The sequence below is a fragment of the Budorcas taxicolor genome, chromosome 11 (assembly GCF_023091745.1).
Source record: "Budorcas taxicolor isolate Tak-1 chromosome 11, Takin1.1, whole genome shotgun sequence".
NCBI lineage: Eukaryota > Metazoa > Chordata > Mammalia > Artiodactyla > Bovidae > Budorcas > Budorcas taxicolor.
Window position 1 is genome coordinate 131737987 of NC_068920.1, and position 130720 is coordinate 131868706.

The 130720-nt window shown below is 48.2% G+C and overlaps 10 protein-coding genes across 18 annotated transcripts; 7 read left to right on the top strand and 3 right to left on the bottom strand.

Annotated features, from left to right (window-relative positions):
* Positions 1 to 333: 333 nt before the first annotated feature.
* PPM1G (protein phosphatase, Mg2+/Mn2+ dependent 1G) lies at positions 334 to 20022 on the top strand. The gene is made up of 10 exons (XM_052648520.1): positions 334 to 612; positions 14474 to 14543; positions 15006 to 15091; positions 15433 to 15565; positions 16275 to 16690; positions 17269 to 17400; positions 17740 to 17974; positions 18344 to 18473; positions 19007 to 19109; positions 19413 to 20022. The coding sequence occupies exons 1-10, from the start codon at positions 493 to 495 to the stop codon at positions 19614 to 19616; spliced, it is 1629 nt and encodes a 542-aa protein (XP_052504480.1). The 5' UTR covers positions 334 to 492; the 3' UTR covers positions 19617 to 20022.
* A 672-nt stretch (positions 20023 to 20694) lies between these two features.
* ZNF513 (zinc finger protein 513) lies at positions 20695 to 23982 on the top strand. Its single transcript, XM_052648851.1, is given in 5 exon segments — positions 20695 to 20799; positions 21042 to 21203; positions 22168 to 22755; positions 22845 to 23599; positions 23602 to 23982. Coding segments are annotated over 5 exon segments (1602 nt in total). The 5' UTR covers positions 20695 to 20744; the 3' UTR covers positions 23644 to 23982.
* Positions 23983 to 24027: 45 nt separating this feature from the next.
* Positions 24028 to 29922, bottom strand: SNX17 (sorting nexin 17). Of its 2 annotated transcripts, XM_052648009.1 has the most exons (15): positions 29759 to 29922; positions 29222 to 29296; positions 28099 to 28216; positions 27413 to 27477; positions 27018 to 27128; positions 26810 to 26900; positions 26566 to 26653; positions 26251 to 26320; positions 25870 to 25962; positions 25571 to 25774; positions 25311 to 25436; positions 25069 to 25146; positions 24868 to 24942; positions 24730 to 24771; positions 24028 to 24636 (listed from the first exon to the last, which is right to left on the bottom strand). In XM_052648009.1, exons 1-15 carry the CDS (start codon positions 29819 to 29821, stop codon positions 24523 to 24525), a joined length of 1413 nt encoding a protein of 470 aa, XP_052503969.1. In that variant the 5' UTR covers positions 29822 to 29922; the 3' UTR covers positions 24028 to 24522. The 2 variants fall into 2 exon arrangements, with proteins under 2 accessions (XP_052503969.1, XP_052503971.1); XM_052648011.1 differs by lacking the exon at positions 29222 to 29296.
* A 247-nt stretch (positions 29923 to 30169) lies between these two features.
* On the top strand, positions 30170 to 34916 carry EIF2B4 (eukaryotic translation initiation factor 2B subunit delta). Of its 4 annotated transcripts, none has more exons than XM_052648097.1 (13): positions 30170 to 30227; positions 30608 to 30651; positions 30973 to 31108; positions 31291 to 31494; positions 31762 to 31844; positions 32034 to 32125; positions 32361 to 32475; positions 32675 to 32751; positions 32943 to 33045; positions 33281 to 33408; positions 33547 to 33724; positions 34130 to 34310; positions 34436 to 34914. In XM_052648097.1, the coding sequence occupies exons 1-13, from the start codon at positions 30197 to 30199 to the stop codon at positions 34633 to 34635; spliced, it is 1572 nt and encodes a 523-aa protein (XP_052504057.1). In that variant the 5' UTR covers positions 30170 to 30196; the 3' UTR covers positions 34636 to 34914. The 4 variants fall into 4 exon arrangements, with proteins under 4 accessions (XP_052504057.1, XP_052504056.1, XP_052504055.1 ...); XM_052648096.1 differs by having other exon boundaries at positions 31288 to 31494; positions 34436 to 34913; XM_052648095.1 differs by lacking the exon at positions 30170 to 30227 and having other exon boundaries at positions 30499 to 30651; positions 34436 to 34916.
* Positions 34917 to 38481: 3565 nt separating this feature from the next.
* GTF3C2 (general transcription factor IIIC subunit 2) lies at positions 38482 to 58385 on the top strand. 3 transcript variants are annotated; one of them, XM_052647851.1, is made up of 19 exons: positions 38482 to 38564; positions 45699 to 45969; positions 46132 to 46453; positions 47044 to 47323; positions 49155 to 49249; positions 49672 to 49749; positions 49900 to 49998; positions 51116 to 51343; positions 51515 to 51626; positions 51841 to 51949; positions 53215 to 53240; positions 53425 to 53554; positions 55365 to 55509; positions 55607 to 55768; positions 55941 to 56028; positions 56287 to 56415; positions 56703 to 56855; positions 57006 to 57113; positions 57389 to 58385. In XM_052647851.1, exons 2-19 carry the CDS (start codon positions 45723 to 45725, stop codon positions 57605 to 57607), a joined length of 2730 nt encoding a protein of 909 aa, XP_052503811.1. In that variant the 5' UTR covers positions 38482 to 38564; positions 45699 to 45722; the 3' UTR covers positions 57608 to 58385. The 3 variants fall into 3 exon arrangements, with proteins under 3 accessions (XP_052503811.1, XP_052503810.1, XP_052503812.1); XM_052647850.1 differs by lacking the exon at positions 38482 to 38564 and adding an exon at positions 38893 to 39037; XM_052647852.1 differs by lacking the exon at positions 38482 to 38564 and adding an exon at positions 38893 to 39037 and having other exon boundaries at positions 58057 to 58385.
* A 2923-nt stretch (positions 58386 to 61308) lies between these two features.
* MPV17 (mitochondrial inner membrane protein MPV17) lies at positions 61309 to 71205 on the top strand. 2 transcript variants are annotated; one of them, XM_052648761.1, is made up of 9 exons: positions 61311 to 61334; positions 61790 to 61862; positions 62522 to 62613; positions 68068 to 68183; positions 68401 to 68493; positions 68588 to 68683; positions 68930 to 68962; positions 69219 to 69271; positions 70276 to 71205. In XM_052648761.1, exons 4-9 carry the CDS (start codon positions 68076 to 68078, stop codon positions 70343 to 70345), a joined length of 453 nt encoding a protein of 150 aa, XP_052504721.1. In that variant the 5' UTR covers positions 61311 to 61334; positions 61790 to 61862; positions 62522 to 62613; positions 68068 to 68075; the 3' UTR covers positions 70346 to 71205. The 2 variants fall into 2 exon arrangements, with proteins under 2 accessions (XP_052504720.1, XP_052504721.1); XM_052648760.1 differs by lacking the exon at positions 62522 to 62613 and having other exon boundaries at positions 61309 to 61334.
* Positions 71206 to 72411: 1206 nt separating this feature from the next.
* UCN (urocortin) lies at positions 72412 to 72801 on the top strand. Its single transcript, XM_052648762.1, has one exon. It carries the CDS (start codon positions 72412 to 72414, stop codon positions 72799 to 72801), a length of 390 nt encoding a protein of 129 aa, XP_052504722.1.
* A 562-nt stretch (positions 72802 to 73363) lies between these two features.
* Positions 73364 to 95131, bottom strand: TRIM54 (tripartite motif containing 54). 2 transcript variants are annotated; one of them, XM_052648759.1, is made up of 9 exons: positions 94606 to 95131; positions 78092 to 78264; positions 77397 to 77568; positions 75504 to 75599; positions 74577 to 74810; positions 74285 to 74304; positions 74044 to 74168; positions 73817 to 73909; positions 73364 to 73516 (listed from the first exon to the last, which is right to left on the bottom strand). In XM_052648759.1, the coding sequence occupies exons 1-9, from the start codon at positions 94771 to 94773 to the stop codon at positions 73500 to 73502; spliced, it is 1098 nt and encodes a 365-aa protein (XP_052504719.1). In that variant the 5' UTR covers positions 94774 to 95131; the 3' UTR covers positions 73364 to 73499. The 2 variants fall into 2 exon arrangements, with proteins under 2 accessions (XP_052504719.1, XP_052504718.1); XM_052648758.1 differs by having other exon boundaries at positions 74285 to 74307; positions 94606 to 95128.
* Positions 95132 to 97267: 2136 nt separating this feature from the next.
* Positions 97268 to 99455, bottom strand: DNAJC5G (DnaJ heat shock protein family (Hsp40) member C5 gamma). The gene is made up of 4 exons (XM_052649647.1): positions 99343 to 99455; positions 98636 to 98849; positions 98293 to 98437; positions 97268 to 97320 (listed from the first exon to the last, which is right to left on the bottom strand). Exons 1-4 carry the CDS (start codon positions 99453 to 99455, stop codon positions 97268 to 97270), a joined length of 525 nt encoding a protein of 174 aa, XP_052505607.1.
* A 15953-nt stretch (positions 99456 to 115408) lies between these two features.
* On the top strand, positions 115409 to 123198 carry SLC30A3 (solute carrier family 30 member 3). The gene is made up of 8 exons (XM_052649294.1): positions 115409 to 115503; positions 119410 to 119591; positions 120181 to 120327; positions 120424 to 120577; positions 121228 to 121426; positions 121654 to 121759; positions 122004 to 122138; positions 123047 to 123198. The coding sequence occupies exons 1-8, from the start codon at positions 115409 to 115411 to the stop codon at positions 123193 to 123195; spliced, it is 1167 nt and encodes a 388-aa protein (XP_052505254.1). The 3' UTR covers positions 123196 to 123198.
* Positions 123199 to 130720: the final 7522 nt, after the last annotated feature.

Consider the following 130720-nt stretch of genomic DNA (forward strand, 5'->3'; position numbering starts at 1 on the left):
CCGGAAGTGCCCAGCTCCACACAAAAGAGCCTCAGACAAAACGCGAGAGGCCAGGCTAAGAGAGCGGAGGCGGGGGACAGAAGGGAACAGTTAGTGAAAGGTACTAGCTAGGAGCAACCTACCAGGCCGCCCCAGGCGGGCCGCGGCCGTTGGTGGGCGTGACTACGCCAATCTCGCGGGAGCGGCGGTTGGGCGGGCCGTTGTCCCCGCGGGCGGGGCGAGTTGCTAAGGAAATGACTGCCCGCAGCGCCGCGCCGCGCCGCGCCGCGCCGGCTGGGCGGGGTCTGAAGCGGCGCCGTTTCCGCTTCCGCTCCCTCTCTGCTCCCGTCCCGTTACCGCCTCCTGGCCCGCCTCGCGCCTTTCACCGGCACCTTGCGTCGGTCGTGCAATTTAGCTAGTTCTTGCCACGCGCGCACCCGGGGCTCCGGCTCCGGCGCCGGCACGGGTCGCGCTTCGTTCGCCTGCCCCTGAGGCCGCCGGTCAGCCGCCGCTATGGGTGCCTACCTCTCTCAGCCCAACACGGTGAAGTGCTCTGGAGACGGGGTCGGCGCCTCGCGCCTGCCGTTGCCCTACGGCTTCTCCGCCATGCAAGGCTGGCGCGTCTCCATGGAGGTGAGGCGGGAGGGGCCCATGGGCTGGCGGCTGCAGGGCGGGAACCCGACGGAGAAAGGGAGCGGGGGATGGGGTCATCCCCGGAGGAGGGTCCTAAACGAGAGGCTGTGGCCGCAGCGGCAGTTTGTGAGGCGACAGCGAGAGCGGGGCCGTGGCCGAGAGCGACCTGCTGGGGCTAGGGGACCGTGTGACGGTGGCCAGCTTGGCGGCGAGCGCTCAGCCATGTGGGGAGAGGCACCTTCCGCCAACTGACCGACCTCCCCGTGCCTTCGCGCCATCCTCTCGTGCCAGCCCAGCTTTCCAGGCTCGTAAACGGTGTGAGGTTTAGTGTAGGAGTAAAGAAAAAAGGGACTATTTATCCATTGACTTTTGCTCGGGAGAGGCGGATAGATGTGAATGACTGTACTTTAAGAAAAAATGTGGTATGAGAGCTCTTTCTGGGCGAGGAGTTTGACAGTGAAAGGAAGCCAGGCAAATAGTCTGTTTCAAATTCATATTACCTAGTTGCCTGGTTCTGGGCACCACATGTTAATTTCAGAGGCTTGACTTGACCTCTAAGAATTGTCACTCGTTTTTTTCCTCAGGGCCTTTCCTAGTCTTTGGAAAACTTTAATTGTGTCAGTCATTCTAATTTCTTTTAAAATTATGCCTAATTATTTTTTTCTTACTGAGACTACCTCTACAACTTAGTAGTTGTCATTTGCCTGTGCTTGTTGTAATTTATAATTTCCTTGATTTTCTATAAAAAAACTTTAATCTTAATCTACAGAAAACTTATCCTTTTATAGAAAATTGCACTGTTGATAAAATGGAAAATTCTGGATTAAAAGGAATAGTGTTGGGCAAATGGATATGAAACTACAAAGGAGAATAGAGAAAACTGTGGTAGGAGGGAAAGGGAGAAAGACATGTGTAAGACCTGTTTTTGTGAAGAGTATTGTGAGGTCTAGGCAGAGGAGCCAGGGAAATGCTCTAATTACGTCTGGGATGGAGGGTTTATCCACTTAAACTAGGTGGGCTTCAGGTAGCAGGCAAATACTGTCTCCCTTGGGAATTTCTTCAAATCCCTCGCTCCTCCCTGCGGTTAGCTCTGGAATGACAGTATAAACTTAAATGGTTTGTTCTCAGACTCAAATTTTATACCTCTAGCAGACTTTATCATCTCACCAAGTTTGGCTCCCAAATTTTACAACTTGGAAATTGAGGCCCAAAGAGATTAGGATAGCTGTGCCTTGGTGGAAAGAATCTGTAGGATAGAAATTGTTTGACACACTGTTCTCATCTGTATCAACCTAAAATGAAGCATTTATGTTTCTCTATGGTGCACTGTATGGAGCTTACCAATTCATTTGGGTGCTTGGAAAAAAGCAATTATCTGGCTGGTGGAAATATCTTGATGGAGCTTTGAAGGGAAAGGCTTAATGTCAGTCTTGTTTTTGCATTAGTTGGTAATTGGAGGTTCCAGTTCTATGGCATTTTCTGTTAATATTGTAAGATTTGAGGTGTCTGTCTCAGAATAAGGCTTTTCCTTTGAGTTTCTCATTCCGTATTTTCCTCTCTTCCTCTCTGCTGTGGTTTTTTTCTACTTCTCTGATATTCTTTCTGGTTTTCTTCATGAATTGAGTTGCTTGGATATTCAATTTTCCAAGTCATTTGTCCAGTGATTCTGTACTGTTTGCTTCTCTGTAGGGCATTTCCTTTTATTTTTGGTTTCTCCTCTGGTAATTGGAATATAAGTGTTTCATGAGAAGCTGTTTGGTTTGTAGAAATCTTGCTAGACTATTCCTTAAATCCTAATCTTCCTCCTGAGAGATAACCACTTAGGGTTTTAAAATCTTGTTATACTATTTCTGAATTTCCCTTTGTTTGAATAGTTAAATATACCTAATCAGATCCTCTTGAAGTCCTGTTTGGGCTCGTGTTGTGCTGCATCCATAACATTTGCTTCTGGCTTTGTTTCCTTTCTCCCTAAAGTATAATAGTTTCTTTGCTATGGCAAGAAAAGAACTTTGACTTCAACCTCTTGAGTGAAGAGCTACCTCTTAGCTTTACAGAAAGTATACTCCTGTTCCTCTTAACCTTTGGGGCTTAATTCCGCCAGTTTATTAATTCTATCAACCTTATTTGCTTAGTCCTAATGATTTAGTTGAGGTGAGTTTATCATAACGGCACACATAATAAAGGTTACTGAAATCCTGATTGATGCATAGATTCAGCCTTAGAGAGTACTGTTTATCCCTTCTCTTGAGGCAAGATGGGAACTACCAGTAGCTGGCATTTTATACTTTCTGCCCCTCTCTAGCCCCTCTTGCTGTGGAACCAGGGTGTTTTGAGGAGGGGTAATCAGATTACTACAGTTGATGTTCCCTTCTCTTCCACCTTCTCGATTTGGAGGGACCCTTAAGCTGGTGGTGGTGGTGGTGGTGGTGGTGGTGGTGGTTCAGTCGCGTCCAGCTCTTTTCGACTGCATGAATGCAGTGCTCCAGGCTTCCCTGTCCTTCATCATCTCCTGGAGTTTGCTCAAACTTATGTCCATTGAGTCGGTGATGCCATGTAACCGTCTCATCATCTGTCATCTCCTTCTCTCCTGTCTTCAATCTTTCCCAGCATCAGAATCTTTTCCAGTGAGTTGGCTGTTCGCATCAGGTTGCCAAAATATTGGACCATCAGCTTCAGTATCAGTCCTTCCAGTGAATATTCAGGGTTGATTTCCTTTAGGATTGACTGTTTTGATCTTGCTGTCCAGAGGACTCTCAGGAGCCTTCTCCAGCACCATGGTTCGAAAGCATCAATTCTTTGGCACAAAGCCTTTTTTATTGTCTAGCTCTCACATCTGTACATGACTACTGGAAAAATCATAGCTTTGACTATACGGACCTTTGTGGCAAAGTAATATCTCTGCTTTTTAATATACTGTCTAGGTTTGTCATTGGTTTCTTCCAAGGAGCAAGCGTCTTTTAATTTCATGGGTGCAGTCACCATCCACAGTGATTTTGGAGCCCAAGAAAACAAAGTCTGTCACTGTCTTCATTATTTCCCCATCTATTTGCCATGAAGTGACTGGACCGGATGCCATGATCTTAGTTTTTTGAATGTTGAGTTTTTGTTTTTTTTTAATTCTACCACTTTATTGCTACCAACCCATCTCCCTCCACCCTCGCGCATGCATGTTCAGTCATGTAACCCTATGGATCGTAGCCCGCCAGGCTCCTCTGTCCATTGAATTTTCCAGGCAAGAATACTGGGACTGGGTTACCATTTCCTTCTCCAGGGTGAATGTTGTGTTTTAAGCCAGCTTTTTCACACTCTTCTTTTACCTTCATCAAGAGGGTCTTTAATTCCTCTTTGCTTTCTGCTATAAGGGTGGTGTCATCTGCATATCTGAGGTTATTGATATTACCCTCTGCAGCCTTGATTCCAGCTTGTATTTTGGGAGTTAACAGGTATGTTGTGGAAGGGTGCCTGAGAAATATTTATGGAAAGGCTCTTGAGTTTCCGGTGTCAAAGAGACTAGGGTAATTTTAGTTTTTGGTTATCAGGGTCTCTGAAGTGACGAGATTGTTTCCAGTTAGGAAGTGAAGATATATATTTTTATAGATACATACTGTGCATGTGTATATTATAAACACTTACATTTACCCCCTTTTAAAGGCAGCATCAATACATAACATATAATTTTCAGTTGGATAGCTGTTGCCATATAGAAGCTGGCTTATTAATGGTCAGAATGGGTCATCTAGAATTGAATGTACATAAGGTTGAGCAGAAAGTTCTTAAGCTACATGCATGACAGTTTCAATCATATTAATAGGGGGAATATAAAGTGAAATATCACAGGCATGCTGTGGGGTTCCACTGGAGAGCAGGCATCTGAAGCTGAGGAGCATTTATTGTTTGATCCTCAGATTAGCGTCTCATCTCTGTGACTTAAAGCACTTTTTACTTATTGAACCAGATCAGAATTCCTTTGTCTAGGACGTGGTTAAGCAACTTTCATGGAAGGGCATTCTTTTCATTTGATCAGCATGTAGTACCTTTTCTTCACAATTCAAAGATAGTATGAAATGATATCAAATGTATGCCCTTGAGTACAGAGAAGTTGTTTCCTACTCTTCCTTTATAAGTTTTCAAACAGTTGTAAGTTACAGTCAATGTATTTTTCAAGATTTCAAGACTATTTTACATAAATTATTTCTATTGCCTAGTCCTCTAGCAGTTAAAACTACTCTCAACCCCTGATCACCCTCTATTGGGTTATCTACTCAGAATTGTAGAGCTTGAATTTGAGTGTAGAAATAAGATCAGATTGGTAGTTCTTGTCATTATTAGCTGTCATTAAATTTGTGCTGTCTGGAAGCACAGATCTTTCGAACTGAACTAATAGCATCTCTGATGCTTAATGACACATTGTCATCTCAGTACCAATTACAGTGGAGTTTTCTGTTTCCCTCTAGATCTAGTTCAAAGATGGAGTATATCAGCTTTAATCATGTGTAGTCCTTGAAAATGTATATTCAGGTTCTTTTTAAACAACTTTATTGTGCCATGTCCATTTAAAGTATACATTTCAAGGGTCATCCAGGTTGTACATGAATCAATCACTACTTCATTCCTTTTGGCTGAATCATCTTCCATTGTATGCACATTTTGTTTATCTATTCATCAGTAGATGGACGTTGGGAATTTCATATTTTGACTTTTTTGAATAATGATGCTATGAACAATCATGTTCAAACTTTTGTGTGGAAATAGTCACCATGCTTATTTAACTTATATGCAGAGTACATCATAAGAAACATCCAGCTGGGCTGGATGAAGCACAAGCTGGAATCAAGATTCCCGGGAGAAATATCAATAACCTCAGATATGCAGATGACACCACCCTTATGGTAGAAAGTGAAGAGGCGCTAAAAATATTTCTTTTGAGTGTATACCTAGGAGTTGAATTGCTGGGTCATATAGTAACTCCCATGTTTAACATTTTGAGAAACTGCCTAACTATTTTCCAAAGTGGTGGTTCTGTTTACATTTCTACCAGCAGTATAAGAGGGTGTCAGTTTCTCTACCTCCTCCTTATACCTGTTGCCCTTTTTTCCCCTGATTATAGCCATTCTTATGCATGTGAAATGATACTCCATTGTGATTTTGATTATATTTCTGTGATGGCTAATGATGTTTGACATCTTTCCTTGAGCTTATTGGCCATTTAGGTATTCTTGGAGAAATGTCTATTCATATCCTTTGTCTTTTTTTTTTTTTTTTTGCCATGCTTAGTGGCATGCGGGCATTCAGGATCTTAGTTCCCTGACCAGGTATCAAACCTGCGCCCCCTGGAAGCATGCAGAGTCTTAACCACTGGACCACCAAGGAAGCCCCTGTTGGTGGCCTTTTAGGCACCGGAGTTTTAAATTTTGATGAAGTCCATTTAGGTGATCCATTTGGAGTTAATTTTTGTGTATGGTGTAAAGAAGGGGTCCAACTTCATACTTATGCATCTGGATATGTGTTTGTCCCAGCATCATTTATTTAGGATCCTATTCTTTTCCCTCTTTGAATTATCTTGGCATCATTTTTTCAGTTCAGTTCAGTTCAGTCTCTCAGTCGTGTCCGACTCTTTGTGACCCCATGAATTGCAGCACGCCAGGCTTCCCTGTCCATCACCAACTCCCGGAGTTTACTCAAACTCATGTCCATCGAGTCGGTGATGCCATCCAGCCATCTCATCCTCGGTCGTCCCCTTCTCCTCCTGCCCCCAATCCCTCCCAGCATCAGGGTCTTTTCAAATGAGTCAACTCTTCACATCTGGTGGCCAAAGTATTGGAGTTTCAGCTTTAGTATCAGTGCTTCCAGTGAAACCCAGGACTGATCTCCTTCAGAATGGATTGGTTGGATCTCCTTGCAGTCCAAGGGACTCTCAAGAGTCTTCTCCAACACCACAGTTCAAAAGCATCAATTCTTCGGCACTCACCTTTCTTTCAGTCCAACTCTCACATCCATACATGACCACTGGAAAAACCATAGCCTTGACTAGTCGGACCTTTGTTGGCAAAGTAATGTCTCTGCTTTTGAATATGCTATCTAAATTGGTCATAACTTTCCTTCCAAGGAGTAAGCATCTTTTAATTTTATGGCTGCAGTCACCATCTGCAGTGATTTTGAAGCCCAGAAAAATAAAGTCTGACACTGTTTCCACTGTTTCCCCATCTATTTCTCATGAAGTGATGGGACCAGATGCCATGATCTTTGTTTTCTGAATGTTGAGCTTTAAGCCAACTTTTTCACTCTCCTCTTTCACTTTCATCAAGAGGCTTTTTAGCTCCTCTTCACTTTCTGCCATAAGGGTGGTGTCATCTGCATATCTGAGGTTATTGATATTTCTCCCGGGAATCTTGATTCCAGCTTGTGCTTCATCCAGCTGGATGTTTCTTATGATGTACTCTGCATATAAGTTAAATAAGCAGGGTGACAATATACAGCCTTGATGTACTCCTTTTCCTATTGGAACCAGTCTGTTGTTCCACGTCCAGTTCTAACTGTTACTTCCTGACCTGCATATAGGTTTCTCAAGAGGCACAGTTGACTATAAATATAAGGGTTTATTTCTGGACTAATCATTCCATTCCATTGATCTGTGTACCACACTGTCTTGGTTACTATAGCTACTTTTTTTTCATTTTTTCTTTTTGAGTCCCTCTTATATGAACTTTAGGATCAGTTTGTCAGTTTCACTGCAAAAGGTACCAGGGATTTTGATAGGGCTTATTCTGAATTTGTAGATCAGTTAATGAGTATTGCTATATAAAGAGCCTCTTGATGAAAGTGAAAGAGGAGAGTGAAAAAGCTGGCTTAAAACTCAACATTCAAAAAACTTAAGATCTTGACATCTGGTCCCATCACTTCATAGCAAATAGATGGGGAAACAATGGAAACAGAGACAGACTTTATTTTCTTGGGCTCCAAAATCACTGCAGATGGTGATTGCAGCCATGAAATTATAAAACGCTTGCTCTTTGGAAGAAAAACTGTGACAAACCCAGACAGCATATTAAAAACCAGAGACATAACTTTACTGGCAAAAGTCTGTGTAGTCAAAGCTGTGATTTTTCCAGGCGTCATGTATGGGTGTGAGAGTTGGAGCATAAAGAAGGTTGAGTGCCAAAGAATTGATGCTTTTGAACTGTGGTGTTGGAGAAGACTCTTGAGAGTCCCTTGGACTGCAAGGAGATCCAACCAGTGAATCTTAAAGGAAGTCAGTGTGGAATATTCATTGGAAGGACTGATGTTGAAGCTGAAGCTCCAATACTTTGGCCACCGGATGCAAAGAACTGACTCATGAGTAAAGACCCTCATGCTGGGAAAGATTGAAGGCAGGAGGAGAAGGGGATGACAGAGGACGAGATAGTTGGATGGCATCACCAACTCAATGGACATGAGTTTGAGCAAGCTCTGGGAGTTGGTGATGGACAGGGAAGCACAGTGCATTGGGTTGCAAAGAGTTGGATACGACTAAGTGACTGAACTATCTTAATGATATTAAACCTATAGTTTTCTTGTGATGTCTGTCTGGTTTTGGTATCAGAATAATATTGGCCTCATAGAATGAGTTGGGAAGTGTTATCTCCTTTATTTTGGAAGAGTTTGTGAAGAATTCATACTAATTTTTTAAATATTTGGTAGAGCCCACTGGTGATGCCATCTGAGCATAGCCTTTTGGTAGGAAGTGTGTTTGTCTGGTAAAATACACATAACATAAAATTTGCCATCTTAACCATTTAGAACGTACAGATCAGTAGTGTTAAGTAAATTCACTTTGTTATGCAACCAATCTCCAGAACTCTTTTCATCTTGCAAAACTGAAACTGTACCCACTGAACTACTCCCCATCCCCCTCCCACCCCGTACCCAGCCCCTAGCAACCACTCCTCTTCTACTTTCTGTCTATGAATTTGACTGCTCTGGATACCAAAGTACTGGCTGGCTTATTTCACTTAGCATCATATCCTCAAGGTTCATCCATGTTGTAGCATGTGTCAGAATTTCCTTTTTAAAGCTGCATGATATTCCTTGGCCCATATATACCACATTTTTAAAATTCATTCATCTCCTGGTGAACACGTGAGTTTGTCTACTTTTGGGCTATTGTGAACAAAGCTGCTATGAACATAGGTGTGTCAGTACCTCTTTGAGACCCTAATGGGAAGATTAAGATCAGGTTGTCTGGAAAAGGCTCACAGTGGATTAGCTGTGTCCTCACCAGGCAAAGGACTCCGCTGGTGTCTCTTACTATAAGAGTACTAATCTCATTCATGAGAGCTCCTTCCTCATGACTTAATTGCCTCTCAAAGTCGGCACCTCTCCATACCATCACATTGGCAATGAAGTTTCAATATATGAATGTTGGGGGGACATAAAACATTCAGTCTGTAACACAGTGGTAATATGTGCATATGATTTTTACAATCAGACAGTAATACATGACTTTTAAAAATGTAGTTCTCTTTCCAACCACTTTGAAAATTTTTTCCTTGAGTTGCAAAGATTTAGATAAATTTAAGTATCAGAAATCTAAATGGTTGATCCAGTAACAAAGGAGCTTTCATGGATGTATTTGTAACCTCAGGAATAATAAAGTGAAAGTGAAAATTGCTCAGTCGTGTCTGACTCTATGCAACCATGTGGATCGTAGGCTGCCAGGCTCCTCTGTCCATGGAATTCTCCAGGCAGTTCTGCTGGAGTGGGTAACCATTCCCTTCTCCAGGGGATCTTTCCAACCCAGGGATCAAACCCAGCTCTCCTACATGCAGGTGGATTCTTTACTGTCTGAGCCAGTAGGGAAGCCCACAGGAAAGGTAAGCAGTTTATTAATAACAGATCCATTGTTTGTCTAGATGGTCAGAGGGGCTGTGTGATACATGATCTAATAAGGCAAGACCTGAGAGTCCTGATTCAGGTGACCTGTGTATTCTACATCATTTCTTTCAGATCATCTCAGTTAATGTGTTAGGACACATCTCTAGGTTTAGAATAGTAAATAAAGGAGGAGTTATCCCTAAGATATTTGTAAAACAGCCTGGTTTCATGCTGTTTTGGACCTACGACACTTTTTCCCTATGGAATTTGGATAACGATGTAAGATAATATATGCTGAATGCCAAAGTATTGGTACAAACAGTCAATATTAAGAGAGTTCAGAACGGGAATGATCACAGAACATTGGTGTGATCTTTTGGAGGTGGTGAGACTAACTGGACCTTTAGGAAACAGTATAAATGGTAACAAATGGGGAGGAGAAAAATGAGAGAAGGAAAAATATTAGAAGAGATAGGAGGAAAGATTGAGGTAGGCATGCTTACTATGCTAGGGTAGAGTGTTCTCGTATCAAGAGTGCTAAGAGTAGTTTCTTTTGGGGAATGGTATGAGTTAAAGAGACTATAGGTTATGGAGATGGATAGAAATGATTATTGAGTGCCTTTAATTGCCAGTAAGTTGTATGGAATTAATCTAATGCAGTAGGGTTCACTGAAGGGCCTGACAGTAAAACGTCATATTAGGGAGATTAATCTGGCAGCTGGATGTATGTGGGCTGGATTACAGGAGATAGAGAGTAGAGAGACAGGAGAGGAGTTAAAATATTGAGTAAAGTAATCCAGGATCATAGTTATGAGGGGGCAGTTAGCAGAACTCAGTGATAGATGCTGATAAATGAAAGTCAGGGAGGACTGATGACTAGGTGTTGCCTAGGAGAGTTAAGATTCCATCCACAGGAATAAGACATGTAGGAGAAGCTGTGATTGTTGTTGTTGTTGTTGTTGTTGTTGGGGGCAGTGACTGCTAAGTTCCTGTTTACATATGTTAAGTTTGAGGTGGAGAAGGGACATCCTGTGGAAACAGACAGTTGGAGGTATAGAATTACAGTTCTTCACAGAACCCAAGAGAACTTTTGAGAAAGCTGACATGGTTTGCACTATTTAATTTCATACAGTGGTTGGGGAGAATGAAGCCTGCAAAATGGCTGTTTGGGTTGCTGTTATGGTTATTGCCTGTCGCTGACTTATGATCATGAGGGAGAAGGGTTTGTGTTTGAGAGGAAATGTTAATCTAGAAAGAGAAGAAATACTGCTTCTGAGGAAGACGTGAAGGAGAGGTTAGACACTGCTATGGAGAAATTAGAAATCTTCCTAGGGAAGTTGAGGTATATCTTGAAATAAGACCTCAATCTAAGTAAAGTAAGAGGTTAGCTCATCTGCTAAGTAATTGTTTTGTCGCTAAGTCCTGTCTGATTCTTTGCCACCCCATGGGCTGTATCCCACCCACCAGGCTCTTCTCTCCGTGGAATTTCCTGGGCAAGAATACTGGAGTGGGTTGCCATTTCCTTCTCCAGAGGACCTTCGCCACCCAGAGATCAAACCTGTGTCTCCTGCATTGGCAGGCAGATTCTTTACTGCTGAGCCACCAGGGAAGCCTTTTTTTCTGCTAAGAATGAACAGAAAATACCCTTGAGAACTTGAGTAGTGTGGAAAAGGTTTGTGACTAACTGTGGTTCATATATTTAAGAGTCAGTGCAGAATAGAAAAAAAAATTCTAAATGGAAGTAGTCACTGCAGTCAACATGATTTCATGACATTTTTATGACTAGCAATATTTAGTGGCTTAGATTCAAGGGTAAAGAAAGCAGTTGGTCGGGTTATACAAGGATGGATGAGTTTTTCTAGATTGCTAAGAGACAGTGTTGAAATGCTTAGCTCTGACTCGGAAAGGGACAGAAAGGCAAGGGTAAAGGTAGGGAGGCTATGGTTGAAGATATAAGGGGGGAATTGAAGTGCTTAGAGAAGGTAGAACAGTTCCAAGTGACATAGATCCAAAGCCTTACCAAAAAGTGGAGGAGAACAAACCTCAAGGCAGGAAGTGAATCTTTATTGTGGGCATTCCTGTTTGAGAAAAAGGATAGAGAAGACAAATGTGAACTGGGTATGACATTCAGAGCAGAATACATGTATATACTTACGTACTACATCCCAGTTTCCAAAGAATTTCTACTCATTTTACATCATCCTCATGATTGTCCTGTGAGAATATGAATAATGCAGATACTCTCATTCCATATTATAGAAATAATTATTACCCAAATCTCACCTTCCACTATTTGGTATGCGATCTTACAGATTTCTTACATACAGATAATTTATGTTTTGTTTATCACTTAATATGTTGTGAAATCATTTCTAAACACATATTCATCATTTCTAACAACTGCATATATTCCGTTGGAGAGATGTACTGTTTGTGATCTATTCATGGAAATTTAGATGATTATAATTTTTTTATTGTAAGTAATGCTATAATGAGCATTCTTTGTATCTTTTTATCCTTCCTTTAGTACTTATAAATCTAGAAGTCAAATTTCTAGATCAAAAGACATGCACATTTTAATACATATTACCAAATTGCCTTCAGGAAAACTGCTAACTTATATTCCTGTTGATCAGAGTATGAGAATGTGTTTTTATCTTCACTCTTATTACTACTGGATACTGTTAATCTTTTTCATCACTCTAATTTGCACAAAAAGATAATTCCTTGTTTTTTTAAATGTCCATTTGATTACTGTAGAGGGTAATGATTTTTCCAGTGTTCACTGATGGCTAGATCTGCTTCAAAATCACATGATCTTGTGAAGAGCGATGAGAAGTCAGATTTTTTAAATAGAGGTGTGGGTTCAAAAGAGACAATACAGCTGTGATTTAGAGTGGTGTTGCAGGACAGAGAAAGACCAGTTGATTCTCTTGTCCACTGGGAAGTAGTAGACAGGAAGAGTGCTAAACTCCTCTACCAAAAAGGTGCAATTAAAAGACATTTAATTTACTTTTGAAAAGCTAAACATTCCCATGGTTCCCTCTTGCTCCCATTCATCTGTTTGCACCCTCATGCAGTTTATTAGTTTTCTGTGTGTCCTTGTAGTATTAAAGTATGAGAAGACAGATGTCTATTCCTGTACTCTCTCTTACACAAAAAGCGGCTTACTAAATAAATATGTTATTATATGCTTTGCTTGCTTTATTTAACAAAATATCTTGGAGATTGTCCATGGATTTTTTTTTTTTTTTTAAGGAAAGCAGAATTTGTGGGTCTCTAGTATTCACTGACATGATTTTAATTTACTGTTACTTCAATGTGTACAAACATAGACCTGGACATAAATTCCATGCCAACAAACCAAACTGCAAAATCAACAGAACTAAAATCAACATTAATGTGACATAGCTAGTTTGCTGAAACTAATCAGACACAGCACATCTTGGCACATAATGGATACTCAGATATTTGAATGAATGAATGAACGAATGAATGAATGAATTCTGAGGCATGTTAAAGGCTGAGAACCACCGTAGAGACGATCATAAAAGGCAAGAAAGATGTTGGTGAAAGGAGAGGAGGGGGCAGTATGATAAACCCTGGCTTAGAGGGATGGTAGGTCAGCATGGCTGGTGGTAGAGTCATTGGTAAAGTGGGGGAGAGGAGGAAGATGACTTTGGTGTGGAGTTCTCTGCATCTCAGGGATGAGGCTAAGAGGCAGTTGTGTCGATGACCACACAGGCCATCAAAGGCCTTCTGAGGATCCCCATTAGCTTCTGGGGGCCTTTCTCCTGGAGACAGAGGGAAATAAAAGAGTCCCTCCTTTTCCTTTGCCTGTCTTAAAACCCTAAGTTTAATTTTCCAGCGGACTTGTATAATGACAGCATAGTCTTATTTTAGGAACAGCAGAACTGATACACTCAGATTTCCTCTATCAATATAATTTTAAAAATGTAAATACTAAATACTTGAAAGACAAAGTAGAACTATTAACTTTACTAATTAATCAGAATAAATAGTTACATCCTTTTTGTCTGTAGAGAATATACCTATAAGACCATTGCAAATTTCTTTTCAGATGTGCTATGCCTTCAGAATTAAATGGTGTCTCAGTTCCAGCTGGGGGTGGGAGGTGGGACAACTCTTTGTGACCCCATGGACTATAGCCCTCCATGCTCCTCTGTCCATGGGATTATCTAGGCAAGAATACTGGAGTGGGTTGCCATTTCCTTCTCCACGGGATCTTCCCGACGCAGGGATCTAACCCACGTCTGCTTCATCAGCAGGCGGATTCTTTACCACTGAGCCACCTGGGAAGTGGCTGATTTAATTGTAAATTCCAGTTAACAAGTACTGCATTCAGTGTAGTTTAATAATTATTTGTTGGAAAGATCTTCTTTTGTAACTGTATCCTCCACCTAGCCTGGTGGGGTAGTCTGTTTTGATGGTGCTTTTCTGGGGGTGGGGGGTGGGGAAGGGATACTTCCACTCAGGCTGTCTTAGGATTCTCCTAGAAATTTTGCAGGTCGCTTTGTCACTTTTTGCTGTCCTCCCTAACATTTTCTTCTTGAAGTTCACTGATTCATAGAATGGGTCTGGAAGTGACTTTAAAGATCCTTTATTCTGGTTCTTCCCATAGCTGCCACAAATCCAAAAGGGTCAGGTCTAGAGTTCCAGCAGCCAAACATTCTGCCATCTGGACTGAGATCTCCTAGGCTGAGGCTGCTAGACTGCAGAGGTAGTGGCCTGATTCATCTCTTCCCTTCTTCCCTCCCGTCTTCCTTTCCTTTTGCTCTCTCCCTGCCTTCCTTCCTTTCTCCCCGCTTCCTTTCTCCCACCCTTGTACTGTTCTTATCATCCCATCTTCCTTTCTTATTACTAGGCCATGTAGGTCAGCCACGGAAGGGTTTAGTGAGATTAAGATGTGAAGGCAATCCTTCTGACCTGAGATGCACAAGGAAGAATATCCTTTGACCTTAAGAAATGCTAATTATGCTCTTTTTCGTAGGATGCTCACAACTGTATTCCTGAGCTGGACAGTGAGACAGCCATGTTTTCTGTCTATGATGGACATGGAGGTAACTTTAGCAGATCATATTGGTAAATTCTGGGAACCCCAATTCCAGGTCCTTTGTTCTTTTATTTCCCAGAGTTCTGGTCCTCAGATACCATTTCCTGCCTAGTGCTGTTTTTCTCTATTCTGCCATTCGTTTTTCCCAGTAGGATATTTGATTTGTTCTTAATCTCACCAGGCCTTGTTTTAATACAAGAAGCCTTCCCCTATATTAACATTTGTCTCTTTTTCACTGAAAACTAAGTATACAGGTGAGAAAACACATGGGCAGTATTAACATAGCCCCGAGAGAGGTGATGGTAAAATCCGTTTTCTTGGTCAGAACATCCTAAAACATTGTTCAGATAGGTTTCAGATGTGCTAAGATATTCATCTCCTTAAGCTTTGGGATTCACTGGTGTGTTGATATTGTATCACTTTCTGTGTGTGCAAAGCTGTGCTCTGGGTGACTTTACCTTTCTTCTAGGAGAGGAAGTTGCCTTGTACTGTGCCAAATATCTTCCTGATATCATCAAAGATCAGAAGGCCTACAAAGAAGGCAAGCTACAGAAGGTCTGTCTTCCCACACTGTTCGTTCTCCATTTCTACAGACTTTCTCTTTTTCTTCCTCACCTCCCCCCGGCCCCAATCCTTGGCTTTTTTGATTGCCACCTAGCTGCTGCTTACTATATTTCTTAATTCTTTACCTAAAATGAGCTTATTCCCACTTGGTCCTTTTTAGAGTGTCTTATTGATTCCCAAGTCTCTGAACTGTTTGTCTCTGAGTTATCTCACAGCTTGGTGGATCACTCTGATTTGCATCCCATCCTTGTGCCCAGGATTGTGTATAGGCAATTCATTTTGTACCTGCAGTTTTTCCTACACTTGCTTTATACTATTTTGCTTATATTTAGGCTTTGGAAGATGCCTTCTTGGCTATTGATGCCAAACTAACCACTGAGGAAGTCATTAAGGAGCTGGCACAGATTGCAGGGCGACCCACTGAAGATGAGGATGAAAAAGAAAAAGTTGCTGATGAAGATGATGGTGAGTGTGGCACCTTTTGTTTGAGAGGAAATAGGCATATTAAAGAACTATTCTTTAATATACATATAAATTATGTGTCAACTCTGAGAGAAAATGGCTTCCTTGAGACCTGGGAAATCCCCTGTACGTTAAAGAATCCCCTGTACGTTAAAGAATCCCCTGTACTACATGAACAGGAGAGAGGATTAACCTTTGTTGAGTCCATAGTGTTTTAGTTGTAAGAACTTTAGTATACATTATCTTTTGTCATTGTAATGGGGTCTTTTGGGTTCCTTTCGATGTTTATGTGATCTTTTCTTTTAAGATTGGAACTGCTGTTAGCTATACCAGCCAGTCATTAAGCCTGGGCCCTAGGCCTGGACTGGCATTGTGGACTTCCTGGGTCCTCAGTCAGAATAGGGTTTCCAGCTTACCCATAAAACATGAGAGGTGATAGGCGACACATACAGTGACTAGTATTCCTTTGACTAAGAAGGGAGTGAAACACAAAGACCAAAGGAAATATCTGGAGGCTGATGTTGCTTGAGGAAAAGGAAGCAAAGGGCTGTTTTTCTGTTTTCTGAGTTGTGATAAGAGACAGGAGCTACTCGAGAAGGGGAGGTGGTGGGCAAGTAAGTCGGAAGTCAGGTCACAAGGGCCATGGAGGTAGTAAGGGACTGCTTCCCGGAGGAGTCTGGCATGGGGCGCTGATGTAGCATCTCCCCTGCAGTGGACAATGAGGAGGCTGCACTGCTGCATGAAGAGGCTACCATGACTATTGAAGAGCTGCTGACACGCTACGGGCAGAACTGTCACAAGGGTGCTCCCCACAGCAAATCTGGAGCTGGGACAGGCGAGGAACCAGGGTCCCAGGGCCTCAATGGGGAGGCAGGACCCGAGGACCCATCTAGGGATACTTCTGCAGAGGAAAATGGCCCCACAGCCAAGGCTCACACAGGCCTTTCCTCCAACTCGGAATGTGGGACTGAGGCAGGCCAAGGTGGGGAGCCTGGCACTCCCACTGGTGAGGCTGGGCCTTCCTGCTCTTCAGCCTCCGACAAGCTGCCTCGAGTTGCTAAGTCCAAGTTCTTTGAGGACAGTGAGGATGAGTCAGATGAGGCGGAGGAGGAAGAGGAAGACAGCGAGGTAAGGGCCCATGGGGTCAGACAGATGCTGAAGTTGTAGAGAGGGCCTGGTTGATCGCGGTGCATAATTGCTTTCTACTCTTTTCTGTCTCCTATTTTGACAGCATCCCGCAAATATAGTTTAAGCTTTTAAAAAATTCATTATCTCTGCTAACACAGGTACCATTAGCGCCCTCTTACCTTTTCTTTTGTTGACATTGTAACAAATAGATTTAGTTCTAGCCTTTCAGAATCTGTCTCCTAGAGAGATAACAAGATGGTGTTCCTTTTGGATAGTTGGGTGTTTTTTTTTGGGCAGCTTATTCTCTGGTCATGTTGCTGGAAGGTGCATTTGGCTAGCAGCCCTGGCCTTCCCCAGGGTTTCCTGCTAGTGACCACTGAACCTAGTTCAGGAAACCAGTATATCCATGCTAGCCCTCTCTCCCTTCTGCCACATTTTTCCATCAGGATCTTACATATATGCATCTACTATGTTTTGAGAATCTGTGTTCAGTAAAGGCCTCTTGGTTCTGAGTGCGTTAGGGGGAGGGGCAAGGGGGTCACCCCAGCCTCAGTAGCCTGGGGTCGTCCCTCTGGCAGGAATGCAGTGAGGAAGAAGATGGCTACAGCAGTGAAGAGGCAGAGAATGAGGAAGACGATGATACAGAGGAGGCTGAAGAGGATGATGAAGAGGAAGAGATGATGGTGCCTGGGATGGAAGGCAAAGAGGAGGTGTGTGGGGAAAGGGTGGGCAGTGAATCTGAGAAAGCCAAGAGGCTAGGTGTGGTGAATTCTCTGACTGTGATTTTGGGAGAAGGGTCCCCTTTCTGTCTTCGCATTGAAGTCAGTGGTCATGGGGGGATTTACTCTACTATAAGGGGAACTAGGTCTTTTGGGTAGAATTGTCTCACAGAAGGGGGCGAGCATGCTGTAGTTTCTGCAAAGATTAAATCTGTGCTCCTTCTGTCTGTTAAAGCCCTCTTGGTGGTCTTTGGGAGAGGAGAAAATATAGGAGAATGATGAGAACTCTTATCCAGGAGCTCCCATGATGCTCCCTTTCTTCCTTTTAAGCCTGGCTCTGACAGTGGTACAACAGCAGTGGTGGCTCTGATACGAGGGAAGCAGTTGATTGTAGCCAATGCAGGAGACTCCCGCTGTGTGGTGTCTGAGGCCGGCAAAGCTTTAGACATGTCCTATGACCACAAACCGGAGGATGAAGTGGAGCTAGCACGCATCAAGAATGCTGGGGGCAAGGTTACCATGGATGGGCGAGTCAACGGTGGCCTCAACCTCTCCAGAGCCATTGGTAAGTGCCAAGAAACTATGGGAAAGACTTCTGGGGTCTTGTTCTCTGTTCTAGTCGCCTATAGCAAACTTTAATCTTCAGAGCCCTTTTATTTTTCAAACTACTTTTGTATCTACTACCTCTGTCCCTTAAACATCTCTGTGAAATAGGTAAGATAGGTATTGAAAAAGACAGGTTAGTGACTGACCTAAAGTTCAGCAACCTAAAGACAGGGCTGAAACCAGAAAAATTAAAACTCACTTCATCCCACTAGATAATAGAACTTGTAAAGAATAGAAATGAATGGCAGGGTTTGACTGGCCTCAAAACACAAATCTGTGGGAGGTGCTCAGACTACTTACTCATCAACCAACCATTCCTTTACTTCAGGAGACCACTTTTACAAGAGAAACAAGAACTTGCCACCAGAGGAACAGATGATTTCGGCCCTTCCTGACATCAAGGTGCTGACTCTCACAGACGATCATGAGTTTATGGTCATTGCCTGTGATGGCATATGGTGAGCACTGACAGAACACCCTAAAATTCCCTTTTTCCCCTGCAGTGTTACTTCTCATGTGGGGCTCTGAGCTTCTTTATCTTCTTACTAATGACTATAGTCAGCCCCTTTTTTCAGGTTGCTCTAAGATTAGGGCCTATATAGGCAATTTGGTGTCAAGATCCCCAAGCAGAAGGCAGAGCTGACAGCAGTTTCTGTGGGTGTTTACATTGGCCTGGGGCATCTGTCAGGCTTCCCAGGTGGCGCAGTGGTCAAGAATATACCTGTCAGTGCAGGAGACAGGTTCAGTCCCTTGTTTGGGAAGATCCTCCTGGAAGAGATATTGGCAACCCACTCTAGTATTCTTGCCTGGAGAATGCCATGGACAGAGGAGCCTGGTGGGTCCATAAGAGTTGGGCACACTTGAGCAGCTGAGCATGCACACATGGGGCGTTTGTCACCGATTCTATCCATATTCTTCTACTCTGTCCATATTCTTCTACTCTGCCTTGGTGGGACTAAAAAAGATTCTTTACTGTTGTTTATGACCCCAGGAATGTGATGAGCAGCCAGGAAGTTATAGACTTTATTCAGTCGAAGATCAGCCAGCGTGATGAAAATGGGGAGCTTCGGTTACTGTCATCCATTGTGGAAGAAGTAAGTCCAAGGATGGAAGAGGGTGTTTGGTTTGTGTATCCAAAATTTTCTCTTTTAGCCTAAGTTAAAATCAGAGCCTGGGAATATCACTATTTACTGACATACTAAACTCTGACTAGAAAGATCCACTTCCCTCGTTTCCCTGACTTAAACCTTATGGACTAGCTTATAGCCTGTTTTGTGGCACCTGTTGCCTGTTCCCTTCCTTCTGCCACCTTGTCTCAGCAAGGCCAGCCCTCTAAGATTTTAGGTTCCCAGAAAGTTTTCAAACCCTGCAGCTGAGCTGCCCGTTCCCTTTTGTAGCTGCTGGATCAATGCCTGGCACCAGACACTTCTGGGGACGGTACAGGGTGTGACAACATGACCTGCATCATCATTTGCTTCAAGCCCCGAAACACAGCAGCGCCTCAGCCAGAGAGTGGCAAGCGGAAACTGGAGGAGGTGCTGTCTACTGAGGGGGCTGAAGAAAATGGCAACAGTGACAAGAAGAAGGCCAAGCGGGACTAGCGGTTGTCAAGATCTCTGCCCACCTAGACTGTTTTCTGAGCCCTCCAGACTGAGACTGAGTTTTGTCTTTTTCCTTTAGCCTTAGCAGTGGTTATCAGGTGTGCAGGGAGAGCTGGGTGGCTTGGCTCAGCCCATTCCAAAGAGGGCTCTCCCTCCACACAGCAGCCTGGGAGCCTCTGCTGTCCTCCCCAGCCTCCTCCTTGCTCCTTGGGGCTCATCACCGGTTCTGTGCCTGTGCTCTGTTGTGTTGGAGGGAAGGACTGGTGGTTCTGGTTTTTACTCTGTGAACTTTATTTAAGGACATTCTTTTTTATTGGCGGCTCCATGGCCCTTAGCCGCTTGCACCTGCTCTCTGTTGTACACTTTCAATCAACTTTTTCAGACTAAAGGCCAAAACCTAATCGTGCTCATGGTGTCCTTTTTTTCTCTACTGCCATCTTCACTCACCCAGGGTGCCCTGGCTGCGTACTTAATTTCCACCAGAGTAGCATCTACGTAGTCCTTTTCCTGCGCGCGCGCGGTTGTTTGTGTGTATGTGTGCTCGCGCCTGCCTGCCTGTAGTGTAAGCTGGGGAGAAGGGGCCTGGGTATTGTAACTCCCTGAGCTGCTGACAGGCTAGCCTGCCGTCGCGGCTCATTCTCACTGCCTCCCTAGAGTTAGGAATGATTTCCTTGTTCCTCCTGCATGGAGTCAAAGGCTGGTAGACTCAAAACCTAGGGGTAGGGTTCGACCTGTCCTCCTTACCGGCCAGGTTCCACCTGACTCCTGATTGGCTCTTCCGCTTGCTTTCGTCACAATCACTTCCTGGTCACCGTGTGGACGCTTTAGCTGCTGCTACTTTTCACGGACTACGCGTCCCGTGTGGCTCTGCGGCAGCGGAAGCGGAAGCGAGTACGGAGGTACCAGCTGGTGTCCGTAGGGGGGTAGGGGGCTCCATGAATGGACGCGGCGGCGGCGGCGGGAGCGGCCTGAGCTGGGCGCCGGGGCCAGGGCCGGGGGCTGCCCGGGGCCCGCGCCGCTGTATGGGGGCTGCCTGCGGGCCCTGAGAGGAAGGGCGGGCGGGCCGAATTGGGAGGGCGGGGCCGGGCGGCCGCAGGCCGGAGGCGCGTCGGGCTGGAGCCGGTCACGATGCCCCGAAGGAAGCAAAGCCACCCGCAGCCCGTGAAATGCGAGGGGGTCAAAGGTCAGGGGTCAGGGGCCGTGAGGTGGGGAGGAGCGGGGGTGGGGTCAGTGGCGAGGGTTCGGGTCTGGGTGGAGGGCGACTCCTGAGGGATGGGGTGGGCGATCTGGACTCCTAGCTTCCCATCAAGGTACCCGAGAGGGTCTGCGAGTGCGGGAAGTACGGTCTGTGAGGGTTGGCTCCCCGGGTGCGGATGATGGGCTCGGTTCCTGAGGGAGAATCTACAAGCCCCCTCCCCTCTTCAGTGGATACCGAAGACTCCCTCGACGAAGGACCCGGGGCCCTGGTATTGGAGAGTGATTTGCTACTAGGCCAGGATCTGGAGTTTGAAGAAGAGGAGGAAGAGGAAGAGGAGGAAGGTGACCGCAACAGCGACCAGCTCATGGGCTTCGAGAGAGACTCTGAAGGTGGGTTTGGGGGCACTTAAGGAAGTGGCCACTGGAATCTCAGCCTTTAGAAGGCGGGTTAGGTTTAGTGCTTGTGAGCAAAACATGCTTTCCTGCCAGTGCGACTGGTTTAGTGTAAGTTTAGATTTGAGCTAGATTTCATTTGTCTGATGGTCCTTCACTTTGCTGAGGTGAAGTTTTGGGGCCTGGTTCAAAGATGTTATGAATAGTACAGTGGAGGAATCACAAAAAGCAACTGATTACAAGTAAATGCCCTTTTAATAACCTTGTCTTGCTCCCTAGCCCATTCATTCATTAAGAGTTTCAGAGGTTTAGGGAAGCAACCTCATTCATGCTGGTACTTATAACTCCATTTCACCTGCAACATAAACTCCTTTTGTACTGAGGTTTCAACCTCTACCCTCAAATATCCTTCACAGTCTTCCCTGTGATCTTAGCATCACCCCATCCTAAGTTGCTGCACTACCTATCCACTTAATGCCAATTCTGGAAGTTGCTTTTGAAAGTCATTGAAGGAATCCACATAAAACGGATTCCACCCTTTAGGCTTAGAAGTAGCATTACATGCATCACTTTTGCTTCTTCTCTCCAAATTTAGCCTCTTGAGGTAGTATGAAGCTGATTATAAATTAAAAACAGTCCTCACTGGTGGATGAATTAGAAAAACGTCTCAGGCCTCTGCCTTGTGTATTTTTGCTTTCTTATCCCAAGAATTACATAATTGTTGATTGATTTCAATCGGTGGTCCACTGTGAACCACACATTTTTTTCCATTTCGTGGACCGATGTACAACTCTTGTCATCATTGGGTTAGTCCAGGCTCAGAGGTAGCTAATTCATGTTGACTATTTAGGGTCACTGAATTGAAGGGTGGAGCCCAGCAAGTGGTGAGGCTACAAGTGAGGAGGGAGTTTTGAGTCTGGTTCTGCTGTGTTGATGTCTCTTCTCCTGTCTGTCTCACCAGGAGACTCTCTGGGGGCCAGGCCTGGGCTTCCCTACGGGCTGAGCGACGACGAGTCTGGGGGCGGCCGCGCACTAAGTGCAGAGAGTGAAGTTGAGGAGCCAGCCAGGGGTCCAGGGGAGGCCAGGGGTGAGAGGCCAGGCCCAGCCTGCCAGCTGTGTGGGGGGCCCACAGGTGAGGGGCCGTGTTGTGGGGCAGGAGGACCGGGTGGGGGGCCCCCGCTGCCCCCACGGCTACTGTACTCATGCCGCCTCTGCGCCTTCGTGTCCCACTACTCGAGCCACCTGAAGCGGCACATGCAGACACACAGCGGGGAGAAGCCGTTCCGCTGTGGCCGCTGCCCCTACGCCTCAGCCCAGCTCGTCAACCTGACACGACACACCCGCACCCACACTGGCGAGAAGCCCTACCGCTGTCCCCACTGCCCCTTTGCCTGCAGCAGCCTGGGCAACCTGAGGCGGCATCAGCGCACCCATGCAGGGCCCCCCACTCCTCCCTGCCCGACCTGTGGCTTCCGCTGCTGTGCTCCACGTCCTGCCCGGCCTCCCAGTCCCACAGAGCAGGAGGGGACAGTGCCTCGGCGACCCGAAGGTAAAAAGCCAGGACTAAAGAACCTGGGACATGGGTGGGTGGCCTTAGGGGTACCTGCATTCATAGCCCAGGTCTCATTGTCCCCACAGATGCCCTGCTGCTTCCAGATCTGAGCCTCCATGTGTCACCAGGTGGTGCCAGCTTCCTGCCGGACTGTGGGCAGCTGCGGGGTGAAGGGGAAGGCCTGTGTGGGACTGGGTCAGAACCACTGCCAGAGCTGCTGTTCCCTTGGACCTGCCGGAACTGTGGGCAAGAGCTGGAGGAGGGGGAGGGCAGTCGGCTGGGAGCAGGCACGTGTGGGCGCTGCATGCGAGGAGAAACTGGAAGTGGTGCCAGTGGGGGACCCCAGGGCCCCAGTGACAAAGGCTTCGCCTGCAGCCTCTGCCCCTTTGCCACTCATTATCCCAACCACTTGGCTCGGCACATGAAGACGCACAGTGGTGAGAAGCCCTTCCGCTGTGCCCGTTGTCCCTACGCCTCTGCTCACCTGGACAACCTGAAACGGCACCAGCGTGTCCACACAGGAGAGAAACCCTACAAGTGCCCCCTCTGCCCCTATGCCTGTGGTAACCTGGCCAACCTCAAACGTCATGGTCGGATCCACTCTGGGGACAAACCTTTTCGGTGTAGCCTTTGCAACTACAGCTGCAATCAGAGTATGAACCTCAAACGCCACATGCTGCGGCACACAGGCGAGAAGCCCTTCCGCTGTGCCACCTGCGCCTATACCACAGGCCACTGGGACAACTACAAGCGCCACCAAAAGGTGCATGGCCATGGTGGGGCAGGAGGGCCTGGCCTCTCTGCTTCTGAGGGCTGGGCCCCACCTCACAGTCCTCCCCCTGTTTTGAGCTCTCGGGGCCCGACAGCCCTGGGTGCCACCAGTAGCCGAGCTCTCCATACAGACTCACCCTGAACTAGGTCCTTCTGTCCCAGGGCTCCATGCAGTAGTCCTGACCCTCCTGTGTTTTATACAGACGGACCAGAAGCCACCTTCTCCTTCCTCCCCCGCTGGCCAGGGGGCTCCACACTGACTCACCTAGGCACTGTTTGGACCAGCCCAAACCCCATGGGCAGGGGACCTATATGGACCAGGGGGCCTTGCCTTGACTGATGCACTTCATAAGCTCAGTGAGAAGGGCCCTGTATTCATCTCCACTGCTCCCAGGGGCAGTGGAGGAACTGGCTGGGGGACTGTCCAGCCTCACACCTGTTTATTTAACTTATTTCAGTGCTTTATAATAAAGGAAACACTAACAAAGCCATGTCTGTGCTGAGTTGGCAGTGACAAGCACGGCTCAGGCTCATCCTTAGCACAGCAGTGTGTGCTGTGATGGGGGGAGCAGGGGCAGAGAGGGAACCAGAGGTAGGCAGCAATCAGGCTGAGTTTAATGATGGGGAGCTGGGCCAGACCGTACACAGACCTCTGCCCATCCCCTTGGCTCATGGCCCTGAGAAGCCAGAAGCAGCCTGAAGGGAACTGTGGTTCCTCCCCAGGCAGGTAGCCATGGTCCCGTGGACTTTGTGCAAAATACTAAATGCTAATTTGGCATTGAGGGCCAGCTCTGGGTGATCCTTTGTGTAGCCAGCCCCAGGATGGGGGGCAGGGGGAGGAGGAGGTGGGTTAGGAGGTCCCTGGCTGAGAGGAGAAAAGGGAACAAGAGAAAGGAAAATGCCCCCAGTCTGGGGGGCAGGGCGGGATACAGGCACAGGGCAAGTTTCTGAACATTCTCCCAGGGCAGAGGGCAGACATCCGAGCGCTGGAGATCACAGGTCCTCGTCTCCAATGCCCTCGAAGGCAAAATTGCCATGGACATCACTGGCACTGGCATCTGTACCGGGAGTGCCAATCCCCCGCAGGCTCACAGCACTCAGCTTGCTCTGGAATAAAGGCAGGGTTGGGGGTCAGAGGGCTTGAGCCTCCCTGAGATCCCCTACAAACACCAACCTCGCCAAGCCTTGTGGGAAACTCACTGAGAGTTTGACCATGGACTCCCGGCTGGCGTCCGGTGACTCCTGGAGAAGAGGAGACAGCAGCATCAGAAGCTCGTGGGGAGGTCAGGCAAGGCTGGGGGCTGGGGGCTGAGGCACCGATCAGGGAGCAGTACTTACAAGCAACGGTGGTGACTTCACGGCTTGCTGGCTCTCTGAGCGTCTCAGGGTGCCCCCCACCCGCCGCCGTAGCATCTGGGGATGGAGACGTGAGGCACTGCTAAGGGCAGGATCACTCCCATGGGAATCCTGAGCCTTCCCCTCCCTCTCAGAAGCGTCAGCCCTAGGACAAAAGGCAGGGAGAGCACAGCCACCGCGTACCTTCCTGATACTGCCGCCAGATTTCTTCACCATCAGTTCATCTACCATGGACTGCAAGCAGATACTCATCATGATAGCCTGAGGGCAAGGGGAGAGCTCAGCCTGACTAGAGTGGTCACCCTGAGCCCAGAACCCCTAGGACAAGGGCTCCCACTCACATGGAGTCCTGGAAGCCCTAGACTTGGGTATCTAAGAGAGACGGTGCAATGGGCTCCAGAGGAGGTCTGAGGGTGGGCTCACACCTGGGGGCTGGTGATGGTAACCCACTGTAGCCGGTCCTTGCTCATGAGGTATTCAAAAGCCAGTTCCAGGCGCACCTCACCCCGGCCCCGGCCGGGGCTGCTTGTGCCTCCACTGGGCAGTGGCACCTGGAGAAGGGGAATCAGGTTGAGTTCGTTCTCAGCCTGAGAGACTGTTGCCTTGACCTACTCCAGCCTATTCCGGAAGCTCAAGGCTTGCCAGGCCTCCATCCCAAAGGCCTCCCCCTCCTACCCCAACTCACAGAGGAGGTGACCCGCCAGCACCGCATGCGGGTGACCCGGAAGGAGCCTTCACGGAGTTGCTGGCCAGGCAGGCGGAGCTGGAGGCTGAGCTCACTGTTGCCTGCGCTCACCACCACCGGACAGTCCTTTTCTGGGAAGTCAGCCACACAGGCATCGAAGCGCAGGTAGCCGTAGTGCCGCAGTGTCTGGGCCAGTCGCAAGAACTGAAACCCAGTCACCATGGGGGCGAGTCAGGAGGGGAAGCAGGACTTCCCAGAGGAAGCAACCCCTTGGAGGAAGACAGGGAGGTAAGGCTCACCTCCTTCTTGGAGACCTTCTCCTGCAGTGATTTGAGCTGCCGGTGCTGCTCCTTGGTGACCAGGATCCAACCATGCTCAATGTCTGCTACCGTCTACAGTGGAGACACGGTGTGAGGGGCTGCTCCCAGTCAGAGGTCCAAAGAAAGTGTCCAGTTACCTCTGTCCAGCCTGACCCCTAGCCCCACATCTGAGCCAGCTCTTTGCAGTGAGTCTTCTTGACCAATCAGCTTACAAAGCAGGGAGAGTACAGGCTGTGCCAGATGCCCGCAGAGTATGCTAGGAACTTCCCCTTGAATTGGCAGTAAAAACACGAAAGGAGTTTTCTCGGCAGAGTGGGACACCAGGTCAGGGGAAGGGTTCTGAGGCAGCTCCAAGCTCACCTGAGCATAAAGCAGGTTCAGGCCAACCCGGTTCTCCATGACATCGTCGTCATAGGCAGAGTCCCAATAACTGTGAGGCCAAGGGGTGGAAAGGGATAATGGGGCTAAGCTGAGAGAAGGCAAGAGGTAGAAAGGAAAGGGGGGCAAAACGGGAGCAATGCGGAACTATGGGGTGAAGGGTGGTAAAGTCAGAGGAAGCTTTGGAGGCCTAGTAGAAAAACCCAGCACTACCCCCTTGCCCAGGTCACTCTGTCTCAATACATGGCCCTGTAATCCAACCCAGCATTCTCTCCCTCCTCCGAGCCCACCCCTGACCTCTTCCTTAGCACAATCTTATACTCTTGACTCCGAAGACTGGTAACAGATACATAAGGCAGCTCAAACTCTTGCAACTTCCGTACAACTATGGGTTTAAAAAAAAAATGAAAATGTCAAGACTCAGGGGAGGGAAAGCAAGAGGGGAAGCCCTGGGGAAATGCCTGCCACATTCTTGGGGGAGACAGGGAGGCAAATTTACTACTTGAAACAGAGGGAAGTTGTAAAGTCCAGAGAAACTCACATGAAAAGGCTCCATCCTCTTTTTCTCGAACTAGAAAGAGACTGAAGTAGCCAATCAAGTCATCTGGAAGATCCAGCTTTGCAGCCACAGCCTGGGGACAAGGAAGGAAGTACAGATCCTCAAATGGGGTGGTTCCAATCATCTTAAGCCTGGGAAGGAGTGCAGGGGGCACAGGGGAAGGAAGACCAGTGCAGAAGAAGTGCCTCACCTCCAGGACATCCTCAGTCTGATCTGAAGTTAGCACATTGACCAGAACTTTCTGCCCGTTGCTGAGCAGTACCTCCAAAGAGACCTCTTCTGTGGGGACCTGCTGTGTCTCCTGGTTGTGAAAAAACATGGGAATGGAATGGGAGCACCTCCTTGTTAACCACATGCCCAGCGTCCAGCTCTGACCCCTTCCCAACTATGTATTTCTAGGTCCCTCCAGTGCCTTTATTCTCAGCTGCTTAATTATAAGCTGTGTTTCCGTGATTTCACTGGTACAGCAGAAGCCCCCTTCCATGAAACGGTGCCAGAATAACTCCTCTGTACCGACCTGATTAAAATGATGTGGCCCTAGAGGAAAGTGCTTCAACCTTAAATCTTGGTCCCCCAAAGCCTTACCTGCTGTGCCCGACGCAGGAAACTATTGAAGGTCTCACTGCTCCCAAGCAATGGGTCTTGTCGAACTGTGGGGACAAGAGAATAATGTTCTAGTAACTTAACGGTCTCCTCTTGGCTACTTCCAGTTCTCTTCTTGGTAGGCTCCCTTTCCTTGGCTGATGGTGGCCTATCACATCTTCCAGCTGGCCTCACCCCACTCACTGTTTGCATAATTTCTTTAACTTAATTTTTATTTTTTGGCTGACCATGCAGTATGTGGGATCTTGGGTTCCCGACCAGGGATCAAACTGGCACCCTCAGCCTTGGAAGTCCAGTCTTAACCACTGGATTGCCAGGGAAGTCCCCTGCATAAACTCCCCACCTGCCCTACCTTTAGCTACCATCTAGTTAAGTACTGCCTACAGAACTTAACGTTCATCTAAAGCACATCAAACACAAATGAAGTATGACGTTTTCCCCACTAACTAAAAATGCTTTAAGACTGTTTAGTATTAGTACTTCTTACAGATGTCAGGGCCAAAACTCCTTTTCTGGTACCCAGATGCTAGAGCATATTTACATGTTATTTACTTTTGCTTACTAAATCAAACTAGAGGCTTCCCAGCAGGGCCTTCTACAGAATCAGCTGTTTTGACTCTCCCCATAATCCTCAACAGAGTCAGCCTCCGTTCCCTCGAGCCACTCACCAGCTTGCATGTACTTCTCTAACTGCTCCCTCCTCTGTTCCACCTCAGCAGGTGTCAGAGAGAAAAGCTTCTTTGGGGGAAACGCAGGAAGCACATTTGCCCCATATTCCTTCCGAAGCTATTTGGAGAAAGAGATATAACTCTTTACATAAACATCACAAGTGACAAGAGGCAATCCACATTCATAATGTTCTCTTGGGCTCCCCTTCCTTTTCCTCAATCACTGCTCCCCTACCGACCCTGTTCACCCAGGAAATGATTCCTTTGGCAGGGGCAGCCATTCCTCTATCCTAGATATATGTCCTTTCCAATCTTACAGTGTGCAAGTCAGCCCCTTCACAGGGTGGGAAGGGTTTATATAGGGCCAGGGCCTAGTGAGCCCCTTGATTATCTAGCAAGGCTGTATTCACTGAACCCCTACAGGAAGCAAAGGGTTTTGTAATGAGAGTTTATGTGCACAGTCAAGTAATAGCTAAGTATATTCACAAAGCGATCTTAGGATTTAAAGGTACACTGCAGATCAATGAATCCATTTTTCAGTTGGAGTAGCTGAGGCCCAAAGAAATCAGGCAGCTTGCTCAGGGTTGCACAACTAGTTATCAGTAAAATCAAGACTCTACTGAATTAAATACAGAGCTCACAATCTGGTGAGGAGAACAGAAACAGTACATCACAGACACAGGATAACTGGAACAGCTACACCCACTCAGGTGCATCAAGGAACATAAACCCAAACTGATGAATGGTTTGTATGAATCGGGAAAAGAATTTCAAGTTGCAGCTCAGCTGACAGAAGGAAAGTGCTTTGGCAGCCGAGGGGGAAGGGTGGGCGATCTCTCCATGCACAGGCACAGGCAGTGTACAGGCTGTGTAAGACGGGGCACAGAAGCAGGAAGGAGAATCTGAGTATAGACAGGGGTGGTTAGAGTGGCAGACATTAAGCTTCCTAGGGAGTTCCCCGGAAATGTCACACGACCAGACAAAGCACTAAATCCTCCCCTGCGGCTGTGATTAAAAGGGAACTACAGCCTACGGATAAGCGACGAGGCGGGAAATGGAGACGCTGGTGCCCAGGTGGAGGATAGGGCTTGACGCTGCCTCAAGGCAGGGGTGCCAGTCCCACCTGCTCGTGCAGCCCCAGGAGCTGGCTGTAGCGCACCCGACAGTGCAGGACTCCATTCACGTGAATGTTATAGGCCTGAGGACACAAAAGCAGGCAAGCATTTTAGGGTCGCGGTCTGGGCGGTCCCCTTGCGAACCCTGGCCGGAAGTGGCCTGGTACAGCTGCGCTGAGCAACGCGCCAAGATCTTCCGAGGATTGCCAGTCTATCTCCCCCAGGGCCAGGTCCCAAAGCAGAAGGACCAGTCGGGGCACACTCAAGCGCTCGGGCTGCAGTCTTCTTCCCCAAGAGGCCAGTGACGCCCACCAGAGTAGCCGCGGCCCAGCCGAGGGAGGCGATGCGGCCGAACAAAGGACCTACAGGAGCTGGGGCGACCTCTGGACGAATCTCAGACGTAATATAAGCTCCCAGCGAGGCCGTCGGGAGTCGGCGCCCTGTGACCAGGCCTGAAGGCTGGCAGCCAGACCTCGGAGGCCGCTCGGAGAGGCTCCGGCCCGTTATCCCCGCCCCTGCCCGATCGGGCTCCGGCCACTCCTCACCACGTAGGCGGAGCCGCCGCTGTCCCCGCTGCGGGACTCGGTTTCAGGAATGGAAAAGTGCATATTCCCTGCAGCAGGGCCCGGCCGGGCTCCGGACTATGAGGGCCGCAGCGGCTTTGCACGCCCGCCTCCGCTTCTCAGCGCGTCCCCGCAGTCTCGCTCGCCATTTTGGGGGGTGGGGGTGGGCGCGAGATCGGCGATGGGAAGGGCTGGGAACGTCCGCCCTGGGACGCAGCGCCGCCTGGCATTCTGGGAACTGTAGTCTAAGGGGTTAGGAGCCTAAAATTGAGATGGCTCTTATCGCGACCCGTAGCCCGGGGCGGGGCCCCAGTGCACGCAGGGGTTTGTAGTCGGCCTGGGGCTGCGCGCCACGGGTGTCTACCCAGGGGGCGCTCTAGTCGCGGTGACCCCGGCGGGCGGAGCCTAGAACGGAGGGTGATGGCTACCGTGGTTGTGGCTGTTCGCGAGGGTGAGTGAAGGGCCGGGCGCACAAATAAGTACGTGAGCCAACGGCTCCAGACGGCTATTGCTGGGCCCTGGGTCCCTCTGGGCCCCGTCATTTGGTTCCCGCGCCACGACGGACTCTGGCCGGCAGCGCCTCGGACGCACTGCGCCGCGCACCGTTTTGTTTCTCCGGGAAGAGTGCGTGCTCGCTTCTTTCCCCCGCCCGGCTTCCCTTTAATCTGGCCGCGCACTGCGTCCCCACGCGGATCCCAGGCTCACCTCCCGCCTGGTGGCGGAGCCGAGCTCTGGTCATGCCGAGCCAGCAACCAGCTGTGCCGAGTACGAGTCCCCCCAAACCCTCCCGGAGCCTGTCTAGTTCACTTTGTGCCCTGTTTTCCGATGCAGACTCGGGATCTGCGATGAAGGCGGAGCTTGCTCCTCGGCCTGGGGTAAGTGAGGGTGCCCGCTCAAGCTACCCTGTCAGGCGGTACGCAGGAGCCTGTATCAACTTCATTCCGCCCCAGCCTCCATCCTCGTTCCACTTTATTTTTCGGTAAAGGCAGCAGATTTTTACAGAGTTTTGTCAGCCTTAATCGTAGTGTGACTCTTGAAGGAGAAACTTCGATCCCTGTGGGCTCTTAGCTTGTAACAAGGAGCTGGTGAAACTCAGGAAGGATTAGGGACCGTGTGGGAGTCTAGTAAGTATCTAGTAGTGTTTATTCATTTTTGGAATTATTGGGGAAGAGCAGTATTGTGTGTCTGTGTCTTAGGCAGGGGGGAGGGAGATGACCCAAGAAGAAAAGCTGCAGCTTCGGAAGGAAAAGAAACAGCAGAAGAAGAAACGGAAGGAGGAAAAGGGGGCAGAAGCAGAAACTGGCTCCGCTGTATCTGCAGCCCAGTGTCAAGGTGCGGGGGCTTTTCAAAGGGCTGGGGTGTGAAGCTGGTAAAGGGATGTGGTGGGAGAAAAGAGGGGGAGACAGGACAAAGTTAATTTGAACAAGTGAAAAGGAAAAGAGGCTTTGGTTGGGGCATAGCTAGTACTTACTTGCCCAAGAGGCTTGGGCACCTCCTTCTTCTACCTTTAGTAGGCCCAGCCAAACACCTGGCAGGACCGGACAGTCAGTTGGGCACTGCCAAGGAAAAAGTTCCAGCAGGTAGGAGTAAAGCTGAACTTCGAGCTGAACGGCGGGCCAAGCAAGAAGCTGAGCGGGCCCTGAAGCAGGGGAGAAAAGGGGACCAACGAGGGCCACCTTCTCAAGCTTGCCCCAGCACAGCTGGAGAAACCCCCTCAGGTATTGTCCTTTCATTTCAAGATCTCGGTTGATTCAAAGGCCTATATTAGCTGAGGCTTTCCCACCAGAGAACAGCTGCCAGTTTTTACCTTGGTTCGCAGAGTTCACAGTTCTCCCGTGAGCCTCTTCCTACCCCTGTTTCTTCATCTACATTTTTTCTCCAATTTTCTACCTCGCCTCAAATTTCTCTTGATGTCCCTTATGCCCTGAATGTAGATTTCTCTTTATCACCTACAGTGTCTTGAAGACATGATTGTTATCTTCTAGGAGTGAAGCGTCTACCTGAGCATAGTCAGCTTGATGACCCTACACTTCTGAGAAGGCTTGTGAAAAAACCAGAGCGACAGCAGGTAAGAAGTGGGCTTGGAGTATGGCCAGAAAGAGATGGAATAGAGAGAGGAAGGTTGCTCGGGGCAAAGTGAGACCTTGGAAAAGGATGAGTATTTGGGTCAAAGCGGGCTCACTGTCTTCTTCTTTCCCAGCATCATCCCACAGTTTTAAACTCTGGGCCCTTGGTCCTGTCCTCTTGTTTTGTCAAGGTTCCTACACGAAAGGATTATGGATCCAAAGTCAGTCTCTTCTCCCACCTACCCCAGTACAGCAGACAAAACTCTTTGACCCAGTTTATGAGGTAGGATTTTATGAAACTGTCATAACTTTTAAGTCTGAGGAGTTTTAGTGATTCTGTTTTCAAAATGACTGGAACCTGGAGGTTGGATCTGTGGAAAGAAGTATAAACACAAGGCAGAACTGTTGAGGAAATGGGGGTGTCTGTGCTAGTGAAGGAGGTTCATTTTCATCAGAGGCAGGTGGGCTGTAGGTGCTCAAGTTCCCTTGCAAAGTGTGTGACACCGCCATCCCATCAGCATCCCATCCTCTGTGATCCACCCAGCCATGGTGCGGCTCGGCCTGCAGTACTCCCAGGGCCTGGTCAGTGGCTCCAATGCCCGGTGCATCGCCCTGCTTCGTGCCTTGCAGCAGGTATGTCCCATCTTACTCCCTCTTATGACCTAGCCTCACCTTCCCCAACACTACTCCAGCTTCTCTCAGCCAGAGTCATCTCCAGGGGAAGATGAAATGACACCATCCTAGAAGTCTCTCCTCAGAGAAGCTTACCCTATCCCCCTTTCAAAGACTTTTTTCAGGGGACATTTTGCCAATCAACTTGTGTACCCTATAGGTGATTCAGGACTACACAACACCTCCCAATGAAGAATTGTCAAGGGACCTAGTGAATAAACTAAAGCCCTACTTCAGGTAAGGATGACCACTGCACGTCTGCTCCCACTCTTTACCTTGTTCCGTCCTTTTCTTGAAGCCTTTTTCTTGCTCTTCTATCTCTGTTTTTAATTTTTCTGTCTTCTCTTTCAAAAGATGTTTTTAAATATAAAAGCTTTGTGAGCTGTGAAGCATTGCATGGATGCAAGGTGTTGTGGTTGTTGTTGTAGCTTCCTGACTCAGTGCCGTCCCCTGTCAGCGAGCATGTACAATGCCATCAAGTTCCTTAACAAGGAGATCACGGGTGTGAGCAGCTCCAAGCGGGAAGAGGAGGTGATGAGTATGAGGCATGAGCAAGGCATGCATGGGAGGATGGAGCTGGAAACATATTTGGGACTCACAGGAAGGGCAACTATCTGGTCTGCCTGGGCAGGGGTTAAGGAGGTGGTTGGACTGCCTAACCTGGGCCCCTTTTAGTCTCATTGTTATACACATGTTCAAGTATCTGGCATGATAATCAAAGGAAAAAATATCCATTTCTTGTTTCTTAAGTGTCTTACTCCATTAGGCCAAGTCAGAACTACGAGCAGCTATTGACAGATATATAAAAGAGAAGATTGTGCTTGCAGCTCAGGCAATCTCACGCTTTGCTTATAAGAAGATCAGTAATGGAGATGTGATCCTGGTATATGGATGGTATGGGCCAGACCCTACGACTGAGAAAACTGGGAAGTGAAATGATCTGAAGAAGGGACTGCCCCTTTGCCCTTTAGTAATGAGCTGACCATCAGTCAGTGACATTTATAACTGAATCCTCCTCTCCCTTCGCTCCAGCTCATCTCTGGTATCACAAATTCTTCAGGAGGCTTGGGCTGAGGGCCGGCAATTTCGTGTGGTAGTGGTGGACAGCCGGCCACGGCTGGAGGGAAAGCACACGCTACGTTCTTTGGTCCGTGCTGGGGTCCCTGCCTCCTACCTGCTGATTCCTGCAGCTTCCTATGTGCTCCCAGAGGTGAGGGCAGAGTAAAGGGACTCCAAAGTGGAGTAAAAGGGTACAGTAGTGTAGACATAATCTCACCTTCCCAACATTGCAGTTACCTAGAAATCCTAAAACTCTATAACCTTGTTGATAGCTAATAGGAAGAACATCTCCAGCACATTACACAGCATGTCTAGCTATGACAGGAACCTTGTATTAAACTAGCAGCCACCACGAGGGAACCAGACAAAAGTAACTTCACAGTTTAGTCTTCCTGTGGGTGGTGCTGTGAATCAGTGGTGAGGTGTTTTCCAAGGGCCATTATTACGATTTTTTATTCATTGTCTTAATGTTGCTATCCTGGGAGGAGTTGGAAACCTTATTCTGTATTGGTCACACATGATTTTTTTTTTTCCTTCTCTCTACTCTTCAAAATAGGTTTCTAAGGTGCTATTGGGAGCTCATGCTCTCCTGGCGAATGGGTCTGTGATGTCCCGGGTAGGGACGGCACAGCTGGCCCTGGTGGCACGGGCCCATAATGTACCAGTGCTGGTCTGCTGTGAAACATACAAGTTCTGTGAGCGTGTGCAGACTGATGCCTTTGTTTCTAATGAGCTAGGTAAGGAGGCCTAGGCGGGCAGAAGAGGAAGTTCCGGGGACCTGAGAAGATTTGGGAGGGAGAAGGGAGGTTGAACTACAACTTAGTTTTTAAAAGTACATAAAAGGGTGCACCTCCCATTGCAGATGACCCTGATGATCTGCTGTGTGAGCGAGGAGAACATGTGGCCCTGGCTAACTGGCAGAACCACTCATCCCTACGGTTGTTGAATCTGGTCTATGATGTGACCCCCCCAGAACTGGTGGACCTGGTGATCACAGAGCTGGGGATGATCCCTTGCAGTTCTGTACCTGTTGTCCTACGAGTCAAGAGTAGTGACCAGTGAGTGGCGGAACACAGGGTCAATAAATGACATACTCCCTACACTTAGCAACTCTGCTGCCTGTTATCCTTTTTAGCATCACCACCACTTAGGAGTCCAGACTCCCCAGTCCCTCTTAGCACCTGCTGCGAACCTCTAGACAAACCTTTATGGAAATGTTCTCAGGTGATTAGGTCCATGGCAGTGCTTTGGGGCCAAAGTGAAGGTCAGCATGGCGACCAAAAGTTATCCCAAGTCATCAACCATTTATTGAGCATCTATGTGCCAGACACTGAGCTAGATATGAGGAGCAATACAATAAGGACAAGTAAGAGTCCTATCCTTAGTATTTAGTCTTGTTATTATATTAATGTTAAATGAATACAATGGTATTTTATTAAATAATCTTACACATTAATATATATTCTTAGTACTCAGTAGTTAACATGTGTTGGAAACTGTTGGCCCTTTCTTATCATTTACAGAGATTCATACCATCCTATGAAGTGAGATTTTACAGATGAGAAAACTGAGGCACAGAGAGTTGGAGTTACTTGCCCAGTGTAATGCTAAGTAAACTGGCATGCGATCTCAGGCATTCTGGATCTAGAGTCTGCGCCTTTAATTTTTATGCTGTGTGCTGTTAGGCAGTACTCATCATGATGGAGGAAGACAGACGGTATCTACAGTATGAGATAAATTCTACTAGTAGTAATGAACAGAGTTCATTGGAAGCAACTCAGGAGATCTAGTGAGGTTGGGCAAGACTTCACAGCTAACATCTGACCTAGGCCTTGAAGGAGAAGAAATTTCCCAATTGGAAAAAGGATGAGAAGGCAGATCAGCAGAGGAAATAACTTAGACTACAGAATAGGCCTTAAAATGATCAGCCAGTTCCAAATTGTCAAGACATGAGGTAAAGCTAGAATGGAGGTTTATGTGGAGAATTAGTGATAAAGCTGTTAACATAGGTTGGATTAGGTTCAGGTTGTGAGAGTCTGACCATTATGGTTAGCCTAAAAAAACAAGAGTCATCCGTTTTGTGTGTGTATATGTGTGTGTGTTATTGAAAAATTTCAAGTAGCATAGAAGTACAGTGAACTATACAAAGAATCCCCCTCACCAAATGCAGTAATTATCAAGATTTCCCATGAATGCTTTCTGTTTCCCTTTTTTTTTTCCTTGCTGAAGTTGCGTTAGACCAAATCCCAGTCATTATATCATTTTACTCCTCCAAACATCAGCATATCTCTAAAACATATGGAAACTTACCATGTTATTATACTTATTAAATTCTTGCTTATCTTTGTCTAATCCATAATCAAATTTCCTTCATTGTCTCAAAAGTGGCTTTTTACAGTTGAATCAGGATCCATACATTATCTGTGGTTATTATGTTTTTTGTTGCCTGAATTATTTCATTAGAGGATGCAACATGGTAAATTTTTTCCCTAATTACATCATTCCATGCTTAGTAGCTGATAATCTATAAAGAACTCTCTCTCATCAGTTCATTTCAGTTGCTAAGTCGTGTCCGACTCTTTGCGACCCCATGGACTGCAGCATGCCAGGCTTCCCTGTCTATTACCAACTCCCGGAACTTGATCAAACTCATGTTCATTGAGTTGGTGATGCCATCCAACCATCTCATCCTCTGTCTGTCATCCCCTTTTCCTCATGCCTTCAATCTTTCCCAGCATCAGGGTCTTTTCCAATGAGTCAGTTCTTTGCATCAAGTGGCCAAAGTATTGGAGCTTCAGCTTCAGCATTAGTCATCAGTTACTATTCTGAATTACTAATTTATACTGGAAAGGCAAGATCAATGCTTAATTTTTTAAACAGTCAATTTTCAGGAATTGATCACTAGTTACTTCCAATGCCATGCAGTGAGAAGTTGTTGAATTTTTGCATTTTCTCTATAAAAATCATGAATTCATTTTTTTTTTATATTGAGCATACCACTCAATCATCAAAATTAAGCAGAGGTTCAACAGGATCAGCTCTGTGCTTTAGAAAGCTAACTGGTAGAGATTAGAGATGGAGAATCAGATCAGTAAAAAAAGACTGCCCATCAATCAAAATCACAAGTGCACCTAAATTTTGGTCCAGCAATTCTTCTAGGAATTTATACATATGAAGTAACTTAGATACAAGGTTATTTACAGCAGCATCTTATTTTCCCCCCTTTTGGCCCCTGTGAGGCGTGCCCCCTACAGTGGAAGCAGGGACTCTTAACCACTGGACCAACAGGGAAGTCCATATGTAACAGAGCAGGACACCATGGGACCTTCCCAGACAGCCTTTCCCCTGCATCCTCTGCTTCAGCTCCTCTCAGGTAACTCAATAGTAGGTATTTGATGCACATTTCCCAAGTTGTTTTGCAGATGTAAAAAATCTTCCCTCTCCAACAGATGTAAGATGTTAACTACCATGAGCACACAGTTGAAACCTTTTGGGGGCGTTCAGGGCTTTTAGGCATGATGTATGGCCCTGCAGTAAACCTTTTTTTTGTTCCAAATTCCCACGTTTCGGTTTGTTTGGCTTCATTGTGTCTCAGACACGTGAACTTGCAGTAACACATAGAGCAGCATTGTTTGTAATAGCAAAAGACTGGAAACCACCTAGATACCCATTAATAATAAGAACTAACACTATATTTATATAATTACATACTAAGCAATGATAGGGGCTTCCCAGGTGACTCTGTGGTAAAGAATCTGCATACCAATGCAGGAGACTACAGGTTCTCTCCCTGCGTCAGGAAGATTTCTTAGAGAAGGAAATGGGAAACCCACTCAAGTATTTCTCGCCTGGGAAGTCCCATGAACAGGAGCCCGGTGGGCTACAGTCTACAGGGTCTCGAAGAGTTGGACACGACTTAACAACTGAGCACACACAAGAAATAACAATAAGGAAGGTTTTTATGTGTAGCAATGGAATAGTCTCCAAGGTACACTCAGTTAAAAGTAAGGTGCAGGACAACTTGGATGCTGTTTGAATTAAAATGGGGAAAGCTGTATATGTATTTGCATGAGTATAAATACAGAAAATGTCTTGGACTTGTAACAAGAAACTGCCTAGGTAGACGTGGTCTGGGAGACGAGAGAGAAGTGGAAAAGACTCTTCACTATACCCTATACATTTTTTGAATTTTGAATCATGTGAATGTCTTATCCCCCAAATAGATACAATTATTAATAGGAGAAAGATTTTGCAATAGTTGAAGTCAAAGATAATCTAATCTGAGGCAACAGGAATGGAAAAGAGTCAGGTTTGTTCATTAGAGAAATAAATGGTTGAAACAAATTTTTTAATGAGAAATGCTTGAAATTGAGAGGAAACACAGCCTCCACTGCACCCACTTCAGCACTCTCACAAAGCCTGTCCTAAGCCACAGCACAGTCATAGCTTGTCTTAGGCCACTTAAGACGAATGGATGGGAGTCCCCTTGCTCTAGCTTTTAAATCCTGGCTAGCTTCTCCCTTGCTTTTCATAAATATTTTGTGTAACCAAGGGAATTTAATAGATGAGATTATCTGGGAAAAGATTGGTTTACCCCATCCTTTCCTGTCCATATTTCTACGTCCTGAACTCTCCTATTCGGTATATGCAGACCTGTGTGATTTACAGCTTTAAATGCCTCAGGAAACGGCAGAAGTTTGTTGCATTCTTTCTCCAACCACAACCGACCACCCAGGGAGGGAGTGGGGAGAGGCCTACGACCAAGGGGAGGGTCCAAGCCTGAGGATCATTTGAGTAGAGCGTCTCCAGGCCAGGCTTTTCTTCTGCTCCTCCCCTTCACTGTGTTTCGGTCTCGGGTCCATCCCTGGCTTCACTAGTGGCTGGATCTGCTGGGGGCTGCCCTGGGGCGGAAGCCGGAGTCGTCCCCCCGCGGCCCAAGGCACGGATTCCTTTGTCTCCCAGGCTTCCGCTCGACGGCGCGGGGGTTGCGGGTAAGTACTCTGGTCTGCCCGGCCCTGCCCGCCACGGGCCAGTAGTCTCCACACAAAGCCAGGATTCAGCGGTCGGGAGCGACACTCGGGCCTGGGCGCCCGCACTCTCGAGGCTCGCATAGAAGCCGCGTGGGAACCCGCGGGGGCGCGACGGCCGTCATCGCGCAGGCGTCAGTCTTCCCTTCGGGACACTGCAATTCCCATAAGGCCGTGCCGCGTCCCCCGCGCCTCGGAGGCCCGGGAGCGGCGCCCGCTGCGACGGGCTTGGGGACGCTCGCCGCACTGCATTATGGAATACATAGTCTAATAGAAAACGTCCTGGGGCACAAATTCCCGACCAAACCCACGTGTTTACCTTGTGCACTGAGGGGGGGGACGTCAATGAAGAGTAGCTACTAGATTTCGTCATAAAACGGCGACCAGACAGGCGGCGCCATCTTCGAACTTGGACTTCCGGAAGGACTTTGGTGAGGGTGAGTGTACCGCAGCGGGGTGTGAGGGGCCCCACGGTTACTACCCCCCCCTTCTTTTTTTGGTAGCACTAAGACATTGGGAACCAATTCCGGCTCCGCTTTTCCGCCTCTGCTCAGCATCGCGACCTCCAGCCCCCGAGCTCCTACGGAAACCGCCGTGCTCCCACCTCCCTAACCCACGGTGGCAGCCCCTATCTCTGATCTCCTCGGGTTTCGCCTTCTTCCCCAGTGAGGTGTCCGTTACATCTTATCCTGTGTCCGGGCCCCGGCGCTGCGAACATTGCAAACCTCGAACTCTGCGAACCTACTGTAGTCCTCAGCCTTAGGAAACTCACGGCTCACTTCCCGAACAGGCTAGTGGTGAAAGCTAACCCCACTCCCAGAACTGAGAAAGGGCAAGCGGTCACCCCTAGAGGGGTGGCGGGTCAAGTCTTCTCATTGTAGTGTGTTCAGCCTCTTCCTCGGCGAGGTCCTTCTAACCCTGGGGGTTGTGCCCCGCGCGCTGCAACCCCATTGGCGCAGCCAGGGGCCAGTTATGTTTCCCAATCTAGTCCTTTTATCACGCAGCAACTTGGCTTTCTGTTCGGGAAGGGAGAGGTGGCGACTTCAGCTTCACCCGCGAAACTCACTTCGTTAAAAGTGCAGGGTGCAAGCAAGCCCCATGGCCCCAGCGGCATATTGTTACACAAACGTCATTCCTGTGCCTTCGTTCCATTTTGCTACCGTTTCTTATCAACTGTAGTACTTTCTTAATTGTTTTCTTTAAATTGATTTAATTTTAAGGTTTAAGTGCTTTAGTCTTGATCTAACTAGTCCATGGGTTTCATGGACTAGTTAAGGTTTTTTTTAAATACAAGTTAAAATAAAAACATAATGAATCAAATTAAATTGTTCAATTTTGTATCAGAAGTCATCTTGCAGACCACCAGTTGTACCATAGGAACACTTTGGAAATAGTGTATTAGACCATGTAGTGTGTGTAAAATACTTCCCTACCTGCAGAACAGGGTTACCTAATCATTTTCCGTGATTGGGGAGATCAGGCTGGCAGCCTTGGAGCAGCATGGGAACCAGACAATTTGGGGTGCAGATTTAAAATTTTGTAAATCCTGGTACAGATTTACTAAACCTCTTTTGCTTGTGTCCAAAATTTGTATTGTAAAGTCAAAAATGGAAATTAACCACCACGCCCTGCTCCTGCCTTCTCTAAGTGAATCCTTATAGAGATTCTTGTACCTTGAGAAGTTAGTCCTTAAATCAACAAAGGTTAATGATTGCACTTACCATGTACCAGTTTCTGGATACAATAATGAATCAGACAGACAAGGTCCCTATCTTATGAAACTTATAAAGAAAATAGATATGGAATAAGTAAATATCCATATCTCTTATTAAAAAATCCAGAGGGACTAAAGAGCTACATGTAAGATCTAAAACTAGACAAATCATTAGAAACAATAAAAGAAGATATTTTATATTCTGATATTATTATCAATGGGGTAGGAAATACCTTTTTAAAGAGGAATTTCCTGGTGGTCTAGTGGTTAGGACTCTCCACGTCCACTGCAGGAGGCAGGGGTTCAATCCCTGGTCTGCAGCTGAGATCCTGTGTGAGGCAGGGTGGCCACAAAGACACAAAAGCCATAAAGGAGAAGACTGAGAAATTTAACTCATAAAATTTAACCTTAGTTTTGCAAGAAACATTATAAGCAAAGTTAAAAAAGGTAGATACAGAGAGAAAAATATTCACAACATAACTCCACAGATCAATAAGAAAATGATCAATTTGTCCTACAGAAATGGGCAATTCATAAAAGACATAGATGTCCAACATATAAAAAAGAAGTTGCTAACCTCAGTTATTATCAGGACAATGCAAATAAATGGGCTTCCCTGGTGGGTAAAGAATCTGCCTGCAATGAGGGAAACTTCAAATGGGTTGTCCCTGGGTCAGGAAAATCCCCTGAGGGAGGGCATGGCAACCCACTCCAGTATTCTTGCCTGGATTACAAAGAGTCCGACATGACTGAGTGACTAAAAGCACACACAAGGAGGAATTTTTTCACCCATCAGACTGGCAAAAATCGAAGATTGACAAGGGTAGTTAAATGAGTATACCCATTTTTACAGTTAGTGGGAGTATAAATTGATTTTCATCTTGGCGACCTGTTTGGAAGTATCAAATTTTGAAATGTGTGTACCTTTAACCCAGTAATTTCACTTCAGATGATTATTCTAGAAAAATAATTTCTCATTACTGAAGAGATCTATACTTGAATATTCATTGCAATAGTATTTGTAATAGTATTATAATCCAATTGTTCATTAAATGGGAAATATCCAAATAAACTATAATCCTATGGAACACCACATAGTAACCCAGAAGAATGAGATAGATGTATGTGTACAGATATGGAGAAATCTTCAAGACATATAGAAGTTCTCTTAACTGATGTTTATTTAACTAACTCCCTCTATTAACTGACATTCTCCATTTCCTCTATAAAGCATACAAACTGATGCCCGTGGCACACTGAATTCTCGAAGCCTATAGGTTTTTTTCCTGTAGGTCTGAACTGAGTACTCTCACTAGTTGATCTGAATGCTTGCCAAGAGTTATTGTATTGTTTCCCATCATTTTTAATGTCAATTGATTTGTCACTATATTTATATATTTGTGACATATGTTTAAACTTTAAGAAAATTTGAGTATGTACAAGTTACATTTCTATTAAAACTGAGTTGAAATATGGCAGATACACAGGTGTTTTATTGTTATTTACATTTTACACATATTTATAAGTATTTTGTATCAACTAAAGGTTTTATACAAACCTAAAAAAGAAAAGAAGGCATACTAAATTGAATACTTTGGAAGGACAAAAGCAGTGAGTTTGCAGATAAGCAAAAAAGCTGCCAACTAGGTGTAAAGACAAGAAACAAGTGAATTGTTAAGTTTTAGAAGGCGTTTGCTCCAGTTTAGAAGGAAGCAAGGGAAAGGGAAAAGATAAGCCTTGCTAGTTCCCTTGGGTGGGCCCAGAGAGGGCATGGAGCTAGAACATAACTGGAAAGCTTGACTTCAGAAAGTGGACGTCAGACTCAGAAGCAGGGAGTGTTAGTTATTTGACAAGAAATTGAAGTATGGCTTTTGGTTTTTTCTTTTTGAATATTTTTTTGACTATGTCAGGTCTTGGTTGCAGCACACAAAATCTTCCTTGTGGTGCACAGATTCTCTAGTTGTGGCACAGGGCCTCAGTTGCTCTGTGACACATAGAGTCTTAGTTCCTTGACTAGGGATCGAACCTGCCCCTGCATTGCAAGGCGAATTCTTGACCGCTGGTTTTTAGTTTTTGTTTCAGAAATCTAAGACTTAGTCATTTGCTGAAGACTATGGGATTAGACACTAAAGGAGAGGGTATGGGAGCTGACAGAAAGAAAGTTTGACTTTAGTGCCCAACCAGCTTAGATGCGCTGGTTGCAATAGGTGATTGGTTCATCCAGGACTTGAGTTTTGCCAGGCCTATGAAACAAAAAGATGAAAAGAAAGGAAGTTTGTAATATCAACAAGAATCTGATTAAAATAAAGGAGTCTAAACTAGATGGGATATGGCTGACACAGGGAGAAACTGGAGTGATCGGTAGATAGTGGAGTAATTAACATGGTGAAGAGCAGATATAGTGATCATAGTTGAGCAACCTGGCTGTAATGATGGGAGGTCGTGATCAGATAGTGGGTGTCTTAGTGATTTTGGAAGTTAAAAGAAGGTTTTATATGTTGGCAAGGTCCAGGGTGTGACAGTGGAGTGGATACCAGTGATTTAGCCAGATTTTACAGGCTTGGAAGGAACAAGGTTTTACAAGATGGGGAGGACTTTTCGGTCAAGAATTGGCACTGGAGAGGAACTGAGAAAACACTGATCCCACTTTCTACCCTGGGGTAAGTGGAATTCGAGAGAATGAGCAACCTCCACTTGTGAGCCTGGAAAGCTAGAAACTCTACTTCCTGGGATTTTTCCATTCAAGATTCTGAATATAATTTAGGTCTTGCAAATCAAATATGCTCTTGAAGAACTCAAATTTAGACTTGAGTTTAGAGAGGAGGCAGGCCAGAGGGCATGCATTTTGCTTTCGCAGATTGTGGCAGTGACACAGTTCTGGATCTGCAAGCCAGAGAAGAGTCTGCCTCAGTCAGTCACTTTCTGATTATTGCAGAGGCAGCTTGTTTATGGAGCCATCACCTATGGCAGGGGCTTCTTGATTCAGCTGTGACTCCCTACTGTGGCAGAGAGAGGCCAGGTGGTTCTTGAACCAGCAGCTATGAACTACTTCTCAGTTTGATAAGTACTTGTTCCTAAACTTTTTTTTTCCCCCTAATCCTTCCTCTGTTCGGGGGATTACTTTTGCAATTTCTAGAAACTTGTAGAAGTTTCTATATTTAGAATGTCATCCTGTTATCTTTACATGAATGACAATTAAGAATTCTCTTGATCCTTCTGTTTCTTTATCCTCTGGCATCAAATGTTTCTGAGAACTCCCAGGCTGACCTGATTCCCTCCCACCCCGACTTGTAGGAGAAGTTTAGTTTTCATTCAAATATTTCTTGATGAGTCTTTATTGATTTTTGTGTCCTTTTTATATGATAAGCCCTTTTAACTTTAGGCTGAGATCTTGCTTTACTTCAGGAAAGTACACTTTCTGTTTTTCATTTCAGGAAATTTTCTTTTGTTAGGTCTTTGAACATTTTTTTCTAGTCCCATTTTTCTTCTCTGTTCTTTAGAAATAGCAATTATTCATATATTGGCTCCCCACTTTCTCTTTTCACCCATACCATCTTTTCACTAGTCACCATTATCTCTTTGTAGCCTGCATGGTTTCTCTCAAACACCTTTCATACCCCTGATTGTCTTTTCAGTAGTTTCAGCATTTTGCTTCTCCTCTGATTTTCCTTTCTTTTATTCAGTTTCTTTCCTTATGACTACCAACTCTTTTTTTTTTTTTTTTTTGCCTTGCCATTGTTTTATCTCTTCTTTGATCTCTTATTTCTTGGATTTCACAGTCTCTGGCTTTTTTGGAAATGTAGAAGTTTTTGTTGGAAAATTTCTTGTTTTCTGGAGACATTCCTTGAAACGGTCCTTTTCACCTTTCATTTGAGTCCTTTTTATTCTTTCTGTAGCAACTATGCATAGGTCCCATTGGATCCTTTTTGCTTATTCCTGATTTTGAATGGAGTAGTTCTCTCAGGGTTTGCTGTTTACCAGAGAACAATGTCGGCTTCCCTGGTGGCTCAGTGGTAAAGAACCTGCCTGCCAATGCTAGAGATGCAGGTTCAATCCCTGGGTCAGGAAGATCCACTGGAGAAGGAAATATCAGCTCACTCTGGTCTTCTTTCCTGGGAAATCCCAGGGACAGAGGAGCCTGGTGAGCTACTGTCCATGGGGTTGCAAAGAACAGGATACCACTTGGCAACTAAACAGCAACAAAGAGAATAATGTAGGTGGAGTCTCATTGACCTCTATTTACCTTGATATTGTTATATCCTATCTTTAGCATATAGTGTTATAATGTATCCTTAGCACCTGAGTTAGAGAGTTGGCTGTTACTGTAGTTCATAAGGATATCTTCTTGAAGAGAGACAGTTGGAAATTTTAATTTGTATGATATTTCTTATGGTATTTGTATTAACACACTTTCCACTGAGGCTGATGAATTCTTCATCCTTAAGACATATACAGAGATTCCTCCTTTGATCTGAGTTATTTCTTCCCTTTTGTCACAAACAGGTAGGTTATTCTGGTCACAAACTGGGCCCTTGTAGAGTTCTCTGTTGCTCAGGTTTTCGGTGTGGCAGTCACTGGTTTGTTTATCATTGTCAGTTTACTTTGGTCCGTGGTTGCATAGCTGACTTTTTGGGTTTGAAGAAAATGAAGATCCGTGACTATTTTTTAGTCTATTCTTCAATGTCTAAATAGTTTCTTAATGTAGTGGGATGTTCCTTAATTGTCTCATAGGCTACCACCTCCCCCATCCACCTGAAAGATTGCTAGCAGGACACTAGAAATTACCTATCCTTAAATAAATCTGCACCTTGACTAATATTCACAAAGATGGATGTTAGCTCTAGTCATCCTGTCCTCCTTCAGTTTGATCTAAATTTTATAGTATCTGGCAGCTATACTTTATAGTTTATTTTAGAAACTTGTGGCCCTTCCCTGCTTCATAACAGGTGATTTTTTTTTTCTCATTTTTTTTTAGAGAGGAGTGATTCATTTCAGTAGGTTTCAGAGAAAGGGGTTAAATAATTGTTCATTCGCTTTAAATCATCTAAATAAAGCACTTAGAACAGTACTTGGCACACAGTAAGCATTTACTAAATGATAGCTTGTTATTGTTTGTTCATTGTCAGTTCCATGAGGTCAGGCACCTTGTCTGCCTTGCTTATTGTCATGTTACCAGTTCCTGGAATAGTGCCTGTTATATAGAAGATGCTTAGGAATTACTGCTGAATGAATGAATGACCAGAGTTTGGGTTTCTGGTTGGTGGGGAAGGTGGGGGGGAGGTTGAAGGAACAATGATGAGAAGAGAAAGACAGGAAAGTGGAAAAATCTGAGCTCTTACCAGAAGCTTTTTCCTTCTAGTCATTTGTACGTCTCTTGCATGCAGGGGCAGCCATTTTTTGGGGTGCTGATGGATACCTACGGGGTCGGCTATATGGCTCTGGAGGAGGCCGGCCCCGTGGGGAGCATGACTGTGGTAGACTCTCCTGGACAAGAGGTGCTGAACCAGCTTGATGTCAAGGCCTCCTCAGAAACAACCAGTGTGGAGGCTTCCATAGAGATGCCATTATCTACCCCTTTCCCTGGATATGATGATTCTCTTGATGAGAGCAGGCTCCTTCCAGAGCAGGAAAGCCTCTCCAGACTGCAACAGGAAGGTATGTCCCTTGACCTTTCAGCCTTTTAGCCCCCCATGCTCAGCTTAAGATGAATGAGAGCAGGTCAAGCTCATAGGACTTTACAACCTGGATATGGTGTAATCTGTTCCAAAGAGGTTTGAGCTCTGGTCCCATCTCACAGACCCATATTCTTCTCTACAGATCTTTCTTCAGAGATGTCAAAGGTCCCAAAGCCTAGGGCCTCAAAGCCTGGCCCGAAGAGAGGTGGTAGGACACGGAAAGGCCCCAAAAGGCCCCAGCAGCCTAATTCTCCATCAGCCCCTCGGGTTCCTGGTCTCTTAGATCAATCCAACCCTCTGTCCACCCCCATGCCTAAGAAACGAGGTCGAAAGTCCAAGGCAGATCTGCTACTGCTGAAGTTGTCCAAAGGCCTAGATCAGCCAGAATCTCCACATCCAAAGATGCCCCCTGAGGACTTTGAGACCCCTCCTGGGGAACGACCCCGCCGAAGGGCTGCCCAAGTGTAAGGATTGTGGGGCGCAGCTTGGTGGAGGGGGGCTGGGATGAAGGGGTGGGGGTGGGGCAGATGCTGGAGAGATAAGTGGACTGTGGTGAGGTGTCAGGTAAGCAGGGGTGGTGCTGGGTTCTGGGCACTTGAGCAATCTTCTAGGTCTTACAACAGCAGTTTCTGTCTGTGGTTAAATTCTGTCTGTGGGCCGTTTCTTTCTGTACCTCATCCTATCACATTTTCCACTATTTCCTCCAAGTCTTCACTGCAGTTTCACTGCGCTGTATACGTCAGCATATATATGTCCTTCCATCCTTTCCATTTTCCCTCAGTGATCTCTGACTGTGGTAGAGTGTGAGGTACTTCAGACTTGGAGTCAGAAGACCTGGGTTCAGATTCCACAATGTGATCCGAATCATCTTGGCCAAGTTACCTAACTTTCCTGGATTTCTGTTTCTACATCTGTCAAAGGGGAAGGGAAATTAGTAGCCATTTCACATGGTCACTGGGAGGATCTAGTGGGATGAGAATCAGCCAAGTGTCAGGCAGAGGGGACTCTGGGTGAAGTGGCTGTGCTATGGCTCTGACTCTGCCCTGTCCTGCAGGGCACTTCTATATCTTCAGGAACTGGCGGAAGAGCTCTCAACAGCCCTGCCTACTCCAGTGTCCTGTCCTGAGGGCCCCCAGGTGAGCAGCCCTACCCAACCGAAGATAATCCAGCCGCAGGCAGCCTGTCTCCGTGGAGAAGGGGATAACACCGCACGGGATGAAGACTTTGTTCTCCAGGTTGAGGCTGAAGAAGCAGAAGAAAGCGAGGCCCCAAGTGAGAACTCTTCTGACCCTGAGCCTGCAGCACCCCGAAGCACTGCCCGAGGATCTACTCAGGTAACCTGATTGGACAAGAAAGTGGAGGGAGAAATAGGATTATTGGGAGGATCAGCAGGGTGCCCAGAAGGAAGGCTTTAGCCTAGTAACTAGGATGGCCAAAACAGGGGAACGTTAAGAAAGAGCAACTTCAAACACAGTTGAGATTTTGGGAGCTGAGGGTGTAGCTAAACAAGATTATTTGTTCATACACTGAGCATCTCCTCTGTGCTAGGAAATACAATCATGAATAAGACAGGGTCCTCCATTACAAAGCTTACAGTGTAATAAATGCTGCACCAGGAGTGAACAGAATGCTTTAGGCATATAGAGAAAGGATGGTTAACTGCTTAGACTTCATAAAGAAACGCTAGTTGAGTTAGGTCTTGAAAGGAATAGAAGTTTTCCAGAGAGGATGATTTCCCAGAAATTGGTTGTGGCTGTAGCATAGGGCCTGGGTTAAAGTGGGGAAGATTAGACTAGAGAGGATGAAAGAAATGAAACTGGTAGGAGCCAACAAAGAGTATGTGCGTGTATAATTATGGTAAAATAGATATAACAAAATTTACTGTTTTAAAATGTACAATTCAGGGGCATTCAGTACATTCACAATGTAGTGTAACCATCACCACTAGCCATTTCTAAAACTTTTGTCATCTCAAACAGAAACTCTGTACGACGATGGTTTTTAGATAGGAAAAGAACATGATCGGTTAGGAAAATAGGTTAATTTGCAGTTGGCAATGAGAAGACACCTTCAGTTCTCTAGGTGAAAGGTGGTAAGGGCCTAAACTAAGCAGTGGAGGAAAAAAAGATGAGGAGACAGATACAAGAGATATGTAAGAGAATTAATAGCAGTTGGGAGTTGAAGGAGAGGAAAGGGTAGGAGTTTCCAACTTTGATGGTGCTCTCATACACTGAACTTGGGAACACAGAAAGGTTGGGGGATGTAGGAAGGGGGAAGGTAGGCAGGCAAAGTGATGAGTTTACTGTCTGACATGTCGAGTTGGAGGGGCCAGTGGGTCAAGGGCCATCCTTCTGGAGACATCTGGTTGCCAGTCAGATATACGGGACCAGTGCTTTACTCCTCCCAGGTGCATTTAAGGGAGCACCAAAACCCTCTAATAAAGATAAATGTCTCACTGCAACATTTTTAAAATAAAAATTAATGCGACAAATCTATGCTGAAGAAAATACTAAGAAAAGAAGAAAATATAAAAATTTTCAATATGCTGAAAGAAAATATAAAAATTTTCAATAAAGGCAGGAAGTATACTAGTGATACTCACTTTTGCCTCAAGTTCTAATATGGCTCAGCACCACACTGTATGAGTCTAGATTTTGTAGAAAAGTTGAGACCGAGTAAAGGTTACATTTGCTAAGATGCAGTCAGGCATAAAAATGGGGCTCAAAGCCATGAGTCAAAGGATGAGATTACCAGGAGTACATGTATTGAGGGTTGGAAGACACAGGAACTCTAGGGAATACCGTCAGTGACTAACCCTCAAAGGAGGGAGAGACCAGGAAGGTATAGCGGTGGAAGGAATAAGGAGAGACTGCCCCCAGGGCAGGAGCTTCAGGAAGCAAATAGGCGTGCTCTGAATTAAGTGCTGTAGAGACACACCAAGGGAGATGAACAGGAAATAGAGAGCAGGTTTTGCTGGAGAAGTAAGAGCAAAAGATGGAGAGGTCCTTGTAATGGTTAAGATACAAATCGTTTAAGATGCCGATAGGAGAAAAATCAGAGAGCAAGTAGTACCAGGAGAAGAAAGAGCTGAGACAGCTCCCTCCTGAGGACTTTCTCTAACCTGTAAAATTCTCTAACTTACACTTTCTTCAATTTGATCCTCAGAAGCAGAAGCCACACGTCCGGGGAATGGCTCACAACGGCTTACCAAATCACATCATGGCCCCTGTTTGGAAGTGCCTTCATCTCACCAAGGATATGTGAGACTTGGGGAACGGGAGCTGGGGATGAAAGGTAGGGGTGGAGAGCAAAGGAAGACCGAGGACCCAGCCTAGCAGTGGGGCTGTGAGAAAGGGGGAGCAGGCACCCGAGGGTAGAACACGGGGAAGACATTTGTAACTCAAAGGTACTGCTGCAAAGGCAGAAGCTCTCAAGCTGTGCTGTCCAATATGGTAGCCACAAGCTGCACGAAGCCATTTAAATTTCATTTAAAATTAATGAAATATAATTAAAAGTCCAGTTTCTCAGTTGCTCTAGCCACATTTAAGTGCCCAATAGCTACTTGCAGCTCGTGTGTTAGATTAGCACAGATAACAGATTGCTCCCATCCTCACAGAAAGTTATGGGGCAGTGCTGCTCTGGAATCTTTCTTCCTTCACTAATGCTACTTCTGCTCCTCCAGCCGAGATCAGAAGCATTCATACTGGGAGTTTGCGGAATGGATTCCTTTAGCCTGGAAGTGGCGCTTGTTATCTGAACTGTAAGTTGAAGGGGCATCTTTGAAATCTAGGAGCGGGTGACACCCCTGGAGACAGAAGGGTAACTGAGGACTCTAGATTGATCATGAGAATCCCAGTACAGGTGAAACTTCTCCTCATTTAGACTGTTTGTTCCCTTTGCCATCCCCTAGTGAGGCAGCTCCCTACCTGCCCCAGGAGGAGAAGTCCCCGCTGTTTTCTGTACAACGTGAAGGACTTCCTGAAGATGGCACCCTCTACAGAATAAACAGGTGATGATTGCATCTCTTTTTTCTGATTCTGGGAGACAGAAGTAGGAAAAAGGGATGTCAAAAGGGATGGGAGATTGGCTCTGTTCTTCCCTGAATGCTGGTCTAGTTGGTCCCAAGGCTAGGAGAGCTGCCTATATTTGCTCAGCCCCCTCTAATCTGTAGCGCTTATCTCTGCTGGCCAGACTGAGGAAGCCTAGGGAGGTTGAGGGTGGAACAAGTTTTCAAGGTCACATCTACTCAGCTAGACCTGGACAGACTGGCCCTAGAGTGAACACTGTAGTGAATCAGAATGCATGGGCTGTCGCCTTTGAAGGTGAGCCTGGAGCTAGACAGACTTGGGGAAGGAAGGGAGGAAGATAACATGGTGGCTAGGCCTGGTCTCACTTGTAGACTGTGAGTGATGTTCTGGTGCTTGCTTAAGTCAGGAGCTCCAGGTGGTGCTCCCATTCTGTCTGCGTTGCTTTTTTTTTGTTTTTTTTTTCAGTCTTTTTTAAGAACAGTATTAGGTTCACAACAAAACTGAGAGGGGGATACAGAGAGTTCCCATATTCTCCCTCTCTCCCCACCCTGACAAGCACAGCCTTCCCCATTATCAACAATCGCTCACCAGAGGGGCGCATTTGTTATGATTGATGAACCTGCACCAACACATCACAATTGCTCAAAGTCCATAGTTTACTTTTGGGTTCACTCTTACTGTTGTACATTTTATGGGTTTGGTCAAAGGTTTAGTGACAGATATCCATCATTATGGTATCATACAGAGTATTTTCATTGCCCTAAAAATACTCTGTGTTCTGCCTGTTCATCCCCTACCTCTCCCACCCTCAGCCTCTGGTTATCACTGACCTTTTTACTGTTTCCATAGTTTTCCCTTCTCCAGGATGTCTTATAGTTGGAATCATACAGTATGTAGCCTTTTCAGGTGGGCTTCTTTCAGTTAGTAATGTGCATTCAAGTTTCCTTCATGCCTTTTCATGGCTTGATAGGTCATTTCTTTTTCATGCCAAATACTGTTCCGTTGTCTGGATGTATCACAGTTTATTTATCCATTCATCTACTGAAGTCCTTACTGCCTTTTACTAGCTCCGTTTTTTCATCTTTGCCTTTTCTCTAGATTTAGCTCTATCACAGCACACCCAGAGCGCTTGGATGTGTCTTTCTTCACGGGGGGCCCACTCTGGGCTCTGGACTGGTGCCCGGTGCCAGAGGGGTCAGCAGCCTCGCAGTATGTGGCTCTTTTCTCCAGCCCTGACATGAATGAGACACACTCACTGAGCCAGCTGTATTCGGGCCCTGGGCTGCTCCAGCTCTGGGACCTTGGGACCTTGCAGCAAGAAAGCTGGTGAGGTGGGGCTGGGACACTGCCAGGGGAGAGTGGTGGAGGAGGAAAGAAGGGTGGGCTGGGCTGGGAGCAGGGGAAGGCTCAGACTGGGTTGAGACAAGGGGAACACAGGCTCTAGAAGCTCTAGACCCTTCCTTCCTACCCATTCTCTGCACATGCTCTCTCTCTCAGTCTTGGCAACAGAGCCCACTTTGTCTACGGGATAGCTTGTGACCATGGCTGCATCTGGGACCTCAAGTTCTGCCCCAGTGGAGCATGGGAACTTCCAGGCACCCCTCGGAAGGTACTTCCCACTTGACTGTGGGGTGGCCTTTGGCCTCAGCCAGGACGAAGGGGACTTGGGTCTTCCCAGAGTTGGAGAAAGGGAAGTTGGAGAGTGGGGGGTGGAGTTTTTCCAGCAACTCCATATCAGACTTTCGGGGACCAGAAGCTCACGCATTTTCTGAGACATGCCTGCCTGCAGCAAGTCTCAGTACAGATCTGGTGTCACCCTCTAGGCTCCTCTCCTGCCCCGACTGGGTCTCCTGGCTCTTGCCTGCTCAGATGGGAAGGTGCTGCTGTTCAGCCTTCCCCATCCCGAGGCCCTGCTGGCTCAGCAGCCCCTAGGTGAGTACTGCCCCCAAGGAGAATGGGGCTGCTGGAGTTGTGGCCAGAGCTTAGAAGGGCCTATCCATCCCCGCACCCCAAAACTCCTCCAGGCCCAGTGTCTCCAGTGCAGAGCCTTACCCAGTCACTCCTCCCATTCTGACTTCACTCTTCCCCATTCTTTTACTTCTCTCTTTGGCAGCCTGCAAGCTGTCCTCTCTCTTGCAGTCTTGTAACTGCCTTCTTGGAGCACATTGTCTTTGATCTCCCTACTTCCATGCTCTCCTTGCTCTCAGGTCTTCCCCCTCTCACTGCCCCAGTTAGCTGGCTGTGTGAGGGGCTGCCGCAGGCTGAGGCTGGTGCCTGGCGCTTGTCTCCTGCCACACTCCTCTTCCTCCCCCAGCCCTGTCCTTACCTCTCCCTCCCTCACCACCAAACATACATGAGAACACGCTCTCTCATGTGAAGGGAAGGAGAATATGGAGCTGAAGGTGAGCATGAAGAGGAAGGGGCAGAGAAAGGCAGCTCCCATTTGATTAAATTTGTTTTTCAACAGTACTACATGTTTAAAGAAGAGGGCCCCTAGGTTTAAACCCTGAGAAATCCCCTATTTAGTGGTTTCTGGTGTTAGGCATGGATTGAGAAGGGAGTGGGAATTAAGGAAGTTAGGACAGAGGTGTACAGACAGTTCTTTCAGGATGTTAGTCTGTGAAGGAGATCATAATAAATGAGGGCGGTGGCTGGAAGTGAATGAGGGGTAAAGGGGGAGGGTTCCTTTGCAGCCCAGTGGTTAAGAAGCCACCCTTCCAATGCAAGCGGGGGCACAGGTTCAATCCCTGGTCAGAGAACTAAGGTCTCACATGCCACGAGGTGTGGCCAAAATAAGGGGTAAAGGAAGGCTTTGGTTTGTTCATTTGATTAACCAGAGACAAGAGTGCATGTTTTACTTCTGTGCTTGCGAGTGACCCAATAGCAGGAGAGAAAGTGGAGAGTGCAGAAGGGGAGATCAGATGAGCCACGTTCTAGGTAAGGAAAGAGAGGATGAGAGAAGAGCAGAGTGGAGAGATTAGCCATTCTCATAGGAGGAAGGGCACAGTCAAGTAGAACAGGAAGAAAGAAGGATCTGGGGGCAGGCAGAGGCAAGTTCACACATTGCTGGTGGCAAGAGAAAAGTGAGAGGGAGGGGCATTGTTGAGAGGGCAGGGGTGCTGGTCTGCATGCTCAGCCTGGTTGGGACCCCAGCCGTCTGGATCTAGAACTTCAGTTTCTGCCCTTCTTCCTCACAGATGCAGTGAAGCCTGCCATCTATAAGGTGAGTGAGGAGCCTGCTCCCTTAGCCGAGGCTCCATCTTCTAGCGCCTCCCTTACCAATTCCACAATGAGTCTCCTTCCACCTCTGGAAAATCTCCCACCCCGTGCTGACTAAACACTGATTTGAGCCTTCATTCCAGACAGTAGTTATGCCTAATCCTGGTCTTGTCTCTCTGTCCCTGCAGGTTCAATGTGTGGCAACCCTCCAGGTAGGGTCTATGCAAGCTTCAGACCCCTCTGAGTGTGGTCAGTGCCTTAGCCTGGCTTGGATGCCCACCCGGCCCCACCACCACCTGGCTGCTGGATATTACAATGGTAAAAAACAAAACATAGGGAACTGTTGCTCTTTAAATTTTCATATATGCTTGTTTTTTGGTTGTTGTTTCCCTTTTGGTTCAGTGTTCAACATTATGTAGTTATAAATATTCATGCTTGTAGAAAAAATACAGAGAAGGGAAAAATATCACTAGACTTTTTCCACTCAGAAAAAAAAAATTAAGAATAGATAAACATCATTTCTTGCTGTTCTCTATGCATGTATAAAAGATGGAAAGAGAAAGAATTCTATAAAAATGGGACCATAAAGAGACTTTAAGATTAAAAAGGGAAAAATTAAAAATTTTAAGTAACATTAAGTAATTGGTATCATTAGGTTGTTACTGTTTTTACTTGTGTGAATTAGATCTTGGTTGCATCATGTGGGATCCTTCCTTGTGGTGCATGGACTCTCTAGTTGTGCCACGAGGGCTCAACTAAGTTGCTCTGTGGCATGTAGTATCTTAATTCCCCAAGCAGGGGTCGAACCTGAATCCCCAGCGTTGCAAAGTGAATCCTTAACCACTGGACCAGCAGGGAAGTCCCAGTTGTTACTGATTTTAAATAACAGTTTCACTTTTAGGCACACCAGTAGACTTTCTGCTGGGGATGAGGAAGTTAGCACTCTTACCCTGCTTTTTTTCATCCCTCTCACAATCTCCTGTGTCCCTTTTGGTGGTCTTATTCTTACATTGTCAAGGTATGTGATACTTGACGCTGCTTTGCCATCTTAATTCCCAGAATTACTAAATCTTAACTCTATATTGAAAAGAGTGCCTGTCTCCACCAGACCTTTCATCTCAGGCTCCCCCTCGGTGGCTCTGTTATTTAAATTGCTTAGCTGTAATTCACTGTCAAGTTTTTTCAAGAAAGGCTCATAAGTGTTACATTTACTGAGTTTCTATATAAAAAGGGGATGTCTTTTACATTGATCACAGTTACACTTTTGTTTACCTCATCCTCTGCCAGGCTGGTCAGCTTGCTTTGGATCAGCCCAGTTAGTTTATTTGTCCATTTGTTTTCTATTCCGCTACATGTTGCTTTTGGCTCTTTGCCTGTTCTCTTTGCCATAGAGTAGAGTTGGCAAACATTTCTGTTCAGGTTCAGACAGTGAACATTTTATGCTCTGTGGGCTGTTTGGCCATTGTTGGAACCATCCACCTCCGCCATTGTAAAGTGAAAGCAGCCACAGACCTCAGGGAAACAAATGGGTGTGGTCGTGTTCCAGTCAGACTTACCAAAACAGGCAGCAAGCTGTGTTTGGCCCCCGGGCTATAGTTTGCCAACCCTTGTCCTAAAGGGTTTATCCTTTAAAAATAAGAAAAATACCTTTGACTTTTATTTACTGGGTGCATTCAATCTATCTTTCAATAGTAGATCTCAAACTAAGCTATTACTTTTATGTTGATGAGCACTGGAACTAAAAATATCAGGTTGAGTCTTTAAACCATGGAGGGAATGTTGGCTAGCTAATCATGATCCCTCCAGTCTCTCATAAGGGATCGATCTGAGAGTAGAAGACATAGGTCCTAGGAGCCAGAGAAAGAAATTAGAGCAAGGAAAAGAGATTATTGTGTGCTGTGCTCAGTCGTGTCCAACTCTTTGCCACCCCATGGACTGTAGCCTGCCAGGCTCCTCTGTCCATGGGATTTTCCCAGCAAGAAGACGAGTGGGTTGCCATTTCCTCCTCCAGAGGATCAAACCCATGTCACCTGCATCTTCTTTATTGGCAGGTGGATTCTTTACCACTGAGCCACCAGGGAAGCAATAACCTGACCGTAACACCTACGCATTCTTTCCTGACCCTCAGGCATGGTGGTTTTATGGAACCTCCCCACGAACTCGCCCCTGCAGCGGATACGGCTCTCTGATGGCTCCTTGAAGCTCTACCCCTTCCAGTGTTTCCTAGCCCATGACCAGGCTGTGCGTACTCTTCAGTGGTGCAAAGCTAACAGGTATGGAACAGGGGGTTGTGGCGGTGGGAGGTGAGGACAGGCTGACTCTTCCAGAGTTGTTCAGATTTGATCATCTCTTTCTCTCATCTTGCCACAGTCATTTCCTAGCCTCTGCAGGGAGTGACCGGAAAATCAAATTTTGGGACCTTCGACGACCTTATGAACCAATAAACTCTATCAAGCGCTTCTTGAGTACAGAGCTGGCCTGGCTGCTCCCCTACAATGGTGTCACTGTGGCTCAGGACAACTGCTATGCCTCGTACGGCAGGATGGAGAGAGGATGAGCTCTGGGAACAGGCCCTCAGGGTTGGGGTGCATTGTGCCAGTTTGTTGTGGGGAGAGGAGGGTTGTTTCACTGAGGGAGTCTGGATTTTGGGGGAAGAAATGAGTCTAATCTTAGAAAAAGGAAGATTTTCTTTTCTCTCTTACAGTTATGGACTCTGTGGAATTCACTACATTGATGCTGGTTACCTTGGTTTCAAGGCCTATTTCACTGCTCCTCGAAAAGGCACTGTCTGGGTGAGCCCCTCTCTTCCAAACCTTCAGTACATAGGCAAACGGTTCCTAGTGGTGGTCAGAAAGAGGCCATAGGTTTGGAAAGAGAGAGAAGATAGGTGTTTGGTAATTGTCATCAAGGATATGGATTATGTTAAACTTATTTATGCTTGTTTATGTGAATATGTCTCTCCCCCCTCAGACTGTGCAGTTTTTACCAATTCACAGAACTGAATTAATGAGTGAGTGAGTGAATGACAAATATCTGTCTCTTCCTATTAGAGTCTTTCAGGATCTGACTGGCTCGGGACAATAGCCGCAGGAGATATATCTGGAGAGCTCATTGCAGCTATATTGCCTGATATGGCACTGAACCCAACAAATGTCAAGCGACCTTTAGATCGAAGATTCGTACGTATATGAATATTTAATAGCACCATCTGTTGGGTCCTAATCCACCTGACCTCCCAAATTAGTGCTGCCAAGTAGCAGAAGAGTCTCCCAGCCCCAGTATTCTCCCCAGAAGTCTTAGCATAGAGTTGTACATAATCTCCCCTACCCTCGTGTATCTGAACATAGGTTTAAACATACCCTTTTCTTCTACCCTAAAGTCTTTCCTGCTGCAAACCAAATTTCTCTCTTTTACTTTTACCTGGTCTTCAGTATTACAGGACCTAATCTCACATTCTTCTTTCTAGCCTATATATAAAGCAGATCTGATACCATATCAGGACAGTCCTGAAGGTCAAGACCACACTTCTGCGTCATCTGGGGCCCCCAACCCTCCCAAGGCTCGAACTTACGCTGAAACGGTCAATCATCACTACTTGCTGTTTCAAGACACAGATTTGGTAAATTGAGGCCAGGAGAATGGGTGCAGCATTAGAAAACGTAGAAGACGTGAGTCCTTGTATAGCAGGGGATCTAGAGGAGTTGCAGCAGAAAGATGCAAAACTAAGAATCTGCTCGCTTTCTCTCTCCTCTCATACCCTCCTCCCCAGCGTTCGTTCCACGGTCTGCCCCACAGAGAACCGATGCTGCGCATGCAGGAGGGAGAGGGGCAAACGCGGCTCTGCCTGGACCGGCTGCAGCTGGAAGCTATTCATAAGGTAGGAACCTTACCTCTCAACTCCTCCCAACTCAGCCTGTGAGCCATGAAATCGGAGAGGAAAAGGTAACAGAGATGGCAAAGGAGGAGAAACAGCTCCACACCCTCATCCTCCAGAGCATGACAAACACATCCTTCATGGTCTTCTCGTCCTGCTTCTCACCCCATCATGGTCCTGTTCTTTCAGATTGCGGCCCTTCTTTTTGCTCTTAGAGCTAGGACTCACCCTGAAGTACCAACTCTGAGCATCGCTTTTGTTTTCTGTTCTTTTCACAGGTACGTTTCAGTCCAAACCTGGACTCCTATGGATGGCTGGTCTCTGGAGGGCAGTCGGGGCTGGTTCGGATCCATTTTGTCCGTGGACTCACCTGTCCATTGGGCCACCGTATGCAGCTTGAAAGCCGAGCCCATTTCAGTGCTATGTTCCAGCTGGCCTCCCCCTCTTCAGGGCCTGGCTTTCCTCCAACCAGCCATTGCCTCCTGCCCGGTCCCTAGTCATGGTCCCCACAGGACCCTTGGAATGAAGTCTGCCGAGAACAGTTGGCTCCGAGCACACAGCCATAGGAACTGGGGCCTTCCTGGACAGTGATGCTGCCAGGCCTGGATCTTTAGACCTGCCTCCCCAGGACCCCTTAGATCCCTCTCCTTCCACAGACTTCTGTCATCATGGCCCCCCGCGGGCAGGGGGGTTCTCCCTCCACAAACTCTCAAGTCTCAGCATAAAACTATGACTCACAAGAAACACTCAGCCTGACCTAGGCTTGGGAGTCAAATTGCTCATATTGAGCATATTGTGAAGTGGGTAAAGCTAAGTAAAGGTACTGGGTGTTTTTGAGACCACATGTGAGTGGGTGTTTGGAGAACTGGAAAGGGTATCTGCATGAAGGCTCCTGTCTGACTATACTCTGGATCCAATATTACTGCCTTCCTAACTTCCTCTTTAGAGTACCCAACACACCGGCCCACGAGCAGGTGATGGTAACTCATTGGACTGAAGCTGCTTATAGGACTTCCTTAACTAAGGAACACACCACAGACGCCCTGCCAACAGAAGAGTGGCTCAGATCTTACTTGCTCCTGCTTATGAAATATTCCCAATCACTGGTCATCTGACCCTTCTTGAGCACTCCTAGACAGTCATGTTTTTAAAATCTTCCTTTATATCAAGTCAAAGAGTATATACCTCTATACATTTTACCATGGGTGTTAGGAAATCTAGTCACTCTTCCCTGTGATTGCTCTTTTAAGTATTTAAAAATAGCTATCATGTGTTTCCCAAGTCTTTTCTTCTCTAGATTAAATATCATCAATTACTTTAACCATTCTTTTACACGTCATGATTTTTGATCCTTCTGTCACATTGTTGACTTATTAAACATATTTAGCTACTTTATTTCAGTTCTCTGTATAGGAGGTATTTAAAATCCAAGCACAGCAGTATATCTCATCTTGTTAAGAGTCCTCTTGTGGGATGTTGCAGGCTCATAGTGATGGCAGTATTGCCTGTTAAGCAAGGATGGACCACCCTCCCACTCCACCCCACCCCCCGCCACCAAGGAGAACTAGGCAAACAATAGTCTTCGAATGTATGAGTATAACCTGAGGTTTGGTTGTGGGGAGCAGGGGAAGAGTCAGCTGACTTCAGGAAGTAGAGAAAAGCACACAGCCAGCTCCTATTGAAGGGAGTGGAGATTAGTTCAGTGCCTTCTTGGAACAAAACCCACTGGCACTCTAGACTGATTGGCCAAATATCTGAGAAGAACTTTCTGCCTCTTCAGTGGAGAATTTATCATATGTCAGAGAATGTCCTTTAAGGGGAAGGGAATCAAGTAGTTCAATTCCTTTCCTGTGCAGAAGAGGAAACAGACCTGGAGGCAACCCAGACCATTAGCAGCAGAGGGACCACAACTCACGTCAGTGCCAAGTATTGCACCATCCTATTGTGCTAGCTCAGATTATGCCAGTTTGTTTTTGTGACAGTTGGTAGGGAAGTGCTTTCCATTGCAGCGTTGCTTTGCTCATTCTACACAGCAGCCCCTTGGCACTGCATCATGAAATCCCACTTTTAGTGGTAGAAAGATGGGGTCTGGGGACCCATGCCGTTGAGGCTGTAGGCTGGTATTGGCAGGCCTGCCCTGCTGCTGGTTCTGCCCTGCTGCTGGTTCTGCCCTCATCTCAGCCTCCAAAAGAAAATCAAGAAAATGCTCTCAGCCCTTGCTTCCTTTCTCTACCGTAAACCATTTACTCCCCAGGCCATCCCCCTTCCAACCATTCCTTATCCATGGGTTCCTGCACTTTTCTTCCTTTGTGCCTTTGCTCTAACTAGTCCCTCTGGAATGTCCTTTTCCACCATCTCCACCTAAGTACTATTCATTGTTCAAGGTTCCAGCTCAAATTCTAACCTTCACCAAAGGGCTTCCCAGATTTCTCCAGTGAAAATTATTCTCTCCCATGTGTTCCCAAGAGGAAGGAAATGAGGCTAAATGAATATATATTAGGCATTTGATCTATTTCAAGTACTTTAACATATATTACTTAATTTAACCCCATAAAGTCAATATTGCCCCATTTTACTTGATAAAGATTCTGAGAGCTTAAGCAGTCTGAAGGTCATAGAACTGCTGAGTGGTGATAATCTGACTTCAAACTACAACTTTCCAATTTGGCACATTTGGTCTCCTATTACATTTGCTAGTGTAAATTCACTCCTCTAGCATGGTATTTTGTGTATAGAAACTTTTAGTTAAAAGTTTGTGATATCGAATTCTCTTGCTTCCTAACTGCATTTCTCCAGTATCTCTTAGAGGATTCTCCCTGCCCTAATCATACAGGAACTGTGTAAATTGAGGGACTGGAGCTAATCAGGTAAAGAGCCTGAGTCAGACAAGGCTGTCTCCTGAAGTGTGAGCTTCCTGGGGATAATTAAGCAAAGGGTGCCAGGCTGACATCTGCCAGGGATCTTGCAAAAGTTTCCACTACCCTAGAAAGAATGTTGCAGTATATTCACAAACTGTTACAAATGTTAGAACTGGAATGGGATTAGGAAATCACCTAATCTATTGGTTTCCAAACACTTGTAGTTGTTGGCCTCCTTGTTTAAATGTGGGTTTTTCTAGAAATATACACATTTTTTTATGTGGGTAGCCTTTCCCTTCTTCCAGGGATCTTCCCAAACCAGGGATCAAACCAAGCCAGGTCTCCTGCATTGCAGGCAGATTCTTGACCAACTGAGCTATCAGGAAAGCCCTTAGGAATATATACATATTTTTAAAAGTTGAGATGAACAACTTGTGATACCCCTCTCCCCAGACATCTGCTGCTAAGTCACTTCAGTCGTGTCCAACTCTGTGCGACCCCATAGACGGCAGCCCACCAGGCTCCCCCATCCCTGGGATTCTCAAGGCAAGAACACTGGAGTGGGTTGCCATTTCCTTCTCCAATGCAGGAAAGTGAAAGGTGAAAGTGAAGTTGCTCAGTCGTGTCCGACCCTTAGCGACCCCATGGACTGCAGCCTACCAGGCTCCCCCATCCCTGGGATTCTCAAGGCAAGAACACTGGAGTGGGTTGCCATTTCCTTCTCCAATGCAGGAAAGTGAAAGGTGAAAGTGAAGTTGCTCAGTCGTGTCCGACCCTTAGCGACCCCATGGACTGCAGCCTACCAGGCTCCTCCGTTCGTGGGATTTTCCAGGCAAGAGGACTGGAGTGGGTTGCCATTGCCTTCTCCGTTCTAAAGGCTACTGTGGACAAAACATTGAACTAGTTGGCTAGGAGGACAACAAACCCGAAACAAGACCCAGTTCCACCCATTCAGGAGCTCACAGTTGAGGCTAGTGAAGAACTTACATTTTTCAAAAAGTAACACACACATATAATTACGGCTAACAAGTTTCCAAACTCTGATTCCTGAGACCTAGAACTACGTCTGGACCTTGGCCAGTTCCAGGACACGGGAAAGGTGAGGGTCTACATTGAGGCCCTGACACCGAGGAGCGAAGGGGCAGAAAGAGGCAGAAGGACCCTGGTGGGCTAGCGGGCTCAGCAACGAGACCCGGCGCAGAACTAGAAGGAAGCCCTCTCCGCGGTTTCAGAGGCTGGGGGCACTCCCGTTCCGGCCCTGGACGCAGGGAGAGCCTAGCAGGCAGCCAGGCGGACAAGGCGGGACTTGGGGCGGAAGTCCCTCCGCCCACTCAGGCCACGTGGGAGAGGCCGCGCTCGCGCCCAGGTGAGTAGCTGCAGATCCTTGGTCACCGGTTCAAAGAGACGCGTCCCGCGAGCGCCCAGGGTGCGTGGGACCGTTGCAGGTTCTGGGAGTCAGGGAGTTTATTTCCGGCGTGGAGTTGGGCTCTGGAAGGATGCGGGCTGGTGCCAACTAAGAGTCTGAATCTGAGGACCCACAAGGCTTTGGGTGAAGGTCCGAGCAGACGTGTCCTGTGTGATCCGGACGGAGACCCCAGATATCTCTGCTCCAGGGATAGGGGTGGGGTAGAGGGTGGCAGCCCCTGGGATTCTTCTCTTGCCCGATTGTCAAAGGAGACCCTTGTGACGGGAAGCTGTCCAGGAAGCCTCTGCCCCTTTAGAGCGGGACGGAGAAGGCGTGGGCACAAGGGAGAAACAAAAGTCTCTTTAACTGTGAGGAGGGGCAGTGGGGGTGACCCCTCTCTCTTCTCGGCTTGGCAGGAAATGGCACTTTGGCGGGCCTACCAGCGGGCTCTGACTACTCACCCGTGGAAGGTACAGGTCCTGACAGCTGGTGAGTGTCCTGTGGGACCTAGGTGATACCAGAGCAGGCTGATTTGGGAGGCAGAAGCTTGCTGCACACACTCCCTCACCTCATTTCTTGCTTCTATTCAACGTCCTTGAAAGATTGGCTCTCACCCCAGTCTGTTTTGGAGGGAGGGTCCCCAAGGCTGTTTATAAGGAAAGGAGTACGCATAGGTGACCTCGCTATAATGTAGGATCTGAAAGTCCTCACAAACCTTGAAGGGTCATCCTTTAGGACAAAGGCATTGGCCCCAGGAGCCCTTAACTTACAAAACGAACAGAAACAAAGGCTCCTTTAACAATTCACAGTGTGCAAAGCACTTTGAACACACATTATCTTACAGGGTCCCCACAAAGTCAATGTGTTAAGATTACTTGCGTCCATGTTGATCCCACACCTAAAAAGTGCTGGAATCAGACTCTTACCCCAGTTTATTTTTGTTAGTATTGTTCTTATTGGAAAATATATCTTAACACACAAAAGAATGATGAAGATATATGTGTAGCATTTAAATAAAACTAAACTGAAAACTCCTGAATCTGTACCCAGCTTTGAGACCCCTTGAATGCCTGTCCCTAATTCATATACCCAAGAGATAATTACTTTCCTGAATTTTGTTTAATATCATTCTTTTGCTTGTCTTATAGTTTTACTGTCTATGGATGTATCCTCAAACAATATACTAATCGAGGATTTACTATTGCTCTAAATCCAGTGATTGAGTAGCGATCTCACAAAGGTAACCCAGTGATTTACCTGCATTTGTTATCATCTTTATTTTGCAGATTAGCTACCATGAGAGGAGATGTCATGAAGCTTTGTTTTATAGTGGGAGGGATTGGAAGGCCTGTGACTGTTGGGGCAGTGCGAGGGTCACAAGGTTATGGTGAGGTCTTGCCTGTGTTTAGAGGAAGAGAACAAGATTCTAATGAGAACCGTGGGCTTCTGAGAGGAAGATTGTTAAAAGGGGTGAGGGATGGGAGGACTACTGAAAGCCAGAGTTCAACAGCAATCTTTCTACTGGAATAGCCCCACGTCAGCACTAGAAGCTTCATTGAGTGACTGGCCAAGGAGTCTTGCCCCTCCCTGGGCCCCTCTCCAGCCTCCTGTGCCCAGCTACCCTCCATCCTGTCCTCAGAGTGTCCGTCAGCCGGCATGACTCACCTGGCTGCGCGTGTGGTGACTCATGCTGGACTGGGTGGCTGTGATGGGAACTGACACGCTGGGCCCTTTGCCCAGCCTCAGATTCCCTTGGGGACCCTAGCTGCTGGAAGGAAGGTTCTCCCTCTCTCCCTCGTGGCCATCAGGAATAGGGAGGGGAAGGACCGTCCTTGTGTTTCCCTCCCCAAGGGATCTGGAGCAGATCAAGGTAGGAGCTAGAGCTCCAAGAGGTCCAAGTGCAGCTATGTAGCTGAGCTGGGGTTACTGGTGGTCGGTGCTGGAGCCCTGGGGCTCCACACTCCCAGTCTTCCTGAGGCTGTACCATCTCAACCTGAAGCAACCTGTAGTTAACACCTTTCTCAGACTTTCCCAAATCTTTCAGTATCTTCCTTCCCTGCCACTCTGTGTATTCAAATCAAACTGCAAATAAAGGGGGGAGGTGGATTTAGCTCACTGAGCTGTTTTTAGATCCCAACACAGTTGTTCCTAAGGTCCCTTGGGATAGCTCATCACACTGGAAAACAGAATAGAGATTTCAGACTTGGAGCTCAAAGACCAAGATTTGAATCTCTGAGCCATAACTCTTAGCTTTGTGAGTCAAGACAAGATGATAAACCTCTCTGAGCCTTCATTTCCTCATTTAGAATTTAAATTTAGTTATATGACCTCACAGAATCAGTGTAGGGATTATCTCTGTGAAAAGACTTTAGAAATCAAAAAATGTTCAAGAAACTTAAAAGGTTCCAGGAGTTGGGCCTTTATATGAGTGTTGGCAAGCCAAGCACAAGAAGCTCTTCTTTTTGTAGTGGTGTTTGGGTTGGGTTTGTTCCACTTGCTGTAAAGTTGGACTGTAAAGTTAGCCATCTACCTTGGTTCTCCAGAAAGTAGAGTCTGCAGCTTCAGTGCAGGTAGTTTGGTAGGAAATAATCCCATGGAGGGAGAAGGGAAAAAGGGACAGTCAATATAAGGATGCTTTATCAAATGGACATTGCTTAGGGCCCATGGCTACTCATCCCCTTAAAACTGACTGAGAGGCTCTTTTGAAATGCCTCTTAGGGTCTATGGGTGACTAGTCTTTTCTGGAGACAAGGAGAAACCTTTATGCACCAGCTCCATCCTACATTGGTCAGAAGTTTGCCACATGGAGTATGGATGCCCATGTTCTGTGCTCTACCACACTGCCCAGGCATCGTCCCCAGCAGTAGCTCTGCCCGAGGTATGGGGCTTGTCTCACATGTGAGCCCCTTGTCTCAGGACAAGGACCCATCAGGTGAACTGCAGTGGTGACTGAAACTGATGATTGAATCAAAAAGATCTGAGTTGGTTCAAAAGAAGTGTCTGATACACCCAGTTTGGGCCAAGTCAGAGTCAGGAACAGGGCACCCAGGGCAGAGTCTGAATCAGCCTTCAGCCTCCAGTGGGCCCAGGGCCCCACTCCATCCATCTCAGGCCACTCTAGTGCTGCTGTGGAAGCTTCTGCAGACACTGGTTTCCCTGGAGTCTGAACATGCAAGCTCAGTGGACATTAGAGACTATTCAGCCCAGCCCCTGAAACCAAGAAGGAAACCGAGGCATGAGAGAGGAGTGACATACGTTTAGGTTTGCGGTCAATGATAGAGCTGCCATTAAAAGCGGGGCACCCCCAGGGCACTAATCCTGCTTGGTCTGGCCTTAGGTACCTGAGGAGCTATGGAACTCTCCATGGTATCTTATTTTCTACCAGTAAGAAGGGCTCAGGCCATAATGGGGAGGGCACTGCCCTCTCGCTGCTGGGCTTCAGCTCCCTCAGGGCTCTGCCAGACCAAGCCCCTACCCCAGGCAGCTATTTAATTGTTGGAGACTTCTGGAGAGAAGTGAGACGGCGGCCCTTGGGCCCTCTGCCAGCAGCTCTACCTGCCAACCCAGGCCTCTCATAGTCAAGGACAGCTTCCTGCTCCTCATTCCAACTTCCTGCCCCTCAGTTTCTTCATTTTCCATTCATACTTTAGTTTCCTGCATCTAAGATTGTACACACAAAAGCCAGGAGAGGAACAAAACAGGAAAAGTAGATAATTTACCCCCACCTGTGCCTAGGAAGAGGGCATGGGAAATTGGGGCTTTTCCACTGGCTGGCAGAGGGTGGTCCCAGATAGATCTGTGCTCAGAGGCAGGCACTCCCAACCCCTACCCTCTCACCCTGCTGAATCTGGTGGTGAGTGACGGCATGAGAACTGGCACCTACCCAGGGGCATGATGTCACAGCCGCGCCAGCGTCTGCCTGCTGGGCTCTGCGCCCAGCCTGGCATTGGGGCATCACTGCCCGGCAGCCCCTTGTCCTGCCTCATCGGGGCTGAGGCATTATGTCTCTGCAGGCCTCCAGCTCCAATCCCCAGAAACAAGTCCAAGGAAAGGGAAACCAGAGCATTGGAGAGTCCAAACCAACCAAATGGGTCCAAGAGGACTCCCTGAGCCTAGGGTGGTTTGGGTCTGTTTGGGTTTTGGGTTGGGGACGGTGGGATGAGGAATCCGAAATGCCAGCCCTTCCTGCTCACACAATCACTTGGACCAGAAATGCAGGCTTAGACCAGAGCCTTAGACTGCGCTAGAGCTGCTGTTGGCCCAGGGGGCCTGATGATCCATAGGCACAGAAGGAGCTGGCCATGGTTCTGTCTGAAATGGACAGAACAGACAGGGCTAGAGGCTCTATACCACCTCACCCCTGCTGCTGCCCTTTCACTTGGTAATATCTCAGGCCTGATGGTCATGGTTTGGGGGCCTGGAGTCCACTTCTCTCCAAGGCTGCAGGCTTCTGGGACCTGGCTACAAGTCAGGGACTTTGGTTTTCACTCCTGCTGTGCCTTTAGCGTGTTGTGTAAGCCACGAAGAGTGAAAATGCATGTCTCTTTGCGACTCTTTGCTTCCCAAGGGTATTGCTGCTTGCCCTCCCCACAGGGTGACAAGAAGCAGAGGTGATCACATTCTGGGGAGTAGAAGACAGGAAGTGTGTTAATCCAGGAAATGTCTGATATGCAGGCCTTTGGGCCCTTGTTTGAGCAGGAAGCTCCTGTGAGTCAAAGCCACAGGAACCTCTCTGTGCCCATTGGCACCTGAGCCCAGGTCTCTGCCTCTGCTGGGAATTCCTGGCCTCCCATTTCCCCTTGAGAGAAGGCCTGTGTTCAGGCCCCAGCTCCCTTCCTTACCAAGTCACCTCATCTCTCAAAGACATTCAGTGGAGAGGTAACCTCTGTCTTCCAGACCTTTTGTGAAGATTAAATGTGTGAGAGTCCTTTGTATACTGTAAACATCTTGCCAGAGTAGAATGTCAAACTGTTAGTCCTTTCATTTAAGCAGCGACTCTATTCCTGTTCCACCCTCCCTGGGCCTTTTCAGGGCCACGTGGCCACAGCAGCTCCCTCCTTTCCCTGAGTGTTCAGCTGGTGACCCCAAGTTGTTAGAGAGAACAGGGAACTAAGTGCTAACTGCATGGAGAGGGAGAAACCTTCAGCCCCGCTGCTTCTCACACCTTAAGCCAGTGTGCACCCTTCAGGCCAGACTTAGCATTCTCCATGTCCTTCCCAGGGCAGTCCTGTTGTCTGGGGTGGTCCGTTTGACATTTCTCCTTGGCTATTTTCTGAGTCCCTGCCAGGCTTGATGTGGTGGGAGATAAGAGAACAAACACGTCTAGGATTCTGTCCCTGCTAGCCATGTTTTGGAAAGAGCCTCTACCACTTTGGGAGTTTCAGGGAGAGGAGAGGCAGGGCTGCCTTGATGCGTGTGCTCGGGGTCCCAGCAGCTGAGGCCAGCAGCCTCGGTCACTGTGGGTGCCCCTGCTCTCAGCCTTACGCAGCTGCCTCTGACGAGGCTGCATGGGCAGGGCTCTTCCGGGGGTGCATGGCGGGGAGCAGTGAGTATGCAGCCAGCACAGACGTCAGCACCAGCTCCGAGCCAAGGAGTGGGGTTGAAGGATGAGGATGTGTTTGCCCAGGGCTAATTGAGGGCACAGTGAAAGTGGTGGCTGCGGGGCTGGAGGGGCCTCTCATTACTCAGTGAGATGGATGGGCAAGCTGGAGGTCATACGGTTGCTCGCAAGTGGCCCTAGAAGGGTGTGTTTGCTATAAACCACCACCCGCCATCACCGACGGGGGGGCTCTGTAAACAGTGATGCTCTCTGTCTTGGTTTCTGGGTGTAGATGTCCAACTAGTGCTGCTTGGAGCTAGGTGTCCGTGCAAGTGAGGGGAGGGCAAGCGGGTACGAAGACCTGAGGAGAGATGGCCTTCGTGCCTGTTGGCAGCTCAGTTTGAGGCTGTGAATGGGAAGTCTGGGTCGACCTGCCTGTGCTGGGAGGTGACCGGACCCTTCCTTGCAGGGTCTGTTAGCAGCTCAGCCAGTCATCCCCTGCCTGGGATCATTTAAGTACTTCTGTATTAGAGTTATTCTTGCTGTTCTCCCCAAACAAAACTCCCAAAACCAAGATGAAGGACATTGGCCAGGGTCCTGCCTTCAGCAGAGGAGAAAAAACCCCAGAGTTCCTTACCATTCTGCACATGATCTGTTCATAGTACAGCATTCTGGAAGGAATACCGTCTAGGAAATCAAGCCACCTGGTTCTTCTTGGCTCTGCTACTTACTGTGTGCCACTTCCTGGGCCTTCATTTCCAAGCCTCTGGAATAAGGAGTTTGCACAAAAATACCTGGAAGGCTTTTCCAGTTCCAACAGTCAGTGCTTCTCAACCCTCAGCACCTCAGATTCACCTTCCTCTACCTGCGCTTTCTGAGGCTAACTTCCCTTCAGTGCTCACTGCAGAGTTCTTGGCCATGGCCTGCTCCAGGCTGCTCATCCCCGTTTCTAACAGGACACATGTGAAGTGTCACCATCCTTGGGGAGGTGTCACCATCCCAGAAGCAGTGGGAAGGGACTGGCCATTTGCCCCAGATTGAAGCCCTTGGCCTCCGAGTGCCAGAGCCTCATTCATTCATTAGACTTACCTCCCTCCTTGGGATGGCAGCTTGTCTCTGGGAGGTATCCTGATGGCACCTGTGTACCCTGCACAGGGTCTCTGATGGGCCTGGGTGACGTGATCTCACAGCAGCTGGTGGAGAAGCGAGGTCTGCGGGCACACCAAGCTGGCAGGACCCTGACAATGGCCTCCTTGGGCTGTGGCTTCGTGGTAAGTTTTGCCAACAGCAGGGCTGCCGGTGAATTGGACAGTGGTCTCAGTTCCTTGTCATCCTTTGGTTTCCATTGGACCCTCTCACATCTAAGCCAGCCTTGAGTGTCTCCTCCCCCTGGGGGTTGGTTTCTAATACTTGAGGATGCAGCTTTGTGATGTAAAATCCTGGTGTCCCCTGCACATCCCTGTTCACCTCTCTGGGAGTTCCTTTCAGGGCCCTGTGGTAGGAGGCTGGTACAGAGTTTTGGACCGGCTCATTCCTGGCACCACCAAGGTGGATGCACTAAAGAAGATGCTGCTGGATCAGGTGAGCGGAAGGAAAAGGGATTTGGGAAGGGTGAGCTGTGTTGCAGGAGGGTGAGGGTTTAGGTGCTCACAGCACTTTAATTTCTCTTCCCTAGGGGGGCTTTGCCCCATGTTTTCTGGGCTGTTTCCTCCCACTGGTTGGGACCCTCAATGGACTGTCAGCCCAGGACAACTGGGCCAAACTCCAGCGGGTGAGCTGGCCTGGTGTGGGGATGCTTTCTGGCTGGTGGACCGGCAGACCCAGGGGAATGGGGCAGGGCGGGGTGGAGACGCAGGCAGAGCCGAGCTCTGGAGGGGAGGAGCCGGGGTGCTGTGGTGCAGTGGTGTCTTCTCTGAGCAGATGTCTGTGTGTGATACACCAGTTGGCAGTTGGCACTGGGAGGTCCAAGCTGCCCGGAAGTCCTGGTGTTCACTTGTTCCTTCTCTTGTCTCCTCAGGACTTTCCTGATGCTCTCATCACCAACTACTATGTAAGAGCTGGCACCTCAGCTGCTGCTTCTGCTTTCTTGAGTCCAGAAATGCCCAGGGATCAGGGGTCCTCCTGACACAGAAATCCCTCCATTGGGATTACTCCCTCATGCCCATGTGGGCACCATAGTCAGGGAAGCACTCACTCAGTGCCATGTGTTCCTGTCTGGAGAAGCTGGAGTCAGACCAGGCAAGGCCTTGAGACTGGCGTTGGGAGATGGAGGCAGCCCCCCAACCTTTCCCTTCTCTCTCTCGTAGCTCTGGCCTGCCGTGCAGTTGGCCAACTTCTACCTGGTTCCTCTTCATTACAGGTATGGCAGATCCCCACCCCACACTTCAAGGAAGATGCATATTACAAACAGAGACAAAGTGATCCTCATTTTTAACCTTGAACTACCTTATAACACGCCCCGCCCCTGCCCCCATCCAGAACACCCTGCCCTGGTCAGAGCTCCTCAGACTCCTGAGCACTTTGTTCAGAATCTCTTATGTTATAGAACATCCCAGAGCATCTGCCTACTGACATCTCATCTTCCTAGGGAGGATCTTGCTCCACAGCCCTCATCTCCATCCCACCTGGGCTCTCTACCTTTGATGGCCTGACTGTAGGGACAGTACTACAGCCTAGGTTAGGCAGAAAGGTAGACCAGAGTAGGAACATGGTCAGGTTAGTCCACTGAAAAATATTATTTTACCCTAAATAATCAGGGTAGTGGCTGAAAACTCAATAACAATAAATATAGTGGAAACAGGATGAGTGGTTAAAATTATTGGAGGTGAGGGGGCTTTGGGGACAGGGGAAATCATGAAACTCTTCAGAGGAGACAAGGTCAGAATGGACATGAATAGCATAACTAAGAGGAATACAGACTTATGAACCAAATCAAACTTTAGAGTCCTGGCAATGCTCTTTGAAACTAGAGTGAAGTATATTTAAAATAAAGAGAAGGAGGTGCTGCTTTATATGGCAGGCAGCACATTTTTGGAAGATGAGATCTCATTTTTACAAGACAGATGTGTATTTAGAAGGAGCTTGGATAGAGTATGGATAAAGCCATGCATGGCAAAATGGCTACTGGGGGGCAGTTAACTTTGAGACTCTTGTCCGGGAGACAGAGCTCTGGGCCAGCACAAGCACCTGAGCTGGTTGTCCTCTCATCTGAGCCACACATCCCTCCATGGGGGCTGAAGGAAGGAGACCTAGATCTGGACATTCTTGGAGATATTCACCCTTTGTCTGCTGCACTTTCCCTCCTCTCCCCTTGGCTTCCTCCTTACACTTCCTCTTCTTCATGCCACTGTCCCTGTTCCTTAGGTTGGCTGTGGTCCAGTGTGTTGCTGTTATCTGGAACTCCTACCTGTCCTGGAAGGCACACCGGCTCTAAGTCGGCTTCACTCCGTCACTTCCAGCTTGTAGTGATGCACCTTGACCCTGGAAGGGTTGGACCACCTCTTCAAAGTGGGCACATTGGTCTTCACAGGGTTCGGTGGCTGGTCAGAACTTAATGGGGTTAGCACCCTGAAATGGCCCATTTCACTCTAAAATGTAACCTGACTCCTATTGAAATGGCTAAAACACACCACACAGTAGGCACTCCATAAATATTTGTTGAAACATATCATTTTGTCAACTTTAGATTATACGCTCATCCTGGCAGATGCCACTTTTCCCCACTCTTCATAGACAGCTGTTTTCCTAACCCTTCCCAGCCTCAGTGTAGCTCCAATTTGGGGGAGATCCCCTCAAACTCTTTATAGGGTGCCTCTGTAAATATATTTCTAAATAGGTAATCTGGAAGCTGCAGAGGCAATGAGTAAGACCCAGCAGAAAATGACTGGGGAGTCTCATTTTCCAGGGTTTGGAAAGAAGTCTGGAGACCCCCAAACCCCAATCTTCTATTACAGATGAGGACACTGAGGTCCATAGAAGTAAAGTGACCTGTCCACACTGTGAGTTAGTAGCAGAGTAGAAACATGAACATGTGCTATCATCATTTGAATGTTTGTATCTCCCCAAGTTCATATGGTGAAAACCTAATGCCCAAGGTGATGGTATCGGAGGTGAGACCTTTGGGAAGTGATTCGGTCATGAGGGTAGGGACCTGGTGGGGTCTGTATGCTTACAAAAGAGGCCACCTGAGAAGACAGGAAGAAGCAGGTCCTCAGTGGACAGTAAACCTACTGGTACTGTGATCTTGGACTTCCTGGCCTCAAGAACTGTGATGAAATAAATGCTTGTTGTTTATAAGCCACCCAGCTTTTGATATTTTTGTTATACCAGCTCAAAAAGACTAAGAAGCCAAGTTTTCTTACTTCCTACTCAGTGATCTTAACCTAGAGGTCAGCGATAAAATAATATTGCTGCTGTGATTCCCAGGAGAAAATTTAACTTGGCTAAACTTCAGCTTTGAGGCAAACCAAGAAGCAGATGGATCAGCCTTTGTTATCTGAAAGCACCCCGACTCAAGAGGCCCTCTTTTTTAGGCACGTCAGACAGACAGCCCTAGGATTTAGATCCTGGGGCTGGAGGAAGATCAAGAATCCTGGCAGCTCAAACTGCCTTTTGGGTAGGGTACCACTGTGGTAGCTGAATGCTAGCAGTGCCATCCTGATTGCCTCCATTTATAGAACAGATAGTTGGGGCAAGGGACTGGATCTGAGCAGCACAGCATTTTCCTCAAGGTCTCTGGCCCCTTTCAGAGGCTGAGCACAAGGTCAGCACCATGGACAGCACCACCGTCCTGCCTCCCTTTCCTGTTCAGAGAAGGTTGGAGATCTGGACTAGTCTGGGGACTGACCGGTCCCCCTAGTCCCTGCTGGCTGTTCTAAGTGAGTGAAGGACTCTCGTGGCTCCCCGAGCAATCTTTACACCCCAGAAGGCTTCTCTTTCTCTTGAGTCCAGTGTCATTTCCAGAGACACAAAGTCTGGTGTCCTCTGGCGCGCTCCTGGGGTCTCGCAGCCATAGGGTCGGACTCAGAGTTGCGGCCGTCATTGCTCTACAATCAGTGCATGTTCCTCGCTGACGTCAGCCGGAGCTGTTCTGGCGCTATATAAGGCTGGCGAAGGTCCCGGGACAGACCCTGTGTTCCCCGTGGCGCCCTCAGCCCTCCCCGAGGGACAGAGACTGGAGCTCCATCCTGCAGGGTGCAGAGGCTCTGCTCTCCTGCGAACTGTGAGTGGCTTCTGCGCGTCTGCCCAGACTCCCTCAGCACTAGGACAGCGCTCAGCTCACCCAACGCGACACCCCAAGAAGGAGGCAGGGAGGGAGAAAAGGGTGGCACAGGACTGGGAGCGGCTGGGGCTGGTGGGAAGGCTGTGGGCACCTGACGGCAGTCGCAGGGGCCGGGCAGGGGCGCTGGACATGCTCGGGAAGGGGAGCGGCGTCCCCTGAGACTGCCCGAGGTGCACCTCACAATGCGCTGCCCCTGTGTGTCCAGGGCCGGCGGGACCATGAGGACGGCGGGACGCGCGGCATTGCTGGCCGCGCTGCTGCTCCTGGCACAGCTGCGCCCGGGGAGCAGCCAGTGGAGTCGGGAGGAGGCGGCGGCGGCCGCCGGGTTCCGAGATCCGAGTCTGCGCTGGAGCCCCGGGACAAGGAACCACGGCGGCGGGGCCCACGCGCTCCTCTTGCTGCTGGCGGAGCGCTTCCCGCGCCGCCGGGCGGAGCAGGGCCGATGGGGATCCAGGACGGCAGGTGAGCGGCTGCGACGGGACGACCCTCCCCTGTCCATTGACCTCACCTTCCACCTACTACGGACCCTGCTGGAACTCGCGCGGACGCAGAGCCAGAGGGAGCGCGCCGAGCAGAACCGCATCATATTCGACTCGGTGGGCAAGTGATCGGCGGGTCTGGGGCCCCGAGAATCTCGACCCCCAGTGCTCCACCTCAGGGTTGAGACGTGAGCGACAGGAACTGACCAAGTCCTGCAGGGCTAGAGCGGCCTAGGGATACCCTGAGCACTCTCCGCGTTACCGGTTTTTAATAAAAGTGCTGAAGAGCCGTTGGCCTCTGTTGTGGGGGCGCGGGGAGCCACAGAAGGGTGTGAGCCCGTGGGAAAGTGGGGTCTCCCAGGCCGGCGAGAGGGAACCAGATGCTGTGGGAGGGCTCCGTGAGAACCGCTTTCTGCCAGGGTCCTGGGGTCCCCATCGTCTCCAAGTCTCCAGGAAGTCAAGCCCCAGTGTCGCCGCACCACCCCCCACCCTCTTCTCTTGGCTCTGGGCTCGCGAATCCGTGCCTAATATCAAGGAGGTGCCTCGAAAGGGTTCGTTCCGCTTCACACACCGGCCCCCCCACCCCGTCCTAGCCCCAAGAGGTCCCAGATGTGGAGAAGGGCAGGATGGATGGTGATGCTGTGTCTCCGAAGCAGAAGCTCAGAGAGTGAGCAGTGAAAGGAGCTGCAGGTCGGGACGCATTAGCTCTTTATTGAGCCCCTCCCCCGCGGCGGGACGCAGGGCTGGGTGGCACGGTGGTCTCTGCTCAGATCGTTCACCACCCGAGCACCAGGACCCGGGTGGGCAGGATCCGCAACAGGAGCGAGTCAGTGCTGGCCTGTGCCTGGGAAAGAAAGCTCAGTGGGCGGGCGCTCCCAAGAAACAAGGCAATTCCGAAGCCCAGCTCACTCGTTTCTCTAGGCAGGAGGGTTTCTCCTTCACTTCCCCACCTAACCCGGTCTCCCACCAGCCCAGAGAGGATAGTGTTAAAGAAAGTTGTACTTGGGCCGGCGCGCTAGGGGGCGCGCCCCTCCTGGTTGAGGTTGGGAGTAGGGGCTCCAAGCGATCCCTGATGCCCCCGAGAGTACGATGGCCCGACGGTGGAAGGGGGTCCCCGCCAGGCCCCGCCGATGTCCACACTCACTTTCCCGCCCATCCGTCCGCTCTTCCTCTGCTCCTGCGTTGCCCTCTTCCCCTTCTACCGCGACCTCCTCATCCTCTTCCTCTCCAGAAGTGCCTAGGCCAGGAGAAGGCTGGGTGAGTTGGGGTCCCTTATTCTCTGGCCGTCTTACCCCCATCCCTCCCCGACCCAGAGGGTCTGGACGCCCAGTCCTAGCGGCTGGCCTCTCCCTCCCATCCTGGCTTCCTCACCTGGCTGGAAGTCAATGGTCCTCAGCATTTCGGCCACATGCTCCACGCTCACGGTGAATTGATCCATTCTTTCATAGCCCGGCTCCGGCCGGCCTGCCAGCTCCACCTTCGACATCGTCCCGACCCTGCAGCAGCCCAGCGGCTCAGCTGGAGACTCCCAGCACCACTACCCACGCTTCCCACCCTTGTCAGTGGAGTCCCCGCCCACCCCTTCCTCTCCCTTCCCGCTCCACCTACTCACTTATTGATCAACTCCTTGGCCTGCTGCAGGGAAGAAAGGAGGGTGAGAGTAAGCACTGTGCCAACGTCCAGCAATATCCCATTTCTGATGCCCACCACTGTCCTGCGGGTTAGGGGGGGATGCATGTCCCAATTTGTTAAGGAAAAAAATGGATAGAGAGGGTGACTTGCCCAAAGCCACCGGGCAAGTAGGAGCCAGAGCTAAGACTTGAACCCGGCTTCCCAGTGCAAAGGCCCCCACTCCAGCCACTAGGTGGCCTGCCACTGCCCACCCCCCTCCCCCCAGGGCCCACCTGCAGGTAGAGCGCCATCTGCGGCTCCTCCATGGACTGGATGGCAGACTCCACCAGCTTAGAGGAGGCCTCCAGGTGGTCTCCGTACTGGCGGATGAGGCCCCTGACTCGCTGCAGCTTCTCCTCCTGCTCCCGGGCCAGCGCCTGCAGCAGCTCACCCTTCCGCTCCTCCAGCACTGCACACAGGCCCTCAAACCTCTGGTTCAGCAACTGCTTCTGCCTCCGGCTGTTTTCCTGAAAAACCAGGAGTAAGGATGAGACCTCACAGCTGGGAGAGTACCAGGCTACTTGTCCCACTCCCCACTTAATGGCAGTCACAGGGAGCCAAGAAGAGATGTGACCCGTCAATTACAACCACAAATTAGTGGCAGAGACCGGACTCCACCCAAGGGCTGCTGGTTCCCAGATCTTTTCAGTAATAATACTGATATATACTTTGTTGAGGTTTAATTGACATATAACATATTAGCTTCAGGTGTGCACCATAATGATCCAATATTTGTATATATTGTGAACGGATCACCACAATATGTCTAGTTAACATCCAGCACCATACATAGTGGACAAAAATTTTTCCCTGTGATGGGAACTTTTAAGATCTACTCTCTCAGAAAATAACACTATATATTTAAAGGAGTTTCATTGAGTGCTGCTGCCTAATTCTCTGACTCTGGTTTTTGTTTGTATTATCTCACTTAATTCTCAAAAAGATCCGTGGAGGTAGCCATCATATCATTCTCATCATCACTCTTTTACGTAGTTAAAAACAAGCAAACCCAAACACTAAGAAGTTAAGTCACTGGACCAAAGTCACAGAGGAGGACAGAGCTGGGATTCAAACCTAGCAGCCTGGGTAAGCACATTCTACTACTTGTGATTCACCTCCAGTAGCCCAGCAACTTTCCCTCCCTCCCTTTCCGGGCTCACCTCGATGGTCTGGCACACCTCCTCCATCTGTGTGATCACTGCTTGCACACGGTCATTGCCGGCCACCAGCATCGCGATGCCATCGCTGAGCTCACTCTGCCACACACAGAGGCCAGCACTCAGGGCTGGAGGACCTGGTCTGGAGCTAAGCCCCTCCCTCCCTGGCCAGGGCTACCCAGGAGAGGACTGTCCCCTCCACTCCACCATCAGGGCATCCTCAGGGAAACTCTGACAGAGATCTAGAGAGTTTGGAACCATTCGAGAAGTTTGGAAGCACAGTCTATAAATTCTGGAAGGAAGTGGAGAGAGGAAGTCCTCCACCACCAAGTGAGAAAGAGACATTCACCAAATATCCACCAAATACCACACACTGGGCTGCATGCTTTATCTTCCATCAATTTTGAAAAAGTCTTCCGGATTTTCCTTTAAGATAATATTGCCTCTTGTCCATTCTCTGTATTCTCTCATTCTGAGACTCTGACATCTAATCAGAGTATCTGATATATCTGGAGTATCAGGCACATCTAATTATATATCTACTATGTTAGGCCTTCTCATTCCCAGCCTTCTCATCTCCCAGTGTATATTCTGTTATTTTTTCAGTCCTCTCTTTCCCTTTTAAAATTCTTTTACGTGAAAAAAAAAATTTTTTTCTGGCCATGCTGTGTGGCTTGTGGCATCTTAGTTCCCCAACTCAGGCCCTCGAGAGTGAAAGCACAGAGTGCTAACCACTGGACAGCCAGGGAATTCCCCAGTCCTCTCTTACTGAGAGAAAGTTGGCATTTAATTCATCCCTTGAATGTTTTGTTTTCTACAATTATATTTTCATTTCTAAAAGCTCTGTTTGGTTCTTCGTCAAATCTGCACTTTTGATAGTCTATTGTTGCTTATTTTCAAATTCCATTTTTTAAAGCATTTTATACAAAGCTGACTTTACATTCTTTAATAATTCCAGTATCTTAATTTCTTGAGGGTCTAAATCTGAAAATTTTGTTTCTGCTGACTTCACTCATGAGTACATTTCTTTGTGTATCTTCAGTCGGGAGCTCATCTTATGTTGATCTTAATCTAAGAAAAACCCAAGGCCTAAATTGAGGGTTTTTCCACCAGGCAGAATTTGCATTTGCTTTTGTCAAAAGCCAGGTGGCACAACTGCCCACTTTAGGGATTCCTGGGATTCCAGTGTATCCTGTGATCCTTGGGGGTCTTTGTTGTAGGTCCCTCAAGTTTCAGGAGTTTGTAGGCATAGTCTCATCTGTCTAGTTCAGTAATAATTTGCCCTGTGGGAAATCCTGCCTTTCCCATGCTTGTCATTTTCAGGGTTCTGTTCACATCTCACTCCCCCTCCTTCTCTCCCTACTTCACCCACACTTGGAGCTTTCCTTTACTTTCTACCTGTCTATCAACTTAATTTTTATTTTATTTTTTCAATTATTTTTTAAAAATTAACTGATTAATTTCTTTTTTTTTGCCATACTGCGTGGCATGTGGAATCTTGGTTCCCCAACCAGGGATTGAACCAGTGCCCCCTGCATTGGAAGCTTAACCACCAGACCTCCAGAGGAGTCCCTTAATTTGTAAATAATGTTTTATGTAGAATCTACTCGTATGACAGTGAGATGGCCTTGAGAGTTCACCATACTGCATCCATTTCTCATATGATCCTTACACCTCTCAAGTGTAAGCATTTTCATGCCCATTTTACAAGTGAGGAAGAATGTTAGGGCCAGAGAGGTCAAGTGACTTACCCAAGATCACACAGTGAGCTGGGACTTCAGCCCTGATCTGCATGCCTTTGAAGTCAAGTGGAGTAAGAGGCTGCAGTTTGAGATCCCATCCTGTGTCCCCACCCCCACCCCCCCCCCCATGCTTGCTCCCTCTGCTGCTTGATACCTTCTGGCGTTTGTAAATGGTGGGCAGTGGGGCCACCTCACAGTCCTTGTGGGCACCAAAGACCTTGCAGAGAGAGCAGGTGGGCACTTCACAGCTCAGACAGTAAATGTTGATCTTCTCGTCTTCATGCTCCTCACACATGAGGTGCTGCTCAGCCTTGGAATGCAGTGGCCTGCGGGGAGGCAGGCAGTGTAGGAGCAGGGGTCAGGGGCCAGGCAGGTGGGGCAAGCGTGTGAGGCCCCCTGAGCACTTCTTCTTCAGCCTCCACCAGCCACTGCCAGCCTCTGTGCCCCAACAGCTGCTGCTGTGGCTGGGCAGGCAGATGACCCCCTCTTCACTTGAGGAACAGAGCTACATACAGGGTACAGGAGGCCTAGATCCAAGAGTAGCTTCTATGCCAGGGGGCAGGACGTGCCACAGAGAGGGAGGGCATGGAGGGTTGGCAAGGACCTTGCTGATAGATGGCCAGCCCCTCCCAGGTGAAGAAGGGGAAGCACTGACCGGGAATCAGACGCCTCCTGAGCTGGTGACCTACCAAGCTGGGGGCAAGTCCCTCCTTCTCTGAGGTCCACTCCTCTCGTCACTAAACTGAAGGGGCACGTTGATTGTTTCAGCTTCTTCCTGCTGGCCCTGATGGGCTCCCTCGCTATGTCCCAGGCCCTGCACTTTAGAGAAATGAGACGCTAACAGCTCACCGGGAGGACTCCTGCTTGTAAATGTCGATAATATTCTCCACGAGCAGGTTCCGCTGCAGGCCGTAGACACCATGTCGGTCCAGGACCACCTCGTGCCTGCAAGATGGGCAGCGGAAACGGCCCCCTGAAGACACAGTGGTGGAGCTTCGGGACTGCCACAGAGGGTTTGAGGCCTATGGGTGCAGAGAGCATGAGAGGAAGGCTCAGTGAGTTATGGGGGAATTGGAGGGGGTGGGAGAGAAAGTCACCAGGGCTGGGGAGTAGGACAGTGATGGAGGGGGAGGCAGCAGCTCTTTTTTTTGGGGGGGGGGGGGGCATGGTGTGCTGCATGGCATGTGGGATCTTAGTTCCCCAAGCAGGGATTGAACCCATGTCCCGTGAACTGGGAGCACATAGTCTTAACCACTGGACCACCAAGGAAGTTCTTTTCTATGGCTGGGTGCTCCTCTGAGAGCAGCCCCAGGTGGGTGGCCACGGAAATCTCTCCCACCTTTGTCTCGTTACTCAGCCCACCCCTTTGAGTATCGCTGCATCCAGAGCCTAGCTTCATCAGGCCTTGTCAGGACAAGACCTCCTCAAAGGGGCCCAGCTTGGAGCTATGGGGAGACATTGACCTCAGCAGGAAGACTGAGAAGGGAAATGGACCCTGAGTGGTGCAGCCCATAGCCTCCAGCCTAGGGCTCTCGTGGGCCACGTGTGGGGGAGATTCTTTGCAACCCCGGGCAGGGGCACAGAGACAAATGCTGAACAACAGAGCAGACACGTAGAGTCAGGCAATCCAGGGAAATCTCTCCAGGCACAGAGAACCAGGGCTCCTGGGTTCTCTGTGCTGCTCCTGCAGTGCCTACTGTGCATGTCTGGGCAAGCATTCAACCTCGGCACAATTAAGGATTAGACTGGATTATTCACTCTACCACAGATATTAAGTGTGCCAGGTAATTGCTAGGCTCTGGGGAAAAGATGACTATCCCTGCCCTCAGGAGGAGCAAACTCACAGCTCCATCCAGTGGGCTGGGTGTTACGACAGGAGGAAGCTTGGAAGGAGAACTCACCAGATGGGATCAACAGTTCCTCCCATTTATACCCCTGAGAGGACCTGCTCCATCCTGTCCTAAAAAGGAGAGCCCTGCCATGGCTGAGGCCACAGAGCGTTGGCTCAGAATTGAGGACATGATCGATCACCTGACCCAATAGGACCAATCAGTTTTTCTTTCTAGGAAATTGGAATGGAGACACAGAGGCTGAGGTGACTAGACCATGTGCAGCTTTTGAACTGAAAAAAGACCTGTGGAGTTGAGCTAAAAGCCGACATTGTGGCCATCCCGAAATCTGTACAAGTGGGCAGTGTGAGGGGTCAGACACTGTGAACAGAGAAGCCTGGTCTGCAGGCAAGAGAAAGAATCGATCTGGGGAGAGAAGTGGAGAGGAAAGACAGGTGGAGACTGCTTGCTGTTCCTCAACATTCACCTCTTCTTCAATAATAGAGACCCTAGATTTTTAGCAAGACACCTGGGATAAAGACCATCCAGCTGGGTGTGACGAGGTGACTGTGTTCTGGCCAATGGGATATAGATAGAAATGTTTTGTGCAATTTCTAGGAAGTATCTTCAGTGTGAAAGGCATGCCCTACTTCTCCTCTTTTCTCCTTCCTGCTGACTGGAATGAAGATGAAATGGCGTAGGCTGAAGCAGCCATCTAGAGCCAGGCAGTAGCCACATGCTGAGAATGGCAAGATAAAAGGAGTCTCTGATGAGGCAGAACTGGACTGCCCACTTTCACTGGAGAGTAAAAAAGTTTTACCTACTTGAAGTCACTGTTATTTTTGGTTTTCTGTCTTTCACAGCTGAACCTAATCCTAATTGGCTGGAAGAACACTCCTAAAGAGTGATGGAGAGGATGGTCATCTGTGACTTTGTGTGTTTAGATGTATTTCCCACAGTTGGGTTCTATAAACTTCTCCAAATCCTTATCACATTTTGGCAGGATTTCTTTTTTTAAATCTATTTATTTATTTGGGGGTTTGCTGGGTCTCTGATGCTGTGTGGGTTTTTCTCTAGTTGTAGCAAAAGGGGCTACTCTCTAGTTGTAATGCACAGGCTTCTCATCGCAGAAGCCAAGAAGCCTCTCTTGTCGCAGCACGGGCTCTAGAGTGCTTGGGCTTCAGGAGTTGTGGCTCCCGGGCTCTAGAGCACAGGCTCAGTAGCTGTGGCGCATGGGCTTAGTTGCTTGGAAGCACGTGAGATCGTCCTGGACCAGGGATTGAACCCGAGTCTCCTGCACTGGCCAGCAGATTCTTTACCACTGAACCTTGAGGGAAGCCCTTGGCGGGATTTTTTGAAAATTGTAAGTTAACATTTTAGCCCATCATAAAGCTAAAAAAGATTAGCTTGAGATTATCCCAAGGCTGCGTTTGTGTAAATAAACATAAATCCTTCTTAGTAACTGGAATTGTGTGAATATTGTTAAGTTTAGCTTAAAGACTGGGTTAAAGTGTGAGATCGCTGGGCTTTTGTTTGCTTGATACAATTATCTTTCAGTATTTAGAATCCAAGTGAGCAAGGTGGTGTCAGGAAAACTCTAAACCTGCAAACTCCTGGAATCTTGCTTCTCTTTGATTTGCAGGTGGCAAGCATTTGAATATGCTTGGTGTCTGAATGGGAGGAAAGGGGGCATATTATTTTTTATATAAGTAAATTATATTATTTTATTTCATTTTTGGCTGTGCTTGGTCTTCACTGCTGCACTTGGGTTCCTCTAGCTGCAGAGGGCAGAGCACTCTTCGTGGTGGTGTGTGGTGGTCTCATTTCAGTGGCTTCGCTTGTTGCAGGGCACAGGCTGTATGTGCATGGGCTTCAGTAGTTGCAGCTCGGGCTCAATAGTTGTGGTGCATCGGCCTAGTTGCCCTGTGGCATGTGGGATCTTCCCACACCAGGAATCCAGCCAGTGTCCCTTGCATTGGCAGGTGGGTTCTTAACCGCTGGACCACCAGGGAAGTCCAGGGGGCATATTCTAAAGTCTTGCCCCAGAGTAAAGACAGACTCCTAAAGCTTCTTCTAACCTCTGCCCCTCACTGCGCCCTTCCTCCGTACTCATTATTTAACAGTCAACACACATTTTGAGGACCTATTATATGTCAAGCACTGTGCTAGGTGTTTTCCATACATTCTTGAATTTAACCCTCAAGAATTTCTTGTAAAGATGGTAGAAAAGGGACTTCCCTGGTGGTCCAGTGGCTAAGACTCTGAGCTCCCAATGCAGGGGCCCAAGTTCCATCCCTGGTCAGGGAACTAGATCCAACATGCCCCAGCGAAGATCAAATGATCCCATGTTCTGCATCTAAGACTCAGAGCAGCCAAATAAACAAATAAATATTCTTTTTAAAAGATGGTGGAGGAGTTGAGCATTTACCCTCTGACCTGAATAAAGTAAGAAACATACAAGTCTAACACCTATTGAACACTTAGTTTATGTGAGGCTTTGCTCTAAATCCTTTTATTTGTATTAATTCATTTCATTTTCATATCATTAGCTCCATTTCAATGATGGGAAATTGTAGCCCAGAAAAGTTAAATAAATTTGCACATGATCATCAGCCAGTTGGTGGCAAAATCAATATCTGAACTCAGGCACTCTGACCTCAGGGTTAGGGTAATCATTATACTCTGAATAATCATTATACTACATTGTCAGTTCAGTTCAGTTCGATCACTCAGTCGTGTCCAATTCTTTGCGACCCTATGTATCGCAGCACGCCAGGCCTCCCTGTCCATCACCAACTCCTGGAGTTCACTCAGACTCACGTCCATTGAGTCAGTGATGCCATCCAGCCATCTCATCCTCGGTCGTCCCCTTCTTCCCCTGTCCCCAGTCCCTCCCAGCATCAGAGTCTTTTCCAATGAGTCAACTCTTTGCATGAGGTGGCCAAAGTACTGGAGTTTCAGCTTTGTAATATTGCTCTTTACAGCATCGGACCTTGCTTCTATCACCAGTCACATCCACAGCTGGGTATTGTTTTTGCTTTGGCTCTATCCCTTCATTCTTTCTGGAGTTATTTCTCCAGTGACCTCCAGTAGCATATTGGGCACCTACTGACCTGGGGAGTACCTCTTTCAGTATCCTATCATTTTGCCTTTTCATACTGTTCATGGGGTTCTCAAGGCAAGAATACTACATTGTCAGATACAATGAAATTTAGGTCCATTGAAGAATGATGCCCAAAGCTAACATTTTTCTCTCTGAGCCTTAGGTGAAGTGTTTTAGCAAAAGAGTCATGAAGGACCAAGCATCATCCTTTCATATAGGAATCTTTCAATAGGAAAGAGAGGACAGCCTAAAAGTCAACTGTGCAACTGTGGATTGAAGTTATTTCAACAGAAATAAACAGATGACTCATCATGCTAAAATCTAATGTGCCACACAGTGCTAGCTGGCAACCAGAGTGACCTTCTTGTCTGTGGAGAGATAGTTCAAATCTCACAGGAGACCTCCTCCCATGGCTACACATGCCCCCATGGTAGATAATTCATCATAATTCATCAGACTTGTGTGAAAAATATTCTGAGGCAACATAACCAAACTGAAACACTCAGCTGCCTACTAATCCAGGTCATACCCCTCTATTCATCCAAGAAGCCAAAGAGCTAAACAGAGATTACAAACCAATGATAACATTCAGAGAGCCAGTCTGCTTTTGGAAGGAAGCCAAGGTCAACGGGGTTGAGTGACGAATTTACCCTCAGTACCAGATAAAGCTACCCTATTTAAAGAGGACTGATAAACAGAAGAGATGCAACAGGAGATGCAAGCCAAGATAATACAAAAAGGAAATGGAAAAGAAAGCATGATGAACGAGGGACAAAGATACCTTCTGGAAGAACTGCTTCAACAAACAATTTCAATTAAAGAAATGAAGAAAACAACTGTCAAATCCGTACATGACTAGTGGAAAAATTGTAGCTTTGGCTAAACAGAACTTTGTCAGCAAAGTGATGTCTCTGCTTTTAATATGCTGTCTAGGTTTGTCATAGCTTTTCTTCCAAGAAGCAAGCGGCTTTTAATTTCATGGCTGCAGTTACCGTCTGCAGCGATTTTGGAGCCCAAGAAAATAAAATCTGTCACTGTTTCCATTTCCCACCCATCTGTTTGCCATGAAGTTATGGGACCGGATGCCATGATCTTTGTTTTTCGAATGTTGGGTTTTAAGCCAGGTTTTTCATTCTCCTCTTTTACCCTCATCAAGAGGCTGTTTAGTTCCCCTTCACTTTCTGCCATTAGTGTGGCATCATCTGCATATGTGAGATTGTTGCTATTTCTCCCAGCAATCTTGATTCCAGCTTGTGCTTCATCCAGTCCAGCATTTCACATGATATATTCTGCATATAAGTTAAATAAGCAGGGTGACAATATACAGCTTTGATGTACTCCTTGCCCAATTTTGAACCAGTCTGTTGTTCCATGTCCAGTTCTAACTGTTGCTTCTTGACCTGCATACAGATTTCTCAGGAGGCAGGTAAGGTGGTCTTATATTCCCATCTCTTTAAGAATTTTCCACAGTTTGTTGTGATCCACACAGTCAAGGGCTTTAGTGTAGACAATGAAGCAGAAGTAGATGGTTTTTTGTAATTCCCTTGCTTTTACTGTGTCCAATGGATGTTGGCAATTTGATCTCTGGTTCCTCTGCCTTTACTAAATCCAGCTTGTACATCTGGAAGTTCTCAGTTCATGTACTGTTGAAGCCTAGCTTGAAGGATATTGAGCATTACCTTGCTAGTAAGTGAAATAAGTAGAACTGTGCAGTTCTTGGAACATTCTTTGGCATCAACTTTCTTTGGGACTGGAATGAAAACTGACCTTTTTCAGTCCTGCAGCCACTGCTAAGTTTCCAAACTTGCTGGCATATTGAGTGCAGCACTTTCACAGCATCATCTTTTAGGATTCTCAGTTGCTCAGCTGGAACTCCATCACTTCTACTAGCTTTGTTCATAGTAATGCTTCCTAAGACCCACCTGACTTCACACTCCAGGATGTCTGGCTCTAGGTGAGTGACCAAACCATTGTGGTTATCCGGGGCACTAAGATCTTTTTTGTATAGTTCTTCTGTGTATTCTTGTCACCTCTTCTTAATCTCTTCTGCTTCTGCTAGGTCCTTGCTGTTTCTGTATTTTATTGTGCCTATCTTTGCATGAAACGTTCCCTTGGTATCTCCAATTTTCTTGAAGAGATCTCTAGTCTTTCCCATTCTACTGTTTCCCTCTATTTCTTTGCATTGTTCACGTAAGAAGAAAGCATAGTCTCCTTGATTAAAGAAGAACCAGTCACAAAAGGACAAATACTGTATGACCCTTCTTATATGAGGTACCTAGAATGGTCAAACTCACAGAGATAGAAGGGTGGTTGCCAGGGGTTGGGGGAAGGGAAGTGAGGAGTTATTATTTAATAGATACGGAGTTTCCATTTGGGATGATGAGAGTTCTGGAGATGGATAGTGGTGATGGTTGAACAACAATGTGAATATTCTTAATGCCACTGAACTGCACACTTAAGAATGGTTAAGATAGTAAATATTTATTTTATGTGTACTTTACCATAGTGCTACAAAAGAGAAGAAAAAGTAATCAAGACTGGTTGGGTTATCTTGGTCAAGGGTCCTACTTCAAATTCCTCACAGTGAGGACTCACCCCAGAGATTGATCTGAGGTGGGCTGGCGAGGCACCTGCCTCATCACCGCTTCCATATCTGCCAAAGAAATTTCCTTGGTGGCTCATCCCACTGGCTAATCCTGGCTAATCCATTCTCCCAGGACCAGGGGCTCTGAGAAGCAGTGAATGCTTAGGCAGTCAACCTCAGTCTCTTGTTTCAAGAGCACCTTTCTTGGAAGCTGGAGAGCAAGCAGGGCAGGCGAGGGGGAGGGTTACTCCTCTCTGACCACAGGCTGGTGCTGCTCCCTGGAGTAGATGCCACAGCTGAGCAGAGCTTTGCCACTCTTCCCCGGGTCCTGGAGTCCTCCCCTCTTCCACAGCTCAACTCCTTCTGCCATATTCTACCTCTGGTTGGCTTTCCTCCTAACCTCGAGAAAAGCTCTTCCTTTTTGTAATGGCTTCAGCAATGTTTCCCCTACCCAACTCCACATCCAACTTCCTTTGCTAGAGTAGACCCTGAAGCGTATATGTATGTGTGTGTATATATATAGACACATACGTGTGTATATATGTCCTTTGGTACTAGGGCTAAACTTGACTACTAATAAACAGAGAAGTTTTTCTTTTGGCCTCTCGGGGGCTTCTGGCTCATGGCATGACATGTTGCTAGCTTATGTAGCTCAGACTCCCTCACTGTGCTAAGCAAGTGTGCATTTCCCAAAATGTGGTGGACATACTGAGGACAGGCATGAAGATTTCAGGCGGCATGGGGATGGACATATACGTTTCTTAGGTGTTTGTTCTTTAGTCACTAAGTCGTGTCTGACTCTTTTGTGACCCCGTGGACTGTAGCCCAACAGACTCCTCTGTCCATGGGATTTTCCAGGCAAGAATTCTGGAGTGGGTTGGCATTTCCTTCTCCAGGGGATCTTTCCAACCCAGGGATTGAACCTGCATTGGCAGGCAGATTCTTTACCACTGAGACACCAGGGAAGCCCTCTTATGTGTTTCAGTTCAGTTCAGTTCAGTCTCTCAGTCGAGTCCGACTCTTCGCGACCCCATGAATCGCAGCACGCCAGGCCTCCCTGTCCATCATCAACTCCTGGAATTCACTCAGACTCACGTCCATCGAGTCAGTGATGCCATCTAGCCATCTCATCCTCTGTCATCCTCTTCTCCTCCTGCCCCCAATCCCTCCCAGCATGAGTCTTTTCCAATGAGTCAACTCTTCACATGACGTGGCCAAAGTACTGGAGTTTCCACTTTAGCATCATTCCTTCCAAAGAAATCCCAGGGCTGATCTCCTTCAGAATGGACTGGTTGGATCTCCTTGCAGTCCAAGGGACTCTCAAGAGTCTTCTCCAACACCACAGTTCAAAAGCATCAATTCTTCAGCACTCTGCCTTCTTCACAGTCCAACTCTCACATCCATACATGACCACAGGAAAAACCATAGCCTTGACTAGACGGACCTTAGTCGGCAAAGTAATGTCTCTGCTTTTGAATATGCTATCTAGGTTGGTCATAACTTTTCTTCCAAGAAGTAAGCGTCTTTTAATTTCATGGCTGCAGTCACCATCTGCACTGATTTTGGAGCACCAAAAAATAAAGTCCGACACTGTTTCCACTGTTTCCCCATCTATTTACTTTAATGTATATTGGAAAAAAATAACCAGCCTTTAAAATTTGTGATTTTTCCTGGACTCTGTCATGTAGAATTATAAATATTTCATCTTTAAAAGTGAGTTCTTTTTTACAGAGTTATTTACTTGACTGTACCAGATCTGGTTTGGGGCATGCAGGTTCCTGGTACATGCAAGATCTAGTTTCCTGACCAAGGAATCCCTGCGTTGGCAGCTCTGGTTCTGAATCACCACGGAAGTCCCCAGAGTGAGTTCTTTTAAGTAGAAATACTCGAGCATAGTACAAATGGTGTACACAGCTTTGGCAAAAATCAGGAAGATGACAGAGAATGAAGTTTGGGACATTTGCTCTAACTCTTTCCTAACTCCCTCCCCTAATCAAAACTTGTATCTCTTATGTCCTGAACAGTTTGCAAGTGTGAAGCGGCTACCTTGAGAAAGTCATCTGTACTAGATATGCAGATAAAATTGTTCCCCATTCTTGGTAGCATCTCTGTATTTTAATTGAGAGCATTTAATGCAAGATGATATAGGGAAAGTAGCAGTGATCTGAAGATGTGGTTTGGGATTTGCCATTTATGACCTTGGGAAAACAATTTCTCTTATGGCTCACATTTCCTCAGATCTAAAAAGAGGATTTGTACTTAGCAGTAGCTCCATTCAAAGGCTGATGTTCTCTGAGCAATGAGCCCTAATGGATATATTTATGGTAAGAACACTGACCAGTGTGGGGGAAGGGAGTTGTTAGTTTTTATAGCAACCTTCTCCTCTCACATCTTGCAGGTAACCATGTCCCTGTTTTGAATCCACTATCTCTAGTTTGTGCCTCCCTCTAGCTGTCCCTTGAATGCCCTCTTCCTGTTTGATATTAACAGTTCCTGAAATCCCATCTTCTCTGAAGTAACCCTAGTGTGTTTAGATGGATTTATACATTCTATAATTGTATATTATTTATGAGGCTTAAAATTTACATAATACAAGAGCTCCCTGGTGGTCCAGTGGCTAAGACTCAAGATCCTAATGCAGGGGAACTGGGTTCCATGCCTGGTCAGGGAACTAGATCCCACATGCTGCAACTAAGCCCCGGTGCAGCCAAAAAAAAAAAAAATCACAACACACCTGTATTATCTTTATAACCAGAATAAACAGTAAAATTGTTTTTTCAGATAGTTAACATGCTGGTTATTCAATGCTGCTGCTTAGTTGCTTCGGTTGTGTCTGACTCCACAGACGGCAGCTTGCTAGGCTCCTCTGTCCATGGGGATTCTCCAGGCAAGAATACTGGAGTGGGTTGTCATGCCCTCCTCCAGGGGATCTTCCCGACCCAGGGATCGAACCCAGGTCTCCTGAACTGCAGGCAGATTCTTTACCACCTGAGCCACCAGGGAAGCCCGGTTATTTAATAGTAAAGACTAAATGAGTTACAATGGTATTACAATGCAACTATGTTTAACATGTTCTTAAAATGGGGAGAGACTCATGAAAAAAGCAGGATGTAAGTCTATATAGACAGTAGGATCCAAATTTTGAAATGGGTGATGGGAGTTATAGGATTTTTAAATTTCTTATTTGTATTCATCTACATTTCCCAAATTTCTTTGTATAAACCATGAATTAGCTTATAAAATGCATAAAATAAAAACTAAATATTTTTGCAATAATTTCCACTGAGTGATAGAATTGTGGGTGATTCCTTCTTTTTTTAAAAAATATAATTTTGAAATTTTGTACAAGGACCTCATATTTGGGGAAATAAATGTTTACTTTTTAAAAATACAATGCTCAATCCTGCCGTGAATGAACAGGGGGCATTAGAGTGCCAGAAGCATTAACAGGAGAAAAGATACTTAGCAGACTTATGTTAGTTTACTCCCTAGTTCATACACTACAGATGCCCTATTTCCTGGGCAGGGGATTCAGGCTCCATCACTCCATTACCTCCCTAAGGGGTTCTTACGGTCAACCTCATCCCTGGGGGCCATTTCCCCATTAACTACCCTTCAGCCCAAGGAAGTGTGAGGGGAGAAGGGTTGTCAGTTATATTAAGGGGGTTGTTCTTGTTGTTTTAAACAAACTGGAGAAGCATAAATAAATAAAAGGGTTTATCTAAAAAAAAAAGAACTGTGGTAGTTTAAGGAAAGTGTTTAAGAAAATACCACTTGAAGACAGGGTAGACAGGAAGCAGGAGATGGTTATTAGAAAGAGTTTTAGGAAAGCAAAGATACTAGAGAAGTTCAAATTACAGATAGAGGAGTCATGGGACAGAGGGAACTTGAAAGGTAGATTTTACCATGAAGGGCTTTAAAAAAATTTTTTTTAAAACCTTACAGGATTTTGAATCCAAGTGTAAGGAGCTGAACTTAATTTTGTAGGCAAGGTTTCTAAACTGCAAGAGAAAATCAGAATGAATATTAATCTAACAGAAGTGATTTGGATACTCGGGAGAGAAGACTGGCCATTGCTTCTGGTGTAAAGGCCCAGGCTTCCCTGGTGGTCCAGTGGCGAAGACTCTGCGCTTCCACTGCAGGGGGCGCCCTTGGCCAGGGAAGTAAGATCTGCCACGCCTCCATCCGGCCAGATAGACACAGATCAGAAACAAGTCACAACCAAGTCGCCGTCTTGCCCTCAGACAGAAACAGAAAACCCTGCAAAGACCAGGGATGCCAGAGGTGGAATCTGGCCAATTGCATGGATGTGAGTGGGCTGCCGGGGAGAGGAGGGAGTCAAAAAAACTCAGACCTTTCAAGGCTGGTGCTTGGGAAGACATTGGTGCTTGTGACGCTGCAGAACTTAAACCTGGGGGCCACTGCTCCCCAAATGAGTAGAATTCAAGGGTTCTGTGAACCTTGATGGGAAAAATGACATCTTTATTTTCACTAACGTCTAGAAATTGAGCGCTTTCCTTTATTATGAAGGTAGGAAGTGGGGTGTGGAATTGGGTGGGGGAAACAGTGCCGAAGCCATGAGCTATCTCTCTTTTAAGCTATATTCCTTTGGTAATGGTCTGCAGCATCCAATGGAAACATTCCATCTAGAAAGATGCTCTGTGAATGCAGTCCCTCTATTGAATCTACACTTCTTTCAGAATGTTTTCCCTCTTTCCTGGCTACCCAGAGTGATGCTCATTTGGGATACTTGCCCAGGACATAAGGAGGGTTGTTGGCAGCTATCTCCCCAAAACTGTTGGCCTGGCCAGTGATGAATAGTGGACCATGCAGGTCCTCTGAGACCGAACCTCAGAATATACTAGAGAAACTGGGAAAACAGGGGCAGAAGACCACACATTTGAAGCAAGTTGAAGACCTTTAGAAGAATCCAGGCGTTGGCAGCAAAAGCTGAGTTGTGGGTGGAGGAGGGGTTTTGAGGGGAGGGCTTGCTCTGCCCAACAGAACCTAGCAGTGAGCATGACACGGATTTGTGAAAGGAGGCTGGCTCAGAGGAGGACTGGTAAGCAGGAGAGTGAGCCACGGGACTTCCCTACTCGGTCCAGCAGTTAAGACGCCATGCTGCCAATACAGGGGGCGTGGGTTTGATCCCTGGTCGGGGAACTTAGATCCCACATGCCAGTGGTGCAGCCAGGAAAAACAAGAAACAAACAAAAAGAAGAGTGAGCCAAGATAGGACACTAGTAACTGAATGCGAAGTCCTAAAAGAATGGAAATACATGATGATCTCTCTTCAGTGTGTGAAATCGGATTGTTAGGTTTACAAGGATGTTAAACAGCAATTTAAAGCCCCTCTTTATCCATGTGTGTGAAACAACCTGCTTTACTCATGGCCAATTAAGGAAGAAACTGGTAGGATAGAGCCAAGTAGTGCTGAGTCACCATCTATGATTTTGTTTCCCAGTAAATCCAGTTTCTTTCCTCAAATAAGATCCTAAGCCGGCTACAAGATGAACATAGTTCATAAAATTTCAATCAACCAATTTCCTGTAAAAGAGACCTGCCCAAGTCCGGGCCGGGGAGGGGACATCTCAGTGCCCTCAGTGGCAGGTGGAAGTGGCTGAAGAGGAAGGCTGTGTAGGGTTTTCACCAGCTGGCCTGTACTTGTACAGCAGCCCTAACAATTAGACTGTAAAGAACTGGAATTTGGGGGACTTCCTTGGTGGTCCAGCGGTTAAGAATCCGCCTTGCGATGCAGGGGTCGAGGGTTTGATCCCTGCTCAGGGAACTAAGATCCCACGCGCCATGGAGCAATTAAGCCCTGCAAACCACAACCACTGAGCCTGTGCACCACTACTGGGGAGTCTGTGCACCGCAATGAAAGATCTCACATGCTTCAACTGAGACCCAAAGCAACCTAAATACCAAAAAAAAAAGAAAGAAAAAAGGAACTTGAATTTGGGATGAAATTAAAGAGGTCATTTCTTTCCCAGTTTGCCCTTTATGACAGAAGGAGGCCCCTTTCTTGCTGTTCCCATGTCTGTAACTCTCTCCCTACATGGACACCCTCCAGAAAAGCTGTTTCTGAACAACCTTCTCACAAGGCCTTCTGGTTGTCTGTTAAATTACAACAGGTTGCAGCTCATAAACAAGTGCCCACAGTGAAGTGGGGGCAGGTATAAAAATAAACCACAGGCTGTTTTAAAGCAGTTTAGGAAGGAATAGAGTTTACAAATTCAGAAACACATGGGAAGATGTTTGTGTCAAATTCCCACACCAACAGCTTTCCCCTAGCCAAAATGCTTGGTTGCTGAGTGGGTGCAAGTGTGGGGAAAGAGAAAGAGAGAAATTAAAGGGGGTTAATGTGGTGCTTTGGTGTTTTATTCTGTTTAAATTCAGAGAGAGAGGGAGAGAGAAAGAGAACTGTATCACAGCTCTAAAGAAAATGAGTTAAATTGTGATGGCAACTATGTAAAAATATGTATAGAGACAAGCATAATATGCAAACATGAAAACAACTGCATTGGGGAAGGTGGGATTATGGATGATTTCCTCCCAAACCTTTAATACGTTCAACATTTTCAATGAAAAAAAAATATTTTTTTGGTCCCGCCATGGGATCTTAATTCCCCAACCAGGGATTTAACCCAGGCCCTCAACAGTGAAAGACTCCTAACCACTGGACCGGCAAGAAATTACCTCAAAGAAATATTTTAATTTTTAAAATTTTGTTTCCTGACTCTTTTGTTAACCTGATATTCAGTTCAGTTGTTCAGCTGCATCTGACTCTTCGCAACCCCATGGACTGCAGCATGCCAGGCCTCCCTGTCCAGCACCAACTCCCGGAGTTTATTCAAACTCATGTCCATTGAGTTGGTGATGCCATCCAACCATCTCGTCCTCTGTTGTCCCCTTCTCCTCCCATCTTCAATTTTCCCAGCATCGGGGTTTTTTCAAATGAGTCAGTTCTTATAATCTGATGTTTTAAGGTCACAATCCCTCCAAATTATTATTTTTTTTAAATTATTTGGTTGTGCTGGGTCTTAGTTGTGGCATGTGGGATCTTGTTCCCTGACCAGGGATCAAATGCAGGCCCCTTGCATTGGGAGTGCAGAGCCTTAGCCACTGGATCACCAGGGAAGTTTCTCCTTCCAAATTCTTCTTTGTTGTCCAGCACAGTAGTTTTTTAGGACAGCCAAACACTGAGCATCATCTAAATGTTTCAGAGCATGGGTGGAATAGACTGTGGCTGTCATAACAAGGGGCCACTATATAGCCATTCAAAAGGAAAGTGCCTGTTGGAATGTGTGGCTATGGAACAACAGCCAAGAGAGTAAACCAAGGCAGGTATAGGATAAATTTAAATGTGTGCATACACACACACACACACACACACAAATGTGTACCTAACCATGGAAAATTTCTGGAAGGGTACCCAAGAAAGTTGGTAATGGCTACCTCTATCTGGAGAAGGGAATTAGAGAGGGCCCAAGGTGAAGATCCACTTTTCATAAAATAAATTCTTATAGTGTTTGAAAAAAATATGTGTGTGGGTGTGTAATATACTGGTATTACTTTTCTAAGTCCTATTAACTTTCTAGGCAATGTTCTAAGTGTGTTCTTCCTAAGTAGTTTCAAGATATAGAAGTCCTATTCTCATCCCCATACTTAGAAAACAGACAATCTGATTATGCCTAGAGTTGTCAAAATGTGGAGGCAATGTGTGAAAAAACTAAATATGCTCATCTTTCAGAGGGAGGTCTGCTGAGATGTATATACATAAGTGCAGCCAAAGAACTGGGTCAGCCTCCCACCAGGCCATCCCAAATAAAGCAGCAAGGAAATGAGCTGCTTCACTCTTCTCTCCTTGGAAGGCCAGGGGTGCCCTGTACTTCAAAAGATACACATTAGTCCAGATCCACAGAACCATCGTGAAGCCCTGGGAATCATGTTATCTCCCAAATATTCTACACAGGGTTCGACCCAAACAATTCCCAAGTCTCTATGGGCTCAGATCAGTATTCCAGACCTTCAGGGAACCAAACAGTGTGTCTGGATACAGAAGACTGACTTGAACGTCTTCTGGTGGTGGTTTAGTTGCTAAGTCGTGTCTGACTCTTGCAACCCTATGGACTGTAGCCTGCCAGGCTCCTCTGTCTATGGGATTTTCCAGGCAAGAATACTGGAGTGGTTGCAATTTCCTTCTCCAGGGGATCTTCCTGACCCAGGGATGAACATCTTCTAGCCTCCATATATAGGACCCTTCCCTGCATCCCTCTGCCCAGTGATACTGTGTGCCATGCACTTTAATATTCTGACCACTCTTTTTTATTTTACAGAACGTTACCTTCACTTTAAGAAGTTTTCTTTGTTTTCACATATTTCAGGCTCTAATGAAAGAATGTTTAACTACAAATTCATGAGAAGAGATGGTAAATCCTTTCTGTCATTCCCCTCTGGGCATCTCAGCCTGAAGGATGTTCAGAGTTAACCAGACCAAGGGAAAACCCAAGATGGTTGGTTGTACATGACTGAACGCCTGGGATGATCAGACCCCAGAGAGGGAAAACCACGGGCTCTGAGGTTCTCTGGAACCAAATAATGACAGATTTGGACACTTAGAGGAATAGGAGATGGCAAAAGGCCTCGATGGGAAGATGGCAGGAGAGACCATGGAGCTCAGCGAAGACAGCAGACAACAAACGGTGGGTTGTGGGCACAGCTGCAGAATGACCTGAATTAGCCAATCCACTATTTTCCCCCAAACATGCTGCCCCCAAAGAACTTAAAAGGGAAGCATTCTCCTGGTTAAGTTAAAAATCACTGTGTTCAACACGTTTCCCCATAATTTCTGATACAGATGAAGACTGCGTGTTCATGATGTTCCTTATCGCTGCCATGCCTACTAAGTCAGCCAGCTCTGGTCTATTCTGAGCTTTTACTTCATTGGTAAGGACACGTGTGTTTGTGTGTGTGTGTGTGCCTTTATCCCTGACTCTCCCTGATCTTTGTTCCGTTTTAGAGATTACTAGAACCTACACCAGGGCATGGGGCAAGAAAGAAAGCCCATTTATATAAACCATTCTGATACGTGCTGCTTTTAGTTCTGAAACCAGGAGCTAAAATGAGATCTGTGAATCTGATTAGCTATGCTTTGCTCCGTGACCACACACAAGCCAAAACTGGTTCCATTTGGAGGAAGTAAAATGTATTCTCTGCCTTCTTCCTGCTTAAGTGACCTCGATCCCTTTTAACCAGCAGGTCTCTTGACTCACCAATCTGGGGAGGGACACAAGTGTCACCTCCAGTGGGGGTGAATTCCCAGTGTTCTGTCCACTAACTTTGCCTGCCCACTCCCCCCACCCAAGATGGATGTGCTCAGTCTTTTGCTTTAAATACAAATAATTCCACTGTCGTCATGGACCTTTCTCACAGTCCACTTTTTAATGTTTCATTATCTCATTGCTATTTTCTCCAGATTTTCCATATTGTTCTTGAAATCTCAGCTCCAAGCTGGAATGCAGAGTCTAGCACAGACTGTCACACAGCCTGGTTAGAGGATCACTTCCCTGTCCAGTTTCCATGTGGGCCTCCTTTCCTCTGTAGAGACCAGCATCCCAGGGCTGTCCACGCACAGGCTGTATGCTCACCAGCCTGCAGAGCAGCTGCTGACTCATGCTTACTTTGGGATCTGCTAGGACCCCTGGCTCTCCTTCTGCCCTTCAGCCAGGACAGCCACCACCAGCCTCCTTGGAGTGCCTTCCTCCCATCACCTTCTGGGCGCTTGGCGCTGACCTGACAAAGAAGCCTCACCAGCCTGCCCTGCCCCGGCCCGGCCCCGGCCCACCTGGAAGACGTCGTTGGCGCACTTGCGACACAGGTTGTGCTGGCAGGGGAGGATCACCACCGGTTTGGAGAACATCTCCAGGCAGATGGGGCAAATAAGCTGCTTCTCCAGGTTGTCCATGCTGTGCGCATCCCCTAGCAGCGGCTTGAAACCCACCGTGAAGTTCATCCCCTCAGCGATTGTGCCTACCCTGGCCTTGGCCCTGGTCTTGGCCTTCTCTCACTGCCTCTGGACCCTTCCTCGTGTACTTTCGACAGTCTTCCGACTGTGTTTCCTTCCGTTGCTCACTCCTGAAACAGCTCTATGTCTCCTGTCCCTTCCTCAAACAATTTGCTTGTCCTTAGATAGCTGTTTTCAGACACTTCTCTGCCTCGCTTTAGTTTCTGCTCTGTACCCTGGCCAGGCACACGTAGCTTTTTCTCTTCCTCTCTCCCTGAATGGCTCTGTCCCTGGAAATTTCTCCTTTTGTTTCCCAAACCCCTCTTGTCCACTCTGTAGGCAGCGCTGTTTGTCTCTCACTCCCCAGAGAGGAGATTAGTTTTTAACGTGGGGGTGGGGAACAAGGGGCATGTGTGTGTGACATTCCAGCTCCCAATTTAGCTCCTGTAAGGCGAGCCACAGCTGTCACCGAATGAGTGACCCTGACTCATTCGGGAACGGGTGACTCCCCAGAGCAAGAGTGGGGTGAACTTCACTGCTGTGGTGGAAGCCGAGGTGGGCAACAGAGGTGCCCTCACTCAGAAGGCTCCTGTGAGCCCCCAACCCCCATGCTTGGGCCTGCGTGCCTCTTCCAGGTAGCGACACAGAATCTCAACTGGCCTGTGTGATAGGCACCATACATGGCCTGGGTGAAAGGAGAGATCCTGCTGGACCTATAGATAGAGACAATGAAATTTTTTGCCTCCAAGGCTTAGTCAGTGACTCTGACCATCTTCCTCTGAATCCTATGATTCAAAACAAGGGCACCAGAGATGAGAGAGAGGCTCTTTTTTGTTCTTGCCCAGATCTTTCTTATATCTCCCTGCCCTAGGAAAAGAAGCCCAGGAGGCTGGAGCTGGCAGGTGCACCAGGGCCTGAAATGACCTCATGAGCATATCCTTGAGAAAACATAGGATTCTAGTCCCTGAACACATCACTGGAGCCACACCAAGGACATCTCTTGATTTGTTAGGAAATCTAGAGAAGCGGAGTTGGGCAGAAAGGACCTGGATGCCAGGGACCTATTTTGGGCACCGAAGGAATTGGTCTCCAAGGGAAATTTAGAGCACTGACAAAGTCATCATCACAAGGCTCTGGGAAGCCTCTGCCCCAGCTCCACACATGTCCTGATCTCTGGCTCCCTGAGGCAGGCTGGTCTCAGATATGCCCACCTGTCCTCTACCTTTTTCTCCTTCTTCTTCTCTATCCCAGGCATGATTTGTCTTTTGGGGGCCCAACATATGCACTGGGATTGGATTTTAAAAAGCTCTTTTATTAACTGACATTCCTTAGCTCTTCTCCCAGTCAGGAGAGAGAAGTTTGAGGAGTTACTAGGTTCTGACCCTGCAAAGATGGGGAATGGTGTGATGAGGATACCAGGCAGACAGTGCGATGAAGCACACATGGGGAAAGGGTCTGGAAACATTCAGTCTTTACCCTATCACATTTTTCATGCCCCTATTTTAAGCGCAAAACATAGAGTGATCAGCTTGTACAACATGAGACCAGAAGGATGGAAGCCGGCAGGCACTGCGGTGTGAGCTTCAGTCAACCCACAGGCCCCACACTCATGGATGCTGTGCTAGCAAAGCTGCAGTCCGGGGAGAATTGAAAGGCGGGACAACGACCTCTAAGCCTCAAATGCACCTATGCTCTTTTTGAGTTGTCTCATGGTGGTACGGGATGAGGCTGGCAATGCCAAGGGCATGGGCACCAGAAGAAGATGAGACCAGCTCCCAGAAAGGTTAACTCGCTTGGGAATGAGGCTGAACGAAGAGTTCTTGGCACACAGAGTTGCAACAAAGGCGGGTCACCTGACACAGCAGCTCCAGGACAGGATCCATCCTGCTCGGTTTTCAGGATCCTGATGGAAGTCTCATAAGTGGCTGACACTACCGCTGACACTGGCTCAAATTCCAAGGAAGGCACAGGAAACACAATGTTCAGGAAAAAACTGTCACCCCTGCCCAAGACCTCACAAGGGTTGGGTAGGAGGGCTGCTCTCTAACAGGTTAAAACTGGGACTAGAGCCAAAAAGAAGAACAGCGGGGTGACCCTGTACGGCCAGGGTCAGTGACAGCATCCAGGACAAAGACAGGATGGAGGCCAAAAGTGCTTCTGAAGACGCAAGTCTTACATGTAGAAGGGGCAAATCAGGGTCAATGTCAGGACAGGGCTACTTGCTCCTCTCTTCCCCGAGTCCAGTGGCCTGGGCAGCAGAAGGCACCCTCACTGGGTCAGCATCTAAGGGCAGAAGAAGATGGCATCTTATTAACTAGAGCGAATGATCATGCAGAATTTAAAGCAAACCCCCTACAGGTAAGGATACAATACCTGCAGTCCACACTATAAAGATAACTTTCCAAAAAAGACTCAGCTGAATTGTTTTTAGTGTGTATTTTTTTCTTACCCTTTAGTTATTGCTGCATTTCAGTTTTCATACCTCACTCTTCTTCATCTTTTACTAATTATCATCACTAGAACCATCTTCCCCTCTTCTAAAATGTTCTCTGCGTCCTATGATGGATTGAAAAACACACATGTAAACATCTAGTAACAATTTTTTACTCTGTTGTGTAGTTGCTAAGTTATGTCTGACTCTTTTGCGACCCCATGGACTGTAGCCCACCAGGTTCCTCTGCCCTTGAGATTTCCCAGGCAAGAATACTGTAGTGGGTTGCCATTTCCTTCTCCAGGGGATCTTCCTGACCCAGGGATCAACCTGAGTCTCCTGCCTTAGCAGGCAGATTCTTTACCACTGAGCCACCTGGGAAGCCCATTTTTTAGTCCACTGGTGAGAAAAGGGTTACCTTGCAGTTATGTATTCCTGTCACTAGATGGCACTGGTGTGAATTTCAGTCAACCCACACCCCAGGCGATAATCTTACACACTACCTCTCTTGCTGCTGCTAAGTCACTTCAGTCGTGTCCGACTCTATGTGACCCCATAGACGGCAGCCCACTAGGCTCCTCTTTCCCTGGGATTCTCCAGGCAAGAATACTGGAGTGGGTTGCCATTTCCTTCTCCAATGCATGAAAGTGAAAAGTGAAAGGGAAGTCGCTCAGTCGTGCCCTACTCTTAGCGACCCCATGGACTGTAGCCTACCAGGCTCCTCCGTCCATGGGATTTTCCAGGCAAAAGTGCTGGAGTGGGGTGCCATCGCCTTCTCCACCCTCTCTTGAGTAAATGCAAAGAACTGCATCCTCTAACTCGTCTTCAACTACTGCCTTTTCTAGGCGCAGTCTCCCACCCCATTCCTTACCTTAATGCTCACCCCATTCATTAAGCTTAACAGTCAGGGAAAGCGAACATTACATTTAAACTGTCAGATTTTGGCAGAAGCCCCTCAGAAACCAAGTGTATCCTCTTCTCTTTCTTCACTTGGCCCCAATACTGACTTGAGAGTTTGGGGTTCACAGTTGAGAGTTCAGGGTTTCACCCACAACCCTAATTCAGCTCTCACCCCACTCCCTGCCTGTGGTTCTCACCTGACCTTGGAGGCTGATGCTGGACATTTGACGCATATTTTTTGTTAGTTGCTTCCTCAGGTGGTGGCTTAAGTGCTCCACAGCAAAAGCAGCAGCAGCAGCAACAACAGCAACAGGTGAGCAGAGCACACAAGAGGACAAGTGTCTACAAGGTGGGAAAGAATGGCTTCAATCCAGCAGTTACTGTGTATTTCCATTCAAGCTCCACCCAGCCTCAATTCTTCCAGCACCCAGTATATGAGACAATAGAAGCATTTGTTGTAGGAGAGGAGAATCAGCCATCCTAAGAGTGGAGGGTTGCCCCTCCTTTCTTATTTTTTAAGGGACCAGAGGAATTGTGTACCTTAAACCAACAACTATTCATTGTAAAATAGTATGTGACGCCTTCTTCGCCAAAGTGATCGTATATATATATTCCCAATGAGCCATGCCGGTCATAAATTTTCCGCTTCTTAGGGTCACTCAGTACAGCGTGGGCTGTGTTGATCTCCTTGAAGATTTCTGCTGCTTGAGCATTCCCTGGATTCTTGTCTGGATGATACTTCAAGGCCAGTCTCCTAGCCAGGCAATACACAAAAGAAGGGTGGGCAGAGGATGGGAGTGGTGGGGGTGGGAGGGTTACGATGAATAACAGGGATAAGTCTCTAGAGGGTGAAGAAAGAATGTACAAGAGGATGGAGGCAAGCAGCCCAAATCTACATTTCTTCACACGGAAGAGGATGATGGCCCCATCTGGCCCCAAAGTGGAGGTCTGGGTATTTAAAAATTGGGTCAGGGGACTTTCCTGGTGATCCAATGGTTAAGAATCTGCTTTCCAGTGCAGAGGACGTGGGTTTGATCCCTGGTCAGGGAACTAAGATCCCATTTAGGCAACTAAGCCAGTGCCTTCTAGAGCCTGCATGCCACAACGAAAGATCCTACATGCCACAAGAAAGACCTGATGCAGCCAAATACATATTTTTAAAAAAAGAGGGGGTCAGAAAGCAAGGTAGGAGGAGAAGGGTTTAAAGGGGAGAATTGTGAGATTCAATGAGGGGCTGATGTCTGAACCTGTAGGCCTTCTTGACGTCTTCAGGTGAGGCACCCTTCTTAAGCTCCAGCACTGCATAGAGGGTTGACCCAGACTTGGACAACTGGCGGGCAGCCTCGTCCACATGAGCCATGATCTGGGTGGGAGGAGGGGAAGAGTTTGTGAGAACTTCTAGGGGTGGGGGCCACAGAGAAGTGAACTTCCAGTGACACGAAACTCATCCCCTTCAGGGGCGAGGCAGGAAAGTGGCTAATGGGACAAATATCAGACAATGCTGAGCGGCATCTGTGACTAGCAGGGGAGCACGGGTGACAAGACATTTGAATTCAAGTTTTACAGAGGAAACGTCTTCTCCTCAGCTTCCCCAGTGCCCATCAGATGCACAGAGCTCCAGACACCCCACATCCTACAGAAGTGAGGTAAGAGGAGGGCTAAACCCTGCCAAAAGATCCATTTAGTCCAGAGCCTCAAGTACTGTACAGAAGGAGTCCTGAGCCTGTCCAAGTCCTTGTTGGGTCTGAAAGCCCAGCAGGATCCCAGTCTCGGAACAGGCTGGGTGGGGAATCCTGTTGGTCCACAAGCTCCAAGGGAAGAACAAGTCAGACCAAACCATGAGCTGCCTAAGAGAAGCCAGGCGTCTAGCAACCAGGCCAGAAGGCAGTGCCTGCCCCTAGGCCAGACACTTTCTCCCTCCTAGCCACCCCTCTCAAACCATCTCACCCCTGTCCCTCAGGGAGAACAGGGAGAAGACTCAAGGGGTGAAGGAAGAAGTGAAAACCGGGAGCTGTTGGGTCTGACCAGAGAGGCAGCAGGGAGCAGGACCCCAGGGAGTGGGAGAGAGCCTTGGAGGCCGTGGTCTGGGAGAACCAAGGCGACAGCTCAGAAGAGAGTGTTCTGGTTCCTCAGGTCCCCTCTGGCTCTCTGTGGACCCCTCATTCGGCCTGGCATCTACCTCGTAGTCGCTCTATTCAGCCGGGAGGCCTCACGCAACCTCCATGAAGGTGTGAAACTTCACGCGGCAGCGGGCCAGTGGTGACCGAGCCTGCGCACTGCGTCAACACTACGGGTCACTTTTTGGCGCTGCCGGTAGGTCTTGGTTGGGGCTGGGGTGGGACTTATTTCGCTCGCGGGAAGCCTGAGCGTAGGGATCTGCCTGGTGCCTGCAGCCAAAGGCTGTGGGGTGTCAGTTTCTGCCCCACCCGCGGGTGCAGCCTTCCGGGGGCGTCCCTTCTCCCGTGGGAGGGGGAATCATTCATCCTGATCGGGGACATGACTCATCGACTCACTTAAGGAAAGATAACAGGGCTTGGAGACCGTGGCTGTATGCGTTGTATGGTTGCTGCGAACCTTTCTCAAGAGGTGTATTACCTTCCTCGTCTTCTTTCACAGAATTTATAGGTCGCCACTTGGTCCTTTTTCTTTTCCTGTCCACGGGAAACTCCTACACATGCTCTAAGACCTACATCAAATGTCAGTATTCCTAAGAAACTTTCCTTCATTCCCTCAATTGTTCCCACCTTCCTCTACAAAAGCATTTATCCTATCGTATTGTAATTTACCTTGCATCTTCCTTTAAAATGATGTCTTGAACATTTCCAAAAGTCATGCCTGTTCTTCAGAAACGTCCTTTAAATACTATTACATAAGGAGGATGTACCATAATATAATTACATAATCCAGATTGGATAATTGTTTCTAATCATGATATAATAGTATAATGACCTTATGAAAATTCTTATCTTTAATCTTTAATCTTTAAGAAAATCTTTGTTTTTTTCTTTAGTGTAGATTTCTGGAAGTGGAATTATTGGGTCAAAGCGAATTTTTTTTTGAGGCTTTTGATCCGTATCACTAACTTTCTTTCCAGAAAGTTACCAAAAGTACCAATTTACCTCCTTAACTAATTTACATGCCACTTGCAGGGCATGAGGGCACCTATGGGTGCTTGGCCTCACTTCCTGTAATCTCCGACAGGCTTGCATGAAGTTTACTACTTCATGATGTTGGTTTTCGTAACTAAGGAACGCCAGTGGTACCTGTAATTTGTAACTGAAAGAATTTTGTTGTTTCAATACTATCTCTGTCACCTGTCTTTTGGCTTTTATTATCTTTTCCCTTTATTACTGTTATTTATGCGCACTTACCTCCTCTTCTACTGATATTAATCCAGTGGTCATTGTGCTGGTTGCACATGGATTCAGTTGCATGCCAAAGATGTGAGTCATCTGAGCAAACTAGAGAGTCCATGTTCAACATGCACAATGACCACTGGATTAATTTATTTCTGTAGATCAGTGTAGGGGTGGGGATGAAAACCTTTGGTATCACGCACCAGTTCATAGGTTCTGGGTTAGATGAGTTTAGAGGTTAGTCACCCAAAGTAAAGCAGCTAAAGTTGATAATCTTTTTTTACTAAAGTATATTGTTTCAATATATTGTTCTATTTTATTACTGTTGTAATTTTTTTTAATTTAAAATTTTTTAACACTGAAAACATTTTGTATTGGGGTATAGCTGACTAACAGTGTTGTGGTAGTTTCAGGAGAACAACAGAGGGACTCAGCCATACCTGTACATGTATCCATTCTCTCCCAAGTCGCCCTCCCATCCAGGCTGGCACATAACATTGATAAAGTGGGCAATTTTTTGATGGTTTGTTCTCTAACTAACCTCCAGCTTTTTGTCACCATCGTGGGATGACAGAACTAGTGGAACAGCCCAAGTCGTTTCTTCACCAGCACTGGGAAGAGAGCAGAAGGCACTGGAAGTTCACTGTACTTACCCGAACCCCTTCTCTCAGTCTACAGGCCCAGTGTGGTCCGGCCCCGCCTCTCCCTCCAGCTCCATGAGTACCACTGTCTTGCTTGCTCAGGTCTCCGCTGCGCCACTTTTCTGTCAGTTCTTTGAAGACACTGTGTTCCTTCCCCCTCCTCTGCGTGGAGGACTCCTCCCCAGGCTACATGCATGGGCTGAATTTAGAAGGCTGAGAGTCTCTAAATTGAGTTCCACTTCTCTCTCCCCATCTCAGAACACCCTCACCATCATTTGTGAATATATATTTATTTGTACGTTAATTTAAGGTCTGCCTTTACCAGTAGACAGTGAAGTCCATGAGGGCAGGACCTTGTCCATTTGTTCACCATTGTGTCCCCAACACCTGGAACCATGCCTGCTCAGAATAAGTGAATTAATGATTTGCTGAATGAGCAATAGCAGAGGGAGCCCTCTGCTGGTCCAATGGAGGTCCAGAGTTTGGGCCCTAGCAAGAATTCCCTGGAACAGAAACGCTCAGCTGGAGAATTGGACAGGACTCAGAGTCAGCCTTTCCTCATACAGCCTGAGACAAAAAGACAGACACACGAGGGATAAAGAGACAGAAGCATTAGGAGAGAGAGTAATGGCAATTCTGGGCTCATTGTTTCTCGTTTGTCTTAGTTTTCCTCCATTTCTTAACATAGTTTCTGGAATATTGTAGATGCTCAGTAAATGTTGGTTAGATTGAATGAACAAACACTAGTGTACCTTTTCAAAACACTTTTACCGTATTGTCTCCTTTGATCCTCATAGCCCTGGGAGGTGGTGTGATCACATCCCTGCTTTATAGAAGTGAGCCTGAGAAAGAAGACAAATTGTGTTTGGAGAAGGGTTAGTAAACATCTTTCACATCTTGTCAGAGGCTCCAGAATGTTATTACTTCTTATCACTGCCCTCTGACATTCTAATTAATTCTAATCATAGTTTGTGGCTCTTGAAATAGCCATTATCTTTAAGCCCTCTGCTCTCAAGGAGATGACATGGCAGCCAGCAGGCTGCAGAGTTGGGAACAGAGCAGTCAGGCTGGTCTGGCACTCTCTGGCCTGGGGCCCTCCCCTAGAAACAGAGCCCTTTTGACTCTCTTTCCTATGCATGGGGTCTCTTCTAACACCCAGCACAGAACTAGGAAGAACACTCAAGCCAGGAGTCTGAAGCCCTAGGTCTTCGTTTTGGCTCTGGCTCTAAAAGGCGTGTGATCTTGGACAAGTCACTTAATCTCTGAGTCTCTTCCCTCTTCTGTGAAGTCCTGGGCTGTTTCACAGGGTTGAGATCAAGACTAAGTTAAGTTTGGTTGCAAAAGTAATGGAAACAATTTAAATAACTGCTAAAGGATGATGATGGACTCAAGTTTTTTCTGAAATCATTTGCCCTCCCACCATATCTTGAGTCAATGATCTTAGAAATTTACTACCTCATAGAGCCATGTGGTCTTTCCTGGAGAAAACCAAGAAGCATCCCTTATTTACCCACAAACAACTGAAGTTTTAGTTATATAGCTGGAATATACACATTCAGACAGCACACATTGGCATATTTATACCCAAAATATCACGCTCTCGAACATATGTGGTGGGAGAGAGAGACTGTAATTTGTCATACCCAATTCCCAGGTTCTAGAATTGTACAGATTTTGAGCTGGAAGGGACCTCAGAGACTTAACCAATGCCTTGATTTTTTAATGAGAAGTGTGGCCCAGAGACGATTAACCTGTACAAGCTCAATCTGTGAGCTCTAGACCTGTCTTCTGACTCCAAGTTCAGTTCATATACCATGTCAGCTCCTTATACACACCAGCTCCTTCCCCACTTTAAAATCTAGGTGTAGGAATGGACCAAAGTTCTGGTTGATACTCACTTGCTTTCATGATGATGTTAAAGCAGGTAATATCCTGCTTTCACTCCCCCCAGTTGAAGGCATATGTACTACGTGTGGCTGAAAACACCTTTGGCCCAGTTTGTTTGCTGGTCCTCCCCAGGGCCGTCGCCCATCCTCCCAACATCTCATGGTGGGAGGTGGAGGGCTTCCAACTGGAGAAGCTGCTTTATACCCGTCCTCTCTGCCCTGCAGCCTCAGGCTCTGCAGACATAAGGGCAGGCTAACAGGGCACATGGACAAAGGAGCCTGGTGGGCTACCGTCCATGGGGTCGCAAAGGGTTGGATGACTGAGAGACTAACACTTTCACTTTCACACTAACAGGGCACACCTGCCTTACCTGTAAAATGGAGATACCAGTCTGCCTTTTAGGGTTGTTAGGAAGATTAAACAGTTAATTTGAACAACGCTTGGCATGTGGTAAGTGCTGTGTCATCGCTGTCATCATCATCACTGCGGTACTTTCTATCCTGTCTCCTCCCAATTTTGTAAAGGGAGAAATTGCTTTTCATTCTGTCTCTGGGAATAAGGGGTAAATCAAGATCCTCCCTCTAGAAGATTTGGAAATTGCCATTGGGATCCTTCCATTCCTTTTCTACATCCTTTCTCAGCCTCTCAGAACTCTATTTTCTCATTCCTCTACCCATTGCCCTCTGGCTATCCAAAATATCCCCCACAGTGCCACAGTGTTCCCCAAGCAGTCAAAACTCCAAAATTACCCCTCTCATTTCCTCTCCTTTAAATGTTTCTAATAAAAACGATCACCTCCCTAAAATGATCTCATCCCTAAGGGTTAGGTGGGAAGCAATTTGATTTAAACCCTGTAATTCAGCTTACAGTGAAAGCAACTATTAGAACCTCATCCCCTTAATTCTTATTAACACAAAAGGAATAACTGGCAGAGTTTCAGGCAGTGTGACTGAATGAAGTGAAAAATATCAGGCTATGTTTTGGGAGATGACTTTGGGCCTTAAATCACTTCTTTCTGTTCAACTCTACCAATTTCATGTCTTTTCAACTCTGGGGCTCTGCATTGTTCTGAGTCTCCTCCTCCATCTCCGCTAAGTTTCCTGTCCCCTTTGCTGGCTCCTCTCTCTTCCTTCATCTCCTGATTGTGGGTATTTTGTAAGGTTCAGTCCTTAAGCTCCTGCTTCTGCACTTTCCTCTCTACTTGAGAGATGCAGTCTGTGGGTGTGGCTTCAGCTGGTACTGCTCTGTTTTGGCTCACTTTAGAGCCATCCACACACCAGTCTTCCATTGCCTCAAAACCACACTCTGCAGTCTGAGCTCATGACCTTGTCCCCACACTGGTTGTTCCTCTTGCTTTGTCCATTTGCAGTAATGTTACGACTCTTTCCAAGACAATGCTGCTCAAAACCCAAACGTCAGTGGGCTGTGGACCATTATTTTCCCCCAAATTCAGGCCAAAAATTCCTACTCATTTTTGTTTGTTTGTTTGTTTTAACATTTTTATTTATGTATTTTTAGCTGTGCTAGGTCTTCATTGCTGTGTGGGCTTTCCTCTAGTTACAGTAAGCAGGGCTACTCTCTAGTTGCAGTGTGAGGGCTTCTCGTTGCGGAGGCTTCACTTGTTGTAGAGCCCCGGCTCTAGGGCCCTTGAGCTTCAGTAGCTGTGATATATGGGCTCAGTAGTTGTGGCTTCCAGGCTCTAGAGCACAGGCTCAGTAGCTGTGGCCCACGGGCTTAGTTGCTCCGCGGCATGTTGAATCTTCCCAAACTACGGATCAAACCCATGTCTCCTTCATTGGCAGGTGGATTCTTTACCACTGAGCCATCCAGGAAGCCCTGTTCTTAACCATTTCTTTTTTCAAAAATTGCACTCTATTTTTTTCCTTCTTCTCAGCTTCCACAACCTTGTAGCACCTCAGTCAGAGGGTTTCCATGTCACACTAACTGCTGTTCTAGCCTCCTAAGTGTTCTTGCTACCGCCAGTCTTATGGTGTATACTGCTACCAGATCTTTGTAAAGCAGTGCCTCCGTCATTACTACTCCTTTGCTCATAGCCTACAGGGTGCAAAACAAGCCTTTAAATATGACAATGGGAATTTCCCTGGTGATCCGGTGACTGGGACCCTGAGCTCCCAGTGCAGGGGCCTGGTCAGAGAACAAGATCCTACCTGCCACAACTAAAAGATCCTGCATGCCCCAGTGAAGATCAAAGATTCTTTGTACTGCAACTAAGACCTAGTGCAGCCAAATACATAAATACAAAAGTCTATAAATTATGGCAATGAACTCTACGATTTGCTACCAAGTTGCCCATCCAAATGCATTGTGTGCTATTGCCCTAAACCTTCTGTAACCATCAGTCTTTTTTCCCTCCCTGTTCTTTCTATCCTCTATACCATTGCCCTCACACCAATTCCCTTCATGAACTGTCCTCTTAGTTCACTTACTCAACAAATACATATTTAGCATTGCTCTATGCCTAGTACCTTAAATACAATGATAATCAGTTCTCATAGATTATGGCTTATTATGGAAGATAGACATTCATTAATATCTTCTACAAATATTTATTAGGTGCTATCAGGTGCCAGATACTCTTCTAGGTACTGGGGATATAGCAGCATACAAAACAGACAAAAATTTCTGACATCATGTATCTTAAATTCTGGTGAGAGGAGATAGACAGTAAACAAGGAAAATATTCAGTATGTTGGGTGGTAATCATCACCAGAGAGAAACATAAAGCAGGGGATGGAGATGGAAGATTTTTGAGGAAAGAATACAATTTTAAAAAAGAAGAACAGAGAAGGCCTGTAAAAGTGATATTTAAGTTAGGACCTGAAGCAGGTCCTCAGGTGAGTCATGAAGACATCTGGCAGAGTGTACCTGGCGTGTTGTAGGACCCATCTGCACAAAGGCCAGGGTGGCTGGGGATTGAGGTGGGAATAGTATGAAATGAGATCAGAGGGGCTGGACTGCATAGGGCTTTGTGGGCCAGTGGAAGCCCTTTGCTCCTCCCGACCGCCACCCCTGACCTCGGACGTGGGGTAGCTCCTCCTGGCTGTCGCCCCTGACCTCAGACGCGGGGTAACTCCTCTTGGTCGCCGCCCTTCGGGCGTGGGGTCCTCCCGGCTTCTGCCCCTGACCTCGGACGTGGGGTAGCTCCTCTCGGCCGTGCTTAGTGCGCCGGTCACAGCCACCTGCGCTTAGTGTGAGGCCCGAGGCCAGGGGCGGCGGCGGGGAGGAGCGACCGCAGGTCCAAGGAGCAGTGGCTGTGCGGGCGCAGGAGGGCCTAGAGGAGCCATCCCACGTTGAAGGTCAAGAAGGGCGGTGGTGAGGAGATACCCCTCATCCAAGGTAAGGAGCAGAGGCTGCACCTTGCTGGAGCAGCCATGAAGAGATACCCCACGCCCAAGGTAAGAGAAACCCAAGTAAGATGGTAGGTGTTGCAAGAGGGCATCAGAGGGCAGACACACTGAAACCATACTCAGAGAAAACTAGTCAATCTAATCACACTAGGACCACAGCCTTGTCTAACTCAATGAAGCTAAGCCATGCCCGTGGGGCAACCCAAGACGGGCGGGTCATGGTGGAGAGGTTTGACAGAATGTGGTCCACTGGAGAAGGGAATGGCAAACCACTTCAGTATTCTTGCCTTGAGAACCCCATGAACAGTAATGAAAAGGCAAAATGATAGGATACCGAAAGAGGAACTCCCCAGGTCAGTAGGTGCCCAATATGCTACTGGAGATCAGTGGAAGAATAACTCTAGAAAGAATGAAGGGTGGAGCCAAAGCAAAAACAATACCCAGCTGTAGATGTGACTGGTGATAGAAGCAAGATCCGATGCTGTAAGAGCAATATTGCATAGGAACCTGGAATGTCAGGTCCATGAATTAAGGCAAATTGAAAGTGATCAAACAAGAGATGGCAAGAGTGAATGTCCACATTCTAGGAATCAGTGAACTAAAATGTACTGGAATGGGTGGATTTAACTCAGATGACCATTATATCTACTACTGCGGGCAGGAATCCCTCAGAAGAAATGGAGTAGCCATCATGGTCAACAAAAGAGTCCGAAATGCAGTACTTGGATGCAGTCTCAAAAATGACAGAATGATCTCTGTTTGCCTCCAAAGGTAAACCATTGAATATCACGGTAATCCAAGTCTATGCCCCAACCAGTAACGCTGAAGAAACTGAAGTTGAATGGTTCTATGAAGACCTACAAGACCTTTTAGAACTAACATACAAAACAGGTGTCCTTTTCATTATAGGGGACTGGAATGCTAAAGTAGGAAGTCAAGAAACACCTGGAGTAACAGGCAAATTTGGCCTTGCAATGCAGAATGAAGCAGGGCAAAGACTAATAGAGTTTTGCAAAGAAAATGCACTGGTCGTAGCAAACACCCTCTTCCAACAACACAAGAGAAGACTCTACACATGGACATCACCAGATGGTCAACACCGAAATCAGATTGATTATATTCTTTGCAGCCAAAGATGGAGAAGCTCTATACAGTCAACAAAAACAAGACCAGGAGCTGACTGTGGCTCAGATCATGAACTCCTTATTACCAAATTCAGACTTAAATTGAAGAAAGTAGGGAAAACTGCTAGACCATTCAGGTATGACCTAAATCAAATCCCTTATGATTATACAAGGAAAGTGAGAAATAGATTTAAGGGCCTTGATCTAATAGACAGAGTGCCTGATGAACTATGGAATGAGGTTTGTGACATTGTAGAGGAGAGAGGGATGAAGACCATCCCCATGGAAAAGAAATGCAAAAAAGCAAAATGGCTGTCTGGGGAGGCCTTACAAATAGCTGTGAAAAGAAGAGAGGCAAAAAGCAAAGGAGAAAAGGAAAGATATAAGCATCTGAATGCAGAGTTCCAAAGAATTGCAAGATGAGATAAGAAAGCCTTCCTCAGCGATCAATGCAAAGAAATAGAGGAAAAGAACAGAATGGGAAAGACTAGAGATCTCTTCAAGAAAATTAGAGATACCAAGGGAACATTTCATGCAAAGATGGGCTCGATAAAAGAAATGGTATGGACCTAACAGAAGCAGAAGATATTAAGAAGAGGTGGCAAGAATACACAGAAGAACTGTACAAAAAAGATCTTCACGACCCAGATAATCACGATGGTGTGATCACTCATCTAGAGCCAGACATCCTGGAATGTGAAGTCAAGTGGGCCTTAGAAAGCATCACTATGAACAAAGCTAGTGGAGGTGCTGGAATTCCAGTTGAGCTGTTTCAAATCCTGAAAGATGATGCTGTGAAAGTGCTGCACTCGATATGCCAGCAAATTTGGAAAACTCAGCAGTGGCCACAGGACTGGAAAAGGTCAGTTTTCATTCCAATCCCAAAGAAAGGCAATACCAAAGAATGCTCAAACTATCGCACAATTGCACTCACCTCACACGCTAGTAAAGTAATGCTCAAAATTCTCCAAGCCAGGCTTCAGCAATACATGAACCGTGAACTTCCAGATGTTCAAGCTGGTTTTAGAAAAGGCAGAGGAACCAGAGATCAAATTGCCAACATCCGCTGGATCATGGAAAAAGCAAGAGAGTTCCAGAAAAACATCTATTTCTGCTTTATTGACTATGCCAAAGCCTTTGACTGTGTGGATCACAATCAACTGTGGAAGATTACGAGAGAGTTGGGAATACCAGACCACCTAAACTGCCTCTTGAGAAATCTGTATGCAGGTCAGGAAGCAACAGTTAAAAGTGGACATGGAACAACAGACTGGTTCCAAATTGGGAAAGGAGTATGTCAAGGCTGTGTATTGTCACCCTGCTTATTTAATTTATATGCAGAGTACATCATGAGAAACGCTGGACTGGAAGAAACACAAGCTGGAATCAAGATTGCCAGGAGAAATATCAATAACCTCAGATATGCAGATGACACCACCCTATGGCAGAAAGTGAAGAGGAACTAAAAAGCCTCTTGATGAAAGTGAAAGAGGAGAGTGAAAAAGTTGGCTTAAAGCTCAACATTCAGAAAATGAAGATCATGGCATCCGGTCCCATCACTTCATGGGAAATAGATGGGGAAACAGTGGAAACAGTGTCAGACTTTATTTTTTTGGGCTCCAAAATCACTGCAGATGGTGACTGCAGCCATGAAATTCAAAGATGCTTACTCCTTGGAAGAAAAGTTATGACCAACCTAGATAGCATATTCAAAAGCAGAGACATTACTTTGCCGACTAAGGTCCATCTAGTCCAGGCTATGGTTTTTCCAGTAGTCATGTATGGATGTGAGAGTTGGACTGTGAAGAAGGCTGAGCGCCGAAGAATTGATGCTTTTGAACTATGGTGTTGGAGAAGACTCTTGAGAGTCCCCTGGACTGCAAGGAGATCCAACCAGTCCATTCTGAAGGAGATCAGCCCTGGGATTTCTTTGGAAGGAATGATGCTAAAGTGGAAACTCCAGTACTTTGGCCACGTCATGTGAAGAGTTGACTCATTGGAAAAGACTTTGATGTTGGGAGGGATTGGGGGCAGGAGGAGAAGGGGATGACAGAGGATGAGATGGCTGGATGGCGTCACGGACTCGATGGACGTGAATCTGAGTGAACTCCGGGAGTTGGTGATGGACAGGGAGGCCTGGCGTGCTGCGATTCATGGGGTCGCAAAGAGTCGGACTCGACTGAGTGACTGAACTGAACTGGAAGCCCTTCGGCTGATACTGAATGAGATGGAGAGTGAGGAAATAGGTCTAGTTGCCTAGCCTGGATTGAGGCTAGATGACAGGGCAACAAAAGCAGAAAAAGGAAGACAACTAGGAGGCTATTGCAATAATCAAGAAGTCAGACGATGGTGGTTTGGACAAGGATGGGAGCAGGATTTGCTAACAGGTTGGATGTGGAGTAAAAATAGAGAAGTCAAGGATGATTCTAAGTTTTCTGGTCTGTGCAAGTGGAAGGATGGAGTTCCCATGTTCTGCCCCGGGAGGACTGCTAGAAGGGAACGTTTGGGATGGGTTGATGATCAGGAGCTTGGTTTTAGATGAATCTTGAGATGCTTTTAGACATTAAAGAGGAGAAGTCAAATTGACCTGGGTATATGAGATCAGAGTTCAAGTGAGAGAGAGAGATCTGGGAATCATCAGGTAAGATGCCACTTATTTTTTTACGTTTTTTCTTAATAGAAAGTTTCAAACACATATAAAAACAGAATAGTCCAATGATCCTCCAAGTACCCATCCCCCAGCTTCAACAATTGTTTCTTGCTGTTTCCAGGTAGTCTTTAGAACCTGTAGACTGGATGATATATCCATGGGACTGAGTGTAGAAAGGTAAGAGAAGGGGGTGACCAAGTCCTGGACTATTCCAGCATTAAAAGGTTGGGAAGATGAGGAGGAACCAGCAAAGAAGAATGAAAATAAGCAGTCAATGAAATAAGAGGAAAACTAGATTATGGCATCCTGGAAGCCAAGTGAAGAAATAAATAATCCCTGAATAACAATTTAATTATGGTATGATAAGTGCTAAGGAAGAAAAAGAAGTGTGCAATGAGAATGTATAACCCACACTAGCCTGGTTTGGGGGAATCAGGGAAGGCTTCTTTGAGGAGGTGACATTTAAGCTGCAGCCTTCTTTCATCCTCTATATCTCCACCTAAATCCTGCTTCCTCCATCCTGCTTCCACTCTGACAATCAGCTCTTCCTTTCTGGGATGGCTTTACAGAGGATTGTGTATCAAGCCCTGGGGACACAGTGGTGAGAAAGACAACATCTGTATTCAGGGAGCTCCTGCTCTAGTGAAGAGACAGACAAACAAATGATTTTGTTATCATGTGGTGTTTCCAGCACCTAAGCACGGTGGGACCTTGAGATCACCAGGGAAGAGCAGGGAACCCACCTGGGACAGGGGATGGGGGGATCAGGAAGGGCTTTCTGGGGTAACACTTCTGTATGTACCCTTCAGCCTGACTTAGCCCTTTCACACATTAACCCTTGCCCACAGGCTTGGACTCCAAATCTTGCCCAAGATCTCTGGCTCAGCCTACATGCTGACGTCAGCACTGGGTCTTGCTCTCCTTTTCTCCCAATGTGAACTGGTCCAACCTGAGGCCCCCGAAGCCCCCTTTGAGGTGCTCTGTCACTGTATGCTCTGGAAGCTGGCACTGACCTGTTCTTTTGAGAACCTCCAGGGCTCCCTGCCTCATCTCCTTTGGGACTAAGAATAGCCTAAGGACACACCTTAGGGAAAATTAGTATCTGAGGAAGAAGTAAGAGCATCAAGAGTGGGTAAATCAGTAACCCAAAACTGCAGAAGAGAAATCAAGTCAAAGCCAGGAGGCGAGAAAACACGTTCATCTTTTTCACCAGGAATCCCCAGGTGGGAGAGCAAAGTGCATGGCAGGAAATTAATGTTCAGTGAAGGTTGAATGAAGTGTTCCATACAGGGCACCAGCCCTAAGCTGTCCTAACTCCTGCACAATCTTCCCATCTCCTGTCCAGGTGCAGAATGTCTTCCTCAGACCTCGCATTCAAGAGGATACTTTGCAAAGATTTTCACAGGGCCACTTGATGGTTTCTTGAGAAACAGGTGCAAGCTGTCTGTTTCAATGCCAAGCTTTTCTTGCATAAATTTCCAAGCAAAAGAAACTGTTGGTATTCTCCCAACCCGTTGCACTCGGCTTCCCCAGGCAGCATGTTCTAAGGCCAGGGAGCTGAGGGGAAGGGCAGCCCAGTGATCCATCTGCTCCGACGCCCCTTTCCCTTCCAGCCTTCTCGCTCCCTGCCGGGTGGCGGGTGAGCACGTGCCAGCGTCTGCGCCCCCTCCCGGGCACCCGGGGCTGCTGTCCTTGAGCCATGCAGGGGCTGCCCAGGAAAGGAAATCCCAGAGGAAGCCATTGTTGTTATCACATTCCCCTGTTGTCGTCATTGGCTGAGGCGTGCCTAGCGGCCCGTCCCGCACAGACTCCCGCGGTGTCTGCCCGTTTTCCAGCTCGCCGGCGCCGGCCGCTCCGGGCGAGGCTACCGCATCCGAGCCCTGGGGGGAGAGGTGGCCCCCGCGTCTCCGCTCAAAGGCTCTCAGAGTTAGTTGGCTAAGTCCCAGGCCCGGTGCGGAGCTTCAAAAACAAACAAGCAAACAAACAAACAAACACAAAAAAACCCGACGGCGCCAGGCGAGACTTGCCCGGGGACCTGAGCGAGGACATGAGCTGCACCCTGATTATGACACGACGAACAAGGTGACCTTGGCAGGTGGCTTCCCCTCGCGCCGATTCAGTTTGCTTCCCCATAACCCACAGAGGAAACTGAGGCCCCATGCTTCTCGGAGAGACTGAGGGAAGAAAGCCACGCCACCCTCGCTCCCTTGCAGCGCGTGGACTGTGGGCTGGGTCTCGCGCGGAGAGCTGGGGAGAGGCGAGCGCGTGGAGGAGAGGCTGGCTCGGGCCCCGCGCAGGGGCGTGGGTGGAGGCGCGGCGCCCAGGGCGCGCGCAGACCCTTTAGTGCTTCCGTTCCTCACCGCTCCCCAGCGCGGTAGCATCCCTCAGCGCTCGCCGCCCGCAAACCTTGGCACGAGCTGCGCTCTCCCCCGCCAGAACAGCCAGCCCGCCGCCCAGTTTGCCTAATCCGTTCAAGCCTCACCTCCTCCGCGAAGCTCTCTCGGGTTAACCCCATCACTTCCAACCACTCAGTCTGGCATGTACTCCAGTTTTTGTTGTTGTTGTTTTAGGAAGCGCACACGCAGTCTCCTTGTCCGGAAAAACACTGTTGGGATTAGATGTCTATCACCAGAACCCTAAATTCATTCTGACAAGTGTTCACAAGTCCGATGTATTCCGAAGGGTGCGTCTGATGGGTTTCTTGCCTGGGCTAACTAACCACTCCCATCCTCCACCTTCCGCATCCATGCTCACTCTACCCCCCGCGCCCCCCCCCACCCCCCGCGACGAACCCTCCTCTTCACAGAATGTGACAGCTTGGAGTGCACAATCCATCACCATCCCCTTTTCATTCCACACTGGCGGCAGGTGTGAGGAGCAGGGAACATTGTGCATTTGAAGTTTTAACTCCCAGCTCAGCCACCGACTTCGCTGTAAGCCACTCCTTGCCCTGTGCTTTAGTTTAAATGAGGCAAAATGAGGTAATGCCTGGGAAGGTGCTATAGCTTTGAAAGTAAGGAATCCACCTGCTGGCAAGCTGAGCGCTGCCTCCATGAACTTGGGGCTTGTGACCACTGAGAGGTGGCGCGCTCTTCCCTCCGGCTACCCCAGCCTCTGAGCGACAGAACTGCGGCCAGTCTCTGTCCAGTCGCCAGTGGGGGGCCCTGACCTGGGAGGCAGAGAGGGTGGGGTTCCAGTCCCGGCCCTTTATTCATTGGTCGCATGACTTTGGACACCTCTTCCTCTGGGACTCAGTATACTCATCTGAAAAAAATAGGGATAATAATTGATTGAAGGAGAGTTGGAAACTTTTTGTCACCCCATGTCTCTGTATAAAAATAATCATGAGCTGTACAGTGTTTGGCAGCAGACTTTGCTCGCGAATTCCGACCTCACATGCTTCACAGAGGGGTTTCTGGCCAGAGTCTCTGGAGTTCTCCCTGATTTGTCATACTGCTCACCGCACGTCCTTTTTCTGGTTCTCTCCTCCACACCTGTTTCTGCCTCCGTGTGTGGGGAGCTGGGGCTACGAGGTGACGGGTGGTGGAGAGGGGTTGAGATGCCCTGGGGTGGCCCTGCACAAGTAGATGTTTCTTGGGCGAAGATTGGTTGGGAGGTCCCCAAACCTGAAAGTGAAAGTCGCTCAGTCGTATCTGACTCTTTGTGACCCCATGGACTGTAGCCTACCTGACTGCTCTGTCCATGGGATTCTCCAGGCAAGAACACTGGAGTGGGTAGCTGTTTCCTCCTCCAGGGGAATCTTCCCAACCAAGGGGTCGAACCCAGGTCTCCCGCATTACAGGCAGATTCTTTAGTATCTGAGCCATCACGGAAGCCCCCCAAGCTTGAGGAGCTCCGCTTAGGGCTGGTGGGCGGAGCCATGGGCGGGACTAGTCAGCCTGGGGGCGGGGCTATGGAGATTAGCATTCTCTAGAACAGGTTAGGGGCTCAGAGAGCTCCCACCACCCCACTTGGCTCTGGCGCCGGGAAATAGAGCCATGTCTATGGGGACAGGGCCCCGGAGGCGGGTTTTAGGCGTGGTGGGGAGAGGCTGGGGAGCCTGGAGGCGGGGCTTGGGGAGCTCGCCCCACGCGGGGCGGGGCTCCGGCAGCCGCGGGAGCCGCAGTTCGGACTCCCAGCGCCACAGCCGCCGCAGTTGCCTTCACTCTGGTGGCCCCGCGTCCCTGCGGGGAGTCTGGGGGTCGGCCCGCCGCTCGGACTTGGCGCGGGGCCCGCCACGCCTCTCCCTCCCTCGGTGGGGCCTAGACGGTCGGGGGCCGCGGAGAAATGGAGCCGGCTTCCACTACGGGGGGCTCGGAGACCACTCGCCTGGTGGGCCCCCGAGACCGCGGCGGCGCTGGTGGCGGCCTGCGTTTGAAGAGGTAGGACGGATCTGGGTCGGCCCTCGGCCGAAGAGGGGCGCTACCCTTTTGCTTTCCGTCTATTTCGTTGTCTCTCTCGGCCGGCTGGCCTTCCCAGAGCACCGCGACCCCCTTGGCTTCGTGGCGGCCCGGCTCTGCCTCTCTGGCCGCGCAGACGCCCCCAGCTCGCACAGCCAGCCCCGGCCCCTGCAGGTGGACACCCCGCTCTGGCTCCTCTCGGCCACCCTCCTCCCGGTCCCGAGAAACTGCTCCCAGGCCCGTCCCCCCAAGCCCCTCGACCTTCCCCGAGAGCGACTGCCCCTCCGTCGGGCCGGAGTCCGCTCCAGGAACCCCGATGTACCCATTGCTCCGGGGGCCCTGCCGTGGGAGCCCCTCGGAGTCCCTTCTGCAGGCCCCCGGCCCTACCCTCCGAGCGCCGGGGTTCGGGGAGCCGCCTCCAGCTGCGGACACCCGGGCCGAGGATGGGCCCGGGCTCCGCAGCGGGCTTGTCGGCTCCTGGGGGGCGGGCGGCCGCGGGGAAGCGAGGGGGCGGTAAGGAAGGAGCAGGTGCGGTCTGGGCGGCGGGGGTATTCCCGGCTCCGCACAGACGGGGCCGGGGGCGGCGAGGTGTGAAATGAGGCGCGCCGAGCAGTCGGGACAGCGGGCCGGGGGCGGCCGAAGAACCGCCTCCGCGTCCCGCCGGCTCTGTCCGCCTTGTCCCTCCGAGCGGCCGCGCCGGGCCTTCCCTGGTCACCTCCGCCGGCCTTTATGTCTGTTGGCCCACCGTCCGTTTATCTCGGGAATTTGACAGACTCTCTGGCTTTTTCTCTTTCCTCATCTCTCCTTTTCCCTCCCAACCCCTGTCGCTTTGTCTCTGCTGCGGTGCCTCTGTGTATTTCTCGCTCCTTCTCTGGGTGGAGGCCGTAAACCTGGATGGGTGGGCGAGTGGATGAACAGAAGGGAGGGAAGACCCCCCGCCCCGAATCCCTCCCCCCCAGGACCGCAGTTGCGGGGGCTCCAGCCTTGGCCCTAGCATGTCTTCGCATCCCTTTTGACTCTGCTTCAAGACAGTCTCTCCTCTCTACCTGTCCCCTCTACCCAACTCAATATTATTTGTTGTTTGTCTGGGGTTTCAGAGGGCCAGGGAGAGAGAATTGTCTTTCCTTCTCTCTAAACAGCAGGTAGCCCCACTACACCCACACACCAGCAATGAGGCTTCTTTAGTGCCCAGTTAATGCCCAACAAAAGGAAGCAGCCTGTTGATGGCTGACTACCTTGATGCCTGGCTGCGCTGTGTCTTCCCCAGGCCAGGACCACTGCCCTGAAGCCGCTTACCCTCTGTTTGTTCCTCAGACCTGCATCTCTGACTCCCAGTTTCGCCTCATTCTCATATGACCGTTAGTCACCAAATCCTGCAGCATTTTCTGAAAGAGGTTCTTCCCTACCTGCCTTCCCCTCCTCTAAAATTCTACGCAGGGAGCCTCCAGCCTTGTCTGCTCTGGACCACTCCATCTCCTCTCCTCTCTTCCTCCTCTCCTCCTCCCAGACTAGTGCATCAGCAAGGTCATTCATCTCACGGCTCAGAAAAGATCAAATCAATCAGCGCATCTCCCTTTATGTTCCTTTGAGCCCTTCACTTTCCTCCTCGGTCCTTTCCTTGGTTCCTCACACTTGCGCTCCAAGCTGCATATCTTGTCATTGTCATTCCACATGCCTGGAGCCCCTTTGTTTACCTCTGTGAGGTTCTCCTTATTCCCATTAGAGTTGGTCACTCCTTCCCCTGTGATCTGAAGTCCTTTGTTCATAACCCTTCCGGCCCCAGCTTCTCCTTGCATAGGAAGTCATTTGTGACACATGTCTCCCACCAGCCTGAGCTTCAGTACATGTACACTGCCTGGTATATCTTGTTGAAGAATAAGGACAGATTTCAAAGCCACCCTCATCTCCTGTCTCCTCTGGAAACACACCTGTATCATACCCATCTAGATTCTAAGTCTTAGAAGGGGATTCCAAGAAATTAATCTACCTGCCAGTTTTCCCTAGAAGCACTAAATGTGCCCTCTCCTCCCTCCCACCTAAATTCACCCATTGGCAGAGCTTTCCTCAACCAGAAGACCCCCAGGCACCCCTCCCCACTTTACTACTGGGATTGCCTTTCTATCATCTGGAGCCTTCATCTTCTCTCACGGTTTTTCTTGTCACACCTCCATAGAATTCCCAGGACTGTATTTTTCTACTCAGGTCCTTTATGCTGTGGAAGGTTCTATCTCCCCCCACCACACCCACTCCCCCAACTTTAGGTTGGGTGGTATCAGGGATGAGAATTGGGCCAGAGTGGAGCTCAGAGTGGTCTGAGCTCAGCCTCTCGAATCCCCAGGTGATGCTAGAGGTGAGGGCCCCCCAGACCCATTCACTGGTCCAGGGAGGCTTATAGCCCTGTGCAGTTAAGGTGGCCTCTGCTGGGTGCTTATGGTCCCACTGGTCCCGCTAACGCATGGCAGACTCCCAGCCCAGCGCTCTTGCTGCTGCCACCCCAGCCATAGCAGTCTGCACTGTCTTCTCCCCATGACAACCCAGCTCTGGAATCCGGCCAGTAATTCTCCGTGCCAAGAGCTTCAGACTTTTTGGGTCCCCACATTCTACTTCGCTCTTAAAGGGCCACATTCAGCTGCATGTCTAGAGAGGGAAGTGGAAGGACCGGGAATGGAGGCACCTGGAGGTAGGTCCAGGAAGTAGGCCAGGTCTGAGCCCCACCCGGCACTTTCACACCACTTCCCCATCATACTGCCTTCGCTGGCACGTGCCCCTCCTCTTTATCAAAAGCCTCTCTATCTGCCCAGGCCCTTCTCAGGGGCCTCCTTCAGGCCTTCCCTGGTGTCCTCATTAGAGTCAGTGTATCCCTCTATCTGAGCCCTGATAGCACTTTGTTTTCGCTGCTCTAAGGCAATAGTTTAGTTAGTTTAGTCACTCAGTCATGTCTGACTCTTTGCGACCCCATGAATCGCAGCACGCCAGGCCTCCCTGTCCATCACCAACTCCCGGAGTTCACTCAGATTCACGTCCATCGAGTCAGTGATGCCGTCCAGCCATCTCATCCTCTGTTGTCCCCTTCTCCTTCTGCCCCCAGTCCCTCCCAGCATCAAAGTCTTTTCCAGTGAGTCAACTCTTTGCATGAGGTGGCCAAAGTACTGGAGTTTCCGCTTTAGCATCATTCCTTCCAAAGAAATCCCAGGGTTGATCTCCTTCAGAATGGACTGGTTGGATCTCCTTGCAGTCCAAGGGACTCTCAAGAGTCTTCTCCAACACCACAGTTCAAAAGCATCAATTCTTCGGCACTCAGCCTTCTTCACAGTCCAACTCTCACATCCATACATGACTACTGGAAAAACCATAGCCTTGACTAGATGGACCTTAGTCAAACAGCTACCTTCTAAAACATCTCACCGTACTTAGGTAGACATTTGTCTTGTTCACCAAAGCCTCCCAGAGATTAGAAAGGATACCCAGTTCATTTGTATTCCTTGTGATGCCTATCATAATGATATGATTTGGTTGGAGTCGAATCTCAGCTCGACCACTAACCAGCTGTGTTGCTCCATAAGTCCCCTCCCTCTCTGAGCCTTATACGTCTAATTCCTTAGTAAGGGGTAGAGTAGCTCATCTCTCAGGTGCTTTCCTCTGTGCTGTGAGACTCTGCAGCTCTCTATATGAAAGGAAAAGGGAGGCTGCGATCTGAGTTGTCCGTTCAGCCCCCATTTCTCCTGTGGCCCTCTGTACAAGGCTCCTGGTTTTGACCAGGACTTGGAAAAGGAGAGAGAGATGGGACATCTGGTGAAGCTAATCTAGGGGACCCAGGACCTGGGAGTGAGGAAGGAGCAGGCGAGCCCTTGAGCCAGGCCCCAGATTGAACTGTGTTGCCTGCCTCAGTCTCTTCACAGAGGCCCCCGAGCCCCTCCCTGAGGAGCCCAAGCCCATGGAGATGTCCTTCCAGCACTGCCACCGGGAGCCGCTGCCTCAGCCGGGTCTCACCCCGGAGAGGATGCAGGCGCAGAGGCAGCTGTGCGCCGCCTGTGCTGTGTGCTGCGTCTTCATGGCCGGGGAGGTGGCTGGTAAGTTAGAGAGCAGCTCCTCCAACTCCATCCTCAGGGTGCCTAAGTTCCTGGGTAGACGTGCAAACAAGATGGGGTTGGCTGGGATGGGGGAGCTGGGTGTCCAGGACTCAGGAAGTAGGAGAGGGTGAGGGACAGGCAGTACCAGGGGGACTCAGGACTGACTTATCAGTACAAACTGGTCCTTTAAAAGCCCTGTTTCTTATTAAAACATGTTATTGTTGGGACTTCCTGGTGGTCCAGTGGCTAAGACTCCACGCTCCCAGTGCAGGGGGCCTGGGTTCAATCCCTGTCAGGGAACCAGAGCCCACATGTTGCAGCTAAAGATCCCGCATGCCACAACAGAGATGGAAGATCCTGCGTGCTGCCACTAAGACCTGGTGCAGCCGAATGTTGTAAAAGAATCTGTTACTGTAGAAAAACTAGAAAACGCGAATGAGTGAAAAGAAGATGTGTGATCCCATCACCAGAGAAAAACCACCATTCACATTTTGGTATATGTCCCTCCCGATCTCTTTTCCATGCCTCCACACGCACAGCATGATATTTGCTTAATGGAACCAGATGATACGTCACTTCACCCTTGCAGGTGGGTACTTGGCGCACAGCCTGGCCATTATGACTGACGCGGCCCACCTGTTGGCGGACGTGGGCAGCATGATGGGCAGCCTCTTCTCCCTCTGGCTCTCCACTCGTCCAGCCACCCGCACCATGACCTTTGGCTGGCACCGCTCAGGTAAGGTGCCTGCATGGCCTGAGAACCCTTCGACCTGGCCAGAAGGTACCTCTCAGGGACCTGGGCCACTCTCTGACAGCTTGTCTCCCCCCGCAGAAACTCTGGGGGCTCTGGCCTCTGTGGTCTCCCTCTGGATGGTCACTGGCATCCTCCTGTACCTGGCCTTCATCCGCCTGCTGCACAGCGACTACCACATCGAGGGGGGTGCCATGCTGCTGACCGCCAGCATTGCGGTCTGTGCCAATCTGCTGTACGTTCCAGTATGGAGCAGGCACCATGTTGGAGGGGGGCTGAAGGGTCCTCCTGCAGGCTGGGAGAGCAGGCTATCTGCCCAGCAGACCCACAGCACATGCACACAATTCTCGCCTTGCTGCCCTGGGGATGTCTGAGAAGGGGCTGGGGTGGAGACCTAAAATTCAGGGTCAACAGACCTTGGTTAAAGGCCTGCTGGGTGCTGGCCCCTCTGCTGGGGACCATCATCAATGTTGTCCCATTTAAAGCATTCAGTTAATGAGAGATGGTCGAGTGGTTAGGATTCCAGCTCTCATGGATGAGAGCCTGGGATTTGATACCCGTTCGGGGTGTTGAGATTCTGCAAACTGCGCAGTGTGGCCAAAACAAATAACGAGAAGTGACAAGGGGCCTTGCCTGCGCAGGGCATGTAGCAATTTTGGTAGTAGGGCCAAGATCTGAATCTACATGTCTAGTACCAAGTATTCCTCCCCCCAGGCGGCTCTGTTTGTCTCTCTTGGACAGTATAGCTTTCTTCTGAGGACTGGGAAAATAGGGAGAAAACAGGTAGAGAAAGGGCTCCTGGGAGGTGAGAGGAGGGGACGTGGAAGTGGGTGAAGGAGGCTGGGAGCAGGCCACCTGGGCTGAGCTGCTCTGCTTCCCCTTCAGAATGGCTTTTGTGCTGCACCAGGCTGGGCCCCCCCACAGCCACGGGACTAGGGGGCCAGAGTATGCACCGCTGGAGGAGGGGTCCGGGGAGCCCTTGCCCCTGGGGAACACCAGCGTCCGGGCGGCCTTTGTGCACGTGCTGGGAGACCTCCTGCAGAGCCTTGGGGTGCTGATTGCCTCCATCCTCATCTACTTCAAGGTACCATGTGTGCAAGCCTGCCCAGTCTTCCCCTCGCCTCTCTACATCCCAGCCCTGCCTTCCCTGGGTCTCCATCCCAACCCTACTCCACCTCCCTGCTCCATAGGATCCCTGGCCCAGGGTTATGGTCCCTTTCCCCTCTCAGGTCCTGTTTGTCCAGGGTGCCCCTAGATCTTCCCCTGAAAGGTTCCCAATTCCCAGGCTCTTAGGGCTTTCTTTCTGTGCAGCCTCAGTACAAAGCAGCTGACCCCATCAGCACCTTCCTCTTCTCCATCTGTGCCCTTGGATCCACAGCTCCCACCCTGCGAGATGTTCTCCGTGTCCTCATGGAAGGTGAGTCTGATGATGCTGCTTTCCTACATCCCCTGCACTGGGCCCTCCCTGACCCCACTCCAGGACTAGGCACCCCTCTTTCCTCTGAAGAGTGTGTGGGGAGAAGGCTTATTGCTGGAAGGAGGATTCAGGGATGAGGTGAACTGTGGGGATCAGGGTGAGTGGTACAGGATAGGGGAGGTGGGGTCCTGACCTCTGGGCAGGAGCAGCTTTGGCAGTAAGACGTGGTGGGTGCTACTTGCAGGGACCCCCCGAAGTGTGGGCTTTGAACCCGTGCGGGACACCTTGTTGTCAGTGCCGGGAGTCCGGGCAACCCATGAGCTGCACCTGTGGTCCCTGACGTTCACGCACTACGTTGCCTCTGCACACCTGGCCATTGGTGAGTCCACGCTAGCCCCAGCCAGTTACTTCCCAGAAACATTTCTCCTTTCCCCTCCCACCCTCCAAACACAGGAAGCTGGTCTGAATTATTGGGACTGTTCCCATCTCTCTGGCTTTCTCGACCTCTAGCTCTGTTTTTGTATCTCTCTCTCTCTCTCATGCATGTTGGAGCCCTAGACAGGGTGTTCCGGGGGAGATTTCACCCTCTTTAAAGTAGTACAGGGCATCAGTAATCCTTTAAAAGATCACTGGTACCCACAGGTCTAAGTGATGGGGCACAGCGAGGTAAATTGTGGCTTCTCACTCCACGTAACTTTTAAAAATGATGATTATGAAGACTGTATGGCAACTAGGAAAAATGTTTATGGTATAATGCTAAGAGAGAAAGCTGAATATAAAATTATAGCCACATTATGATTCAACTATTTAAAATATATAGGGTGACTCACAAGCTGACAAAGGATTTTTGAGTTTCTTCCAGATGCAAGAAGCAATCAGAGACTTGCAATTTGGATGCCAAAAATATTATACTCTGTAGGATATTTGATGGTAACTCTAGAGGGACAATGGGAACAGAATATTTGACATCTGGATCGTTGTGGAAAATTGGGTGGTGTGGCTGCTGAAATACACAGCTGTACACTGACATCCAAAGAGAAGAAGCAAATAGCAAAATAACAACAGTTTAGCGTGTTAGGCTAGTCAGTTAGGGATGAGTCTCCCCAACCTTTTTTTTGAACAGTTGTACACGGTTCGTACAACAGAGAGAGAAAATAAAGCTCCCATTCAATCCTGGCTTTCATGCCATGCAAAACCCCTGGGTTCCCCTTCATCCATCCTTATCTGGACCCTGGCCTGGCTCCCCACTCCCCAGGGAGCTCGCTGCTTCTTATCACTCCCCCGCAGACTCCACGGCCGACCCCGAAGCTGTCCTAGCTGAAGCTACATCCCGGCTCCACTCCCGGTTTGGATTCTCCAGCTGCACCCTGCAGGTCGAGCAATACCAGCCCGAGATGGCCCAGTGCCTGCGCTGCCAGGAGCCCCCCCAAGCCTGAGCCCCAGCCCCAGCCTCACCCCACTGCCAGGCCCAGGCTCTGCCCTGGACTCTCCTGCCTCCCTGCTCACAGAGAAGGGACAGAACTGGGCCGGCACCCTTCCCCTCTCCCCCGCTTCCACCTGCCCCCTCCAGCCCCAGTGAGCAAGACCAAAGTGTGTGTGTCGGGGAGTGGGCCAGAGTCAGGCTGAGCAGGGAAATCAGTGCGGTGGTTGGGGGGTGGGTAGAAGTTCCCCGCTCCCCATGGTCTGGGGAATCCCCAGTGTCCTTTCTGTGCAGTTCATTTGTCTGCGTGGCAGCCTGGCTGGCTGCGGGTATCTGCCTGTCTGTGTGCTGTCCGTGTGCCTATGCCTGGGGGAGGTCAGCAGGGGCCCCCTCCCCATGTGGCCCTCGCTCTGTCTATGCAGGAGCCCCAAAGCCCGCACTTTGTCCGTGTGTTCTAGCCCTGTGGTTCTGTGTCTGTGTGTGTTTCTTGGTGCTGTGGCCTGTGTGTCTCTGTGCCTTGTGTGGCTGTGCTGCGATCTTTATGAGTCTGCACCATCTGTGTGTCCGTGTGGGATTCTGTCTGTCCAGCCTTCCGTTGGTGCTGTGCCCTCGGCTGTCCCAGAGAGAGGGAGACTCTGCCGAAGCTCCACCAATAAACTTGTGTCAACTGCACCTCTCAGCCCTGTGCCAGCTCCTCGGGAGGGGGACGTAGGATCGGTCATCTGGGAGCTGAGGGAATCCCTCAGCCAGAGTGACCTTGCACAGCCCCCTTGCCCCCTTCCCAGCCCCTCCACCTTCAAAGATCTGTTGCAGTGTCATGTAGGCTGAAACCCGCCAGTCTCTTTACTACCTTTCCCTTCTTGGCAGCATGGAATCTGGGTCCTTGACACAGGGGGACACCCACACATTCTGGGCTTGGTTGTAGGAGAAAGCCAGATGGCGAGGGGCCAGGAGATCCCAGAGAGTCATTCTGATAGGGGTGGCTGGTGGGCCAGAAGCTGTGGCCGTGTGGGGGAGTGATTGGACCACAGTGCTGACCTGGCTGTGTGCTCAAGCTGTGGGAGGTCCTGGGGAGCAGCCCCCAGTCCTGGCTGCCCCAACTCTGACTCCCAGCAACCAACTCAAGTCCAGGTTTAAGCTGGGAGCCCCAAGGACCTCATTCATCATTACCCTCCCTTTGTCCTAAGAATCAATTATTTTGACGGATTTGACCTTAAAAGCCAGTCTCATTAAGGGATTGTTCATTTTCTCTTAAAAAAAAAAATCAAACTTTGTACTTTGATTTTGGATCTAGTGCAAGAGTCTACTAGCCTTCCCATCCTAGGTTGATATAAATTCCAACCTGCAGCAGAGACCTGGAGCAATTTCATTAGCCCATGCATATTTCTCCAAGGCTTCTCCCCCACAATGGAAATATCTTTAAGTTATCTTGATTTTTCACAATCAGGAAAGCAATGCATGTTTGCTTTAAAAACCTATCAAAAGAGGGACTTCCCTGACGGTCCAGTGGTTAGGACTCTGCATGTCCACTGCAGAGTGCACCGGTTCCATCCCTGGCTGGGGAACTAAGGCCCCACAATCCATGTGACCCAGTCCAAAATCAAAACCTATCAGAGGGAAATGTATAAAGTGAATGCTTCCCCTAAAATCTTACTCCCAGAGAGAATGGAGTTTGGAGTCTGCTTACATTTTCTCATCTTCTACAAGAACATAAAAGGATCACTTTACAGTGAGAACATGTAACCTGCTTCTGTGATGCAGCAGTCCATCTGGGTGCATCTTTCCAAGTCAGAGATTTCCACAGAGATTTCATCACTCATTTTAAGGTGTGGCCTTTGGACCCATTGAAGATAGGCCTCCTCACTCTGCTCTCCAGCTGGGGGCCTGGGACCAGGCTGGGTGAATTGTTCGCTGCTGGTCGGCTGGCCTGAGTCGAGCATGGGAGGATGAGCTGGCAGTCCATCACACTCGGCGCCAAGGCTGCCCCAGCTGCAGTCTATGCTTCGCTAGTTCCTGATACTTTCTCATTTTACGACTCATTGATTATCGGCCCCAAGTGACAGGATGGGGGTGGGGAAGAGGGAGGAAATGAAGAGCGGAGAAAATGAGGACTAGATTTTTACGCTAGGAACAGCCTTAAACGGCAGCCCTGCCCTATATGTACCAGGCTGTGTCCGCTTGCAGGGGAGGGGACAGACCTCACACAGCAAGCAATCCATCTCAGCCCCCAACCCATCCACTCCTGCAAAGTAGAGCAAGAGAAAACGGAGGCTCAGAGAGGGAAAGGGACTTCTGCAAGGTCACCCAGCAAGTGACCGGGGCAGGTGCAGAGCTTGGGCTCTCACTCGCTCCCATCCAGGCCCTTGGAAGCTCTCACCTAGTTGAGTTTCTCAGCAAAACTCTTGCCCACTCCCTCCCAGCAACCTGCTGCCGCTGGCTCGCCCATCCTGGCGCTCTGTGCTCAGACCCCTTGGTTCTGCCCTGGCCTTCTGCTCATACTCTGGTCACTGGTAACCCCGCTGCATTCCAGCTTTCCTAATTACTAAAAGAGGGGTGATGTGACGTTGTGTGTGTGAGTGTGCCTGGTATTAAGAGGGCGTGGAGGAAAAGGTTACCTTTCGTGTGGAATCTGAGAATCAGGGGAGGGATTTCAGGGCAAAGGGTGACCTGGCACCCTGACAGCGGGGACAGGAGCCCACATTTATTGAGCTTATACTTGGCGCCAGGCACTTCGAGGCAGAAAGTGTGATCTGTGCTTTATAGATGAAGAAACTGAGGCTAACCCTGCCCATACAGCTAGTCACTGTCAGAGTTGAGTCAAATTCAGTGCTGGCTGCACCAAGTCCCCAGCCCTTTTCCACACCGCCCTGCCTTTCCACCCCCCTCCTCCAGGCGTTGCTCTGTCGGGGACAGGGAAGGACAGAAGAATCAGGAGTGTTTGCCCATTCGCAGGGCACTCCCGAGGGAGTCCAGGAAATCCTTATCTGCAGGAGCTGCCTGTCCTCCCTATTATCTCCCCAACCCACCTCTCCACTCGCTTACCCAGCAGGCCTGTTCCTCTCGGTGTCCTTCCTTGATGATAAAAATGACTGGTGGAGGAAGAGGTGAGGAGAAAGGGCCGGGGAGGGGCGGGGACCAAGGGGAGGCTGGAGGAAGAGCAAAGCAGAGGAAGGCCCATCTGTCACCCCAGCCCTGGCAGCTCTTTACACGGCTGGTTAATAATACCAGGGGAGGAGAGGGGAGAGGGCCCCTCTTGAGGCCCAGAGGGACTAGGAACAGGGAGAACCAGAGAAATAGGAGGTGGACCGGAGGGTCAGAGCGCAATTGGAGGAGAGTTCGAGAGAGGCCAAGGAACTAGAAGGAAAACCCAGAGTGGGAGGCAGTAGGTTGAAGGGCCTCGTGCTTCGGAGACACGAGGGGGATGTGGGGGGTGGGGTGGGATCAGGGCAGCTGGGCTGGCCCTGCCCTCCTCACAGAGCCGCTCACCTGGGGGCAGCCGGACCAGCTGGCTGCAGGCGGGACCAAGCCTTCCTGTATGAGGGGCAAGGGCTGAGGACTCAGGGAGCAGGGGGGCAGCCTGTCTGTGGCCAAGAGCAAGCTCAGAGTGATAAAGCGGTATCCTCCTCCCTCCAGGGACTCTGCTGCCCCTTCCAGCACTTCCCTAAGATGTGGTCCCATCCTGGCTGCCTTGAGCCACGCTGTCTGAAACAAAATGGGGAGCAGCGTCCCCCTGTGGCCTGTGGTAGCAGCCCAGGCAGCTGGAAGATTCTGGAGGGACTGGCAGGATGTCAAGATATGCTGGGAAGACCCCTGCCCCTCTTCCTGGCAGATTCCCCCACCTCTGTGGGGAACTGCTTAGGGAGTTCCTTTTATGGTTTTTTAGGGGATTTTTTTTTTTTTTTGGCCGCACCATGCAGCTTGCTGGAGCTTAGTTCCCCAACCAAGAATGGAATCTGGTCCCAGTAGTGAAAACGCCAAGTCCTAACCACTAGGCCAAACAGGGAATTCCCTAGAGAATTTCTTTTATACTTGAAAGACTTTTCCTCCCCAACTGTGAGAGTTCCCTGGGCCTCCCTGTCCTAGCTCTGAACCCCCAGACCATCCCCATGAGCACCTGATCAACACCTTCCAAAGGGTGCTGGGCAGTTCCCAAGTGCCCGTGGAGCAGAGCCTGGGGCTACACATGCAGCCCTGATCTCAAAGGCTCCCTCAAAGTGGGTCCTGTTGGCAGGACAGATGAGAGAGAGTTGGGTGGGGAGCATGGGGAGGAGGAGGGGCCAAGGGTTGCCAGAGCCTGAGTCCCACGCCTGCAGCTGCACTCCCCACCCTCCCTCTGCCCCAGCCCTCCTCCCTCTGCCCTCTGGCTTTAGCATCCGCAGCCCCTTGTGTGGGTGGTGCTCACTCAGAGGACAAATCTCTTGTCTGGGCTGAACTTCTGCACCTGGCACCAACCTAGAGGCCATGGTGGCCACCCTGGGCCACCCTCACACCTCATCCGTGGGCTATTCCTGGCCTCTCCTCGTGAGCTAGAACTCCCAGTCCCTCTGTTACCAAGCTCCTACTTGCTCAGTGCACGACAGGCCAGTAAAATTGAGAAATGAATTGTTGGGTCAGGAAATAGCGACTGTATTCAGAAAGTCAGAAGACTGAGAAGATGGTGGACTGGTGTCCCAAAGAGCCATCACACTGGAGTTAGAATTGTGGCCGTGTTTACTGTTTATGGCTGAGCCACATGGGGTGTGGGGTCTTAGGTCCTTGAAGGGATAGGACCCATGCCTATCCCTTGTGTTGACCACTAGACTGCCAGAGAAGTCCCTCAGGCTTCTGTCCTAAAAGGGGAGGACACGTGGTTGGTTGTTACAGACTTGTTGGTGCTGGAATCTTTTGTTCTTGGCAGCTGTTTAGGTAGGTCTGGTCATAATGTTCCTATAAACCTCCAACAAGACAAATATTATTCTCTGTTCTGCAACTTTTTATCTCTGTGTGAATGGAAAAGTGTTAAACCTTTAAAGATCAGAACCTTGAGACTATCCTGTATATTTTAGGCTATAGGCAACCTTCTTAATCTGTAGCAAAGGTAATGTGTGTGTTTTAGTCACTCAGTGGTGTCCGACTCTTCGTGAGTTCATGGACTGTAGCCCACCAGGCTTCTCCGTCCATGGAATTCTCCAGGCAAGAATATTGGAGTGGGTTGCCGTGCCCTTCTCCAGGGGATCTTCTGGACCCAGGGACTGAATCCAGGTCTCCTGCATTGCAGGCAGATTCTTTATGGTTTGAGCTACCCAGGAAGCCCCCGAAGCAAAGGTAATAGTAAAAAAAATAAAATTAAAACAAGCAAACAACAACCCAAATCCTTCTGGAAGATTTTATGGTTAATTCCTAAGTTAATTCTCCTCACAATTGGAGAAAAGCGCAACAGCCTCTGCCATCCTAGCCTAGAGCTATGCTCCTGAGGAAGACTGCAGGCTTTGGGTGTGGATGGGTTTCCTTTCTTAAAGAAAAACAAAAAAAATCTTCCCGGACTAGAACACGGAAGCTCTGTGTAGGTGATCCCCAGGTGCACCCCTTTTGAGTTTTCTTCTCTCCTCTGGTACCGTGCTCTTGACACCTGGTCCCAGGGCTTACTGCCTGACTTTTTCTGATGCAAACAGTCAGAGCATCCATTTCCATTCTCTGATTCCCTTTGGCTCAACCAAGACAGGCTATAACTTTTAAAAGGACTGTCGCCAAAAAGCCTAGAGAGGAACAAAAGAGAATCAAACCCATGAAATAAAAGACAGCTAGAGCTTCCCAAAAGAAGCAGGTTTCAGACATTAACAACAGCAAACTTGCCTTTTTCCTGACCTTGGAGTCTGCCCAGAGATCACCTCCTGGCTCCCTTCCATCTCGCCCACCTGCTGAACCAGAGCAGGGTGAGATCTGGACCTGGTTGGACAGGATTTCTGAGAGAGTGGCAAGGGGCTGAAGTTGCCTGGTAGACTGATAACAGCCCCTGAGGGAAGGCACTGCTTTCCTCGTGTTCGTCTCCCCAGCACCAAGCTCATGGCCTGGCACCTCATAGACTCTCAGCAACAACTGCTGGGAAGGAATGAACCAATTGATGGAAGGAGGGGGAAGGAATGGGCGTGGGGTCAATACAAAGCCAGTAAAGTGCCCTCTTAGTCCCCAGGCAGGGCCCCATCCCTGGCTCAGCAAGCCCGTGCCTTACCGGCTGACTCCGCAGGGCAAATGTGCAGCACAATTTTTTTGTTGTTCCATAGCTAAGTCGTGTCTGACTGTTTGCGACCCCATGGATGGCAGCACACCAGGCTTCCGGGTCCTTCACCATCTCCAGGAGTTTGCTCAAACTCATGTCCATTGAGTCAGTGATGCCAACCAACCATCTCCTCCTCAATAGGGAAGAATCTGGGGAAATGATTTTGCAAGGAAAAAAGGGAATACATTAGGTTAGACCTGTTTTTCACAGAGGTTATGTATTTAAAGAGTTCATCTAAGAGTAAGTGTAAATAAAAGAATGTTAATCTTTGTAAAGTGCTAGAATAGTGTTTGGCACATAACTAGAGCTGTGTTAATTTCTTTTTTTTAAGGAATAGATCAAATCACTTAAGAATCTCAGGAGGAAAGGAGACTAGGAAACTTCATTTTTTAAAAGCTTTATATGGTTAATGCTAATCACCTGGAGCACATGAGGTTGCTTCTTAATGGACATGAAACAGGCTCGTTTCTTACTGATAGCCTCTTTTTACTTCCCAGTGTCATAAGAGCTCCTTTCTGGTTGGAGGAGGAAAGAAGTGTATTCAGCTTCGAGTTGTTATGATTAGGAGAGCCAAAGGGAGGGGCGGAACACCTCCACCACTTAGCGCTGAGTGGAATGTGTGTGCCGCTTGGCAGCAAACACTGCTTCTACTGAGGGTGAGCTGCACTGAGTCCTGTGGGAACCTGTGTGTTACAGAGTCCCCAGTACTTGGGAAAATAATCTCTGATTTCTTCGAATAGCCTACGAAGGGTAACTGAAGTTCTCGAAAGGAGAAGAAGCATTCTAAAACGGATACTCTCCTTTTCCAACCAAACGGGTCCTCCAGGTACCCCAGGGAGAACTCATCAGGGTCAGGACTTTGAAGAGCCTGGGAAGGGTTAACATTAGGGGGACTGGAGACAGCTCAGTGCCCCAGACAAGCAGATGGTGTTATAGCCAGTCCCATCCTTCTTCAAACAGTGCCCATGGCTGTAAACTCCTATTTCTGTGGTAATCTACCTGCAAACCTCTCAGTCTGGCTCATCAGACTCTCGACTCTTGACAGTACAGAGCAGAAAGGTTCTGCTGTGTCCAGGTACATTCTCTCACCATGCTGCAGACACAGAACCGCCACTGCTACATTCAAGAAAGATGCTTCACCCTCCTCCCATCCCCCTGCCAAAGCTTGCCTCAGGAACCAGCCTGAACTCCAGCTCTGTGGGCCTTTCTGACTCCAGGACACCTGGGCTGATCTCTCTTCGGAGAACCAGCTTGCCACACATGCCTTAGACTTGTTCTCTGGGAG

Excerpts from the sequence above, each read along its gene's own strand:
- UCN (XM_052648762.1), top strand. The coding sequence starts at position 72,412 with ATGAGGACGGCGGGACGCGCGGCATTGCTGGCCGCGCTGCTGCTCCTG.
- PPM1G (XM_052648520.1), top strand. The coding sequence starts at position 493 with ATGGGTGCCTACCTCTCTCAGCCCAACACGGTGAAGTGCTCTGGAGAC. Across the intron at positions 16,691-17,268 it reads AGGAAGAGGAAGACAGCGAG|GAATGCAGTGAGGAAGAAGA; the intron begins GTAAGGGCCCAT and ends TCCCTCTGGCAG. Across the intron at positions 17,975-18,343 it reads CAACCTCTCCAGAGCCATTG|GAGACCACTTTTACAAGAGA; the intron begins GTAAGTGCCAAG and ends CCTTTACTTCAG.
- TRIM54 (XM_052648758.1), bottom strand. The coding sequence starts at position 94,773 with ATGAACTTCACGGTGGGTTTCAAGCCGCTGCTAGGGGATGCGCACAGC. Across the intron at positions 78,265-94,605 it reads GCGCCAACGACGTCTTCCAG|GCCTCAAACCCTCTGTGGCA; the intron begins GTGGGCCGGGGC and ends CTGCACCCATAG. Across the intron at positions 74,811-75,503 it reads AGGTGTGCCAGACCATCGAG|GAAAACAGCCGGAGGCAGAA; the intron begins GTGAGCCCGGAA and ends CTGGTTTTTCAG.
- SLC30A3 (XM_052649294.1), top strand. The coding sequence starts at position 115,409 with ATGGAGCCGGCTTCCACTACGGGGGGCTCGGAGACCACTCGCCTGGTG. Across the intron at positions 119,592-120,180 it reads CATGGCCGGGGAGGTGGCTG|GTGGGTACTTGGCGCACAGC; the intron begins GTAAGTTAGAGA and ends TCACCCTTGCAG. Across the intron at positions 121,760-122,003 it reads TCTCCGTGTCCTCATGGAAG|GGACCCCCCGAAGTGTGGGC; the intron begins GTGAGTCTGATG and ends TGCTACTTGCAG.
- DNAJC5G (XM_052649647.1), bottom strand. The coding sequence starts at position 99,455 with ATGGCTCATGTGGACGAGGCTGCCCGCCAGTTGTCCAAGTCTGGGTCA. Across the intron at positions 98,438-98,635 it reads TGAATAGTTGTTGGTTTAAG|ACACTTGTCCTCTTGTGTGC; the intron begins GTACACAATTCC and ends CCCACCTTGTAG. Across the intron at positions 97,321-98,292 it reads GCATCAGCCTCCAAGGTCAG|GACGCAGAGAACATTTTAGA; the intron begins GTGAGAACCACA and ends AATCCATCATAG.
- GTF3C2 (XM_052647851.1), top strand. The coding sequence starts at position 45,723 with ATGGATACCTACGGGGTCGGCTATATGGCTCTGGAGGAGGCCGGCCCC. Across the intron at positions 55,769-55,940 it reads CAGGACAACTGCTATGCCTC|TTATGGACTCTGTGGAATTC; the intron begins GTACGGCAGGAT and ends TCTCTCTTACAG. Across the intron at positions 56,856-57,005 it reads TGTTTCAAGACACAGATTTG|CGTTCGTTCCACGGTCTGCC; the intron begins GTAAATTGAGGC and ends CCTCCTCCCCAG.
- MPV17 (XM_052648760.1), top strand. The coding sequence starts at position 61,793 with ATGGCACTTTGGCGGGCCTACCAGCGGGCTCTGACTACTCACCCGTGG. Across the intron at positions 68,494-68,587 it reads AGAAGATGCTGCTGGATCAG|GGGGGCTTTGCCCCATGTTT; the intron begins GTGAGCGGAAGG and ends TCTCTTCCCTAG. Across the intron at positions 69,272-70,275 it reads CTGGTTCCTCTTCATTACAG|GTTGGCTGTGGTCCAGTGTG; the intron begins GTATGGCAGATC and ends CCTGTTCCTTAG.
- SNX17 (XM_052648009.1), bottom strand. The coding sequence starts at position 29,821 with ATGCACTTTTCCATTCCTGAAACCGAGTCCCGCAGCGGGGACAGCGGC. Across the intron at positions 26,321-26,565 it reads AAGATTGTGCTAAGGAAGAG|TTATTGGGACTCTGCCTATG; the intron begins GTCAGGGGTGGG and ends TTGGCCTCACAG. Across the intron at positions 25,963-26,250 it reads TGAACCTGCTTTATGCTCAG|ACGGTAGCAGACATTGAGCA; the intron begins GTGAGCTTGGAG and ends TCTCCACTGTAG.
- EIF2B4 (XM_052648094.1), top strand. The coding sequence starts at position 30,514 with ATGCCGAGCCAGCAACCAGCTGTGCCGAGTACGAGTCCCCCCAAACCC. Across the intron at positions 30,652-30,972 it reads AGCTTGCTCCTCGGCCTGGG|GCAGGGGGGAGGGAGATGAC; the intron begins GTAAGTGAGGGT and ends TCTGTGTCTTAG. Across the intron at positions 32,752-32,942 it reads AAACTAAAGCCCTACTTCAG|CTTCCTGACTCAGTGCCGTC; the intron begins GTAAGGATGACC and ends TTGTTGTTGTAG.